The sequence below is a fragment of the Salmo trutta genome, chromosome 36 (assembly GCF_901001165.1).
Source record: "Salmo trutta chromosome 36, fSalTru1.1, whole genome shotgun sequence".
Lineage (NCBI taxonomy): Eukaryota > Metazoa > Chordata > Actinopteri > Salmoniformes > Salmonidae > Salmo > Salmo trutta.
Window position 1 is genome coordinate 38,328,131 of NC_042992.1, and position 144,179 is coordinate 38,472,309.

Sequence of the window (144,179 nt, forward strand, 5' to 3'; positions counted from 1 at the left end):
TGAATGTCTGTAAATACTACAAAATGTACCCGCTATTCTGTTTTCTTTCTGCACCTAGCCTACGTATTATCGATGAGTCTACCTTTAATTTAAATGAACAGTTATAGGCCTAATTTTTGGAAATGTCCAACATAATAAATTATTTGGTATTATGGTATGGTTGACCCAACCACAAACAATTAAGTGTAACTTTAGTTAGCTACGGTATGATTATCATGAGGCTACTCACCGTTTCCATTGTGATCACGAACGCGCACGAGTGTGTGCAGGCCAGAAAGTATTGTTGATGAGAAATCTTTTTGATTATCACCCCTGATCATCTTGGACAACCAAATATTTTTGTTTAATTCGTACCTTTTCGCAATAATCCCGAAGCATTCATTTGAGATGCTTGGAGACATAGCTGTCGTGAGCCCCGCACGAGCGCGTTGGTCTGAGATACATTTATAATTTGTTAAAATGTACCTAATTTGCCTTATTTTTTATTTTATTTTTCAAAATTTCAAAAAATACAGCATTCAAGTTTTTGTGATGGACTTAATGCAGCCTGTTGGAGATAACTCCATTTAGACAAAATACGACTGTAGTCATTCATCTACAAAGACCACAACCATATCCATATTATAGATAATAATTTACTGATCATTATTGTTATTAATATTAGCCTGTTATTATTACAATGTATGAGTTCATTCAATATGACATGGTGTGTGGTGGATGGTGTAAGGCCTGGGTGTCAGCATCGCGAAAGTCCACCACCAGCACCATATAACAGCAGTAAAGTCCAACAAAAAATAGATATTGTTAGGCCTATAAGTTTGCTAGCTCATTTATGCATATAACTGGACTCAGTTACCCCCACCCCCTGCCCCCCTCTTGACTATGGAGAGAGAAAATGTACATTTTCATTTCTATCAATTCTACACATTTGCAATGGGGGAGTAGGGAAAATGTTTCAGTTTAAACTAAACCTTTCTGCAATTCTACAAATATTGGCATGGGGCGGAGAGAAAATATTGTTGTGAGCCCCCTAGCGGCCAGGGGCCCTAAGCAACCGCTTGTGTCCTTATGCCTGGAGCCGCCGTGCTTAGAATAGTAGAAGAATACACAAGGTGCAATCTCGAAATGTGGTTGTGCATCAGCAATTTTCCTCTTGTTTATGTCAGTCACTGACAGTCAGTCAATTAGCCATGTCAGTTAACACTTTTTAGATTGGTAAGTCAGTGTAGCCAGATATCTAAACTTGTAGTATTCATGGCTGAATTACTGACTGGGCTCGAACGGCATGTACCAAGGTGTCCTGACCTCAAGGAGGCCCCTATAGATTCACTCTTATGCAATTGTCATATTATCATATATTGCATAAGTTATGGCAAAATGGGTAGGATTGCAGGAAATTAGCTGTGAAACCTTCCTGATCATGCAAAACTATATATTAATTCACCATTAAACTAGTGTAAACCAGTCTAAGTAATGGATAATACTGTGCCTTCAGAAAGTATTCAGACCCCTTGACTATTTCCACATTTTGTTACTTTAGAGACTTATTCTAAAATGGACTGAACAAAAAAAAATCCTCAGCAATCTACACACAATACCCCATAATGACTAAGTGAAAACAAGTTTTTAGAAATGTTAGCAGATTTAAAAAAGAGAAATACCTCACTCTAGAGTTCCTCTGTGGCGATAGGAGAATCTTCCCGAAGGACAACCATCTCTGCAGCACTCCACCAATCAGGCCTTTATGGTAGAGTGACCAGACAGAAGCCACTCCTCAGTAAAAGGCACGTGACAGCCCGATTGGAGTTTGCCAAAAGGAACCTAAAAACTCTCAGACAATGAGAAGCAAGATTCTCTGGTCTGATGAAACCAAGATTGAACTCTTTGGCCTGAATGCCAAGCGTCACGTCTGGAGGAAACCTGGCACCAGCCCTACGGTGAAGCATGGTGGTGGCAGGGACTTGGAGATTAGTCAGGATAGAGGAAAAGATGAACGGAGCAAAGAACAGAGAGATCCTTGATGAAAAACTTCTCCAGAGAGCTCAGGACCTCAGACTGGGGCGAAGGTTCACCTCCCAACAGGACCACCCTAAGCACACAGCCAAGACAATGCAGGAGTGGCTTCAGGACAGGTCTCTGAATGTCCTCGAGTGGCCCAGCCAAAGCTCGGACTTGAACCCGATCAAACATCTCTGGAGAGATCTGAAAATAGCTGTTCAGCAACGCTCCCCATCCAACCTGACAGAGCTTGAGAGGATCTGCAGAGAAGAATGGGAGAAACTCCCCAAATACAGGTGTGCCAAGTTATACCCAAGAAGACTCGAAGCTGTAATCGCTGCCAAAGTACTGAGTAAAGGGTCTGAATACTTATGTAATGTGATATTTCCGTTTATTTTTATTTTTGATAAATTAGCAAACCATTCTAAAAACCAGTTTCTGCTTTGTCATTATGGGGTATTGTGTGTAGATTGATGAGGGGGAAAAACAATTCAATCAATTTTAGAATAAGGCTGTAACCTAACAAAATGTGGAAAAAGTCAATGGGTCTGAATACCTTCTGAAGGCACTGTATATTCCTTTTCACAGACATTTTTGCACTACAGTTTATCCAATGTCCAAATGGTTAGTTGTAGTGAAGGGAGAAGTCATAACATTCGCAATGAGAAACTAGTGAGAACTTAAAAATCCTGTTCTCAATGATTCCCATTTGAATTGACTTAAATACCCCATATTCTAATTAATTCTGTTGTCAGACTCCTTGACAGAAAGTGAAAAATCTGACTAACTCCAATTAACACCTCCTAACAAGCTAGAGTTCTGATTGCTCTGGCCTTTCAGGAAGGAAGCATGCAAGAAATAGACTCTTGGGGGAACGGAGTTTAGAGCAAAACATCTTCCTTGTTTGCTCTGTGTTAATGTCAGTGAATCATTGTATTCCGTAGCATCTGACGAGCTAAGTGCTCTTGTTTGCTCTTGTGTATTGGCCTCTGCCTATAACACCAGGCACGAGGTGTTATACGTAGCTTGACATTTAGGCTTGTCAAGTGAACGCCCAAGATATTTAACAAGTGAAGTTTGCCTTGAAGGAAATGAGTGCTTTAAAATTAGCCTGTATAGATATCGGAGGGCAATGCAGCACAGGGCCACTAAGGTCTCAAGGGGCCAGTAGCCTTGAGGCTATACGCTAGAGGGCTGGTGGTGCCTGAGGACCTATATAGCATAAACTCAACACAAAAATAAATACATTCAAAGACAATTCATAAAAATCCAAATTGTAAAGGGTTCAAACATTGTTTCCCATGTTTGTTCAATGAACCATAAACAGTTAATGAACATGCAATTAAGTTCACAGTTATGAAAACTCAGGACACTAAAAAGGCCTTTTTACTGACTCTGAAAAACACCAAAAGAAAGATGCCCAGGGTCCCTGCTCATCTGCGTGAATGTGCCTTAGACATGCTGCAAGGAGGCATGAGGACTGCAGATGTGGCCAGGGCAATAAATTGCAAAGTCCGTACTGTGAGATGCCTAAGACAGCGCTACAGGGAGACAGGATGGACAGCTGATCGTCCTCGCAGTGGCTGACCACGTGTAACAACACCTGCACAGGATCGGTACTACCGAACATCACACCAGCGGGACAGGTACAGGATGGCAACAACAACTGCCTGAGTTACACCAGGAACGCACAATCCCTCCATCAGTGATCAGACTGTCCGCAATAGGCTGAGAGAGGCTGGACTGAGGGCTTGTAGGCCTGTTGTAAGGCAGGTCCTCACCAGACATCACTGGCAACAACCATCCTGTATGGGAACAAACCCACCGTCGCTGGACCAGACAGGACTGGCAAAAAGTGCTCTTCTCTGACGAGTCACGGTTTTGTCTCACCAGGGGTGATGGTCGGACTCGCGTTTATCGTCGAAGGAATGAGTGTTACACCGAGGCCTGTACTCTGGAGCGGGATCGATTTGGAGGTGGAGGGTACGTCATGGTCTGGGGCGGTGTGTCACAGCATCATCGGACTGAGCTTGTTGTCATTGCAGGCAATCTCAATGCTGTGCATTACAGGGAAGACATCCTCCTCCCTCATGTGGTACACTTCCTGCAGGCTCATCTTGACATGACCCTCCAGTATGACAATGCCACCAGCCATACTGCTCGTTCTGTGTGTGATTTCCTGCAAGTCAGGAATGTCTGTGTTCTGCGATGGCCAGCGAAGAGCCCGGATCGCAATCCCATTGAGCACGTCTGGGACCTGTTGGATTGGAGGGTGAGGGCTAGGGCCATTCCCCCCAGAAATGTCAGGGAACTTGCAGGTGCCTTGGTGGAAGAGAGGGGTAACATCTCACAGCAAGAACTGGCAAATCTGGTGCAGTCCATGAGGAGGAGGATGCACTACAGTACTTAATGCAGCTGGTGGCCACACCAGATACTGACTGTTACTTTCGATTTTGACCCCCCCTTTGTTCGGGGACACATTATTCAATTTCTGTTAGTGACATGTCTGTGGAACTTGTTCAGTTTGTCTAAGTTGTTGAATCTTGTTATGTTCATACAAATATTTACATGTTAAGTTTGCTGAAAATAAACGCAGTTGGCAGTGAGAGGACGTTTCTTTTTTAGCTGAGTTTATATGGTCTGGACCTTCTCTCTTGCAGACCACACTATACAGTGAAATTCTGCTGTTAACATGACACTTGGGAGATTAACTTGGTTTCACCAAACATTCAGAGAAAAGCCTATTTACAGCATATACAGACTTGCATTAACTACACATAATCTCTGCTCATAGCGTGTGAGATATGTGAGAGAGGAAGAAAGAAAGCAGGAGAAGAACCTAAAAACAGAACTTTCTGTGTGGTGTGTTAACATTACTAAAGTGCCTATATTGTGTTGGACTGCACTGCCCTGCACTGCAGTGTACCATTCTCTTAACGCCCTCCCTTCATTGACTTAAAGCTGAAATATATAACTTTCTGGGCGACCAAACCAAATTCCCTTAGAAATGTGTGTTATATACCTGTCATTCTCATTGAAAGCAGTTCAAAAAAGTGGAGAATTTGTTCTGTGCGCACTATTTCTATGCCTCCTGTTGATTTTGCTTCTTTTACTTTCTGTTTTGTACACCAGCTTCAAACAGCTGAAAATACAATATTTTTGGTTATGGAAAATATATTTCACAGCGGTTTAGATGGTACAATGATTCTCTGCGCTATACTTGCTCGTTTTGTCGCTTAAACTGAAATTAGGCGAATTGTAGCAATCAGGAAATAGGGGATCGATTTCTGCATAGTGCATCATAGATCTTTTCCTGGACAAAACAAGAGAGAGCTCAGGGAGCCGTGACAAGTCAGAACTCCAACAACAAGTCGATAGACTCCAGTCGCTGTTCAAAACCATTCATGCAAAAGGTACAGTAATCAATAGACACCTAAACAGCATGCTCTTGAAACTCAGACATTGTTGAATATAGGAGCTGGGCGCAGTGGGATGATGCTGATGTGCACATTGTTTTCTTAGCTTCCCATAACAAAATCATTTTTTATTCAGCATCAGTTAAGCTCTATATTAGTAATCGATTGAATCTATACTGAACAAAAATATAAAAGCAACATGCAAAAGGTTGGTTGTTTCGTGAGCTGAAATAAAAGATCCCAGAAATGTTTCATATGCACAAAAAGCTTCTTTCTCTCAAATGTTGTGCACAAATTTCTTTACATCCCTGTTAGTGAGCATTTCTCCAGTGCCAAGATAATCCATCCACCTGACAGGTGGGGCATATCAAGAAGCTGATTAAACAGCATGATCATTACACAGGTGCACCTTGTGCAGGACACAATAAAAGGCTACTCTAACATGTGCAGTTTTGTCACACACCACAATGCCACAGAGTGTGCAATTGGCATGCTGACTGCAGGAATGTCCAACAGAGCTGTTGCCAGAGAACTGAGTGTTCCTTTCTCTACCATAAGATACTTTTTAAAAACTTGGCAGTACCTGCAACCAGCCTCACAACCACAGACCACGTGTAACCACGCAAGGCCAGGACCTCCACATCCGTTTTGTTTTACCTGCGGGATCGTCTGAGACCAGACACCCAGACAGCTGATGAAACTGTGGGTTTGCACAACCAAAGAAACCATCTCGGGGAAGCTCATCTGCGTGCTCGTCGTCCTCACCAAGGTCTTGACCTGACTGCAGTTTGCCGTCTTAACCGACTTCAGTGGGCAAATGCTCACCTTCGATGGCCACTGGCACGCTGGAGAAGTGTGCACTTCACAGATGAATCCTGGTTTCAACTGTACCAGGCAGATGGCAGACAGCGCATACGGTGTCGTGTGGGCTAGCAGTTTGCTGAGTGGCCCATGGTGGTGGTGGGGTTATGGTATGGGCAGGCATAAGCGACAGACAATGAACACAATTGCATTTTATCGATGGCAATTTAAATGCACAGAGATACCGTGACACGATCCTGAGGTCCATTGTCATGCCATTCATCCACCGCCATCACCTCATGTTTCAGCATGATAATGCACGGCCACATGTCGCGAGGATCTGTACACAATTCCTGGAAGCTGAAAAGGTCCCAGTTCTTCCATGGCCTGCATACTCACCAGACATGTCACCCGTCGAGCATGTTTGGGATGCTCTGAATCGAGGTGTACAACAGTGTGTTCCAGTTCCAGCCAATATCCAGCAACTCTGCACAGCCATTGACCTGTAGTCTAGCGATTAAGAGCATTGGGCCAGTAACCGAAAGTTTGCTGGTTCGAATCCAGGAAATTGACTACGTGAAAAATCTAACCCTAATTCTCTTGTAAGTCGCTCTGGATAAAAACGTCTGCTAAATGACCAAAAAAAAGGAAAAAAAAGTCGTGGGACAACATTCCACAGGCCACAATCAACAGCCTGATCAACTCTATAAGAAGGAGATGTGTCGCCCTGCATAAGGCAGATAGATGGTGGTCACACCAGATACTGACTGGTTTTCTGATCCACGACCCTACTTTAAAAAAAAGGTATCTGTGACCAACACATGCATATCTGTATTCACAGTCATGTGAAGTCCATAGATTAGGGCCTAATGAATGTATTTCAATTTACTGATTTCCTTATATGAACTGTAACTCAGTAAAATCTTTGAAATTGTGGCATGTTGCGTTTATATTTTTGTTCAGTGTATATTGAATTAACTGGCAAGCCGTAATTTCAACATGTAGTCCTACAGCACTGGTGTAGGTCTGTCTGGGTGTATAGGGACTTTGTACAGTATGTGCCCTTCCCATAGGCCTTCATTGGTCCCAATGTGCTGTTTTCACATACTGTAAGAGCCCAACTCAATCACAAAAGAAAATGCAGTCCCTGTGCACAACTGCAGCAACATATGGACCTTGTGGATTTACATTTACATTTAAGTCATTTAGCAGACACTCTTATCCAGAGCGACTTACAAATTGGTGCATTCACCTTATGATATCCAGTGGAACAACCACTTTACAATAGTGCATCTAAATCTTTTAAGGGGGGGATAGAAGGATGGATGTTTTAATTACGGATTATTTTGATGTACAGTGCATTCAGAAAGTATTCAGACCCCTTGACTTTTTACACATTTTGTTACGCTACAGCCTTATTCTAAAATGGATTAAATAAAACATTTTCCTCATCACTCAATACCTCATCACAAAGCGAAAATATGTTTTTAGAAATGTTTGCAAATGTATAAAAAACAAAAACAGAAATACATCATTTACATAAGTATTCAGACCCTTTGCTATGAGACTCGAAATTGAGCTCAGGTGCATCCTGTTTCCATTGAACATCCTTGAGATGTTTCTACAACTTGATTGGTGTCTACCTGTGGTAAATTCAATTGATTGGACATGATTTGGAAAAGCACACACCTATATAAGGTCCCACAGTTGACAGTGCATGTCAGCACAAAAACCAAGCCATGACGTCGAAGGAATTTTCTGTAGACAGGATTGTGTCGAGGCACAGATCTGGGGAAGGGTACCAACAAATGTATGCAGCTGTCAGGTGCATCGTAGAAAGTGGACCAAGGCGCAGCGGGTATCATGCTCATCTTCTTTTATTTATATAAGTGAACACTTTAAACAAAATAAATCAACGTCAACCAACAGTTCCATAAGGACACAAGGACTATACGAAAAACAACTACCCACAAAACCCATGAAGAAAAACCCCTACTTAAATATGGCCTCCAATTAGAAACAACGAAGAACAGCTGCCTCCAATTGAAGGCCAAACCAAACCCCTGAACATAGAAAGAGAACAACTAGAAAACCCTCATAGAAATAGAAAACATAGAACATAAACCAAAACCCCGAAGCACACAAAACAAACACACCCCTGCCACGTCCTGACCAACTACAATAACAAAATTACCCCTTTACTGGTCAGGACGTGACAGCAGCATTGAAGGTCCCCAAGAACACAGTGGCCCCAATCTGTCTTAAATTGAAGTAGTTTGGAATCACCAGGACTCTTCCAAGAGCTGGCCGCCCAGCCAAACTGAGCAATCGTGGGAGAAGGGCATTGGTCAGGGAGGTGACCAAGAACCCGATGATCACTCTGACAGAGCTCCAGAGTTCCTCTGTGGAGATGGAAGAATCTTCCTGAAGTGCAACGATCTCTGCATCACTCCACCAATCAGGCCTTTATAGTAGAGTGGCCACACGGAAGCCACTTTTCAGTAAAAAGCACATGACCGCCTGATTGGAGTTTGCCAAAAGACACCTAAAGACTCTCGAACCATGAGAAACAAGATTCTCTGTTCTGATGAAACCAAGATTGAACTCTTTGGCCTGAATGTCAAGCGTCACGTTTGGAGGAAACCTGGTACCATCCCTAAGGTGAAGCATGGTGATGGCAGCATCATGCTGTGGGGATGTTTTTCAGCAGCAGGGACTGGGAGACTAGTCAGGATCAAGTGAAAGATGAGCGGAGCAAAGTACAGAGAGATGCTTGATGAAAACCTGCTCCAGAGCGCTCAGGACCTTCCAACAGGACAACAACCCAATGCACACAGCCAAGACAACGCAGGAGTGGCTTCGGGACAAGTCTCTGAATGTCCTTGAGTGGCTCAGCCAGAGCCTGGACATGAACCCATTCGAACATCTCTAGAGAGACCTGAAAATAGCTGTGCAGTGACGCTCCCCATCCAACCTGACAGAGCTTGAGAGGATCTGCAGAGAAGAATGGGATAAACTCTCCAAATACAGGTGTGCCAAGTTATACCCAAGAAGACTCGAGGCTGTAATCGCTGCCAGATGTCCTTCAAGAAAGTACTGAGTAAAGCGTCTGAATGTTTATGTAAATGTGATATTTCAGTATATCTTTTTGTTGTTGTTGCAGAAATGTCTAAAAACCTGTTTTTGCTTTGTCATTATGGGATATTGTGTGTAGATTGATAAGGGAAAAAACGATTTAATCAATTTTAGAGTAAGGCTGTAAAGTAACAAAATGTGGAAAAAGTCAAGTGGTCTGAATACTTTCCGAATGCACTGTATGTTAGCTTACAGTCAACTCAACAGTTAAGTTGAGGCATTCATTCCCGAGTGGGTAAGGAAAGGGTTAAGGTTTGGATAGGGTTAAAATAAAATGCAAAACGAGCACCTAGCACTGGGATTGAACCCATGAACCTCAGAGCCATAGCTTGCGAGCCTAGTATATGGTAATAGTTGCTCACGCTGTCCCTAGTGGATGGTGGGACATTGCAATGGAAATAATAATGACACCAGGGTGTTGTAATGGGGGTGCCTGCAGTTCTGCACCCAGGAGTCATAATCCATACGAGAGTGGCCTGTAAGAGCCATGAGAAAGGCCGCTGAGACAGAGAGCCAAGGAGGGTTGACATCCTCAGACCAGAACCCGAGGCAGTTTCCTCACCTCTCCAGTCACACACTATCACTGCTCTCAGTGGCTAAACGGGACCACAGGCAACAACATGTTTCTGGGTCAGGAGAATTCTAAAGTTCCCCTTCAAAAAGTAACCAAAGGACAGAATGCATTGAGATGGAGGTGAATGTTTTAGAGATGTGAAAGAGACTGTGTCTTAATTTAAGGTTTCCTGGTTAAATACATGTTAAATCAAATAAAAGGTTTCTTCTTTGTGATATAGCCTCTTTTGATGTGTTGCATATTATGTCATTATGTCAAATGAAAAGTCACAGCTCACATCTGTAACAAGAGAAGATAAGCATTTGGTTGACCACCATAGTGCCACCATGTCAAGTCATTCATACAAACCTATGTGCTTTACTGGTATCATGTTGAAGAATCTTTCATGCAGTTCTCAGCATATTTTTTTACATAAAAAAATGATTCAGCAAGCAAGGAAAATACATATTTGACTCCTGTATTGTCAGCAACCGGTTCTTCGCACATACGTAGACGGCGAACACATCCATCTATTGAGCTTTGTGACACTTCTACATTCCTCTATAGGGGAAACTGGGGCTGGGTGTCACATTTTACTCACACCTTTTTACTCGTGTGTGTACAGTATTTCTCAGCACTAGTATATCTTACAAGACTCTTGTCAACATTAATAGAAAGACCAAGGTATTGGTTTGAAATGGGGACCACTTGAATTCTCATATCTTATTCTAACTTGCTATGGGGTCGGATGTCACAATGTTTGCGGGGGCTGTAGTGGTGGATACATTCATTATGATGTTGTGCAAAATCCTATGGCTGATGTTTTAGATTCCCCCCCCCCGGAAAAAAAACTACATCAATCTAAATTGAAATGACTAAAACCAAATCCAAACTGTAGAAATGATAATGGATGTTTATACAGTCTCTTCACTCTGTCCAGCTCGCTAACAATCACCCGAAATGAAAGCTAGACAGTCAGGGAGCATCAAAAATTCCCAAATCGGTGGATAGAGGAAAATATTTTGGCACATTTTGACAGCGAGGAAATATAACACATTTTCAGTGCTGCCCTCCGGACCTTGGTGAAGACCGAATGCTGCCCGCAGGGCAAAATGAGTTTGACACCCCTGATTTAATACAATGATGTTCCAGCAACTTCTCCTTTGACTTTCCTTTACATTTCAATTTGTTTTCATTGGGGGACATCTGATTTTCATAATGATGACAAAGCGTTCTTTCTAGCAACCCTCAGAATGTTATGTACTGTAAACAACATATTTGCTCATTGAATCTTTTCCTCAACCGTCAGGGAAAGGCGTGGACCGTGTTTGCGGCATGGGGTGAAACGCTCACAGGACCCTTATGTGTTAGGTGTGAGTTGAGTCTCAACTTAGCAAGACCCTAAGTTTCCTGAGTAGGGCGTTGAGTGTTAGCAGAGACACTCAAGAAACAGAGAGGCGCTGCCGCTTGCAGGGCCTGCATGGTAGCCTACTCCGTCCTCCTCGGACCCTGATAGGGCCCCACTCTGTGGCGCATGACTAATGCCAGAACAAGAGACAGTGTCCCGCTGCTAGGCTGCACTTAACAGTGCATTGATTTCAAATCCCCAGCGCTCTTCCCAGGGGGTGCTGGGACGCACCTCTGCTGGTGGGTCGTAGGACCCCCCCATTCCTTGCCCCCCCCTATCTCCAGACCACATCCCCTACCCGCCGCTGTGTCTATTTGTGTGAACTAGACTAGATGGGTCTCTCCAAACCCCCCCTCCCTCTCTACCTCCCCATGCTGTGGGTCTCAGTGGAGCCAACCAGGGTTCAGGGGCACTAAAGCTCCCACAAGACTGCAGACATGGTTTGGTCGGGAGGGGGTTTAGGGCCAAGTGGAGTCAGGAGGCGGCCGAGTGGAACAGGTCTGTGGTCAAAATCAATGCATTGGCAATTTGGAGGAGCGCTTCCGACAGAGTTGGGAATTTCACATTCCCTAACCCCTTCTCTCCTCGTGCCTGGGAGAGCATCACCACTAGAAAAAAACAACATCCTGTAAATCTGTAGGAAAAGAGACTAGAGACTTTTGATTTCTGCAACCTCCTGTCACAAAACTTGACCTGTTCAATACTCATCAGTGTGGTGGCCAGTGTCACGTTAAACACTCAAATCTATTGCATCATTTGGAAAGGATTTCAGCTGTTTGTGTGGTTGAGGATATCAGTAAAAGCCTATGTGAAAAGCCTATTGATTGGATAACCTTCATTAACCTGCATGCATTTCTAGGGTTCAGTTGAGTCTGACCAAATTGCACGATATTATGACATTAGCTGAGCTACCAAAACATAACTGCAGAAAGTCCCCCCTTACTGCATTTACAAGAGGGTTCCTTGATATTGATATCACTACAAGACGTCAACCTCAAGGGCTAGATACTTCCCATTTTTAAACTGTGAAATCACTACCCTTTTCTCTCCATTTTGATGCTTTAAGAGTGAAAACTCTGTCTTCTTCATGCATTGTAATGTAGCAATTTACATCTGTTAGTGTTAGTATCGTCCAGTGCAGGTGTGGAGGCATACGCAGCTTTCATGTGCGCATGATACTTCAGATTGATCTCTCCCAGCTGCATTCAGCGTGGTGCATGTTTTAAGTAAGGCAGACAGCATTTCACTGTGCGTTAATGGGCTCTCAGCCTGTTAAGAATCAGGGCACAATTAAGAGGTGATAGTTTGATCTCCCACCTCACAGTTCTATTTCAGCTCTGCCGTGTGATTATGCCTTTTTGGGGGAGCCTTATTTATAGTCTCCCACGAACACTGCTGAAGGCAGGGTTTGGCTTTTTGAACCTTTGTTTGATTCTTGTTGTAATGTTCAGAATGACTATGGGTATATCTTTGGTCTGAAAGATGGTGTTGGGGTTTAAAAGATAGAGAGATCTGAGGGCTTCAAATTGAATGGAATAGCTTGTTGATCAGGCCAAACATAACAGGGTTGGGGATGATTGCGTTTTAGTGCATTTTGGAATTCCAATTCAAGAATAGAAAAATCCTTATTTAAAATCAATTTCAATACATGTTCCATTCAATAAACAAATGCATTTCTAGAATTTAATGTAGTTTATTAAAATGGAAATGACCACAACCTTGTCAGAGGATACTAACCTTTTACAATGCATGAATTAAGAAAATATTGCAATGTCTAGGTAGTTTTAATCAATAACTTAATTTGCCCTTCTGTTCCTTATATAGTTAATGATTTATGTTGAGTAAATATAACATAATCTATACGTTATATTCCAGGCTAGGGCAAAATTTAGTAATACTGGACTGCCACTTGCTGGTTAGAATGAGAAAATGCATTCTGTCCCTGACAATGATCATGCTCAGAGGCCTTACCTTATTTCATGTATTTTTTCATTTTCTATATTTTAAAGTCATAGTGCTTCATAGTACATTTAGTCTCCTGAAGAGTAATGCATCATTTCATAATCAGTCACAATGATTTTGTTCCAAATTGTGTAATTAGTTAACTTACATGACTTATAACTCTGGTTCTAATTGGAAAATGATGATGATCTCTGTGGGCTGCTATGGAAACTTGACCTATCCTCTAGTCTAGAGATTAGGGGTGTGTTTGTTAATTCAATCTGGAGGGCCAGAGTGCGCTCAGAGTGCGCTCTGGGTGTTCGTTAATTCAGAGCCTTGTCAGATTGTCCGTTCGTAAATTCATCAGTTACACTCAGACGAGAGTGCTCTGAAATCGGAGTAGATAGTAGCCAGAGTGAATTTACGAACGCACCCTAAGAGTGATTCTTAATTGCAGGGGCCTAGAATCCCTGGCATAGGGGCCTCAGTGAGCTTTGAAATAGGTTGATAAACCCTGTTTTAGAGTAGCCGACTTTCAAGGCAAGACTACAGAAAACTCATGAAATCAAAACGTTCTCTACTTTAGGTTGACAATTAGCTAGGGATTGTCACTGACTGTCATGGACTATGAAGAGTGCAGCATGCTCTCTTTTGTGTTTTTGCTTTTCAAAGCGCTGTTCTCTGCTCTGTGGTTTCCCAAATATATTCTACACATTTCATTATTGTACAAACGTCTCGAATGTATGTTGATTTACTACTTCCCCTTTGACGTATCTATTTTGAATAGAATTTGCATCTCTGTTGTCTGCTCAGGACCTGTTCAAGACCATGTTGCTAGTCGCTTGCTTTGTCACAAAGCTCGCTGGAGGAGAGGACAGGGATACGCACCGTCCATCTGGCATTCCTTACATTTAATTGGCTACGGACACCAATCATTTATCGGCTAGTGGTGCGAAAGGCTGTCAATCGTGTCGAAGGGCGTCTCCATAACGTACGCTGAGTGGCTACAGTGGCGAAACCTTTACCAGACCGTCACACTTTCTTTTAGTATATTGAAGTGTCACCGGGCTATCACATTTGCTGAGGCGACAGGTGAAATGGAAGAAAACAGTGAACAGGAAAGGCCCCTTTTGAGGACAGTAAGTAATCGATAACGTCATGTGATATATATATATCGGAAGAAATATATATATGACTTTTTTATATATATGACTTTTTTATATATATGACTTTTTTGCGACTTAGCAAATGCAGAGATGGAGAAAGATGCTTTTGCCACAGTGGTCCGGTCTCCGTACTGGATTGAATAGCTGTTGTATTAAAACACATGGTGACAAAATACGATGTAAAAATGTTTTGACAACCGCACTTATGCAAAGCAACAGTTATTTTTATTTCGTTTTCTAATACTGTGTCAGATTTAGCTTCGGCTTTGGGGGATGCTAGCCAAGTTGCTAGCTAATGTCAACAAGACACTCGTGGCTTTCTGTTTCTGTCGCTATGACGCTTGTGAGGAGGATGAGCGAATCATGAACTCCTCATTGACTGTCCTCTAAGAAAAGGTTTAAGTAAATAGCTAGCAAGCTAGTAAAGTTTACTTTTCTCTGACTGAGTTGCAAGTCAAATATGCTTTGATCACTTTAGTTTTGACTGTTAAAATTATACTGATATGACAGCCCAGTTGGACTAGTTAGCAGGTAATGTGCTGTGAGGCATGCGTGATAATAATGGCTTACTGTACTTCCTGTTTTGTTGGGTGGGTCTTTCATTTTGGTGAGAGAAAGATAAGTGATGAAGAGGCAAAAGAGCAACATGGCCCAAAAACCTAAATACCATACTTATTTCTTCCGTCCACAGTGGCAGTGCTCTCTGAAGTGAGATTAGAGTTGGTAGCCTGGTCCCAGATCTGTTTGTCCTCTTGCCTGCTGCATTGCTCTCCATGTCAAGCATACAATGTTTGGGATGGCTATGAGTGACAAAGACTTGGCATCATAGCACAAACAAACTGGTACTCAGGCTAAGAATCGAGTGCATCTTTATACGTGCTTTCCCATCCTTTCTTACATTCCTCAGTCCTTCCTTAGCTGCCACTTACTAGAAGGTAAGTATACTTGCCATTCCTCCTCATCCAATTGCAGTCTTATCATAATGATGTCTTAGGAAGTGTGTGTGTGTGTGTGTGTGTGTGTGTGTGTGTGTGTGTGTGTGTTGGGGAGGTGAGAGGGTGGAGTAACCTGACCCTTTGCTGCCCTGCGTGCATCTTTCCACTCAAGGCTGCCTCTAGTCAATCAGTGGCTCGATGGTGACACAGGAGACCTCAGACTAATGACTGCTTGAAAAGGACATGTTTAATGAAGCCCAGCTTCACTCTTTGTCAGAGCTGCCCCCCCTCCATCTTGACTTGAAGAATACGTGATTGTTCTTATGTCAGCAGGGCATTAGATTTGCTCTGTTCATCTTTTGGGACTGTTTAAATACAGTATTACCAGGAATGACATCATATAGACCTAGCTGGTCTCCCATATTTAACCCACAATTATACAACGGGTGGGTCGAATCCTGAATGCTGATTGGTTAAAAGCGCATTCCAGCCGGTGTCTATTCCACAAGTTACCACCGGCTAAATCAATGACGTTTCGTAAATTATAAACTTGATCTCCTCTATACAAAGCATGTAGACATGATCTCACATTTCTTTTAGGCTAACATTTAGTTTTCAACAGCGGAGATCTGTATAAACCTTTCTGTCTGTCTCTCTGACATTTGCAACATTGTTTCAAAATTCAATTTCGATCTCCAGCTGTCCCATAGTAATGAACATGTCGGGAGTCAAGATGAGATAGACAAGCAGGCAGCGTATCTCAGCCAGTCGAAATCATGAATCAGCTGGCATCATTTTTATGGATATATATACAAAGAAATGTCAATTGAAAAAAGGTCAAATGAAACGAAGTGCAGCTAGTTTGCAGTCTTTTCCAGCTTCAGTTTGAAGTGATTGTGTTAGCTGTGTTGTTGGCTAGCTCCTCTGAACAACAGTGTCCTGACGAGAGAGCACATTTTCCTTGCCAGGCGAAATTGCACCTCATTAGTTTATTGTCATGGATGTATCCAAATAAATGTCGCTAGAAAACAGCTTAAACAAATACAAATGCAGCAACTGTTGTTATTCTGGCTGCATGTGACGTGACTGTAAGTTAGCCATAGTTGGCTAGCAAGCAAGGGAGAAGAACGTTGCCAGCCAGTATGGCAATGTAATATTTAGGACAAACAACATTTATCCCTTGCTTGTACAGAACAAAAAGACTGAACGACTGGGTCGCCGTCTCTGGCAACCGAACCAGTGGAACAAACAACCAGCCGGCTTGGGTAGCAACCCTAGATTTGTGTCTGGACTATATCTTGTGGAAGGATGAAATAGTATGAATAAATTAATCCAAATAACGTTTTTAATGAAAATATATCAATCATTGTTTGAATTATTTGTTGGTAACCCTTTGTATAAAAGTGATAATGCCTTATCACTTAAGTGTAACCCTCCTGACCTCTCCCACTGTGCATGATTTCTCCTGAATCTGTTTATGGCATTTGTGGAGATCCTCTGAAACTCCTGACAAACAATCATTGTAAGCCTCAATGTATTAGATTATGAAATCAACTAACATTTTATTTGTCACATCATTTGTAAACAACCGGTGTAAACTAACAGTGAAATGCTTACGGGCCTTTCCCAACAATGCAGAGAGAAAAATAGGAACATTTATAGAAAAAATGCTACCAACAGGAATAGATAAACAAATTAGGGGGAAGGGGTGGTGAAAGCTGTGGCCTGATTGAAGCCAATGCCCATCCAAATGGACAGTGCTGTCATGGCCACAGACCTTGCCTGTGCTCGGCAAGTCCAAATGGAACTAGTTAGGTTTTAGACATTAATCACCCGACCCTGAGTGAAACCAAAATAGCTTTCATTCATACACGGGCTCAGAGTACATTACTTGGTGGGCTTACTTTCCCCAACAAATGATAGCTTGTGTGTGTACACCAATCCCCTCTTAAGTCAATTAGTGGACATGCTCCTACAGGATTTTTATGCACTTGGTGGGAAAGCTTTAGAACCACTTTTGAAGAGATGAAATTCAATCACAACTCCTTCACCCTCAATTTAAGAATATCCCCCATAGTTTGAGCTAATATGGGAATCATTTTCTCAAAAATTATTTTGGGCATTTAGACCTATAGATCCTATGACTGACCAGCGAACTCTTCCCATATCCATTTCCCCTCAATTACTGTATGCATGGTGACCACATCCCCTTGCCTTCCTGATATACAGTGCATTCGGAAAGTATTCAGGTCCCTCGACTTTTTCCACATTTTGTTACATTATAGCCTTATTGTAACGGGCGTCGTATAGAGGGGACCAAGGCGCAGCGTGTTGAGTGCTCATAATTGTAGTTTAATGAAAACAAACACTTTGACAAAAGAAACAAAACGACAGCCAACAGTTCTGTCAGGTTACATTAACGAAACAGAGAACTACTACCCACAAAACACAATAGAAAAAACCCCAACTTAAATATGATCTCCAATTAGAGACAACGCAAACCAGCTGCCTCTAATTGGAGATCATCCCAAAACTCCAACATAGAAATAGAAAAACAAGAACTAAACATAGAAACAAAAAACAGAATGCCCACCCGTATCACACCCTGACCTAACTAAACTGAGTTAAAAACGGAGAAAAAACAGCTTTCTTCGGTCAGAGCGTGACAGTACCCTCCCCCCCCAAAGGTGCGGACTCCCGGCCGCAAACCTGAACCTATAGGGGAGGGTCCAGGTGGGCATCTGTACTTGGCGGCGGCTCTGGTTCGGGGCGTAGCACCCCCACCGCCCGCTGATCCCCCTGCTTCTGTGTGTCCGGAGGAACCAGACCGTGGATCATCGCCGGAAGCTTTGGACCGCCAACCGCCGCTGAAGACTCTAGGCTAAAGGCCGCCGCTGAAGACTCTAGGCTAAAGGCCGCCGCTGAAGACTCTGGGCTGCGGACCGCCGCTGAAGACTCTGGGCTGCGGACCGCCGCTGGAGACTCTGGGCTGCGGACCGCCGCTGGAGCCTCTGGGCTGCGGACCGCCGCTGGAGCCTCCGGACTGGGGAGCGTCGCTGGAGCCTCCGGACTGGGGAGCGTCGCTGGAGCCTCCGGACTGGGGAGCGTCGCTGGAGCCTCCGGACTGGGGAGCGTCGCTGGAGCCTCCGGACTGGGGAGCGTCGCTGGAGCCTCCGGACTGGGGACCGTCGCTGGAGGCTCCGGACTGGGGAGCGTCGCTGGAGCCTCCGGACTGGGGAGCGTCGCTGGAGCCTCCGGACTGGGGACCGCCGCTGGAGCCTCCGGACTGGGGACCGCCGCTGGAGCCTCCGGACTGGGGACCGCCGCTGGAGCCTCCGGACTGGGGAGCGTCGCTGGAGCCTCCGGACTGGGGAGCGTCGCTGGAGCCTCCGGACTGGGGAGCGTCGCTGGAGCCTCCGGACTGGGGAGCGTCGCTGGAGCCTCCGGACTGGGGACCGCCGCTGGAGCCTCCGGACTGGGGACCGCCGCTGGAGCCTCCGGACTGGGGACCGCCGCTGGAGCCTCCGGACTGGGGAGCGTCGCTGGAGCCTCCGGACTGGGGAGCGTCGCTGGAGCCTCCGGACTGGGGAGCGTCGCTGGAGCCTCCGGACTGGGGAGCGTCGCTGGAGCCTCCGGACTGAGGAGCGTCGCTGGAGCCTCCGGACTGAGGAGCGTCGCTGGAGGCTCCGGACTGAGGAGCGTCGCTGGAGGCTCTGGACTGAGGAGCGTCGCCGGAGGCTCCGGACTGGGAAGCGTCATTATAGGTTCCGGACTAGGGACCGTTGCTGCAGGCTCCATGCCATGGATCATCTCTACAGGTTCCGCGCCATGGATCATCACTGGAGGCTTCGTACCATGGATGATCTATACAGGCTCCGGGCCATGGATCATTCCTACAGTCTTCTTTCCATGGATTATCCCTACAGGCTTCTTGCCATGGATTATATCTACAGGCTCCGGGCCATGGATTACCTCTGGAGGCTTCGTGCCATGGAACATCCCTACAGGCTTCGGGCCATGGATCATCACTACAGGCTTCGTGCCATGGATCATCTCTACAGGCTTCGGACCATAGATTATCACTGGAGGCTTTTCTCGTGGAGCTGGAACAGGTCTCACCGGACTGGAGAGACGCACTGAGGACCGGGTGCGCAGAGCAGGCACCGGACGTACTGAGCTATGGAGCCGCACTGGAGGGAGAGTGCGAGGAGCAGGCACAGGACGTACTGGGCTATGGAGGCGCACTGGACGGAGAGTGGTACATTCAATTGATATGACATGATTATGAAAGGCACACACCTATATAAGGTCCCACAGTTCACAGTGCATGTCAGAGCAAAAACCAAGCCATGAGGTTGTGTCAAGGCACAGATCTGGGGAAGGGTACCACAACATTTTTGCAGCATTGAAGGTCCCCAAGAACACTGGCCTCAATCGTTCTTAAATTGAAGTAGTTTGGAATCACCAGGACTCTTCCTAGAGCTGGCCGCCCAGCCAAACTGAGTAATCGGGGGAGAAGGGCATTGGTCAAGGAGGAGTTCCTCTGTGGAGATGGGAGAACCTTCCTGAAGGACAACCATCTCTGTAGCACTCCACCAATCAGGCCTTTATGGTAGAGTGGCCAGATGGAAGCCACTCCTCAGTTAAAGGCACATGACAGCCCGCTTGGAGTTTGCCAAAATGCACCTGAAGGACTCAGACCATGAGAAACAAGATTCTCTTTGGCCTGAATGCCAAGCGTCACGTCTGGAGGAAACCTGGTACCATCCCTACGGTGAAGCATGGTGGTGACAGCATCATGCTGTGGGGATGTTTTTTAACGGCAGGGACTGGGAGACTAGTTAGGATCGATGGAAAGATGAAGAGAGCAAAGTACAGAGAGATCCTTGATGAAAACCTGCTCCAGAGTGCTTAGGACCTCAGACTAGGGCGAAGGTTCACCTTCCAATGGGACAATGACCCTAAGAACACAGCCAAGACAAAGCATGAGTGGATACGGGACAATCTCTGAATGTCCTTGAGTGGCCCAGCCAGAGACCGGACTTGAACCGGATCGAACATCTCTGGAAAGACCTGAAAATAGCTGTGCAGCGACGCTCCCCATCCAACCTGACAGAACTTGAGAGGATCTGCAGAGAAGAATGGGAGAAAATCCTCAAATACTGGTGTGCCAAGCTTGAAGCGTCGTAACCAAGAACACTCGAGGCTGTAATTGCTGCCAAAGGTGCTTCAACAAAGTACTGCGCGATGGGTCTGAATATTTACAGTACCAGTATAAAGTTTAGACACACCTACTCATTGAGGGTTTTTCTTAATTTCTTTCTATTTTCTACATAGTAGAATAATAGTGAAGACATCAAAACTATGAAAATTACACAAATATATTTTATAGTTGAGATTCTTCAAAGTAGCTTTGATGACAGCTTTGCACACTCTTGGCATTCTCTCAACCAGCTTCATAAGTTAGTCTCCTGGAATGCATTTCAATAACAGGTGTGCCTTGTTAAAAGTTCATTTGTGGAATTTGTTTCCTTCTTAATGCGTTTGAGCCAATCAGTTGTAGGGGTGGTATACAGAAGATATCCCTATTTGGTAAAAGTCCATATTATGGCAAGAACAGCTCAACTAAGCAAAGTGAAACGACAGTACATCATTACTTTAAGACATGAAGGTCTGTCAATCCAGAAAATTTCAAGAACTTTGAAAGTTTCTATAAGTGCAGTCGCAAAAACCATCAAGCGCTATGATGAAACTGGCTCTCATGAGGACTGCTGCAGAGGATAAGTTTATTAGAGTTAACTGCACCTCGGATTGCAGCCCAAATAAATGCTTCACAGAGTTCAAGGAACAGACACATCTCAACATCAACTGTTCAGAGGAGACTGCGTGAATCAGGCCTTCATTGTCGAATTTCTGCAAAGAAACCGCTACTAAACGACACCAATAAGAAGAAGAGACTTGCTTGGGCCAAGAAACACGAGCAATGGACATTAGACCGATGGAAATCTGTCCTTTGGTCTGATGAGGCCAAATTTACGATTTTTGGTTCCAACCGCCGTGTCTTTGTGAGATGCAGAGTAGGTGAACGGAGGATCTCCGCATGTGTGGTTCCCACCGTGAAGCATGGAAGAGGGGGTGTGGGGGTGCTTTGCTGGTGACAGTGTCTGTGATTTATTCAGAATTCAAGGCACACTTAACCAGCATGGCTACCACAGCATTCTGCAGTGATTTGCCATCCCATCTGGTGTGTGCTCAGTCGGGCTGTTATTTGTTTTTCAACAGGACATTGACCCAAAACACACCTCCAGGCTGTGTAAGGGCTATTTGACCAGGGAGAGTGATGGAGTGCTGCATCAGATGACCTGGCCTCCACAATCACCCGACCTCAACCCAATTGAGATGGTTTGGGATGAGTTGGACTGCAGAGTGAAGGAAAAGCAGCTAACAAGTGCTCAGCATATGTGGGAACTCCTTCAAGACTATTGGAAAAACATTCCTCTTGAAGCTGGTTGAGAGAATGCCAAGAGTGTGCAAAGCTGTCATCAAGGCAAAGGGTGGCTACTTTGAAGAATCTAAAATATAAGTTGATTTGTTTAACACTTTTTGGTTACCACATGTTTCCAAATGTGTTATTTCATAGTTTTTATGTCTCCACTATTATTCTACAATGTAGAAGATAGTAAAAATAAAGAAAAACCTTGAATGAGTCGGTGTGTCCAAACGTTTGACTTGTACTGTATGTAAATGGGATATTTCTGTTTTTTTATTTTCAATAAATTAGCAACAATTTCAAGAAACCAGTTTTTGCTTTGCCATTATTGGGTATTGTGTGTAGATTGATGAGGTAAAAAAATATTTAATCCATTTTAGAATAAGGCTGTAACGTAACAAAATGCGGAAGACGTCAAGGGGTATGAGTACTTTCCCAATACACTGTAGGTGGTTTATTTTCCCTTCACACATGTTTCCCTTGACCACACATAAGGTTCTGAGCTTTTACCACCACCTGCGTTTGACCTTGGCTCTACCTCTGTTGTCATGGAATTGTACCTCAGGTGCCAGGAGAATCGTGCCAAAGGGCTTTGTGTCCTGCTGTCTTCCCCCACTAAGATCTGAAATAGGTTCTTAGTTCAGCAGGTTCAGGCTCTCAGCTCTATTCCATTTAAAGCTCTGTAGAGGCGTTATCAAAGAAGCTGACGTCTTCCTTAATTGCTGAACTCCAGTATCCAACAAAGCCTCCATCTTCACCCTACATTTTGTACCGCATGAACCTACACAAGACACAATGGGGCTTCTGTTTATACAGTACTGTATCTATAATGCTAGGCATAGTCTGGTGTAGGGTTGAAGTAAAGCACAGTCTGTAGTGGGCTAAGACTGTAAGCTTTTAAGTGCTGTTTTTCTTGGAAGGCTCACGGCCAAGAATGTGAAAATAATACCTTTTTGTACGCTTTTGTTTGTTTATGCTTGGTTACTTACTTTAAAATTAAATGTCATTATTTGCCCACAAAATTCTCCCCCCTCCCTAATTAAATTCCAGTCATGAGAATTTGATTGAGTTTTTACTGCACTGAGCTTATTGCTTAGTCTAAGCATGATTTGTAGGAGTGGGGTCATGAAGTAGGTACAATGGGGTATAAGCCTAAAGGAGAAATAGACCAAAATGATGGCTGGTGATTCTGGTCTCTACTTCCTACCACTGAGGTGTATTGTTCAATCTGATTCATCGGGCTTCACCTATATCTGTGTGTGTCAGGATAAGCAGGACAGGTTATCAAATGAAAAGAAACCTCGAGAGCCCATAGAGCCCAGTAGTTAGTTAGTAAGCTTTGCCGGTTTGTGGAGACTTGATTCTGCAGTCATATGAATTTACAGGAGGTAGCTTAGTCTGAGGAGTCTGTATACTAGCTACTGCATGTCTGAACATTCATACTGGAGTCTGGACAATAGCCTGTCTGTCTACGAGACTCAATTAGACTGAAACATTTCCTGCTCTGGATCTTTCCCAAGGTCAGGTGCTGAGAGGAGACTGAGGACAGTGGTTTAGCCGTGAGCTGGAGTGCAGAAAGTCCCCCCCCCCCCCAAAAGCAGTCAACCCATTGGTTCCAGTCCGACACCTTCAGTATACAAAAGTATGGCCCTATAAATGTGCGATACGGATAACATGGACGGGATCACAGAATCCGACATTGAAACGGAATTGTACAATATTCAAAAACGCATTTAAGTTAGGGAATCAACTAAATGTATTGAAAATGAATTAACATGCCCACGTTAATCATAAGACATGGACAAAATGCATAATTGATTCGTATTTCCTGCAACTTTCTAAAGAGACAATAAGAATTCCCCGTCTGCGTATGTGCGTTTACCACTTTGTGTAGCCGTTAGCGATGATGCTAATGAAAAGTCTTCTGGTAGATGGAAAGGCATTCAGTTAAATGTTAACTACAAAGTAGCCTATGCTTACCAGGCATAATGATATCATGATTATTTGCATCTATCCAGTGGGTGTTTGTTTTGCAAACTCTACCATCACATGTGCAATACAAAAACACAGTTACACAACAGCCTCTTGCTGGTGCTCACTGAAATTAAAGGGTTACTACACACCAAAATCTAAATTTTTCCCAGACCTCAAAAGTGGACTCCTGATGTAGTTTAAGCATTGTTGTTGACTTAGAAAATCGAATTTAGTTGTTTTTCTACATAAAAAAACAGGGAAACCTAAACCTAGAATAACTGAAAAAACTGAATTTTAGGGAAAATTACGGAATCAGGCAAAATATTTCTACTGATTTTATAGGGCCCTACAAAAGGCAGTGTTTTTATGATTTGATTGTTGGACCTCATGTTTCGTAAGTTGAAAATGTCATGTCTGTGCAAATTATGTTTTTCGAGCTATGATAAAGTAACATAGTTGTACTAACATAGACCTAGTTCAGACATTTGTCATATCCTCCAGAACTGGAGGGGTGTATTTCAGTTAGGGCTGGCACAATTACCGTATAATCGTGAAACTGCCGATTATGGATGAAAATAAAATTACTTTCAGAACCGTTTAATATTTGTTTTTGTTTTTGTGGGGGACATCTGACTAAAGACGGGACAGCCGGGCATTTGTGCGGTTGAGTCCATTTCTGCAGTAACATAGGTTCTTTACAATGTGATGAAACTTTGTTGCTCCTTGCTGAAAGGAAGGTGTTGTAGCAAAGTCTTCTGTTGCCTAGGCATGAGCCATGAGAAAATTAGTTTTAATCAGCCATGGAAACAAAAGATCTGAAAAGAAATTGGCTCCATATTTTAAAAGAAGATGGAGAACAAACTGAAGGAAAAATACAGGAGTTTTCGTGCGGGTTCAGCAAACTGGCGCATAAATAATATTGCGATATTGTCAAAATGATATATTGTCAAAAAGAATAACCCGATATGTAACTACCTATTTCTTTTTCACGCATCACTAAAAGATGGGGCCAAATCTGTGCTCCTGGCACCAGTTTTGGATGGGTACCAAAATCTTTGCCACCTAAGTGACAAGGTGATTGCTGCCTAGTTAGATTAAGAGCGTAGCTAAACAAACAAGAGTAGGCTACTCTTCCATCTGTCAAAAACATCCAGTTGAAAACACACATTTGGCTGCTCTTTTCTAGTTTAGATTATTTTCAATCATGCAAGATCATAGTAATATCTGGATATAGCTTGGTTCTTGACTGGTGAGTCAAGCAATTGACATGAATTAAAGTTGGGCAAAATGGCCAAAATATCATATCACTGTATTTTTTTTTTTTTACGACGGTATTTTATGTTTTTGAATAATAAAAGTTTGACATTTGCTTTATGAGTAGTGCGTGAATCTAGGGTGCCAACACATACATTCTAAGTGATTTCAATGGGTCTTTCTCCATTCTGTGTTGTTTGACATGAAAATGCCAGGGAGGAGTTATTGTGACAGGGTAGGATTCAAAGTGACGGTCAGTGTTTCCTAGGGGACTATAACCTTTGGCTACATTAAATGTTTCTTCTTAGCTACTTCATGTAGGTAACATATTCATGCTTTGCGCATTCCTCTTTGATTTAGAAGATATCGTTGTACAAACAACATGCTGAGTTAGGTCGCACCATCCTTGGTATTATCAGGCTGTATAGCTAGTTACGTTTGCTCAGACTCCATTTAGAGAGAGTCCATTTATTAGCTAGCTAGCCAGCCAGCTAGCTAGCAATTAGCACGATTTAGGCCCAACTTGCTAAGAAAAGACAAACTAGCTGTTTGCAGATGTAAGAAACACAAACTAATAGTGTGATTGTAGAACGCTAGTCTAGTGGATTTATATTAAGAAGTAAAGTGAAAACATATGTTGTCATCAACACTTTACCTTCTATAACAGTATTTGAATGTTTGAAATGCTTACTTACACGGTAAGGTCTACCCCTGTTGCATTCGGCGCATGTGACAAATACAATTTGATTTGATTTGATGTGCTGCATTGACCATGCAGACTGAACGCAAGGAGATAGGTCTGTGTGGAAAGCGGCATGAGGAGAGAGATGACAGATGACTCAAGTAGCAGAGTAAACTATAAAAATGGCCGTTATACATATCATATGTAACAAACAAACATTCAAATACTGTTATAGAAGGTATAGTAAAAACCCAAACCGGTCTGTGCATCAATACAGGTAAAATACGGTATACGGCCTAGCCCTACCTTGAATGTGACATTGTTGTAGCATAGTGAAACCTTCAGAAATGAGGCCTCTTCCTCTCTGTCTCACACAAATAGGGTGTAGGCCTAATTGAATTGGTCAGTGAAATCAGCTTGGAGGACAGTTTTTTTCTGCATTGGACGGGCAGTTTTTTTTCGGGACGCCTATGTCCAAACAGTACATTTAGAAAATAAAAAGTGGGATGGAAAAACGTTTTCCGTTTAAACTTAAACGACTAGGCTAAAACCAGATATAGAGTATGTAGAAAATGACCTATATATAGATATTTTTTAGAACATCATCTTTGAGAACAAAAAAATCACACAAATATAAGTTCGACGGAGAATCTAAAATTCCAATAATGATCCATTCAAGAGTATTTTTGTTATGGCATGGTGCCCCCATTGATTTTGTTATAATGTTTGAGTCACTCAGATAGCATAAACCATAGCAAAATGTGTAGAATTAAAGGGCCTAACATTTACTTTTTGGTCCACCAGCCACTGTGGCAGGTGGATGTAAAAATCTACCAGCCATTCAGATTTTTTACCAGACAACATATTTTTTTACAGCTAAAATTACACAAACAAAACACCAAAAATGGATGAACATGCTTTGTAATGTTTCTAAAACAATACATGTATTACTAGTTAGAAGTAATGTGGTATATCGTTTAATTTCATTTTTTTGTGACCTGAGTCTTTTAACCAAAATATCACAGATGAGACAAACAATTTCACCTTCCCTGTTAAGGGTGAAAGGTTATCTCGGTAACGCGACATTCTTCATGTTTGCACCTGTGCGATTGAGAGTTTGAGTAGTTGCCCAAATTGTCTTCTCTTGTCTAACAGTTGAAACTCAAACATTGAAAAACAACCTAGCTTGTGAACAAAACAGTGTAAATAGCCAAGAAACACAAGGACAAAGTCTCACTTCAGTAGACTTCCTTTCAAGTAAATTAGACCAACTTGTCTACCTGTGCAGAGTGCTTCTCAAAATGAATCTTTACTCAGCTCTTCACCTGCACACAGCCCCCAGCCAGACAGTGTTGCAGCGCGAGGCGGGATTGGCTATAGTAGGATTCGTAGTTCTTTGACTTTGTGCGTTTAAATTTACCAGCTTTGAAACAAAACGGAAGAAATCATTTGAGATCAGATACAGCAGCATTTATTTTGCTATACATGTGATCATACTTGACTATTTTCATTCACAAATGCTCGCACTGTGGAGCCCTGACCACCCGCCGACGTGGCTGGTGAAATAGATATCTTACCTCGCCAATACAAAATCTACCCGCCTAATTTTAAGCCGTGGTAGAATTGCAGGAAATGTGCTTTAAAGCGGCAAAATGTTCTCAGTCACATGGCAAAATATGTAAAATTGCAGGAAATGTGCTTTAAAACAGCTAAATTTTGTTACTGCTGCCGACAGGCGGGCTTAAAGAATGTTGGTCAGCAACCTGACCATTGGCCATGCCCGTGGTCACCACTTTAGCCCCATTTTGATCCAGAAAAAACCCAGGAGTAAAATGATGCCCCAGGGGGAGCACAGCACACCTCCAGCCAGGGCGCCCAGCCTTCTCACGGATGATCTGGGGTAATCTAATTGATCATGGCTACTGGTCAATCCCACCTGTTGGCTTCATGTCTCAGCTCTCCAGCCCTCTACTATACTAATCCAATCTGGTTAATAATCCTCTCAGATTAAAAGACTGAGTGAGTCTTTGCTGTCGGCCATGTGATCGGTCTCTCTCCGTGCAGTGGTGGATAATGGTCTCCAGAGCTGGTGGTGAGTCCATGGTGCTTACGAATAGACTGCCTGTTGTAGGCTGAGTCCCAAATGGCACCCTATTCTCTATATACTGCACTACTTTTGACCAGAGCCAATACTTAAATAAGGAATAGGGTGCTATTTGGGACTCATTTGGTCAAAATGAGACACTGTCTTGCTGACAGTACACATAGTACAAGAACATAATTGGAGAGCCTGACCTTCAAATCCGGTTTAAAAATAAATAAACTGAAAGTTCGCCGGTTCGAATCCCAGAGCCAACTAGGTGAAAAATCTGCCGATGTGTCCTTGGTCAAGGCACTTCACCCTCATTGCTCCTGTAAGTCACTCTGGATAAGAATGTCTGCTAGAATCTAAAAATGTGTGTCAACTGGCGTGCCAATGCTTTGCCTCCATGTGAGATTCAGAGTTGGCCATTAGGTGTCACCCTGCCCCCCAGTTTCATCAGAACTGTGTTGTACGTGAGGCAATGATCAGATGTATGGTTCTGTCCCGTCTTTAGCCATTCATCACTTGTTGTAGGCTACCTTTCTGTGATTGCGACTAAAAGTTGAACATTTTATTTTATTTAGGCGGTGTAGGCCTAGGCATCCCAAATGGCACCCTATTCCCTATGAGGTGTACTACTTTTGACCAGGGCCCATAGTGCAGGGCACATAGTGCAGGGCACCACTTCTGTAGGGCTCTGGCCAAAAGTAGTGCACTATATAGGGAATAGGGTTTCATTTGGGACAGAGACCTTGATTTACCATCTTCTGTCTATTACCATTGTATGATGTTACACTGTTATTTCCCTATGTTTGACGACCTCATGTGGCCATGAGTCTCTATGGGATTAGAAGGTGCTGAAAGACGTGTACATGACCTTGAGACTGTGATAAAGATCACTAATGTATCAGAATCAAAGGAGGCAAAGACATTTAATGAGTACATCTCTGTCTGTCCTTCTCAATTCTCCATGCCCTCTGGGTAATGTTTGTGTGTGTGTGTGGGTGGGTGTGTGCCCTGAATGCTACTGTGGGGGGGGGGGGGGGGGGTGTAGTCTGTGTCTGTGTATGTCCTCTCTGTGTGGACGTCTGGGTGCGCTCTTGGCTGGGCAAATGAAATATTCATGGTGGCGGGGGATTGGCTGCTGAGAAAGGAGCGGGCTGTCAGAGAGGAGCAGGTCTGTTTTAAGACAGGCAGCACTCTGCTTTCTCCCTCCGTATTAACACAGACAAGCAGGCAACAGCAGCCCAGTATTCCAGTGTCTTAGTCAGAGCTCAGACACACACACACACACACACACACACACACACACATACACACACGCTCACAGCAACACACACACACACACACACACGCTCACAGAAACACACACGCTAACAGAAACACACACACACACACACAGGGGAGATAACAGAGAGACAAAGCCAGCTAACGCCACAGCTGCCTCGGCTGCCGCTGATGTTTTAGCCCCGATGGAGGGGAACCATGAAGGGGAGCATGTGCTGACGGTAGGTCTGCTCTGTCTCTTTGTTTTGTGTGCATGTTCGCGTGTGTGTCTTCTCCATCTCTGACATTGTCTGGCTGTACCATAGAACAGTGGTCGTGGTTACCGAATAGAATATTGGATGTAGCTCAGAGGGGGAGGGGGGTGGGGGAGTGATAGGGGGAGAGTCCCCGCCTGCCTCACCAACAAATGCCTCTTAGAAAGGAAATGGTCCTTCCCGCTCTTCACTAGCCCTGAGGAGCCAGAATGGGAGAAAATGAGACAGGAACAGATATGGCTGCTTTAAAGAGCGTGAGAGAGGAGTAGAGGAGGAATATGGGGCAGCAGACCAGAGTATGCTCCTTTGATAAAAATGTATAGATTATGGATATGATGTTTATTGTTTATCTATTGAATATAAGTTGATGTCAGACACATTGAGGGAAATACAAAATGTTTGGCTATTGAAATAGCCTAGATAAGGCGAGAATGACATGGAAGGGGGAATATGTAGACACCTGTGGTTATTAGGTTGCACATACGAGGAGAGGAAAATGTGTTTTAGAGAGGAATGGAAATGGTTTCCGTGACTGTGTAGCCTATGCTTTAGCCTATTTCCTGGGGGCGGGGGCCATGCAATTTGCTGCTGGCTCTGGTATCGCGTTTGGCCCATGTGTGACGGTGGAGATACAACTCAGAGGACTGGTGTGTGTCTCTAGAGCTAAGTGACTCCTCACTTACGTCATCCCCCCCCCCCCCCCGCCTGGAACAAGGCCCAGTAACAACAGCCTGGAATAGAGGGAACCTGGCTGTCTCTGAAATCACTCCTACACTAAACACCAGTCATCCACACCGATTAATTTCACATTCACACACAGTCACGGTGACAAGCACCAGTGTTCATTGCTCAGTAAATTTAATTTCAAATGGTAGCCCCCATTCGAACAGATACTGTAGACTATACAATAACTGACCCTTTACACACACACAAATACAGTTTATTGGTCTAACATGTTAAGAAAAATCAAAACCATGGATGACGGCAATTGGCCAGCCAAATGACCGCGGTCTCCGTAATATATCTTTTTCGCTCCTGACTGCATGTGCTGTCATAGAAATAGAATGAATAGAACTGTCGGCCATTGCAAGTGTACCCAATAGGAGCAAAGCAGGAAGTAAAAGCAGGAAGTGTACCCATCAGTGTGCTGTGATTTGTTAATTCAACTGAACTGACATGACCAAAAATACATTCCATTACATGAGCCACATCAGTGTACATCATTTGAACGAACATTCTACATTACCATGGAAATTATTGCATCACAATACCAGGCAGCCATTGCGAGTGAACCCATGAGTTTACCAGTCAAATTGCCAGTGTCAGAAGTTCCAAACCCATTTTATTCATTTAAATTTCTGTGTGTGCTGGTGCATTGTGGGGCGTTGCCTTGGCAACCAAAGTGTCATTTGCTAGTTTCTAAGAGTCCATGTTACCTGTCACGTCCTGACCAGTAAAGGGGTTATTTGTTGTTGTAGTTTGGTCAGGACGTGGCAGGGGGTGTTTGTTTTATGTGTTTCGGGGTTTTTTGGTTAATGTTCTATGTTAGTATATTTCTATGTTCATTCTAGCTTTTCTATTTCTATGTTTAGTTTATTGGGTTGACCTTCAATTGGAGGCAGCTGTTCCTCATTGCCTCTAATTGAAGGTCCTATTTAGTAGGGGTGTTTTTGTATGGGTTTTTGTGGGTAGTTGTTCCGTGTGTAGCTGTGTGCCTCACAGGACTGTTTTTTCGTCGTTGTTTTTGATTAAGTTTTGGTTTTCTTCGTAATAAAGAAGATGAGTATTCACATTCCCGCTGCGTTTTGGTCCCATCCTTACGACGAACGTGACATTACCGCAGAAACAAACTCCCGTCTAGGACTGTTGTGGTGACCGTATTACTGCCACACCGGCAATCATGAGTCAGGGCCGCAATAAAAATTCCAAGTGATCACTGTTGAGTCACTGTAATCTCCTTTTATGCCCTCTGGACATGCGTTGGTAGTACCCAACTCGCTAACTACCATCAGGTCGCTAATGGCCTGGTACTCAGGGCTCTATTGTCCCAATAACCACACTGACATCAATGCAAATGCAGTTGAAAATCACATCAAAACAGTATCATGCCTTTAAAACTCACCTCACTGTGATGATCAGTTTGGAGAAAGAAGTTCAACAGTAGGTTGAAACAGTGTAAAACATGTTTGTTTGTGGATGTTGTTTCAAAGCCTAACAACAAAATGGACAGCACTTTCTAAGGTGATGATTAATTCATAACACCCATATGCATATTAGAGCTTATTAGGCTAATGAGCCCAAGCACGAAAGAAAAGCCTGAATTAAGATATTGATTGTGCTGTTATACAATGCATAGCCTACCGCATATTACACATGGCAGAAAAACATAAAACAAAACTGATTTAGGATGTCTTTGTTCCATAATTGGTCTAGCCTATGCTCCAAAATTACACAAATTCGAGTAATCGCCTTTGAGTGTGGACTGTATTATTGTGCATACTGGATGGACCTTACGCTACATTTTGGATTTTCTCTCCCCATGAGTCGGGGAGAGAAGTAACCTGAGGCGATGCTGTTAGTTCATTGATTGTGCAGGGCGGCTTACAGTTAGCCTACAATTAGTGAATTTCTATTTGATTTTGAATAGACGAGTAAAAGAGAATTAATTGGGTAGCAAAAGGTCTGAATACTTATGTAAATGTGATATTTCAGTTTTTTTTTTTTATAAATTTGCAAACATTTCTAAAAACCTTTTTTCGCTTTGTCGTTATGGGGTATTTTGTATAGACTGATGAGGATTTTTTTTGGGAATAAGCCTGTAACGTAACAAAATGTGGAAAAAGTCAAGGGGTCTGAATACTTTCCGAATGTACTGTGTATACAGTACCAGTCAAAAGTTTGGACACACCTACTCATTCAAGGGTTTTTCTTCATTTTTACTATTTTCTACATTGTAGAATAATAGTGAAGACATCAAAACTATGAAATAACACATATGGAATCATGTTGCAACCAAAAAAGTATTAAACAAATCAAAATATATTTTATATTTGAGATTCTTCAAAGTAGCCACGCTTTGCCTTGATGACAGCTTTGCACACTCTCAACCAGCTTCATGACATAGTCACCTGGAATTAATTTCAATTAACAGGTGTGCCTTGTTAAAAGTACATTTGTGGAATTTCTTTCTGCGTTTCAGCCAATCAATTGTGTTGTGACAAGGTGGGGAGGTATATAGAATATAGCCCTATTTGGTAAAAGTCCATATTATGGCAAGAACAGCTCAAATAAGCAAAGAGAAATGACAGTCCATCATTACTTTGAGACATGAAGGTCAATCAATGCGGAGAATTCCAAGAACTTTGGAAGTTTCTTCAAGTGCAGTCGCAAAAACCATCAAGCGCTATGATGAAACTGGCTTTCATGAGGACCGCCACAGGAAAGGAAGACCCAGAGTTTCCTCTGCTGCAGAGGATAAGTTCATTAGTTACCAGCCTCAGAAATTGCAGCCCAAATAAATGCTTCACAGAGTTCAAGTAACAGACACATCTCAACATCAACTGTTCAGAGGAGACTGCATGAATCAGGCCTTCATGGTCGAATTGCTGCAAAGAAACTACTGCTAAAGGACACCAATAAGAAGAAGAGACTTGCTTGGGCCAAGAAACATGAGCAATGGACATTAGACCGGTAGAAATCTGTCCTTTGGTCTGATGAGTCCAAATGTAAGATTTTTGGTTCCAACCGCCGTGTCTTTGTGAGACGCAGTGTAGGTGAACGGGTGATCTCCACATGTGTGGTTCCCACTGTGAAGCATGGAGGAGGGGGTGTGATGGTGTGGGGGTGCTTTGCTGGTGACAGTGTCTGTGATTTTATTTAGAATTCAAGGCACACTTAACCAGCATGGCTACCACAGCATTCTGCAGCAATACGCCGTCCCATCTGGTGTGTGCTCAGTGGGACTGTCATTTGTTTTTCAACAGGACAATGACCCCAAACACACCTCCAGGGTGTGTAAGGGCTATTTAACCAGGGAGAGTGATGGAGTGCTGCATCAGATGACCTGGCCTCCACAATCCCCATGACCTCAACCAAATTGAGATGGTTATGGGATGGGTTGGACCGCAGAGTGAAGGAAAACCAGCCAACAAGTGCTCAGCATATGTGGGAACTCCTTCAAGGCTATTGGAAAAGCATTCCTCTTGAAGCTGGTTGAGAGAATGTAAAGAGTGTGCAAAGCTGTCATCAAGGCAAAGGGTGGCTACTTTGAAGAATCTGAAATAAAAAAATAAAAAGTGTGTTTATCGCTTTTTGGTTACTACATGATTCCATATGTGTTATTTCATAGTTGTGAAGTCTTCAATATTATTTTACAATGTAAAAAGTAGGTGTCCCAACCTTTGACTGTGTCACGACTTTCGCCGAAGTCGATGCCTCTCCTTGTTCAGGCGGCGTTCAGCTGTCGGCGTCGCCGGTCTTCTAGCCATCATCGATCCACTTTTCATTTTCCATTTGTTTTGTCTTGTCTTCCCACACACCCGGTTTCAATTCCATCATTACATGTTGTGGATTTAACCCTCAGTTCCCCCCCATGTCCTTGTCCAGAATTGTTTGTTGTAAGTGCATGTGCACGTTATCTGGTGTGCGACGGGTTTTGTTACCCATTGATTGTTTGTTCTATTTTCCGGTGGTTTTTATTATTAAACTGCTCCGTTGGAACACAGTTTTTGCTCTCCTGCGCCTGACTTCTCTGCCGCCAGTACGCACCCTTTACAGACTGGTATTATATATATATATACGGTGTCCGGACATCATATAATGTTATGACGGTTATTTTATTTAGGCACTAGGTATATTTTAAGAGGCTTTGAACTGGTAATGAACCTGGAATAATCTGCTTTTCTCAAGTGTAAACGCTGGCTTATTATATAGCCTAGCCTATTTGATGCCTTGTATCCGGTCGATGTATTAAACGGATTCAGTCTCTAGCCTCCCCAAGTCCCCATCACAATGAACAGTCAACAACTGTAGTTATTCAGCCCACTGAGCCCAGCCCAGCATCATCACTCCACTAGTCCTGGCCCGCTATCAAACCCCTGTCTTTATTTCCTGGCTCACCTTTCACTTTTATTACCATTCCCCCATCAAGAGACTGTCAGAGAGCTAATTGCCGTGGAAATCCACGAGCAGCAGAAGAGAAGTCGGTTACTTGCCAAATGGCACCTTTTTTTCCAATACTGTGCACTACTTACGACCAGGGTCCATAGGGCTCTGGTCAAACGTAGTGCACTATGCAGGGAATAGGGTGCCATTTGGGACACAGAGGTCAGGACAGCAGGCAGGTGCTCGCTGTTCTTCCAAGGTGGTATTTCAAACAGGAGAGAGGTGATTATGGTAATGTATAGGTGGTGTGAATCTCAATGTCATCGTAAGACAGTCACATGGAAAGGAATGGAATAGATCACTGCTGCAGTTCCCCGGCCAGTGTGATGACTCTTGAAATCGATTATGGATGCTATCTCGTGAGGGGTGAGATGGAGACCCAAAGGCCATACTAATGAGTGTACAAAAGATAAGAACACTTTGCTAATATTGAGTTGCACCCACCACTTTTGGCATCAGAACAGCCTCAATTCGTCAGGGCATGAACTCTACACAAGGTGTCGAAAGCGTTCCACAGGGATGCTGGCCCATGTTGACTCCAATGCTTCCCACAGTTGTGTCAAGTTGGCTGGATGTCCTTTGGGTGGTGGGCCATTCTTGATACACACGGGAAACTATTGAGCGTGAAAAACCCAGCAGCGTTTCAGTTCTTGACACAAACCGGGGCGCTTGGCACCTAGATGAAGGGTATGCCCCGTTCAAAGGCACTTCATATTTTGTCTTTCCCATTCACCCTCTGAATGACACATACGGAATCCATGTCTCAATTGTCTCAAGGCTTAAAAATCCTTCTTTAACCTGTCTCATACCCTATATCTACGCTGATTGAAGTGTATTTAACAAGTGACATCAAAAAGGGATCATAGCTTTCACATGGATTCACCTAGTAAGTCTATGTCATCGAAAGAGCATGTTTTGTATGTGTGTACTCTCTGTTTACAGGTAGACTAGCTGTGTGTCGTAGACACGTTTTTTTCAAGACGCATGTCACTTGTGCTGTGACTGATATGAAAAATACAATTTGTTCCATTTGAATTGACTCTTGTAAGACTTTTAGCTAGGCCTAGTTTAGATTTAAAACACAGCTTTATGTTGGCAGTCCTACTTGCACACTGATTGCCAGAGCTGACTATTCTGCCAATCTCGTTTGTCTCTCAGACAGCGCTCTCAATCACATTTTAGTCATTTCACAGACCCTCTAATCCAGAGATTTACAGGAGCAATTATGATGAAGTGCCTTGCTCAAGGGCACATCAACAGATTTCTCACCTAGTCGGCTCTTGGATTAGAACCAGTGCCCTTTCAGTTACTGTCCCAACGCTCTTAACCGCTAGGCCACCACCATGAAGTGTCCTTCAAACAGTGTCCTTCAAACAGTGTCCTTCACCATGGATGCTCTGCTCCTTGGGGGACTGCCTTTGTGAGCACTGCAAATGTGTGCGTGGTGTACCTCTGTATCTGTCTGTGTGTCTCTGTTTGTAGTAGCTCGAGCAGACGTGCTCTTCATGAGAATGGAGGCTCAGTGCAAGAGGGGCTTGTATAGTTCAGTGGAGAGAGGGGTCGGAGCAAAAGGGACCCCAATGTCAGAGATATGTGCTCTGTGCATATATATATATATATATATATATATATATATATGAGTCAATCACCACCTTCCGGAGACACCTGAAACCCCACCTCTTTAAGGAATACCTGGGATAGGATAAAGTAATCCTTCTAACCCCCCCCCCCCCCCTTAAAAGATTTAGATGCACTATTGTAAAGTGGTTGTTCCACTGGATATCATAAGGTGAATGCACCAATTTGTAAGTCGCTCTGGATAAGAGCGTCTGCTAAATGACTTAAATGTAAATGTAATGTTCCTATCCTCCTACTGTGTGTTTAACATCCTCACCCATTGTATCAGCTCTCTCCGCTGCTTAGCAGCAGTGTTTCTTTGTGATTGGTGGGATATCTCAAATCCTCCTCCAGTGGAGGAGATGTTGCATTTAAAGCCCTCAAATACACTGATATTCTTCTTCATCACTTACCAACCAAGTACCATATAGGCCTTAGGGCTGAGCGATATGGCATGACCCTAGGATGTCTTTCCCCATTCTGATTGTTTTATACTGTTCAATCAAATTTCAATCAAAAGTTTATCTAATTTGAGATAATTTCCACACTGTCATGTAGGGCTGCACAAAAATGTAGACCTTATTTTTGACCAAATATTGCATTTGCAATTTCACTTGCAATTTAGATCAAAACACTTGGGTGAACTGTTGGGCACTTTGAATACAGTGCCGTTTGACATGACAACGGATGGCAAAGCCAGGGAGGCGTTCATAGAATTAGGAATTAGAATACTAATAGGATCTTTTTGGATGCGTTATTGTGACAGGGTAGGAACCAAAGTGTTGGTCAGTGTTTCCCAGGGGTGTGGGACCTTATAATCTTTAGCTACATGAAATGTTTTCTCTTACTTCATGTAGCTAACATATTCATGCTTTGCCTATTCCTCTCTCATTTAGAAAACAACATGCTGATTTAGGCCTACACCAGCACTGGTATCAGGCTTTATTAGCTAGCTATGTTTGCTCTGACTCAGTACATTTAGTAGCTAGCTAACTAGCGATAAGCATTAGCGGCTAACACAATTTATTTGAGCCATAACTTGCTAAGAAAAGACGAGCTAGCTGTTTGCAGACAGTAAGATACACAAACTAATAGTGTAATTATAGAACACTTGCGGATTTATATTAAGAAGTAAAGTGGAAAGCAACATGGTTGTCATCAACATATTGTTGCATCTGCTCCATTGACCATGCAGACCAAAGAGTGAACCAAAGACAGTACAGTAACTCTGAGTGAACTGTCTGCAAATGACCTTGTGATCGAGTAACAACAACTGCGCTCCTTGAGTGACAGGTGGCGGGGTTTGGTGAGAGAGAGAGAGACGACATGAGTAGTGGAGTAAATTCAGCATACCAGATTAAACAAACAAAACATTGAAATTCCATTATAGAAGGTAAAGTAAAAACCCAAAACAGTCACTGCATCAGTACCGTCATTTAGTAAAATACGGTATAAAGTAGGCTTATTTCTATTCTATTAAGAATTTCTGAAATAACCTGTCTGTAATTACGGACGGGACAAGTGCTGCTCTGATGGTTTCTAAACCATAACTGAGCGGTCCAGTGGACAGCACTCCTTGTTTTACAGAAATAAAATCCAGAAACACTAGAGAATTCTACTTACAGCAACATTACTTTTTCCTTCTTTTAGCCATACAACTTTTCCCCGTATCCAACTTAATCCAGCCAAACTCCTCAGTATAGTAGATCTAAGCCAGCAGAGTTCTGGTTCACCCCGGTGGTATTTTTGCATCCGTTATGGAGGCTCAGGCAGGTCAAAAATAGCCTCCTCTCCCAGTCACAATACCTCATGTGGGGCTGAAATAGATTGAGAGACTTGCCTGTCTGTCCTCGTCGGGGCCATAGGAAACAGAGGGGAATGGTGTGAAACATCAGTAATGAGGGCTAAGAGGCTTTGTATTAGGTTCGGTTGGATTCTGGTCACATATCAAGTGTAATTATTATTATCAGTATAGCACTGATTCAAAACAAATCTGTTTTTAATTGGACTTTGGGATCAAGAGGTTGTCACTATGAAGTGTGAACGTTTCTGTTAGGTAGTGTTGTTGCTACAAGGCGTGAAATATGAATACCTTTTGGAACATTGTAAATGGTCCTTTTGTCCAGTGCCACGATCATGACTGTTATGCTATTTCATTTCATTGGGCTAATAGTATTGCTTTATTTATGGCGTTTCAATAGCCTGTCACAGACATCTTGGTGATTCGTATATTTTCCAAAGCCACCTTATTAAAACTTAAAGATGTTCCTCTGCATCATAGTTCAGGGCCCCGTTTCCCGAAAGCACCTTAAGACTAAATTCATCGTTAGAAACCTTCACAGGAGCATCGTTAAATCTCCGAGCTGTTTCCTAAAACTATTGTTAGTGCTATTGCTCTTGAAAACGCTTGTTATTTACCAAATCCGTTTGCCTTCCAGACCAGAATGGCTAAGTGCGTTGTTAGAAAATGTTTGGCCCTTCCGTGTCACTTTATACACAGAAGATCTCCGCTTAAGATAAACATCTTGATTTTATCTGTCATTCTGTGACCGACGATAACTTCAGAATGAATATGACTACAAATACAATGATGCCAATGTCTTTGCAATTGTTAATAACAAGCTTATGATAAAAGGATGATTCAATGAAAATCGAGATGACTGTATTAAAATACATAGACCCAGGGGTTGGAACCGGTTCAGGAAACAGAACCAAAAACTGGAGGAACAGAATCAGAACTAACGAGATCTATACTGTTTTGGAACAGAACCAATATTTTAAAAGCATGGGAACCGATTTAATAGCGTTGTTTTACTTTCCGGGCATTTTTTTCAGTCCCACAAAAAAACACAAAGCTCTTATGCAAAGCCCTCTCTCTGTCACTCAGAAACTTATTCCAGTGTCTGCCTGTCAGCTGAAAATCTTTGTGGGTGTGTGTTCGTGTGTGGGCTACCTGCCTCTCCCCTTCCGAAGCATAGGATAATGTAGCCTACTGACATTACAAGCGTGATTCTGAAATTAGGGAGAATTTTTAATTACAGAAGAATGGATTAACTTTTTCAATGCTAGTTAAGGATACTATAGTTATCATGTTTCACATTGGATTTATTACGCTCTGCACACACAAGCTTGCTTTCGCTCTAGTCCAACGTTAAGCCAACTCTCGATAGTTCAAAGACATTCAAAGTTCCTCCATAGAAGCCAATCCTCCGTAGGTATAATTCTGTGGGCATAATTCAAATAATGCATGTCATAACAACAAGATGCCAAGCGCTTCAAACCAAGCCTCCTCACCCACCCTCTCTTGCTTTCTCCCCACCTGCAAAAATCACATCTCTCGCCCTACATTTGTCTGTCCATCGTGCATGTAAACAACTATAGCTTGCCCGCTCCTAAACTGCTCTATCAGCACTGATTGGTGAAGTAAATAATGTCGAGCTAAATGTAAAAAAATATATATATTTCAGAGGTTTACAAAGGAACGATATAAACCGGTACTTTTTTTGGTTCGAACCGGTTCAGAACTTTATTTTGCAGGTCGGAACAGTAGAACAGAACGAAAGGTATATTGGTTCTGTTCTGAATTAAATTATTGGAATATAATTACTGTTCCAACCCCTGTATAGACCTATATATTTAAATTATATTAAAATCAATTTCATGTACATCCAGTTGAGTTTGATTTAGCTATTTGTACATTACTACTGTCTGTAATCTTTGCCTCAATATATTTAATGATGCTGTAGCAGGATCAAGGGTGTGGGGTTTCTGCGTCACCAAGTTAAATAACAAAACATGCACCAGTAGCACAACTAGAATGCAAATGGGAAGTTTTAAGGATTTTTGTACACTGGGGAAGAAGGGGGAATTCACTAATTACTTCACTGTCCACAAGTGAAGTAAAATTCACGTTGGGTCTGGAAGTCCATATAAGGCTCGGGGGTGGAGCCAGCGGGCTGCAGGATATCTCCCCTCAATAACCACTCCCCTCACCTCTCCCTGCCGTCTGCCACAGTGCGTAACATGTGCACAATGATGTGCCAAATCTTGATTTTGTGCTTATTTTGAATCTTTTTTTGTATTTTACCTCCTTTTTCTCCCCAATTTCGTGATATCCAATCGCGATCAAATTCCGATGTTGTCTCATTGCTGCAACTCCTGGGCTCGGGAGAGGCGAAGGTCAAGTCGTGCATCCTCCGAAACATGTGCTTTTTAACACCCGCCCGCTTAACCTGTAAGCCAGCCACACCAATGTGTCAGAGGAAACACTGTTCAAGTGACGACCGAAGTCATCCTGCAGGCGCCCGGCCCACCACAAGGAGTCGTTAGGGAGCGATGAGCCAAGTAAAGCCCCCCCCCGGCCAAACCCTCCCTTAACCCGGACGACGCTGGGCCAATTGTGCGACACCCTATGGGACTCCCGGTCACGGCCAGTTGTGACAAACCTGGTCTGTAGTGACGCCATAAGCTCTGCGATGCAGTGCCTTAGAACGCTGCGGCCACTCGGGAGCAAGATTTAGTACTTTTTTTATAGGGTAAGCATTAGAACAAGCTGCCTGGGAGTTGATCAGTTGCCAGTATTGTGGTATAATTACAACGTTAAGGTAAGATTTGCTGATCTGACAGCAGCGCTGCTTTTCTTTTGATCCTATCAGTATCGACACACGCCTCAACGGTGTACTTAGCAAACATTCTCTCTACGTGGTGTTTTGGGAGGAAACGCATGTTACGTCATTGTCCGTTGTAGGAAAGATGCATCGTTAAAACACTCGTAAGCCCAAGTTCAATCGCTATCGGGAAACCGGGCCCGGGCCGTTAATCAGAAGTTAGGCAGCTAATCTGCAAGATAAGTCATATCTTGATCGCGTCTCATCTCATACCATCTTCTCATACCATCTTCTAGGCGTACTGTAGTAATTACTTCTCCCTTTTATTATTCTAGGATATACAGTTGAAGTCGGAAGTTTACATACACCTTAGCCAAATACATTTAAACTCAGTTTTTCACAATTTCTGACATTTAATCCTAGTAAAAATTCCCTGTTTTAGGTCAGTTAGGATTACCACTTTATTTTAAGAATGTGAAATGTCAGAATGATACTAGAGAGAATGATTTATTTCAGCTTTTATTTCTTTCATCACATTCCCAGTGGGTCAGAAGTTTACATACACTCAATTAGTATTTGGTAGCATTGCCTTTAAATTATTTAACTTGGGTCAAATGTTTCGGGTAGCCTTCCACAAGCTTTGGCCCATTCCTCCTGACAGAGCTGGTGTAACTGAGTCAGGTTTTGTAGGCCTCCTTGCTCGCACACCCTTTTTCAGTTATGCCCACAAATTTTCTATAGGCTTGAGGTCAGGGCTTTGTTATGGCCACTCCAATACCTTGACTTTGTTGTCCTTAAGCCATTTTGCCACAACTTTGGAAGTATGCTTGGGGTCATTGTCCATTCGGAAGACCCATTCACGACCAAGCTTTAACATCCTGACTGATTTCTTGAGATGTTGCTTCGATATATATATCCACATAATTTTCCTGCCTCATGATGCCATCTATTTTGTGAAGTGCACCAGTCCCTCCTGCAGCAAAGCATCCCCACAACATGATGCTGCCACCCCCGTGCTTCACGGTTGGGATGGTGTTCTTCGGCTTGCAAGCCTCCCCTTTTTTCCTCCAAACATAACGATGGTCATTATGGCCAAACAGTTCTATTTTTGTTTCATCAGACCAGAGGACATTTCTCCAAAAAGTACGATCTTTGTCCCCATGTGCAGCTGCAAACCGTAGTCTGGCTTTTTTATGGCGGTTTTGGAGCAGTGGCTTCTTCCTTGCTGAGCGGCCTTTCAGGTTATGTCGATATAGGACTCGTTTTACTGTGGATATAGATACTTTTGTACCTGTTTCCTCCAGCATCTTCACAAGGTCCTTTGCTGTTGTTCTGGGATTGATTTGCACTTTTCACACCAAAGTACGTTCATCTCTAGGAGACAGAACGCGTCTCCTTCCTGAGCGGTATGACATGCTGCGTGGTCCCATGGTGTTTATACTTGCATACTATTGTTTGTACAGATGAACGTGGTACCTTCAGGCATTTGGAAATTGTTCCCAAGGATGAACCAGACTTCTGGAGGTTTACATTTGTTTTTCTGAGGTCTTGGCTGATTTCTTTTGATTTTCCCATGATGTCAAGCAAAGAGGCACTGAGTTCGAAGGTGTGCCTTGAAATACATCCACAGGTACACCTCCAATTGAATCAAATTATGTCAATTAGCCTATCAGAAGCTTCTAAAGCCATGACATAATTTTCTGGAATTTTCCAAGCTGTTTATAGGCACAGCGAACTTCTGACCCACTGGAGTCGTGATACATTTACATTTACGTCATTTAGCAGACTTACAAATTGGTGCATTCACCTTATGATATCCAGTAGAGCAACCACTTTGGGGGGGGGGGGGGGGGGGTAGAAGGATTACTATATCCTATCCCAGGTATTCCTTAAAGAGGTGGGGTTTCAGGTGTCTACGGAAGGTGGTGATTGACTCCGCTGTCCTGGCGTCGTGAGGGAGCTTGTTCCACCATTGGGGTGCCAGAGCAGCGAACAGTTTTGACTGGGCTGAGCGGGAACTGTGCTTCCGCAGAGGTAGGGGGGCCCGCAGGCCAGAGGTGGATGAACGCAGTGCCCTTGTTTGGGTGTAGGGCCTGATCAGAGCCTGAAGGTACGGAGGTGCCGTTCCCCTCACAGCTCCGTAGGCAAGCACCATGGTCTTGTAGCAGATGCGAGTGTGCGGAGGAGCGGGGTGACGTGAGAGAACTTGGGAAGGTTGAACACCAGACGGGCTGCGTCTTTCTGGATGAGTTGTAGGGGTTTAATGGCACAGGCAGGGAGCCCCGCCAACAGGGAGTTGCAGTAATCCAGACGGGAAATGACAAGTGCCTGGATTAGGACCTGCGCCGCTTCCTGTGTAAGGCAGGGTCGTACTCTGCGAATGTTGTATAGCATGAACCTACAGGATCGGGTCACCGCCTTGATGTTAGCGGAGAACGACAGGGTGTTGTCCAGGGTCACGCCGAGGCTCTTAGCACTCTGGGAGGAAGACACAATGGAGTTGTCTACCGTGATGGCGAGATCATGGAAAGGGCAGTCCTTCCCCGGGAGGAAGAGCAGCTCCGTCTTGCCGAGGTTCAGCTTGAGGTGGTGATCCGTCATCCACACTGATATGTCTGCCAGACATGCAGAGATGCGATTCGCCACCTGGTTATCAGAAGGGGGAAAGGAGAAGATTAATTGTGTGTCGTCTGCGTAGCAATGATAGGAGAGACCATGTGAGGATATGACAGAGCCAAGTGACTTGGTGTATAGCGAGAATAGGAGAGCTCCTAGAACTGAGCCCTGGGGGACACCAGTGGTGAGAGCACGTGGTGCGGAGACAGATTCTCGCCACGCCACCTGGTAGGAGCGACCTGTCAGGTAGGACGCAATCCAAGAGTGAGCCGCGCCGGAGATACCCAACTCGGAGAGGGTGGAGAGGAGGATCTGATGGTTCACAGTATCAAAGGCAGCAGATAGGTCTAGAAGGATGAGAGCAGAGGAGAGAGAGTTAGCTTTAGCAGTGTGGAGAGCCTCCGTGACACAGAGAAGAGCAGTCTCAGTTGAATGACCAGCCTTGAAACCTGACTGATTTAGATTGAGAAGGTAATTCTGAGAGAGATAGCAGGAGAGCTGGCCAAGGACGGCACGTTCAAGAGTTTTGGAGAGAAAAGAAAGAAGGGATACTGGTCTGTAGTTGTTGACATCGGAGGGATCGAGGGTAGGTTTTTTAAGAAGGGGTGCAACTCTCGCTCTCTTGAAGACGGAAGGGACGTAGCCAGCGGTCAAGGATGAGTTGATGAGCGAGGTGAGGTAAGGGAGAAGGTCTCCGGAAATGGTCTGGAGAAGAGAGGAGGGGATAGGGTCAAGCGGGCAGGTTGTTGGACGGCCGGCCGTCACAAGACGCAAGATTTCATCTGGAGAGAGAGGGGAGAAAGAGCATAGGGTAGGCCAATGTGAGCAGGACCAGCGGTGTCGTTTGACATAACAAACGAGGATCGGATGTCGTCGACCTTCTTTTCAAAATGGTTGACGAAGTCATCCGCAGAGAGGTAGGAGGGGGTGAATTATAAATGAAATAATCTGTCTGTAAACAATTGTTGGAAAAATTACTTGTGTCATGCACAAAGTGGATGTCCTAACTGACTTGCGAAATTTGTGGAGTGGTTGAAAATGACTCCAACCTAAGTGTATGTAAACTTCAACTGTAACTGGCCTACAACAGTTTTTCTATGAACTTTCATCCTCAGACAGAACCTCCTCTGTTCCACTGCACCAGAGATCTGTGTATAATGACGAGATGCTCATGTCTCCACCCTAACAATTCGGGCTGGGACGATGCCAGTATCGTGGTACTCAACAAAACACGAAGCAGATTGAACTTCTTTTAATGTCGGAAACGGACATCCTTATGTTGTCATCCAGAGTCATATTTATTTCCTTTCCGAGCTGTAGCGCACTATATCTTACATACAGCAGGTTTTTAATGGACCGAAGAGTTTGGTCTGCTTTGTGTTTACATTTTTGCCATGGAAAAAATATCCTATCTGCCCTACTAACAATGGGAGTCGTTGTCCCAAAGGTGGGAAGCCAGGCGACAAGCTTAGGTCCAGAATAAGGCAGAACCTCTCCTGTTCCACTACACTGCCAGCCAGGCAGAACCTCCACTGTTTATAGCCGATTTATGGTCAATCCGATGTCTGTATTGCCTGTACAGCATTTACGGCGATGCGGCCTCTGCAAAAGTCAGGGTATTCATAATTATTGCGCTTCACGGAGCAGAGCTGTTGTTAAGGAAGTTGTCAAGGAAGTGAGTTTGTGTTTATACAGGACGAACCGCCCCCACCTACCAACAACCAATCATGTCAATGCAGAGCTATATGGAATTCACGTAGCCCTCCGTATACATAGCCCTTGTTACAACATTTGGGAGGTGCACAGCGATGCGATATGGAGCTTGATTTGGACTCCACAAGCATACAGAAGCTCTGCAATTGCATCACACCCTCCGTATGGAGCCTCCGGACAGGATAGCTGGATCAAGCATAAATCAGCTTTTACCCTCAATGCCAGCCAGGCAGAACCTCGCCTGTTCCACGTCACTGCCAGCGGGACAGGCAGAGTGCAGTTTGCATTATTGAAGCCCCAACATGCATCATGATCGGTGTAACTCCCACAGTTCAAAGTCAGATGCTGAGCACTGCTGACTGTGCTGGTTAAAGGTAGACTCACAATGCATGAAGTAAACTGCAACACCGGGTCCAATTCAGCAGCTAAGACCATTTTGAGCATGAGGCTAAGTCCACTGCTTTGGTCCTGTAGCTGTCAGGTTGTAGCAGCGTGAAGCGCACCCTTGCACATGCGCAGATATTCTGTGCGCCTGTGTGAGAGCAAAGTGTTACATCGCGCTCATTTGAATATCTGCGTTTCTGCTCGTACCAACATATCGCTGAGACTCAGTTTAATATTACATTATTTTAAAGCCCATCTAGGAACTGATCTGTGTAACTCCCAAAGTTAAAAGCCAGTTACTAAGCATTGCTGACAGTGCTGGTTAATATTATATTACTTCAAAGTCCATCTATGGACTGATGCTGCAAATTCGGGCAAGCTTAAAGGACAGTGTTTTTTAATTTTTTTTTTACAAAATCTCTATTTTTGCTGAAAGGACGCACATGCTTACACACTAAAAAGTATTGCTTGAGTTCAACAAAATAAAATCTATAATTGCGGATAGTTTGGAATGACACAATTTCATGTGTACAACATTTAAAGACCTGCATCACTATACTGGAAGCTTTGCCGTTTCTGAAAGGACGTATTTGGGTGTTTTTGGAGCTTTGTTCATGTTTTCTGGGTGCATAACTGCCGAATGAGCCTTAGGAGGTCTATCACTGGTGGGGTAAGTTTCTCAAAACCAAGTGAAGTCATAAAAAAGTGTCTGAACACTTATATAGCATGCAATTTACATCCCAAAATAGATATTTGGTAAAAAAAAATAAAGTACTTGCCCTGACTAACGATAGGCCTAATTCAATGTGTCAATGTTTGAAACTGTTCCTTAACAAATACACTTTATTATTAAATTGCCCTGCATTAGTACATTTATGCTAAATGATACATCTACTTACTTACTCTTGCCAAACTGTGATTTATGTTACATTATGCTTGTACTGTACCAGTACAGGTCTATGAAGAATACTTAAAGCAGATATAGGCCTAATCCACTAGTGTAGGGCTATTCGAATCATACCCTGCAAGTTCTGGAGCCTGCTGGTTTTCTTGTTCTACCTGATAATTAATTAATTACACCCACCTAGTATCCCAAGTCTAAATCAGTCCCTGATTAGAGGGACATTTTTTTTTTTAAAAGCAGTGAAACTGGCTTCGAGGTCCTGATTTTAATTTGAGGGCCCTAGTGTATCTCCCCACGAAGACTCACTGAAACATCCTTGCGATAAAGTACCATTACCTTTCCTCCAGAGGATGGAAAATATTCATCCTATCCGATAAGCTACATTTCCCCTCGCTTCGTAGGACCATCCTGATGTCACGAGCGTATGGTGTTCCGTTTTGCTACACGGATTCAGTTAAGTGAAACGAAACGAGAGCACGGTGTTCTGAACGGTGGGATCAGGCTAACGTTTCCTAGCCCAGGTGCAGGAATACTGTCAAATATGGCTATTCCCGGAGATAATATATTATAGTAGCCTGATATTCCTGAATCCTGAGATCAAATCAAACACACTGAAATGGTGTGTGTGTGTGTCAAAGCAGCTTGTTCTCTGCGAAGGCAACAAAAGCTGCTGTTACACATGTTGTTCTTTGAATATCAGACAGACATCAATCTTGTTGGTGATTTCGGTGGTAAACCTAGACTTATGGTTGGATGTGCTGTTATGCCACTCTGGCGGTCTTCTAAAGTCATTTATTTTTTATATGCCTCTGGCTCAGTCTTGGTTTCAACTGTCAGTTTATTGGTCCATTAAAGGTGTGACACCTCTTTCCGTCTCTGTCTCTCAGGGTCTTGACGAGGAGGCCATCGTTGACCTTGGGAAGACCAGCTCCACCACCCACACCAACTATGAGACGGAAGAGCTGGAGAGTAAGACCCTACAGTACAGCCCTACCCACTCACTGTAACGTTGTGTATGTCTATTCCTGTGTGCATAGGGAATGTGTTGGAGTGGTGTAGCAGTCAGGAATGGGGTTAATTCCACATCCAATTTCCTTCCTGAATTGACTGAATTGATATTGAATCGACCAACCTTGGTATCAGTCAGTGTGTGTGTGTGTGTGTATAGCTACAGTATGTGTGCTTTCCTTTGTTACTGTGGTCTACATGCCTGTTTAGTTGTCTCTGTGTGGGTGCTTCCTGTCCACATATAGGCCTAGAGACGTGCTGTGAATAGAAAGAACAGGTGTTGCTGAGTTCTTGGCAGGTTAAAGCCAGCCCCAGCCTGGCTCTCCACTCCTGTAGCTTTCCAGAAGGGTATGTTCATTAGCCAGGCGTACATGAACCCGCAGGAATATTGTAACTGTAATAGAGCTTATCTGTCATGTACAGCTTTATTCAAGTCCAGCCGGAGACTCTTTGTGGGTTTTTTTAAACGCACCTGTAGGGCTATATAAAATAATGATGTATAATTATGTCACGTAGCCTAGAGCTTAGGTTTCAATTACAAAATAAGGATTTCCAATGGGATGAAATGCCATGCCAGCGGGGAAAAAAACGTCTGAAATGATGTCATTGCAACCAGAAACTGGTTATGGGATGATTTCGACCAGTTTTACCCGCTGGGATCGTATCAGCTGTGGTATTGTAGTGTCATATCACATAAAACTACAGTACATAAAACTACAGTACATAAAACTACAGTACATAAAACTACAGTACATAAAACTACAGTACATAAAACTACAGTACATAACAGTACGGTGGTGTCTCCTTACCCCAAACATTCTCTGGTTATCTAACTTTGTTTAGCCTCAAATTGGGAGATTAGGACATGATTAGCTGTCCACATGGCCTCTGAGTATCTTGGCCGTCTAGGTTACAAAGCTAGCTTTCTCTATCTGAGCTGTACATTCAAGGGGATTTCAAACAGGACCTGTGATTATCTCTAATTACTAGAAAAGAACTCTGTGTTTGCCTTGAAACAGAGGTGGCAGTGAGCCAGCCGTGATTGAGAGTGATCCTCTGTGGTCCATCTCCCGGGAACGAGGCAGTGAGAGGAGAGGCTTTTAACCCTTTTGATTCAAATCTCATTAGCATAATAAAACAATCCGCATTAAAAATCGGCTTAAGTCTGTTTAAGCTAGAAATATGTTTTGCACGAGCATCTCAATCCGCCACATCCGCCGATATTGACCTTCCGTGTTTGTCGGACCATGAGACATCCCGTAAATCGGTCTTCTCACGAAAACGTCTGTAGTGTCCGAACGGTTTAGCCTACAAAACTATTATGACATGTCTATGGAAACACGTACATCTCGATGGTTTTGCTCTACGACCCCCACAAGCGTCACAGGACTCGTCTGAAGGTAGCCCGGTACCAGTTAAAAAAAATGAATGGACGTATACACTGAGTGTACAAAACATTAAGAACATGACATAGACTGACCAGGTGAATCCAGGTGAAAGCTATGATCCCTCATTGATGTCACATCCACTTCAATCAGTCTAGATGAAGGGGAGGAGACAGGTTAAAGAAAGATGTTTAAGCCTTGACACAATTGAGACAGGGCTTGTGTATGTGTGCCGTTCAGAGGGTGAATGGGCAAGACTTAAGTGCCTTTGAACAGGGTATGGTAGACATACCAGCTTGTGTCAAGAACTGCAATGCTGCTGGGTTTTTCACACTCACAAGTTTCCTGTGTGTATCAAGAATGGTCCACAACCCAAAGGACATCCAGACAACTTGACAACGTGGGCCAGCATCCCTGTGGAGCTCTTTCGACACCTTGTAGAGTCCATGCCTTGATGAATTGAGGCTGTTCTGATGGCAACTCAATAAAAGGAAGGTGTTGTTAATGTTTTGTACACTCAGTGTATATTGAAGTAGTTTAGTGCCTAAAAAAGGGTTTAAATATGCGTCAAAGTATTTTTCTTCTATATCTCCCACACTTCAAAAGAAACTTCCTTTTGATATTTTTTTCTATTTTTCCATGTATGAATCTGTTATTCAATGCGTTTCTATGGGCTAATAGCAGTAAGGCTACTTAGACTCGAGGGTTAAAGGAAGTGTCAATTGAGGCTCACGTCTGGAGAATGCTGCTAGCAACAACATCATTGCCACGTGTATCTCCGATTCCTCCCTCGCTGTATCTGTCGTGTGTCTCTCTCCCTTCATTATCTTTTCCCTCTCCCCCCGTTCTGTTCTTGTATTTTCCGTCTCTGTATCCCTCTAAAACACTCTATGGCTCCTTCCCTTCACCTCTTTCTCTTTGTTTATTCATCTGATAGACTCATGTCTTTCTCCTTTCCTTTCTCTTCTCCCCTCATGTCTTATTTTCATTATTCCCTAACTTGAGAGTATCTCACAATTCAAAGTGCAATGACTCATCCTCCAAAGTGACTATTGGCACAGAAACTAGGACATTTGCATTTCAGAGCGACAATCTAACAATCCAGTGGAACAAAAACTATAATGAGGGATTGTGGAAAAAAGTAACGACAAAAATAAACGTGAAAAAAGTGATGGTCTTTTCCTTCCCTATCTAAGTAGGTTATTCACAGAAAATGGAAACCAGGTAATCTGTCAATCTCTCTCTGGTCTGGTCTGGTTTGTCTTAGGCCACAGGGCGGTCTACGTCGGGGTCCATGTGCCCCTGGGCCGGGAGAGCAAACGCAGGCACCATCGCAGAGGCCACAAACACCACCGCAAGAGGCGGGAGCGGGAGGAGGACCATGAAGAGGAGGACCGTGAGGACCCCACTTATGGTAACCAACTTCTACCTTAAAGTCCAGTAGAAAGCTGACTGTTAGAAATGTTAGTTAGAGGTGCTGACTAAAGGAATAGGAAACGGTGTAATAAATGAATAAAGTCAGACACTTTATATGCTGACAACAATTTAATAAGTTAACAATTTTTACCCATCAGCTGACTGTTAGAAATGTTAGTAGAAGTGCTGACTAAAGCAATAGTAAAAAAAAAAAAAAAAGGAAGGAAGTCAGACACTATATATGCTGACAACAATTTAATAGGTTAATGTAGTGTCTTTTTTTTTTACACACAATTAACTTCTATTCTACCTTCCGTGGTGGTCCTCGTTCATCTCCTCATGCAATTGAATAAATGTGTGGTGGCACATACAGTGCATTCGGGAAAGTATTCAGACCCCTTGACTTTTTCCACATTTTGTTACGTTTCAGCCTTATTCTAAAATGGGTTAAATAGTTTTCTTCCCTCATCAGTCTACACACAATACCCCATAATGACAAAGTAAAAATAGGTTTTTAGAAAATGTCGCTAATTTATATATATTTTTTAAAACTACTGAAATATAACATTTACATAAGTATTCAGACCCTAGGCTGTGTGCTTAGGGTTGTTGTTCTGTTGGAAGGTCAACCTTTGCCCCAGTCTGAGGTCCTGAGCGCTCTGGAGCTGGTTTTCAACAAGGATCTCTCTGTACTTTGCTCTGGTCATCTTTCTCTCAGTCCTGACTAGTCTCTCAGTCCCTGCCGCAGAAAAACATCCTCACAGCATGATGCTGCCACCACCATGCTTCACCGTAGGGATGGTGCCAGGTTTCTTCCAGATGTGACACTTGGCATTCAGGTCAAAGAGTTCAATCTTGGTTTCATCAGACCGGAGAATCTTGTTTCTTATGGTCTGAGTCCTTTAAGTGCCTTTTGGCAAACTCCAGGTGATCTGTCATGTGCCTATTTTTTCTGATGAGTGGCTTCGGTCTAGCCACTCTACCTTAAAGACCTGATTGGTGGAGTGCTGCAGAGGTAGTTGTCCTCCTGGAAGGTTCTCCCATCTCCACAGAGGAACTCTGGAGCTCTGTCAGAGTGACCATCAGGTTATTGGTCGCCTCCCTGTCCAAGGCCCTCCCCGATTGCTCAGTTTGGCCGGGCGGCCAGCTCGAGGAAGAGTCTTGTTGGTTCCTGTAACGTGTACGCTTCGAGTTGGGAAGCAAGTACAGGGAGTGAATTTAATAATCAATAAAACAAGAAACACAAGTAGCGTACCGACATAAAACACAGGAACAGAATCAATAACGCCTGGGGAAGGAACCAAAGGGAGTGACAGGTATAGGGAAGGTAATCAGGAAGGTGATGAATAAACTGGCGACGTCGAGTGCCGGAGAGGGAGAGCGGGAGTAGACATGACAGTACCCCCTCCCTGACACGCGGCTCCAACCGCAGGACGCCGACCAGAGGGACGGTCCCGAGGACCAGGAGCGGGCCGGTCGCTTCTGCTGATGCGCATTAACCTGTAGAGCCAACTGAGGCGCTGGAACATGTAGAGCCGGCTGAGGCCTGGGAGCCTGACGAGCCGGCTGAGGCCTGGGAGCCTGACGAGCCGGCTGAGGCCTGGGAGGCTGACGAGCCGGCTGAGGCCTGGGAGGCTGACGAGCCGGCTGAGGCATCCCCGATTGCCTTGGCAGCTGCACTTAGACCCGATGTCACCAATAAAAAATAAAAAAACATCCCGGTTGCATACCTTTGGTGAGGCGTTATTCTTTAATGTGCACGCTAGGAGTCAGGAAGCAAGTACAGGGAGTGAATTTAATAATAAATAAAACAAGAAACATGAGTAGCGTACCGACATAAAACACAGGAACAGAGTCAATAACGCCTGGGGAAGGAACCAAAGGGAGTGTCAGGTATAGGGAAGGTAATCAGGAAGGTGATGGAGTCCAGGTGAGTCTCATGGGGCACAGGTGTGCGTAAGGATGGTGGCAGGTGTGCGTAATAATGAATAAACTGGCGACGTCGAGCGCCGGAGAGGGAGAGCGGGAGTAGACATGACAGTTCCAAACTTCTTCCATTTAAGAATGATGGAGGCCACTGTGTTCTTGAGGACCTTCAATGCTGCAGACATTTATTGGTACCCTTCCCCAGATCTGTGCCTCAACTCAATCCTGTCTCGGAACTCTACGGACAATTCCTTCGACCTCGTGGCTTGGTTTTTGCTCTGACATGCACTGTCAACTGTGGGACCTTATATAGACAGGTGTGTGCCTTTCCAAATCATGTCCAATCAATTGAATTTTCCACAGGTGGACTCCAATCAAGTTGTAGAAACCTCTCAAGGATGATCAATGGAAACAGGATGTGTCTAAGCTCAATTTCTAGTCTCATATCAACATACTTATGTAAATAGTGTGTTTCTGTAGTAGGCTACCATGGGCTAATTTGGATAACGAGTCAGTTGTGTAGCACTAGACATAATCATAACGTATTGGAATCACGTCAACTCAAAACAACTCCCACCCCAGCTGCTACCCTCAAGCATTCTCCCAAATAACATTTGGATTATTATTCTCAATTTGAATACTGTGTTGTGTCATGCTTCCCAGAGGCAGAAACAGAAACCTGTAGTAGCCAGAGTACCTGGCAAAGTCTCTAAGGCATCTGTGAGTGTTTGGCTGAGCTCTTCAAATAGAGGCAGAAACATGGAGATCTATCTATCTATCTATCTATCTATCTGTCCGTTCGGTTAGAGATAGTGTGTATGCTGTGAATGGAACGTCACTCTTAAAGGCAAACCCAGGCCTCCAGGAGCAAGCAGTGACACTGATGGAGAGGGAGAGAGTGTGTGTGTGTGCGTCTACGTCTACGGGAATTCACAGCATTCCATTCAGAAGCTAAGCGTTGGATCCTGCTCCTCCCACACTCTCCTCCAGTCCTCGTCTCTATATCTCTTGTCTTCTCTCTCTCCCCTCCCCCTCTAGACACGCCCTCCCAGCGGGTGCAGTTTATCCTGGGTACGGAAGATGACGACGTGGAGCACGTCCCCCACGACCTGTTCACCGAGCTGGACGAGCTGTCCTTCAGGGACGGGAGCGCCACCGAGTGGAAGGAGACAGCCAGGTAGTTCACAGCCCAGCCCAGGGTCCATCCTCCACACTCCAGGGTCCAGCCTCCACACTCCAGGGTCCAGCCTCCACACTCCAGGGTCCAGCCTCCACACTCCGGGGTCCATGTGACTTCATCATGTCGTTCTTTGTTCATTCAGGTCTAAATTCAGCGGCACTTTATTGCTACCGCCGGTTTTCCATGAAACGTCGATGAGTTTAACTTTGCATCTTGAGAATTTTGAAGTCGTCTTCTTGACTGTGGTAAAATATTCAGGGAAACCAACATTTTAATGGCCAAAACTGTAGGCTGGTAAACTGTGGCCTTTTATAACCCCCTTGAAATTGTCTTGCGGGGGCTGGGGAACAGAGAACTATGAGATAGTGACGTGTCTTGTGTGTGAGTGGGAATGTGTTATCATGAGTAATGGGTAAGATTGACAGAGCTCTACTGCCTACAAGGCTGGCTGTGAGTCAATCTATCTTAGTCATCCTCCATAGCCATGGCAATATCACCATCCCAGACAATGTCAGCCTACGCTCACGGCTCAGACGCAAATACACAGCAATTTACCTCTCTTAAAAAAACTGGTTGAAACTGGTTTCAGTCTGACAGGAGGTAAAAGCCGGAAAAACGTTATCAAACTTTTTCCATTACCTCTCAAAAGTGAACCGCTCAAGGGAATGCAAATTGTCTAATATGTTCGGCCTGGTCTTAACCACTGGTCGAGCTGTTCTTAGTCAGCATTGGGGAAATTTGATTTTGAATTTTTTTTGTGTGTGTGCTTGTCTTGTGTCTGCGCGCGTGCGTGTTTAGGTGGCTGAAGTTCGAGGAGGACGTGGAAGATGGAGGGGAGCGTTGGAGCAAGCCTTACGTGGCCACCCTGTCTCTACACAGCCTGTTTGAGCTGAGGAGCTGCATCCTCAACGGAACCGTCATGCTAGACATGAGGGCCACCTGTATCGAGGAGATCGCAGGTACATTCCTATCAGAAGAGTTTGTGTGTATGTGTGCGTGTGCGTGCGCTCATGCGCACGCTATTTGATTATTTCGATTTGTGTGTGCAAACGATAAACAAGGCAATAATGAAAAGTGGGTTGAATAAGGTGAAACTGAATTCATATATGTGTGTGTCTGCACGTGTGTGTGCGTGCAAGCTCATTTGCAAGTGTCTGTGTGTGTGTGTGTGTGTGTGTGTGTGTGTGTGTGTGTGTGTGTGTGTGTGTGTGTGTGTGTGTGTGTGTGTGTGTGTGTGTGTGTGTGTGTGTACCAGTGGTGTAAACCTCCAAATGAACAACGATACAAGGCAGTACAATGCATACGTGTGTGTGTATTTACATGTGTGTGTCCAGACATGCTGATTGACAGCATGGTGGCGTCAGGCCAGCTGCAGGAGGAGCTGTGTCTGAAGGTGCGTGAGGCCATGTTGAAAAGACACCACCATCAGAACGAGAGGAAACTCAGCAACCGCATCCCGCTGGTCCGCTCAATCGCAGACATAGGCAAGAAACACTCAGACCCGTTGTTGCTTGAGAGACACGGTGAGATCCCCTGCACCACGCACAGTCCGTTTCTTTTTCCTCAAGCCTCGAGGGGGTTCAGATAATCTTTGCAATCCTTGGTATTCCAAAAAAGGGAAAGGTGACAGCATCTCCCAGATACACTCTTAGGAAAAAGCGTTCCAAAAGGGTTCTTCGGCTGTCCCCATAGGAGAACCCTTTTTGGTTCCATGTAGAACCCTCTTTTGGAACCCTTTTTCCTAAGAGTGTATGTGGGAGATGCTATGACCACAACAATCCTGTATGTGATGTATGCCGTTTAGCCGGCACTTTTATTCAAAGTGACTTACAGTACAGTGAGTGCATACATTTTAGTATGTGTGGCCCCAGCGGGATTTGAACCCACGACCCTGGCGTTGCTAGGCGCCATGGTCTTACCAACTGAGCCACACAAGATCAAATCCACCATGGCAGTTCAGGAGGTGTCAAAGTAATGAAGTGAGTAGACGCTACAATGAGGTCATAAGCCTCATAGAGACAACTACTACCCCCCCAACGTAAAAGATACATCTGGGTGCGGATGGTGCGGGTGGCTGGCCTGGCTCAGGGTTTGGCCTCAGGAATTAACAATGGCTTCTACTCTATGTTGGAATGGTTGGGGTGATGCTCTTCTTGCAGTTCGATATGTTTCGTTTGCTGAGCATGACCTCAGGGTGTGATGTGTACGATGAGTATGGTGTGTGACTGTTTTATGTGACTGAAATAACGAGCTCGTGCTACAGTTCTAATGGTCTCTGGTCTCTGTCCTACTGTCACATTTTGTTCTATTGAATGCATTGAATGCAATGTTGCCTGGGTATAAAATACGTGTGAAATGTCATATATTAATGTGCTACACAATCATAGTAAGTTATTGCACAGCTTGAACAGATATGAAGTATGTCTGGTTTGTGTGTGGTTCTGTATTTGTATGCACAATATACTGTACCCTGACACTATGCTAACCAACCCACACCTCTTCTCCTGCTTGCAAGCATCTCTCTACCCAAAATGCTCCCCCTCAGTCTGTCACTGTGTGATTGGTGAGTGGACAAGCCTATTGGTCTGTTGTGGACACCTCCCCTCTCTCACCTTTCCCCTGCAAGAACCTCTCGACGCCTCTGTCTCTCTCTAACCACACTCCTCCCAAGCTCCCACCACCTTCTCTCTCTGCCCCCAGAGGATGCACCCCTAAAACCACCTCTCTGATGACATTCTCCCTCATATGTTCCTCCTTTTACCATCCTCCCCCTTTTTCCTCCCTCCTCCCGTTCTTCTCTCCCTCTTTTCCCTTCTTTGTTGTTGTGTCTTCCCGCCGCTCCAGGGGAGGGCCTCTCTGCCTCCCGCCACTCCCTGAAGCCGGGGGCCTCCGTCTCCAACCTGTCCCAGAGGCGAGAGTCCCGGGTCTCCGTCCTCCTCAACCTCCTCCTGCCTAACTCCTCCTCCTCCACCTCCGCTGGGGGGTCCTCCCCCGGACCCTCGCCCCTCACCACCCCCCAGAACACCCCCCCTACTCCCCGCCGCTCCCCAGATCCTCCCCGCGCCCCTGGACCCGCCCCGGTCCCCCAGGCCATCCCGGAGGTGGTGGTGTCACCGCCTGAGGATGACGAGTCGCCACCCACCGCCATTACAAAGGATAAGGAGGCGTATACCAATTGGCAACCGTCGCTGCAGACTAAAGGGCTCCAGCAGCTGCCCTTAGAAGGCAAATATCTGTGTAGCCTGCCAGTGTGAGTCACGGCTTGAACAGAGAACACTAGCACCAGCATGCTGGCTGTGCCCTCCTTCCCTACCCGACTACAAATCCATGACAAACCCCCAGCAAGGTTCACTTTTTATACCCCTCCTCTATTAACTCAACAAGACCTCACACTGTTTCCCTCTACCTTGTTCTGTTCTTGCACACGTCTCTGTCTGTTTCTCTAGTTTATCAAATACATTTTTCTGCACTCTCTCCTTTTCTCTCACATCTCGCTCCATTCCTAGGCTGTTTATTGTTCACGATCCTTTCTCTCTCTGTCTATCTCCACCTTTCTTCATCCGGCCCTTCCACACTAACCCCACCTTGCTTGGCTTGGTCCCTCCACTTCTCTCAGGTCAGTGTGTGTGCATGGCTCTTCTCGAGAATGTGTTTCATCATTTACCATACCATAGTTCTGCAGGGTCCGACATTAACAATGGGCCAGTAAAAACATGTCGAGCCAGTGGATCTCCTCAGTCACTGGGCTGACCGGGCCAGTAACTTCTCAGTGCATTTTGGCGTTCCAGTTGACATTTACCTGCTATGTAATCTCTAATGGACAGATCTCCGGAAACATAATTGGTACCTTAGAATCTGTTAGGAAGGAATGGGATGTGTGGGATAGCAGGGAGCAGTAGTTCTGGTGTTATAGCGTTTTTCGTCACTGGTTATTTGGACAAGTCACGAACTCGTAGGTAAGGGAAAATTCGTCCCGTGACTTGCAAAGAGATAGGGTGGAACTCGTCGTTCCGGTTCCGCTCCTCGTTCTAGCATCGTTCTAGCACCTGGACGGCAGTGACGTACTGGGCCGTACACACTACCCTCTGAAGTGCCTTGCGGTCGGAGGCCGAGCAGTTGCCATACCAGGCAGTGATGCAACCAGTCAAGATGCTCTCGATGGTGCAGCTGTAGAACCTTTTGAGGATCTGAGGACCCGTGCCAAATCTTTTCAGTCTCCTGAGGGAATATAGGTTTTGTCGTGCCCTCTTCACGACTGTCTTGGTGTGCTTGGACCATGTTAGTTTGTTGATGATGTGGACACCAAGGAACTTGAATCTCTCAACCTGCTCCACTACAGCCCCGTCCATGAGAATGGGGGCGTGCTCGGTCCTCCTTTTCCTGTAGTCCACAATCATCTCCTTAGTCGTGATCACGTTGAGGGAGAGGTTGTTGTCCTGGCACCACACGGCCAGTTCTCTGACCTCCTGTAGTCTGTAATAGTTTGCAAGTCCTGCCACATCCGACGAGTTTTGGAGCCGGTGTAGTACGATTCGATCTTAGTCCTGTATTGATGCTTTGCCTGTATGATGGTTCGTCGGAGGGCATAGCGGGATTTCTTATAAGCTTCCGGGTTAGAGTCCCGCTTCTTGAATGCGGCAGCTCTACCCTTTAGCTCAGTGCGGATGTTGCCTGTAATCCATGGCTTCTGGTTGGGGTATGTACGTACAGTCACTGTGGGGACGACGTCATCGATGCACATATTGATGAAGCCAGTGACTGATGTGGTGTACTCCTCAATGCCATCGGAAGATTCCCAGAACATATTCCAGTCTGTGCTAGCAAAACAATCCTGTAGCTTAGCATCTGCTTCATCTGACCACTTTTTCATTGACCGAGTCACTGGTGCTTCCTGCTTTATATTTTACTTGTAAGCAGGAATCAGGAGGATAGAATTATGGTCAGATTTGCCAAACGGATGGCGAGGGAGAGCTTTGTACACGTCTGTGTGTGTGGAGTAAAGGTGGTCTAGAGTTTCTTTTCCCTCTGGTTGCACATTTAAAATGCTGGTAGAAATGACATAAAACTGATTTAAGTTTCCCTGCATTAAAGTCCCTGGCCACTAGGAGCGCTGCCTCTGGATGAGCATTTTCCTGTTTGCTTATGGCCGTATACAGCTCATTGAGTGCGGACTTAGTGCCAGCATCGGTCTGTGGTGGTAAATAGACAGCTACGAAGAATATAGCTGAAAACTCTCTTGGTAAATAGTGTGGTCTACAGCTTATCATGAGATACTCTACCTCAGGTGAGCAAAACCTTGAGATTTCCTTAGATATCATGCACCAGCTGTTGTTTACAAATCTACATAGACCGCCACCCCTTGTCTTACCAGAGGCTGCTATTCTATCCTGCCGATACAGTGTGTAACTCACCAGCTGTATGCTATTCATGTCGTCGTTCAGCCACTACTCGTTGAAACATAAGATATTCCTGTTTTTAATGTCCTGTTGGTAGGATATACGTGCTTGTAGTTCGTCCACTTTATTATCCAGCCATTTTACGTTGGCCAATAGTACTGATGGCAAAGGCATATTAGCCACTCGTCGCCGGCTCCTTACCAGGCACCCTGATCTTCGTCCAGTTCAAAATGAGTAATCTCTGTTCTGATGTCCAGAAGCTCTTTTCGGTCATAAGAAAACAAACAAAATAGCATGGTTGGTTTAGAGCCCATAAAATGGCAGCCATCCCCTCCGGCGCCATCGAAGGGGATGGCTGAGATTACCTGCCGTGTTGCAGTCTTGAAAACCATTGAAGACTACATGCGGAAAAGTCATGCTGTTTGTATTTGAGAAATATGATTGGTCATTCATTCAACCACGCTGATCGCGACTCACAACTTCTCGAGCAGTACATAAGTTGATCCGCTCACACGTCACACGCAAGCCGTCCAGAGTAAAAAGAAGCGCTCACCAATCCATTTACTTTAGGGAAATTGATTTACAAACGTCAACCTTCAATAGTGAACATGCTAGCAATATGCTGGCTACTGTTGATAGTCTGCACATTGAAAGCTACAAAAAGACACCTAGCATTCGTCTTGGCTAGCCTACTGTGGCCAGATCAATATCTTCTCTTTTGAAACACAGTTGTCTTAAAGGGGCACTGTCCTATTTTCAGATGTAAAAAAATCTTCTCAAAATGAAACAAAGCGAATGCAGCAGGTAGCCTAGTGGTTAGAGCGGCAGGTAGCCTAGTGGTTAGAGCGGCAGGTAGCCTAGTGGTTAGAGCGGCAGGTAGCCTAGTGGTTAGAGCGGCAGGTAGCCTAGTCGTTAGAGCGGCAGGTAGGCTAGTGGTTAGAGCGTTGGGCCACTAACCGAAAGGTTGCTGGATTGAATCCCTGAGTTGACGAGGTAAAAATCTGTTGTTCTGCCCCTGAGTTAACCCACTGATTGCCGAAGACATGGATGTTGATTATGGCAGCCCCCCTGCACCTCTCTGATTCAGAGGGGTGCAGAAGACACATTTCAGTTGAATGCATTCAGTTGTATGACTGACTAGGTATCCCCCTTTCCCAATGAATGCAATTGTAAATAATTATATCGCTAGATTCTATTACACAGCGTTTTGATAGATTCCATAATAACCAAATGTAGCCTAATGCTAGCTGAATATAGAGAGGAAACATGCCAACCTGTAGGCCCTGCTTAGGCAATGCATTTTAACTACACAATGTCCGGGCCAGTAGAAATTCTGTTCAGGCCAGTAGATTTTTGGCCAACAGTAAGAAAAAAAAGTTTTGGTTGAACCCTGGTTCTGTGATATTTCTTTGTCCACTTTTTCATTGCAAACCTTTTTTTCATTCAGTCCTAAGATGAAACCTGAAGGGGTTTAATCGACTGCACATTTTCCATCCCTTATTTTCCATCCCTCGAGGGCCTTTTTTAAATCCAGTCAGTGTAAGAATTGAGTCGCCAGACTCGCCACTATGGCAACGGGTCTCATATCATGGCGTATCTTCCCAGCTGTAAACGTCACTGCTGACTGTCCTGTCGTGAATACACAGTCAGGACAGACTTAAACAACTTAAAAACATCTGGTCTTTTTCCAGAGCAGCATTGTTTGGCATCTCTCCTCCATAATTCCTGAGTATAAACACACAGATGTCTCAGAGACGTCGTCTCCATTAAGAGTCTAGCTCGAGACTCCTACGTGTGCAAATAGCATGCTAAATATAAAGCCACAGAGTGGGGTTTGGGGTGGGAGGGTTGTAACGTTGGCACGTAACTCTCTCAGTCCCAGTGTCATCCACCGTGACATATATATATATATATATATATATATATATATATATATATATATATAGCAGTGTGTGTAGAAGAGAGCTGAACTGGAAGGTTGGGTCATGACAACTACTGAGACTGCTGGTTTGGAGAGAAACATGAATTAAGGGTGGCAGCTGGTGGTCTTATTATAAGTACTAGTGTGGTTCTGTAATCTTCCATTACGTAATGTCTATATAGACAACGTTTGCCAAGAAACAATATAACGTACTTGACCACGCTGTGAGTATCGCTCGAGTGAACGTTGAATCCCATGCTTGACAACATGACAACATTTGCCAACAAACTTACTTCACCTTGTTCTGAGTATCGCTCATTTGAGTTTGAATTCCATGCTTGCATAGACAGGTGGTTAAAGATGATTTGTTGGAGCTTTTAGTAGCATACAATGAATAGAACACCCTCCCTACAATCAAAGATGGGGGAGGTTTGATAATGCTGTGGGGTTGCTTCGATGACTCTGGTACTGGGGGCCTTGAACGTGCACAAAGCACAATGAACCAGCAGATTACCAGGTGTTTTGGAGTGCAATGTTCAACCCGGTGTCCAAAAATTGGGTCTCCATTGAAGGTTGTGGGTCTTCCGGCAGGACAACGACCCCAAACACGCATCCAAAAGCACCCAGGGATGGTTCAAGAGAGACGATGGACTGTAATGGAGTGGCGAGAGAAGAGGCCAGATCTTAATCACATCTAAAACTTATGGCGAGATCTGTAAACAGCAGTTGGTGGAGGGCACCCTGTCAAACATTGAAGAATTCATGTGAGCTCATTGATGGCTGCAAGAACATTTGTCTGCAGTTATCTTGGCCAAAGGCTGTGCAACCAAGTAGTAGCTCCGGGATGCCAGTCATTTTGCCCATGCCATTTGTCTTTATTTTCTAAATTAAAATGAGAAACTTTATATAGTTTACAAAACTAAAGTTGGTTCTGCAATGTTGGCTGCTGAGTGTACAAAACAGTGTACTGATATTTCCATGACAGACTGACCAGGTGAATCCAGGTGAAAATCCACTTCAATCAGTGTAGATGAAGGGAAGGAGACAGGTTAAAGAAGGATTTTTAAGCCTTGAGACAATTGAGACATGGATTGTGCATGTGTGTCATTCTGAGGGTGAATGGGCAAGACAAAATATTGAAGTGCCTTTGAACGGGGTATGGTAGTAGGAACCAGACACATCGGTTTGAGCATGTCAAGAACTGCAATGCTGCTGGGTTTTTCACGTTCAACAGTTTCCCGTGTGTTTCAAGCATGGTCCACCACCCAAAGGACATCCAGCCAACTTGACACAACTCTGCGAAGCATTGGAGTCAACATGGGCCAGCATCTCTGTGGAACGCTTTCAACACCTTGTTGAGTCCATGCCCCAACGAATTGAGGCTGTTCTGAGGGCAAAGGGGGGTGCAACTCAATATTAGGAAGGTGTTCCTAATGTTTTGTACACTCAGTGTATATACAGTATGTATACAAACGTATGTGGACACCGCTTCAAATTAGTGGATTCGGCTATTTCAGCCAACGTCAGCACAATAACTGTTTGTCAGGAGCGTCATGAAAGGGTTTCCATGGCCGAACAGCCGCACACAAGCCTAAGATCACCATGCACAATGCCAAGCGTCGACTGGAGTGGTAAAAAGCTCGCCGCCATTGGAGTCTGGATCAGTGGATTCACTATCTGGCAGTCTGGCGGACGGATCTGGGTTTGACGGATGACAGGAGAACGCTACCTGCCCCAATGCATAGTGCCAACCTGTACAGTACATGTAGTGTCAGCTCTTAGTATGCAGATGAAGGCAAATTATCATAGAGTCAGTAGTTTTTGTCCTTTGGAATGATATGATTTGATTATTCGGACTCGTTTGCATATGGACCGTGGCCTGAGGTCCAGCATGGAGCCCGCATTCCGGGCTTTATCTTCCTGAATGAAGTGTGTCCGCGGATGCAACCTCCACTAATCCCTGTCACTCCCAGGGGCTTTGTAAGGAATGTGAGCGATGGCGCTTCTGTTCATCCCAACGGGGCTGCCTAGTAGCCCGCAGGACCGGGTTACAACAGGTCACAGGTCAAGGATGACCACAAGGAAATTCACCCATTCATATTCATTTGAACATTCATCTACGTTCTAGGTGATTGAGACCGAGGGAGTGGAGTGTGTGTGTGGTTGCTATGTTACAGTTCATTCATTTCTGTGGTCATTTCCTCAATGCATGTCTCCCTCGCTGAAGTGCTGGCGTTTCCTGTGTACGGCTCACCTCACATGGCTATAGGGTGCATTGAAGTGGGGAGGCAGATGCACAGTTTCTTGAACCCTTATCACTGCAGGCCATAATGAATTTTCATTATGTTAGCAATTTGTTAAGGTCTTTGAGAGTGTATAAGTCAAACTATGTATCAAATACTATTATATATACATCTGTAGTCTGTAGTCTGGAGAACCTATACAGAGAACCTATTGAAAAAGAATTGCAAACTATTTGTCAGAGTATAGCTACATCATTTCTGAATGCATTTTCAATAGAAGAGCCTGTATTGTGTTTTGATGCTTTGCAAACTCTGCATATAAATGATATATGAAAAACACAATATTATCAAATGTAGGCATTCTAATGTATCCACGAGAATGCACTGAGCAGCAGGTGCCTCGGTCCTCCAGAGCTGAAATTTCTAACACTCTTCTGCCGCTATCCCCTGTCTGTCTGTCTGTCTGTCTGTCTGTCTGTCTGTCTGTCTGTCTGTCTGTCTGTCTGTCTGTCTGTCTGTCTGTCTGTCTGTCTGTCTGTCTGTCTGTCTGTCTGTCTGTCTGTCTGTCTGTCTGTCTGTCTTGTCTGTCGTTGCAGGGCCACTGATGTCCACGCACTCTGTCCCCAGTAACCTGGATAGCAGCAGCAAGACCGGGGAGAGGAGGCCCTCCAGAGCTGGGGTCAGTAAAGAGAACAGCAGTGTGGACTTCAGCAAGGTAACCCCTGCTACTGGGCAAAGAAAACCCCTCATCATCAGCCACTCTCATCCAGACACCCAAGACAACCATCATCAGCCCTTACTCTCTGAGCATAAGAAACTTCACCCACTCCCTGCCTGCTAGAACCAAGAGCCAGTCTCAAAGTGAACTGTCCATTGTTTTAATTCAATAACTGGGTTTGGTTAAGTGAGATCTTATCCCTCATTATATCCCTTTGTGACTCTTTTCAACCATGAAACAAGTAGGCTGGCGGCCGTGAGGAGTCAGCTTACAACCAGCTTTCATGTGTTTGCCAAGAAGCAATCTCATACTTGACTGGGGTAGTCGAATCAAAAGAGGGAGAAGGAGACAGAGTGTGTGTGTTTGTGGAAGAGAGAGAGATGCGGATATTACCCATCTCAGTGGGCAAGGTCTCCCAGCTCTGTTACATAGTTCAAACAACCGACCTTGTGATGAAAGGGACTCCTTTGCTCAGTACCGCCCCTTATAGCTTCCCTCTATGCCACTAACAACGTAGCTTCCTCCAACCCTAGCGTCCATCCATAGCTGCTATCTGCCACTGAGCATGATCCCTCCATCCCCAGTCATTCCTTCCTTTCAAGTCTCTCCCTACTCTGTTGTGCCAATTGGGCTCCTGTTAGATATAATGACATAACGTATATATTTTGCTCGGCTTGATTTGTTATACCAGTGTTTCCCAATATGGAGCTGCACTGACCTAAGGTCCCCGACAGATCGTAGCAGCGCGGTTGGCGTTTTTCATGCTGCGGGCGGTCAGACAGACAACTTTGGGATGAAAACATGTTACAGTCCCACAGATTATTTTGAACGGTTGTCTTTCTGTGTTGTATGTGTTATCTATTGGATAAAAAAAAAAAAACTTTTTGTGTCACAGTTCACAAACTCTTGTAGGCTAATTCTGCTTCAAGTTCAGTTAGGCTACCTCTCCTCGTTTTTGTTGGGCGTGCGAGAGCAAATGCCCCTATGTGTGGTCTCAGTTAAATAGCCTGTAGCCTATATGCATGGGCGGAGAAGCACGGCGCAGTTGTCTTTCCATGGAAAAGGACTTCCTGAATAGGATAGGCTATAGTTTAGGCTACGACATTGACTGGAAATAAACATTGATGACGCATGCATTTGTCTGCCTGCGAATCGTCCTGCTTCTTTTAAAGTTATGCAAGGTTATTTCGAAAACGCTTAGTCTTTCTGTTTTGTATGCTATGTGTTATCTAAATTGCTGGGACCGGGGATGCAAAGCAAGCTGTGTCCCATACACCTACATTGCGGGACTGGGGCCAGATTTGGGACCAGTTCTGGCGGGAGTGGGTGGGAGTCGGACGAGAAGTCAGCAGGAGCGGGCGGGCGCGGTAAGAAATTTCCCAATCCTGGTTCTGGAGACCCAAAGGGATGCACATTTTTAGTTTTTTTCCCCTTAACACTAACACACTTGATTCAACTAATCAACTCATCATCAAGCCTTTGATGGACCAGGATTCACAGGATTCACAGAAACAGGGCCAGGATTGGGAGACACTGTCTTATATAGTTGTTACATCCTAAAGTCTCTCTCTCTCTCTCTGTCCCGTTCCGCTCCTTTAGGTGGACATGAACTTCATGAAGAAGATTCCTCCGGGCGCCGAGGCGTCCAACGTGCTGGTAGGGGAGGTGGACTTCCTGGAGAGGCCCATCATCGCCTTCGTACGCCTGTCCCCAGCCGTCCTCATCACAGGGCTCACGGAGGTGCCCGTGCCCACCAGGTAGGTACACTACATCTCTACACCCACTCTTTCACTGCTCTTTCTCTGTCTAACCTGCTGGTTCTAGGTTTTATTCTTGCACCTGCTCCCCTACCATTAGCCTAAACCATTTGTATTTGGAGTCATAAGTCCTATCACCAAATATACTAAATTATGTTGGGTTTTGAATACATACATTGTATCTGCCTATACCTGGCCATCTACATTGCGTTCAGTCTAATGTGTGAAAATGGTTTGTGTCCCCTACAGGTTTTTGTTTCTGCTGCTGGGTCCACATGGTAAAGGCCCTCAGTACCATGAGATTGGCAGATCCATGGCCACACTGATGACAGATGAGGTGAGAGGACGGGAGATGTTTTACGTGCTGCTGTTTGTGCAATTATCCTTTATAGTCTTATGAAGATTAGTAACAGTCAGTCATAAACATGAATTAGCTCCCTCCCCACATGCATAGAATAGAACAACTCATTTGTGTAACTTTTTCCCGCCAGGGGGGATCTTTAGGTGTGGCGTTCAGATTAGATCAATTTTAAGATCAAAACGTAAAGCTATAGTCTTTCCTGTATTTCACTGTAGATATTCCATGATGTGGCGTACAAGGCCAAAGATCGGATGGACCTGCTGTCTGGGATAGATGAATTTCTGGACCAGGTGACAGTCCTGCCCCCAGGAGAATGGGACCCCTCGATACGAATCGAACCCCCCAAGAACGTCCCATCGCAGGTGAGGGTCTAAGTTGACAATGTGCTCTGCCTATAAACAGAAACAGAAAATCGACATGTCTGAAGTCAAGCCTGATTTTAGATGATTGGTCACATAGTGCCCTTCAATCTTCATCCTGGAGACCCACAAGGGGTTTTGTTTCAGCCTAGCACGAGCACACTTGATTAAATAAATCAAGGGCTTGATGATTAGATGAATCAGATGTGTTGGAAATATAGTCTGCCCTGTACCACCTGTGGGTCTCCAGGATTGAAGAACACCGGCTTGCGTGGTAGTTTTCTATGACGTTTCCATGATGTCTATGACTGTGCCTCCTGGTGGCAGTAGAGGATATAACAACCCTGTAATAACTTAGTCATGTGTGCATGCATTTTCCTATGGATGGCCCCAGCGGGAATCAAACCCATGACCCTGGCGTGGCCAACTCCATGTTCTACCATCTGAGCCAAACCTATAATGGCTCTCTCACTTGTAGTTGAAGAGGAAGATTCCCTCCCAGCCCAACGGGTCGCCCTCACCCTCTGGGGAGATGTTGAAGGAGGAGGATGAAGGCCACGGAGCTGGGCCCGAGCTGCAGAGAACCGGACGGTGAGCTATGCATATGAATTTATAGGGGAGGTTTCCAGGACACAGATTAATCTTAATTCTGGACCTAAAAGCCTTTTCAATGGAGATTCCCCACTGAGCTTGCTTTTTATTCCAGGACTAGGCTTAATCTGTGTCTGGGGAAACTGCCCCATAGAGAAGAGTTGATAAGGGTAAATCTCAAATGACACCCTATTTCTTACATAGAGTTGTGATCAACAGTAGTGGACTACCATACATGTGGAATAGGGTATCATTTGAGACACTGCCTAAGACTTTTTTTTAAATACTATGTTATGACATAGGCAATAGGTAGTCAAACTTTTTCTTTTAACAGTTTTGATGTCATAGAAATAAAATGCTTTTTATTCTTGATGAAATCCATTAAACGTGTATAAGGTAATGCAGTATTGAAACTGTTTATGAAGGAAAAAATTAATAACATACAATGCCCACATACTGTGACATTACCAATGCACTGCCCACGTTACAATTACGACGCTGACATAAGTAAATTCTCAGGTTCTCCGGGTGAAAGTCTCTGAGATCGCGTGGCTGCCCTGCTGGTAGAGTGTGATTATTTGTGACCTCACTCCCCCAGGACACACACACCTCGCAGACTGGGCACTGCATTATTTACCCCTCCGCAGATCCACTCTCGGCGTGCTGCTATAAAAAGCAGCATGCCGGCAGAGAACGACTGAGAGAGAGGTAGAGGGGGGGGAAGGAGGGATAAAGAGCATTAGAGAGAGAGAGAGACTAAAGTAGGGATAAGGGATAGTCTTTACAGGGTGTTATGCAGTCCCTGAACACACAAAGGGGTGGTGACTTAGACCTGAGAGTGGTGGGTTGAGTGTGTTTGTGTAAGTTAGCTGAGTGTGTGTGTGTGTGTGTGTGTGTGTAAGGTGGAAACCTGGGTGTGAATGGGTTGAGTGGTATCTGGGTCAGAGAGCAGGAGTGTGTCCAGCCCTGGTGGGAAACTAACAGGGTTCCCCTCAGCAAGGAACCTAGCTCTAAGCATCACAGTTAGGAAATGACCATTAACCAAAGATCTCTAAAATGTCAATTCATTCTTGTAGAAAGTGTCCAAAAATGTGTACCACATTTGGGGGCGCCAAAAAATGTTCTGGCAGACCCTATTGATGGTAGTGTTGTCACGATACCAGAATTTCTGACTTCGATACCAGGTTTAGTATCATAATACTCAATATCAATACTCGATACCAAGGCAAAAGAAAGTGTATTAGCCAAATTCACAGAATAACCTTTGGGCATCTTTTGAGTTTTTGTCGTACTTTGTGTGAAGGAAGTTGTAATTCTAGCACAGATGTAATGGTAGGCTGTAAGGGTCTATGTATAGCTGGTGCAGAGGAGTCAGGCGCAGGACAGTAGAGATGAGGAAATAAAAGTAACTTTACTCAAAGTCATCAAAAATACAAGAGAATTACCAAGCCCACAAATACGGACCACAATACAACAAACAATCACTCACAACCAAACATGGGGACCAGAGGGTTAAATAATAAACAGGTAATTGGGTGAGTGAATCCAGGTGTGTAAGACATAGACAAAACAAATGGAAAATGAAAAGTGGATCGGCGGTGGCTAGAAGGCCGGTGACGTCGACCGCCGAACGCCGCCCGAACAAGGAGAGGGACCGACTTCGGCGGAAGTCGTGACATAGGCTGACTCGCTGTAGCTGATGTGTGGCCTAAAATTCTTCTGCAAAACCATACATGAGCATATAAAAATGTTACAATTAAATCTACTAACTGTTTTAAAATGTACTTTGATGCATATCAGGGTAAATTTAATAATATTGGGTCAAATTATAGTGAACAAAAATATAAAAGCAACATGCAACAGTTTCAAAGATTTTAAACCCACCGCCACCATGAGGCACTCTGTTCACAACGTTGACATCAACTAACCACGTGCCCACACGACACCATACACGTGGTCTGCGGTTGAGACATCTGTGGCATTGTGTTGTGTGACTAAACGGCACATTTTAGAGTGGCCTTGTATTGTCCTCAGCACAAGGTGCACCTGTGTAATGATCATGCTGTTTAATGAGCTTCTTGATATGCCACAGACGATGCAATCGCCATCGCACTGCACACTGTCCTATCCCATCTGGACAAGAGGAATACCTATGTAAGAATGCTGTTCATTGACTATAGCTCAGCATTCAACACCATAGTACCCTCCAAGCTCATCGTTAAGCTCGGGGCCCTGGGTCTGAACCCCGCCCTGTGCAACTGGGTCCTGTTCTTCGTGACGGGCCACCCCCAGGTGGTGAAGGTAGGAAACAACACCTCCACTTTGCTGATCCTACACACAGGGGCCCCACAAGGGTGCGTGCTCAGCCCCCTCCTGTACTCCCTGTTCACCCATGACTGCGTGGCCACACACGCCTCCAACTCAATCATCAAGTTTGCAGATGACAGTAGTAGTAGGCCTGATTACCAACAACGACGAGACAACCTACAGGGAAGAGGTGAGGGCCCTGGGAGAGTGGTGACAGGAAAATAACATCTCACGCATTGTCAACAAAAGAAAGGAGCTGATCGTGGACTTCAGGAAACAGCAGAGGGAGCACGCCCCTATCCACATCGACGGGACCGCAGTGGAGGAGGTGGACAGCTCCTCAGCGCACATGACGATCTGAAATGGTCCAGCCACACAGACAGTGGCAACAGCGCCTCTTCAACCTCAGGAGGCTGAAGAAATTTGGCACAAACTTTTACAGATGTAAAATTGAGAGCATCCTGTCAGGCTGTATCACCGCCTAGTACGACAACTGCACTGCCCGCAACCACAGGGCTCTCCAAAGGTTGGTGCGGTCTGCTCAACACATCACCAGGGGCAAACTACCTGTCCTCCAGGACACCTATAGCACCCAATGTCACAGGAAGGCCAAAAAGATCATCAAGGACATCAACCACCCGAGCCACTGCCTGTTCACCCCGCTACCATCCAGAAGGCGAGGTCAGTACAGGTGCATCAATGCAGGGACCGAGAGACTGAAAAACAGCTTCTATCTCAAGGCCATCAGACGTTTAAATAGCCATCATTAGCCAGCTTCCACCTGGTTAGGTAACCCTGCACCTTGGAGGCTGCTGCCCTATATACATAGACTTGGAATCACTGGCCACTTTAATAATGGAACACTAGTCACTTTAATAATGTTTAAATAATGTTTACATACTGCTTTACTCATCTCATATGTATATACTGTATTCTATTCTACTGTATTTTAGTCAATGCCACTCCGACATTGCTCAATCTAATATTTATATATTTAATTCCATTCTTTTACTTTTAGATTTGTGTGTATTGTTGTGAATTGTTAGATACTACTGCACTGTTGGAGCTAGGAACACAAGCATTTTGCTACACCCTCAATATCATCTGTGTATGTGACCAATACAATTTCATTTGATATATTATTCTTGGAAAAGGAGAAATTCTCACTTACAGGGATTTAAAGAACTTTGTGGACACAATTTGAGAGATACAAGCTTTTTGAATGTATGGAACATTTCTTCTATCATTTATTTCAGCTCATGAAACATGGGACCAACAGTTTACATGTTGCGTTTATATTTTTGTACAGTGTACTGAGCTGAAACAAAAGATCCCAGAAATGTTCCGTGGCAGGCATAGGCTATGGTCAACGAACACAATTGCATTTTATTGATGGTAATTTGAATGCACAGATATACCGTAACGAGATCCTGAGGCCCATTTTCTTTTAAGGTATCTGTGACCAACAGATGCATATCTGTATTCCCAGTCATGTGAAATCCATAGATTAGGGCCTAATGAAATTATTTCAATTGACTGATTTCCTATATTGAACTGTAACTCAGTAATATCTTAGAAATTGTGGCATGTTGCGTTTATATTTTTGGTCAGTATCATTGTCGAACTGGAACGCCAAACGCGCTGGAAAGTTAGGCTGGCCCAGTCGACATATTACTAGACAGGCTTGATCATCTCAGTCAGTGTACGACGTGAGACACATTTGGTAGAAGAACCGAAAGTTACAAGCTCTAGTATCGAACTGTTTCTCATTTTACAGTATCAGAAAGTACCTAGGTTTTGGTGTACCGTGCAACACTGATGTTCTGAAAAGGTATCTGCGGGTCCTAACAAATCTCTGGGAGCCCTATAGATCCAAAAAGAGTTATCTCGGAGTCCAATAATGTGTTCCCACTGGGCACAGACGTCAATAACATCTATTCCACGTTGGTTCAATGTCATTTCATTGAAATGACGTGGAAAACGTTGACTCAACAGGTGTGTGCCCAGTGGCTTGTATGGTCCAAAAAACCTAATCCAGATGTCTAAGGATGTAATCTGGGATTCCTCTGGGTTATTTCACCACACTAGTATAATCCTGCTACTTTAGTTAGCCTGCTGTAAAGCGTTGTGGTTTTGCCCTTCCTCTAGGATCTTTGGAGGCCTGGTGATGGATATAAAGCGGAAGGCCCCGTTCTACTGGAGCGACATTCGGGACTCGTTTAACCTGCAGTGTCTGGCTTCCATCCTGTTCCTCTACTGCGCCTGCATGTCCCCGGTCATCACCTTCGGAGGACTGCTGGGCGAGGCCACCAAGGGAAACATAGTGAGTGGGTCCTTGTCCATGAGTGTCAACGAATGCCTCTCCGATTACAGCAGTCTGTCTTCTATCTGTGCTGTATCCCATAATGTATGCAAGTCACTCAGCTGCCTGGTGAAACTGGTTTAACCAGGCTACAAGTCAACGTAAGCCTTGCACTAATTATGTATACGTTTACCAAAAGGTCTTACTAAAAGTTCTTACCCTATTTGCTTATTACTATATACAAATATCACTAAAAGCATATAGGAATCATATCACTATAAGCAAATCGCATGTGGTTAGACAGTGTCCCTCTTCCTCACTGCGAGCTACTCAATATGCTGTCTCCATGCTTTGATCCTGACAATAAGTTACACACACAAACCCTACAGTAACTCCAGAGGGAGACTGTTGGCATAGCTAGCGTCAGCGTGCCGGGGTGTGTGATGCGTCTGAGCAAACTCATTAGAAGGCCAGTGGCGGAGGGATATAAGAACAGACAGGCCGACGAGCTGGAAGAAGTAAAGCAGTTTATCTACACGGTCTGATGCTAGGCAGCCTGAGCTGGAATGTCGCTTTAAACTGATGTGCTATGTTGTGTGGGGTGTTCTGTCCGCTTTGCCTTATTCCCCTTAGTATCTCCCTCTCTCTGGTTTCCTCTTACGTATTTACCACCTCCTCCTCTTCCTCCCCTTCTCACTCCTTCTTCCCCTCCCTCTCTTCTTTTGCTACAGAGTGCCATAGAGTCTCTGTTTGGGGCATCCCTCACAGGAGTGGCCTTCTCTCTGTTTGCGGGGCAGCCCCTCACTATACTGGGCAGTACGGGGCCTGTCCTAGTTTTCGAGAAGATCCTCTTCAAGTTTTGCAAGTGAGTGTGCAAACATATCCTGGTTTCACTGTCGTTTGCACTGTGGCCCTCTGGTGGTAACAACCTGCAAGTACAAGCTCCCCTGCCATTTGGGGATTTGTAATTTGTTTCTGATCAGTAACTCCCTGAGTTTTATGTACTGTGTACATGCACAGTAAATCAAGTGCCTGGAGTTTTTCTTGGTCAAGTCACATGGTCAGGAAAAACTCAGGGCCATAACTAGTTATGAAAGAAGTTGGGACAGGCTCAAGGTCATTCATTGATGAATCCTCAATCATTTCATAAGGCATGGTCCGAGTGATGGCGCCTCCCCTACAACTGTCATAACCTCTATGCTTTGAGCTCACTGCTTGCAGTACCTAATAAGATATGGATGTGAAAATACACTGAAAACATCCAAAATACATGATATATACAGCTAAAATCTACAGTACAATGCTTTGTAAAGTTGATATTGAGGTTAAATAAAGTGTGCTTTCTTAATTTACCTAATTTTTCTAACCGTTGCTTTAGATAAAATCAAGACATCAATATTCTTGTTATGTTTTTTTGTACGAAAAATCTTAAATTACAGCTCACTTTGAGCAAATTCGTAATTTGCGATTAATCGCAGAGAATCCTGCGAGTCAACTCGATTACATTGTTTAATGATTTGACAGCCCTACTATTGAATCTGGAACTCCTCTCCTCTCCTACCCAGGGACTACGGCCTGTCCTACCTGTCTCTGAGGACCAGCATCGGCCTGTGGACGGCCTTCCTCTGCCTGGTCCTGGTGGCCACAGACGCTAGCTCCCTGGTCTGTTACATCACCCGCTTCACAGAGGAGGCCTTCGCCGCGCTCATCTGCATCATCTTCATCTACGAGGCCCTGGAGAAGCTCTTCCACCTGGGGGAACACTACCCCGTCAACATGCACAACGAGCTGGACAACCTCACCCTCTACTCGTGAGTCTGGGTTAGAGAGCCTCGGTGGAGGGCAAAAGCCACGGGAAGTGGGCACTGCCATTTTTCTGCTGCCTTAAAAAAAAAAGAAGAAAGAAAGAAAAAAAAACGTTTTGATAGCTGACCAAGCACACATTTTATTCAGGAAATGTACCTTTTCTATTTGGATTGCAGTGTTTTAGATGATATTACCACTGACTCGCGCCCAAAGACGGAAAAGGGGAATTGATGGTTGTGTGGGGAGTGTAAGGCATGGAGTGTGTAAGATTTCTTCTCTTGACTCAGGTGTCAGTGTTCTCCACCAGCCAACGCCTCCGCTGAGATCTTACAGACGTGGAACCGGACAGGACACACACCAGACGCTATCTCCTGGAACAGCCTCAACGTATCGGTCAGTCAGAGGACAGACACACACACACACACACACACACACACACACACACACACAGCAAAAACATCTGTTGAGCCTGTGTATTTCTCTGACCCTTTACACTCTTGGCCAGATGTGTAACCTGCTCCATGGAGAGTTTTCTGGTCCTGCCTGTGGTCACCACGGCCCCTACATCCCAGATGTCCTCTTCTGGTCCATCATCCTCTTCTTCACCACCTTCTTCCTCTCCTCCTTCCTCAAGGAGATCAAGACCGAGCGATACTTCCCTACAAAGGTGTGTTATTCACTTGCGGTCAGGGCGTACAGCTAGTGTGTGTGTGTGTGTGTGTGTGTGTGTGTGTGTGTGTGTGTGTGTGTGTGTGTGTGTGTGTTCCTCTAAAAGTTTATTGTGCTGCAACAACATTCACAGTTAATTTCAAGGTCATCACATTCTTCCCACACAATATGTCTCACGCTTTGCTGTTACTGTTAGCTACTGTGTGTGGGTGTTCCCACTGAGTGAATTATAATGGTTTTGTTGTTTACACATTACCATGTTTATGTAATGCCGTTATTATGGGTTGTGCAGGTACGCTCCACCATCAGTGACTTTGCTGTGTTTCTGACCATTATGATCATGGTGCTGGTGGACTATCTGATGGGCATCCCCTCTCCTAAACTCAACGTACCCGACCGCTTTGAGGTAGGACTCTTCTGATATTGTATCTCTGCGTAGGCGTTCAAAAGACGCCGTACTGCCATATGGCGTACTGATCATATCAACATGTCATGTGATACTGATGACAGCAATGATATCTATCCTGGGCTGATACTTGAGCCAGTAGTGATCCCAGTAAGCTAATGTGGACACTGACCTTTTCAGATCTGTCTAGGGCAATGGGATGGCTTTCTTTTAGCCTTAGCGTTGACGCTAACTCTCTGCCCTGCTGCAGCCCGACTCCAAGCACCACGGCAGGCTATCCGGTGTAACGCGATAGCTAGCTACTAGCCTTAGCATTATAGCTAAAATCAACCACACACAACCCAGCCACGGACTGTTCGCTCCCCTACCGTCTGGCAGACGTTATCGGAGCATCGGGTCTTGGAACACTAGGCTCAGAGACAGTTTATTTTTTTCTTCACTCACTCAGTCACTCACTCAGTCACTCACTCAGTCACTCAGTTACTCACTCACACAAGCCCACACATATGCAGATACAAACACATATACACACACACACTCCCAGGCACACACACACATTCAAGCCACACACACACACACCACTGCTGTTATTGGACTTCTGTTGAATAATGCACAACACACTTCATATCTCCCTTTCCCGGCACACGTGTAAATATTGTAATGTGCCTTCCTTGTATTTATACCGCTGCTAAATTTGTATTCTATTTTTTTATAGCTTCTATTGAGCTTCTAATCTTTATATACATTTTTATTACTTAATTATTTTCTATTCTTATTGTTGTCGCATTGTCGAGAGGGGAACCTGCAAGCATTTCATTGTACTGTTTACACCATGTGTTCCTGTGCATATGACAAATAAACTTAACTCGAAAACTATAGCAAGTTATTAGCATTAGTTTAAAAGCTATCTCTATGCTCTGGTCTACAGCCTACCTCCAAGCATCGTGGCTGGCTGATCTCCCCGCTGGGCACCAACCCCTGGTGGACCCTGCTGGTGGCGGCGCTGCCCGCTCTACTCTGCACCATCCTCATCTTCATGGACCAGCAGATCACCGCCGTCATCATCAACCGCAAAGAACACAAACTCAAGGTGAGCAAGCGCTGGTTTATGGCATAGACTTCCGTAGTCTACAGACTCCATTTCCATTGTCAAGGTGGGTGGAACAGACACATTTCTTACAATGCTGTTCTGTTTCCTAGTTCTGTCCATTATATGATCGTTCACTGTGTTGAATGTAGCTAGTGTTTCCATGAAGCGTATTCACTGTGTACAATTTGGTGCTCCCAACTATAGTATATTATAATCACTTTTTATCCTCTTCTTCCCCCCCCCTCTTCTCCATCATGTAGAAAGGCTGTGGCTACCATCTGGACCTGCTGGTGGTGGCGGTAATGCTGGGGGTTTGCTCCATCATGGGCCTGCCCTGGTTCGTAGCCGCCACCGTGCTCTCCATCTCCCACGTCAACAGCCTCAAGGTTGGCAGCCTGCTGCAGTCTTTGTTTATTCGTTATAGGTCAGCGGTGTAAAACGCAATTCCTGGAGGGCAGAGTGTCTGCGTTTTTTGTTGTTGTTGCTCCTCCCTTGTACTTCATTGATCAGTTAAGGCCATCAATTAGTTAGGGACTGCTCTCACCTGGTTGTCTAGGGCTTAACTGGACACGTTGAAAGGAAATGACAAGAACCAGCAGACATTCGGCCCTCGAGGTATTAAGTTTGACATCTCTGTTGTAAGTGATTAGTTGTGGGTTGGGTTTTTGTTTGAAAAATAATGTGTTTCTCTGAGTATATAACAGATATTCATCTAATGCAATCTAATCAAATGTAAAGGTGGAGTCGGGCTGCTCGGCGCCAGGAGAACAGCCCAAGTTCCTGGGCATCAGAGAGCAGAGGGTCACCGGCTTCATGATCTTTGTCCTCATGGGCTGCTCCGTCTTCATGACCTCCGCACTCAAGGTGACAGCTCTTTGGGTTTTAGAAAAGTGTTCTAAAAAATCTGATGGGTCATTAATATAAGACAATGGGCGCTGGACCCCTAATGCAATGTGAATGATAAGCATTTTGACTCACAGGCTTCCCTGTGGCTCAGTTGGTAGAGCATGGTGTGTGCAACGCCAGGGTTGTTGGTTCGATTCCCACCGGGGGCCAGTACAAAAATATATATATATAATAAATTCATGATTTAAAATGTATGCATTAACTACTGTAAGTCGCTCTGGATAAGAGCGTCTGCAAAAATGTAAATGTTATGTGTTCACCTTACAGTTGACATGGATGATTTTTTAAAAGGCGCTTGAAATTATTATTATTATATACTGTATGTTCAACTTTTCTCCCCCAACCTCCAGTTCATTCCTATGCCAGTGCTGTACGGGGTCTTCCTCTACATGGGAGCCTCTTCACTCAAAGGCATTCAGGTGAGATTATATTCAATGATTAGTTGAAGATATGATCATAGATTTGGATCTTTAACAGTAAAGCAATGCCTTGTCTGTAATGATGAGCTTACTCTTTTGTAATGAAACTCCCTTTGATCAAGAAAACATGTCATTGCATTTGAACTCTTTCATTTCAAATGTGTCTCCTGACAAAAATGTGATGTGGATGATGAATGGTGCTCAGTACAATGTTCACATCTCTCTCTCCCTCTCTCTCTCTCTCTCTCTCTCTCTTAGTTCTTTGACCGTATCAAGTTGTTTGGTATGCCAGCCAAGCACCAGCCGGACCTGATCTACCTGCGCTACGTTCCCCTGTGGAAGGTCCATGTGTTCACCCTGGTGCAGCTCACCTGCCTCATACTGCTGTGGGTCATCAAGGCCTCCGCAGCCGCTGTCGTTTTCCCCATGATGGTAATACCCATAGAGAGAAATGTTTTATAGTAGTACTGCCATCAATCTATCTCTTCATGGTTAATATCACTCTCCACATTTACAAACTGGAGAAATGTGATATCTTGTCTACCAACAAGGGTGTTTGTAAACATGAAAATATCTAAAACCGTGTGTATGGGTCTGTGTAGTTCGTTTGCTTCCTCTCTCCCTCTTAAAATATCCTGCTTTTGCTTAAAGGTGCTGGCCCTCGTCTTCATTCGGAAGCTTCTCGACTTTTTCTTTACCAAGAGGGAGCTCAGCTATCTGGACGACTTGATGCCCGAGAGCAAGAAGAAGAAAGAGGATGACAAGAAGAAGAAGGAGAGGGAGAAACGGGTAACACACAGTGTAACACACACTTTAAAGCCATTAGTTCCCCCGACAACCATCACCGTCTAGCACGCTAACATGACTTGGCCCCACAGAGATCGAACTAGATCGGGCAAAGCCGCTCAGACGATGTCAATTTGACTGCACTCTCATGGGTACATACGATTGTAATTCTCCGCTTGTCCCCTTGGTCCCAGGAGGCCCAGGCTTTATTGCTCGTAGAACAGGTGGGCGTGAATTCTGTGAAGGTCCATTATGACGGTGGGAACCTGCTCAAGATCCCAGTCAAAACGTTCTCAGGGAGGTGAGTGCCGCCCACCATGCAACAGGAGTACAATACAAAACATTACACTGGATAGATAAATGAAGGGCACGCTTTTCTTTGGCTTTATCTTTGTATGATTTGATGATATCATTTTATTATGGTATAAAACAACAACAACAAATCTCCATCTCTACATTCTTGGTATTGCAACGTAAAGGTAACAGTGGTGATGTTAGTTATGTAACGTGTTTATCTTGAACAGATCGTACAGAATAACCGTTCATACCCTCCCAATGGATGAAGAGGTGGTAGGGGTGGGTGTCCGATATAGCCAGCCCACGTGCTGAGTTTTAACCCTACTCAGTAATATACAGTAACATCAGTGAGCGCATGGCCAAAATCGTAACTTGGCTATTTACTATACCTGTAGATGATGCCTTTTTATTGTGTTTTGGGGGGGGGGGGGGGGGGGGGGGTTGTTATGATGATACATACTGCTCTGTAGTATCATGGCAAGGTAAAAAGGCTCTAAAACCATGTGAATACTAATGACTAATGTACACATTGATTACATAGAGAACTCACCCCAGACAACCATCCAAGAGTCACAATTGCCTCCAAAGCGATTGTTACATATTTTTAGTGCAAGATACAATGACAGAGAAACGCTTTGACCGAGAACTGGTGGCAAGTAGCCCTGTGTGCTTCAATTTTTTGTTTGTTTACCTTATCCATATGCATGCATGTCTGTCTCCCCTCCCTTGTTCTGTCTTGTTCCTCGCTGCATGTAGCTCATGTGACCTCAGCAATGTTAATATCTCTGAGGAAATGGCCAAAAGCGGGGCATGCAAAGCAGTGGCGTTGAGCGCCGACTTCGGCCCATCTATGAAGCGTAGCCAAAGGTAGCTATGCCGACGACGACTCGCCTTTAGCTGTCACCCCTCTTTGTCCTGAAAATGGAGGAGCCTTTTTCCAGGCACACCTCAGGTCTACTGAAATCTCATCAAGACAAGATCACATTGATAACTTACCCCTTGTAGATCATATAATTCTATTATATTCTGTGACTATTCTAATGTACAGTAACGAATCTAATATAACTAAATAATCGACTTAATTCTGTGACTATCCCATGAATGAATAGGTATGATAAGGACAATCTATCCATTCGTATGTAATGAGAGTATTAAGATCTTGCTTTTGCTGTGTCATAACTTGCATAATTTTCATTTGCATGTATGTTGTGAGATCTGAATTGTGTGTGGATTTTTCCATAAAACTAGAACACATTCTATTTTCCTGAATATTGTATTTGCCTACAGATATGTTTGCCTACAATATATAAAAGCAAAGCGTTGAAGAGGCTTTGCCCTGAGGACCTAACTGGGTGCTGCCACATTTTATCCTTCCGTCCCAATTATAATGGTTAAGAACAACATACTTTAACACGTGAGCCCGCCATCTTTAAGTCTAGGGTGTGAACAACCGTGTATTCTTAGAGCATGGTATGAGCTTTGAGTTTAATTTTAGCATCGCCGTCTGACACTTTCACAGACAGCATTGCACTTACATCAGAAACACATTTCCTGCTCATCCTTGACACATTGATATCCTGGCCCAGCACGGCACAACCAGCCCATTGATGCTTCTCTTCACATCTGTTTCCCTCCCTTGTCTCTGGCAGCCAGGAGAAGGTAGCCTGTGTTAGAGTCAACATGGACACTACCGAGGCAGGAGGAGAGAGTTCAGCCTTAGAGACTGCCTTGTGATGGAGGAGACCTTGTCCTACCCCCCACCTAACACCACAGAGGGCCACCCTGGTACAGTGAGCAAGCTAAGGACTTGAGCAGAGCAATCAGACTGGTCTCTGGAAAATAAGCCCCTTTTGTGGGTCTGCTGGGTCAACAGTTGAGCTCCAGTGACCTCCAGTGGTCCAGTGTAGCTATGGGGGTCTTGAGGCCCCCCCAGTGCACAGAGGACTGACTGCCCTGCAGTGGCGAGCACATTGCCGGGACATGAATGAACCAGACTCACACTGCCTATCGAAAACCCCATGTCAACCAATCATTTCCCACCCACTGCCACCGTTGCCAAAGGATGGGGCCACCACCATCACACATATGCGGAATCTTCTTCAATTGTTGTGTATGCGTAAATTTACTTAATTGTATTATATAAGGTATATTTTCTCATGTACATTTTAAGTTATATTTTATTACCAATTAAGAGAAACACATTTGCATCCTGTTTTTTTTGGCACACGTCATGTGTGAGCTATTCTGGTCTGTCGAAAAAAAAAAAAATAATATATATATCCTTTCCACAATGTACTAAACACATGTCAGTCAAGCCATGATGATTCAAGTTGTTATTGCTGTGATTTCATCAGTGCAAACTGGTTACATCATGACTAGACACTGGTCATCTAAATCTAAACTGTTGCAAACCAAAAGAAGAATGTAGACATTCAGACGCCTATACCCCATAATCTTTCTTGCTTGTGAAACATTGACAAAGGTTGGAGTGGCAACATCTTTTCACTGCCCCTGTACTGTATCTGTACTGTATACTCTGCAAGTTACATTCTCAGTATTGGTATTGCTGCTCAGATCAAGTTGTTCAACTGAGAATATGTTTTTTGTAAGTATATGTCATTGTTATGCTGTTTTAGTGGAATGGTGTGCTTTCTGTTGTATGTTTTAATGAAACATTTTCTGAAATACTAATTTAAGGTTAAGAAAGTGATGGGATGAATACTACAATAAGCACTTTAGATTTGTTTGCCAGTAGGAATTAGTGCACAGGCCTGAATTGAGTAAAAAAAACATTGAATCTGAAGATCCACAGAACTGTTGCTCAAATGTCTCGAAAAAGTTACAACTTTGGAATCAACATGATTTCTGATTGTGGGAAGTTCTTTACACTCATCGCTTGTCTGTCACTATTCGTACAGTATTTCAATATTATAACCTATTTGTGTATTGTTGGATTTATTATTCTTGGGACAATAATTTTTTGATAAACAGGAAAGTGAACAAAAAAGTAATGTGCCGTCAGATTTCTTCTAAAAGCAATGAACAACATTATTCTGTGCAGTCAAATTGTATTCTCACAATATTGTACAATTTATGCTGTACAAGTTTTGATACTTGTGAGTCACAATGTACACCGTATCAGTAAGTTCAATATTGCAGATGTCATTTCAAAAAATGATCTGTAAAATGCAATTATATATTTCTCATTTGCTTAGCACACATGCTCCTGTTTTAGCAATAATAGACGAGTTTTCAGTACAATACAATGTCTGGAGTGATGTTTCTATTGAGCTGTCTAGGGGGAGTTTGTCAAAGCCCATCCACGTTGTGTGTCTCCTCTATTGACTGTTAGTGTGTAGCTGATTATACAGACAATAGCTTACGTGCCTTGTGAATGCTCTTTGTTTGTCTTTTATTCATACTGTAGACGTAGTGTTAATGTTCAGGTAGTACACACACACACACACACACACACACACGGCCCAAAATGCGTAAGAGAGACGAGCAAGCTAGGACGGCATATCGACAGGCTGTTCATATCTGTTGAAACTGAAGTGAAATATGAATGCGGTAGTGCTCTGAATGTCCTCAACCCAACCCGACAACTAACCTGATGTATTACATGACATTAGTACTTCATCATACTCATTTTTGTCAATAATGTACTGTATGTGTTTGTATGTCACAGATGTAGTGTTTGTTCACGAATGGTATGCAGTCATTGTTTTACATGCAATATCAGTGAATGTGCACAGAATTATTGTAACTTCAATATCACTAATGAAAATTACAGAAATCGAATGCATTTTGCCAAACACATTTCTTTTAACAAAAATGTAAATGTGCATTGTTGCAATTTTTGTTTGAACACAATTCTGGTAAAATGTTGGCTATTTTAAGTCATTACAAATGTTGTTTTGGTATTTGTAATACTATATGTATGCAGTAGGTACAATTCATTGCGGAACACAAATGGTATTGCAGTGCAATGGATTCCATCTGTATTATATGATCTTTACCATAAATAATATATGGCTCTGATCTGTACCATAGAAACAGGGTATTCTTTAGGACCATGTATTACACTGACCTCACAACTGCTGTCAGTCAAGCACAGAACATTCTCCTGTAATATGTTGTTGAATACGATAAGAACATGTAGGGTGGAAACTATTTTTTGTAAGTGTTGATGGAAAGCAATTAAAAGTAAATGAAATGTCTATTGTTCCTCTCTGCATATTTAAGCCAAGCGCAAAGCACACCATCAGTACAATACCTACGGTGAATCCCATACCCCTACCAACTCTCTCGGAGGGCTCTCATTTGTCACGTGTTGCTGACGAAACTCGCAGGGTGACTTCAGGAGAGGCGAAGGGATCAAATAAACCCATCAACTCCAGGACACACCCTTGACTTGAATGATGCAATTCATGTTCGACATTTAAATAATACAACAAGCATGACATTCAAATGAAATAATTCCCCCTGACGTTTTACACGATAAAAACCTTGGTAACAGTTAAACATTTAATGTGGGAAGTATTTCAGATGTAACCTGTCATGTCTCGAAATCAGACACAAATAACTACAGGTGACTCATAATTAGGAAAGCCTCCATTCATTTGTGTTAAATTGCGCAAACGTAAAAATAATGCAGTGCGTTATGGGATACCACTTCGCTCTGAAGCCGCAGTGGTGGAAAAAGTATCCAATTGTCATACTTGAGTAAAACTAAAGATACTTTAATAGAAAATGACTCAAGGTAAAGTGAGTCAACCAGTAAAATACTGCTTGAAGTATTTGGTTTTAATTATACTTAAGTATATTTTATCAATTACATTTACTTTGGATACTTAATTAACAAAAGTAAAAGTATAAATCATTTTGAATTCCTAATATTAAGCAAATCAAGACAGCATCATTTTCTTGTTTTTATTTATTTACAGATAGACAGGAGCACCCTCCAATGCTCAGCCATAATTTACAAACAAAGCATATGTTTAGTGAGTCCACCAGATCAGAGGCTGTAGGGGTGACCTGGGATGTTCTTTTGATAAGTCTGTGAATTAGAAAATGTTATTGTCCTGCTCAGCATTTAAAAATGTAATGAGTACTTTTGGGTGTCAGGGAAAATGTAGGGAGTAAAAAGTACATCATTTTCTTTAGGAATGTAGTGAAGTAAAAGTTGTCTAAAATATAAATAGTAAAGTACAGATACCCCAAAAAACGACTTAATAAGTAGTACTTTCAAGTATTTTTACTTAAGTACTTTACACCACTGGAAGCCAGTGTAGCAGATTCAGTCAAAGTGGCTATCGGAGGGTCCAATTAGCTTCTACACTCCCCATGATTTTCAGTCACTCAGTTTTGGGACACTTGTGCATATGGTGGAGGTGCGCGTGAATGCGAAAATGGAGGGGCGAGGGGAACAGGGTGATTTGGGATTCAGCTAGAGCTTTTTAAACTGTTCAGGAGATAAAGGCATTATTCTGTAGTGTAGAGATTAAAGAAAAACACCAGACTAAAGAAATTGAGATTGAAGGTGAAATTTAACGTGTTTAATGAAAATGATATCCCTATATTAAAAAGGTAATATTTGGCAGCTTTGGGGATTTTCAGCACTTTGTAGACTTTGTTCTCGAACATTGTGGTGAAGTGAGGTTGGGAGTTGATGGACAGGAGGGCACATAGCGACAACTTTCTCATTCTCCTGATCCTCCATGTCCCAGATCCCAGAACTGTGAAGTGTAGTACAGTTAGGTGGGAATCAGTGTGAGAGAACATAGTACAGGGCTTTGTTCATAATGCACCAAATGGAAGAAAATGGACTGAAACGGAGGGAAAGTGACCAATAACAAACTTGTTTTCATTTTCTATTGCAAAACGTATTTGTCACATGCTTCGTAAACTACAGGTGTAGACTAACAGTGAAATGCTTACTTACGGACCCTTCCCAACAATGCAGAGAAAAAATATAGAAATAGAAAAATAATAAGGAATATATATACACAATGAGTAACATATTTTATTTATATACAGTACCAGTCAAAAGTTTGGACAGACCTACTCATTCAAGGGTTTTTCTTTATTTGTACGATTTTCTACATTGTAGAATAATAGGGAAGACATCAAAACTTTGAAATAACACATGGAATCATGTAGTAACCAAAAAAGTGTTAAACAAATCAAAATATATGCTATATTTGAGGTTCTTCAAAGTAGCCACCCTTTGCCTTGATGACAGCGTTGCACACTCTTGGCATTCTCTCAACCAGCTTCATGAGGTAGTCACCTGGAATGCATTTCAATTAACAGGTGTGCCTTCTTAAAAGTTAATTTGTGGAATTTCTGTCCTTCTTAATGCGTTTGAGCCAATCAGTTGTGTTGTGTGTCGTGGAAATACTAATCAATAATGAGGAGAAACAAGGTCACCAATCAGGATATTACTTCATTTAAAACGTATTAATAACATTGATTAATTATTGCAATAATGAAGCTTGTCGACAAACCACCCCTAGATGATTCGTTGAGAGCCCAACGAGCAGATTTGAGCCACAGAATTTTATAGCAAAGTACATCCCCCTGAATGTTCATGACAAACGACAGATGTATGGAATGGGTCACAAGGTTAGGATTCATATGAAAGATACTAATAATTCACGGCAGACAGTAAAGACTGTTCTCATTGTCTAGAAACCAGGGTCTGGCCTCCAAAACAAGGTTACACTCTTAATTATCCATACAGAAGCCATCTACACCCTGGTACCTCCCAGCACCCAAACACCAACTCATGCTATGGAATGCGGTCTTGTTAGGTTTATCACCTCAGGCATCGTAAATCTTCTGTCAGCATTAAGCCGCCAGACGGCCAATCTCAGTTCACACAGACACAATAGAGTTCTAAGAACCCCCTATTCTGTTGCATAAAACCATTTGATGCAATAACAGTATTTATAATGTAACTTGTAATTTTGCTCTCACATGTATCAAGGTAGGGGTGGTATATGGAAGATATCACAATTTGGTAAAAGACAGAGTCCATATTATGGCAAGAACAGCTCAAATAAACAAAGAGAAACGACAGTCCATCCTTACTTTAAGACATGAAGTTCAGTCAATCAGGAAAATGTCCAGAACTTTAAAAGTTTCTTCAAGTGCAGTCGCAGAAACCATCAACCGCTATGATGAAACTAGCTCTCATGAGGACCGCCACAGGAATGGAAGATCTAGAGTTACCTCTGCTGCAGAGGATACGATAATTACAGTTGCCAGCCTAAAAAAATGCAGCCCGAGTAATAGACACATCTCAACATCAACTGTCCAGAGAAAACTGAGTGAATCAGGCCTTCATGGTCAAATTGCTGCAAAGAAACCACTACTAATAGACACTAATAAGAAGAAGAGACTTGCTTGGACCAAGAAACACGAGCAATGGACATTAGACCAGTGGAAATCTGCCCTTTGGTCTGGAGTCCAAATTTGAGATTTTTGGTTCCAACCGCTGTGTCTTTGTGAGACGCAGAGTAGGTGAACGGATGATCTCTGCATGTGTGGTTCGCACCGTGAAGCATGGAGGAGGTATGATGGTGCTTTGCTGGTGACACTGTCTGTGATTTATTTAGAATTCAAGGCACACTTAACCAGCATGAATACCACAGCATTCTGCAGCGATACGCCATCCCATCTGGTTTGCATCTGGAACTATCATTTCTATTTCAAAACAACAATAACCCAACACACCTCCAGGCTGTCTAAGGGCTATTTGACCAAGGAGTGTGATGGAGTGCTGCATCAAGATGGCCTGGCCTCCACAATCACCCGACCTCAACCCAATTGAGATGGTTTGGGATGAGTTGGACCGCAGAGTGAAGGAAAAGCAGCCAACAAGTGCTCAGCATATGTGGGAACTCCTTCAAGACTGTTGGAAAAGCACTCCAGGTGAAGCTGGTTGAGAGAATGCCAAGAGTGTGCAAAGCTGTCATCAAGGCAAATGGTGGCTACTTTGAAGAATCTAAAATATATTTCGATTTGTTTAACACTTTTTTTGGTTACTACATGATTCCATATGTGTTATTTCATAGTTTTGATGTCTTCACTATTATTCTACAATGTAGAAAATAGTGAATAATAGTAAAAATAAAGAAAAACCCTTGAATGAGTAGGTGTGTCCAAACTTTTGACTGGTACTGTATATATATATATTTTTAGGGGGTGGGTCAGCTTTAATATTTCAGATCGATTGTGGCTTCCATCAATGTAATTGTCTGCATCATTTCCAATACCACATATACTGTATATTTTTTGTAAATATATACACTATACAGTATATATATCAGTATGTGGATTCGGCTACTTCAGCCAAACCCGTTGATGACAGGTGTGTAAAATTTAGCACACAGCCATGCACTCTCCATAGACAAACATTGGCAGTAGAATGGTCTGGCAGCGTAGCCTAGTGGTTAGAGCGTTGGACTAGTAACTGAAAGGTTGGTTGCAAGTTCGAATCCCCGAGCTGACAAGGTACAAATCTGTCATTCTGCCTCTGAACAAGGGAGTTAACCCACTGTTCCTAGGCCGTCATTGAAAATAAGAATTTGTACTTAACTGACTTGCCTAGTTAAATAAAAAGGTAAAAAAAATATATATTAATTAAAAAATGGTCTTAATGAAGAGCTCAGTGACATTCAACGTGGCACTGTTAGTTTGACAAATGTCTGCCCTGCTAGAACTGCCCCAGTCAACTGTAAGTGCTGTTATTGTGAAGTGGAAATGTCTAGGAGCAACAACAGCTCAGCCAGGAAGTGGTAGGCCACACACGCAGAATGGGACAGATGAGTGCTGATGCGCATAGCGTGTAAAAATCTGTCCTCGGTTGCAACACTCACTACCTAGTTCCAAACTGCCTCTGGAAGCAACATCAGCACAAGAACTGTTCGTTGGGAGCTTCATGAAATGGGTGTTCATGGCCGAGCAGCTGCACACAAGCCTAAGATCACAATGCCAGGTATCGGCTGGAGTGGTGTAAAGCTCGCTGCCATTGGACTCTGGGGCAATGGAAACGCGTTCTCTGGCGTGATGATCATCTGGCAGTCCGACGAACTAATCTGGGTTTGGTGGATGCCAGGAGAACTTTAACTGCCCCAATGCATAGTGCCAACTGTAAGGTTTGGTGGAGGAGGAATAATGGTCTGGGGCTGTTTTTCATGGTTCGGGCTAGGCCCATTACTTCCAGTGAAGGGAAATCTTAATGCTACATCATACAATGACATTCTAGACCAGTGGTTCCCAAACTTTTTATAGTCCCAAACATTCAACCTCCAGCTGCGTACCCCCTCTAGCACCTGGGTCAGCACACTCTCAAATGTTGTTTTTTGCCATCATTGTAAGCCTGCAACACACACACTTCCGATACACTTATTAAACATAAGAATGAGTGTGAGTTTTTGTCACAACCCGGCTCGTGGGAAGTGACAAAGAGCTCTTATAGGACCAGGGCACAAATAATAATAATCAATAATTTTGCTCTTAACCATCTTACATAAAACCTTATTTGTTCATCAAAAATTGTGAATAACTCACCACAGGTTAATAAGGTTGTGCTTGAAAGGATGCACATGACTGCAATGCTGGGTTGTATTGGAGAGTCTGTCTTAAATAATTTTCCATACAGTCTGTGCCTGTATTTGGGTTTCATGCTAGTGAGGGCCCGAGAATACACTCTCACATAGGTACGTGGTTGCAAAGGGCAGTGTCTTAACAACGCGATTTGCCAAGGCAAGAAACTGAGAGCAGCCCAATCCAGAGATCTGGCAGTGGCTTCTGATTAAATAAAATTTTCACAGAACCGCTTGTTGCAATTTCGATGAGGCTCTCTTGTTCAGATATTGGTAAGTGGACTGGAGGCAGGGCATGAAAGGGATAACAAATCCAGTTGTTTGTGTCATCCGTTTCGGGAAAGTACCTGCGTAACTGTGCACCCAACTCACTCAGGTGCTTCGCTATATCACATTTGACATTGTCCGTAAGATTGAGTTAATTTGCACACAAAAAATTATACAATGATGGAAAGACCTGTGTGTTGTCCTTGTTAATGCAGAAAGAAAAGAGCTCTAACTTCTTAATCATAGCCTCAATTTTGAGTGTAGAGGTCCTGGATGGCACCCTCTGTAGTGCCTTGTGGTCGGAAGCCGAGCCGTTGCCATACCAGGCAGTGATGCAACCAGTCAAGATGCTCTCGATGTTGCAGCTTGTCCCTGTCCCTGTCATGGCTTTTTCGCCATTAGTACAGATACAACACATCTTGACCACCAAAGTCCATTTGGTGTCACAAAGCTGTCCAGTACTTTAAAAATATCCTCTCATGTTGTCCTGGTTTCCAGAAGAGGATGTCTTTCTTAATTGACCCCCCATAAACTTAACGGACATATACCAGGAGCTGTGTCAGGCCCGTCTGTTGACTCATCCAGCTGTAACGCATATAATTCACTGGCTTGTATGCGAAGAAGTAATTGTTTCAAAACATCTCCTGCCATGTCACTGATGCTTCGTGAAACAGGGTAGTTTGATTTAAGGCATTGTCTGTATAGTTTTTTTGGCCTTTTCACCCAGCATTGTCCCAGCCATATCCGCGGCAGCAGGAAGAATTAAGTCCCCCACAATAGTATGGGGCTTGCCTGTCCTAGCCACTCGGTAGCTCACCATATAAGACGCGTCTAGCCCCATCTTATTAATGGTATCTGTTGCTAATATACATGTCACACTACTCGAAAGTCTTAATTCTCACTCAAAAAACTCACATGGTTTATTTTTCTAATTGTCATGTTAAGTTCTTAGGGACCATCAATGCTGCAGACATTTTTTTGGTACCAATCTACAGATCTGTGCCTCGACACAATCCTGTCTCGGAGCTCTACGGACAATTCCTTCTACCTCATGGCTTGGCTTTTGCTCTGACATGCACTGTCAACTGTGGGACCTTATATAGGTGTGTGCCTTTCCAAATCATGTCATATCAATTGATTTTACCACAGGTGGACTCCAATCAAGTTGTATAAACATCTCAAGAATGATCAATGGAAACAGGATTAACCTGAGCTAAATTTCTAGTCTCATAGCAAAGGGTCTGAATACTTATGTAAATAAGGTATTTCAGATTTGTTTTGTTTTTATACATTTGCTAAACTTTCTAAGAAACTTTTCGCTTTGTCATTATGGGGTATTGTGTGTAGATTGATGAGAGAAAAAAATCTAATTTCATCAATTTTAAAATAAGGCTGTAATGTAACTACATTTGGAAAAAGAAGGGGTCTGAATACTTTCCCAATAATCTGTATGTAATTGCATGTTAACAGGTGTTACATTGGGGGTATAGAGTTGAGACCCATGGGATGCTATCATACCAGTGGAATTCAATAGATCTCTCTTGAAAAAGGTCACTGAAAAATGTCAAATTCTGAGGAATGTAATTTCACAAATTTACCCCAGCATATAAATTACTGCAATTGTGACAATTCCAGGTTTGCAGACTCGTGCAACATCGTCTCTCAGTGCGATGATGGCCTGAAAAACACCACCGTACAGGAATGAGTGTGACAGAATGACACTTGTGTATTCAGGCATTTCAGTCTATTTCCTAGTCTACTCACCCGACCAGCAACCAGGGAAGAAGTGTAAAAAGATGTCAAAGTGCCAAATTCCCAAACAACATAATAAAGCAGATGGCAAGTGAAGCCTAAAGAGAGAAATAAATAACATTTGAGCAAATCAAAATACATTGATCCATCATCAAACCATAATTTATGAAAAATGTTCATGTTGGAACTATACTATGATAATTTCACAACAACAGCAGATACTAGTATGTTTCTTAATCCTGTGACAAGTCTGTCTAAATATCAGTTCAGTAGTAATACCAGGTGCGCAAGTAGTGGCATCATCTTGGCAGTGGAGAAAGCCCATCAAATAACAGGCAAACAGACATGCAACCTGAAGAGACAGACAACATAAGCATTTCAATTTATTGTCATGGAACCCTACTGTACAGCTGAGGATCTTCAGTACATAAACAGAATCTTGAAAATTGACTGGTACATCCCAGGTATGCGTTTTTACCTCAGTGTGTGGATTTATTTACCTGAGTTAGCAAAACAAACTGGGCAAATGGCCAAGGAAGAAGGAACAACACATTGCAAGCACCAATAATTACTAGGGATCTTCCTCCAGGGTTGGAATGCCTACAAAATGGTGCAAAGACAACAGTATTATTTGCATTAATCATCAGTGACATGTATTCATTTATCTAAGTGAATATATATCTAACTGAATATTTATCTATAAAACATAAATAGGGTTTTGAAAAGAGTGGTGAAGCCCAAGATGGTCATAAATAGGTAGAATCAATGGCATGTGAACTGAAAATACCCGAGAATGTGTGTTCACAGCAGCATCTGCAGGACAAAGAAGGGATAGGAGAAGCTCTCCCTCAGCGGTGGAGTCCACATGGAATACATAGCATGAGTTGAGATTACGCACTGAAAATACATTTTTGGCCGATACCGATATCCAATATTTTCCTTGCCCCAAAAAATGATACTGATAACCAATATTTAACATTTTTGCGGCCTTTTAAGCATTCTAGTACAGTTAAATAGTTAACACACACACGGACGCAGCGGTCTAAGGCACTGCATCTCAGTGCAAGATGTGTAACTGTAGTCTTTGGTTCGAATCCAGGCTGTATCACATCCGGCTGTGATTGGGAGTCCCATAGGGTGGCGCACAATTGGCCCAGCATCGTCCGGGCCGTCATTATAAATAAGAATTTGTTCTTAACCGACTTGCCTAGTTTAAATAAAGGTTACACACACACACACACACCACACTAACCAACAAGTTATTTGTTGGCATTTATGTACAGTATGTCCCCATTACCAGTAAAACAATCAAAACCTATTTCTTTCACTTACTTGCTGTTCAGTCGTTTCATTCTTACCAGGATTTCTATGGAACGCGTGTCTGGGTCTTTGCGTGTCAAAAAAGATACGTCAAATAACACTATTTGAGTGTCAAATAAGCTTGTTGACCAATCAGGACCGGAATATGACTGCACGTCACATAAATAATTTAACACGTTCATAATTTTTGTACGTAGTTATTACACATCGATTACACTATCACTCGTATTTCATATGCCACAACGATTCATCGATACGTATGCTATGATGCTGGTAAAGTTGTCTTGCGCACCTACAGTGCTGGTCATAAAACAAAAAGCTAGCTAGCTCATGGATGCAAACAATGTTCTTACCCAAAAACATAGTAAAACGACATCTGTTTCAGTAGCTATAGTTAGCTAGCTGACTATATAGCTAAGTGTCATCATCTAAAATAATCCTAATTTATAAGACAGTTCTTATTTGATTAATGGTGGTCGGAACCATCATCATGTGAAGCTAGCCACAATAAGGATTTGCCACAATAGTGGAAAGTATGGCATACTTCTACTATTTGTATTCATTTGCATCATTGTCAATGACATATTTTTATTTTGAAGGCAAACCGCAAATTCCACTACTGTGCCTAATCCTTACTGTGGCTAGCTTCACAACACATAACCTGGTTTGGTCGAGCATCGCTAGCCAGATGAAGCTAGCTGGCTGCTTATAACGTTAGCTTTGGGCAACCGGGTTAAGTAGCTGGCTAGCTATTTATTTTCATGAACTGAAGTTAAATGTTACTAGGCAAACAACAAGTGGCAACCTAGCTAATACTTTCTCACAAGGATTCCTAAATCATTGCTAAGAATAATGAAAATGACTGCAGTTTCTACTGGTCATTGTTTTCAGGCTGGTTATATTGGTGCTAGCTAGGTATCAAGCTAAAGCTAGCTACCCCAGAAGTTGCGGTCAAACAAATTGCTTTATTACCAATGCGGTATTGTAAATAACATCGTTCGTGGCCGGTGTTTGCTTGTTTGCAGACTTTTTTGTACAGCTTTGACAGTGCTACTGTATCTTTTTTGATACCCAAAAAGCATTCCATAGTATGTATGTCATGAAGCTAATAGCAGTGACGCTATTACTGTGTAACTCTGTTAGGGCAACATCTGAAAAATAGCGCACTTGGTAGTGTGCACCAGTGCTCGACCAGTCGGCAAAAGCCAACATCACCCACGACAGAACGGTTGATTGTCAAGGTCAACGAATTCCATTATCTTGGCTTTAATGGATTTCACCTTTGAGTTGTCTCACTGAAATGTTCTTATTCTTTCAAATGACTGCTCGACTCATTACTTACGTACCTACGTTATATAGGTATGCACGGTAGCTTTGACATCAGATTTTTCCGATACCGATGTTGGCATTTTTAGCTAATATCGTCCGATTCCGATATGTTCACCGATATAATCGTGCATCCCTAGTTGAGATAGCATTCACCACCAGCCAACCCCTGTAAGGATCTAAGATAGTTTCCATACACTGTATACAACAATCAATTTACATGAATCTCAACAAAACATGAATTTTTTACATTTAATTTTACCTTTATTTAACTAGGCAAGTCAGTTAAGAACAAATTCTTATTTAGATGGACGGCCTACCCCGGCCAAACCCTAACGATGCTGGGTCAATTGTGAGCTGCCCTATGGGACACCCAATCATGGCCAGTTGTGATACAGCCTGGAATCGAACCAGGGTCTGTAGTGATGACTCTAGCACTGAGATGCAGTGCCTTTGACCGCTCAATCACTCGGGAGCCCCAAGTGAGGAAACTTTCATATGGATTTCACAGAGTACACAGCTCCAAAGTGCAAAACTCTCTCTTACCTCTCCATGGTTGAAGAAACACAGGACGTTGATGACACCTCCAAGACAACTGCCACTGGAAAGGACCCCCCCCCCCCAAAAAACTCAGATTTTCTCCTAGAGTGGCTAGGGGCACCAAAACAGCATGGATACCAAAGACCATGGTTTTATGGAGTACCATAGGGATAAACTAGCCTGGGTACCTGTTTGTGCCATCATGCCACTACTTGTCATGGCTTACAACAAACCAGTGGTCATCGACTGGTCGATCTTCTAGGCATTCATAGTTGATCACCAAACATACATTTTTTTGCGCTGTTGGCGGTATGTTCACTTGATTCAGAAGCCCTGCGCACCGGGTAAGCAAAGTGTTTCCCTTTTGGACCATTTAATTTGTCTGAAAATAAACTATTTCGAGTGTGCCTACAGCACTGGCCAATCGGATAGCTCAAATCACCATGCCTGCAGCTTCCACGACCCCAGCCAAAGCAAAGTTTGATAGCCATTGTTTCTCCTTTGTCTTTGTTTGGTGAAATAAATAAATATCTGCACTTGCATATTTACAAAATGATAAATTATTGCTAGCAAAGTAATACCAGATAGTTCCAACTCCTCCACTGCCTCTGAGAACAGATTGAGCATTGATCACAAGAGGGTACTCCATGATCAGGTGGAGCCAATACAAATAGGATGGTGCTTTGATGAAGAACTTGAAATAGGAATAATACAGATCCTGACAAATAAAACCAACAAAATGTTTACAGCTACACCTATGGGCTAAAAAGACATTAGCTGACATGGGGTAGTTGATCTGGACATTTCTATAAATAGCTCTCTAAGGTATGACTAACATTACAAGATGAACTGATGATGCACTACCCAATTTAGAAATTGCTCCTTGTGCATTCTACTATTACAACTTTCAAGAGTAAGTTTAAAGCTGGACTGAGTTTCTTTTGTGGGAGTTGGTATAAACTGGGTAGTTCGAGCCCTGAATGCTGATCAGCTGACATACGTGGTATTTCAGACCGTATACAACGCGTATGACAACACATTTATTTTTACTGCTCTAATTGGTAGTTGGTAACCAGGGGTTGGTGGTATATGGCCAATATACCACGGTTAAGAGCTGTGTCCAGGCACTCCACGTTGCGTCTTGATGAGAACAGCCCTTAGCAGTGGTATATTGGCCAGTTACCACACCTCCCCGTGCCATATTGCTTAATTAGCTAATAGGTTCGTTAATTAATATTTGAGGCGAATATTGACACTTACCAAGAATGACTGATACCAATGTTTATACAATCTCGCAGTTTGGCCTAGTTTATCTCTGATGAAAACAGACACGTCAACTCCCATCTTCTTTGGTTTGCAAAACTCAGTTGAGAGAAACACATTTCCGTGCCTGTCGTTTGTTGACATGACGGCCAAATTCAATGCCTTTACCCTTTCCACCATTCTGGATGACTTCCACTATTCTGGATGACTTCGGTTGATTGTAACAATTACTCAATATCCCTTTCAGAACTAAATTGGGGCTCATCGACTGAACTGTGAGTCAACAGGTTCAGACTCCGAGTCCAATAATGCCTCAAAATATTACATAATTGCCAGAGATACTCGTTTCAGTATTTTCAAACGGTTATTTTCTTTGTCAAACTTCGAAGTAATGAGCTAACGTTAGTTTGCTAACTAGCAAGCATTTTATGTGCCACTCAACTTCAGAGGACGCGCCGCAATTTTAGTAAGCATGGAAACCCCGTATCAGGACGGTTTTACTGCACCATCGTTATATTAATTCATATCAAAAAAACAATAATATTCATGTTTTTTTATACTGGATACAATATATATATTTTAAAAAAGTTGTCTGTTTTCAATAATGCTTGAGCTCGAGCATTTATTTGATGCTCACGACCGTTACCAACAAACGAACGCCAAGGTTCCATTTTAACAGATTACGCGCCAAACACATCACAACAAATAGGATTTAGGGTACTTTCTAACTGATTGCCTGAAGTTTATATTAAAATAGTTTATATTAAATAGTTGCAATAATTAACAATTATTGCAACTATACAGACAGTACATACTTGATCATTCTTTCACACAGAAATAGGGCTAATTATCATTGTATTAAGCAGATAATATTACACAGGGATCGATGTTCTCTTGTCTTCTTACAAGTCATTAGTTTCCTACACTACAACAACCGAGAAGATCATACTGAAGAATATTTAGATCTCATGATATTGAAAGTTTCAAATTATGTTGTTTCCCCCCAAAGTGTCATTCTTTTGTTCACTTCAAAACCTTTTTTGTCTGTGACCATTCAGTTCTTCGGTAGTGCCCTGTGATCCGGTAGATGTACAATAATTGTGTAGACCTAGGGGTGAACTCGCTGGGAATACTAAGATAGTGTATTCAGTTCAGTCACTAGTGCCATTCTGACTTCCATGGCTCATTGCCTCAGTTGGCAGCATTGGGGGGCCCCTCAGGTATAAGAGACATGAAGAACGTGACAATAAATGACCAAGTTGTATTGAGGAAGCCAACATGGGGAATACCATTGGGATCCTCTGGTCCTTCCTCTCCACTGTCCGCATCATCATCATCCCCTAAGCCGTCATCCATCACCCGCTCCTGTGTAGGTCAAACAACACAAACTGTAAAACTAGATAGATTTTTTCCCCCCCTCTTACAATTGTAATCATTCACCATAGCAATGCCATTTTACATTACCAGACAAGCTTTACATAAATCATGCATCACTGCTATTGCAAATTAAATTACTGTATCATTCCACATTCAAAAGCACTTAAACTAGAGGTAAAAGGTCAGAGGTTACAGATGACCTACCGTCTCTTGGAGATCATGAAGAAGGTCAGCCTCCATCTCGTCCTGGTGGGGCCCGTCCCCAGGGTTCTGAAGTTCGTTCTCCAGGTTAAAGGGGAACCACGCTGCTTGGTGCCTAACGAAAACACAGAAACAGCCAATAACAAACCCTGTGATACATAATAGGTGACCATTTCACAACACATTTGTTGGGTCAAAGAGCCAAGAAGACCAGAAAAGAAAGGTATAGGGTTAAAATAAAGTATTCAGAACTCACTTTCCATTTACACAATTTGTACAAATACACTGAGTATACTAAACATTAGGAACACCTTTGCTAATATTGAGTTGCACTCCCTTTTGCCCTCAGAACAGCCTCAATTCATTGGGGAATGGACTCTACAAGATGTTGAAAACGTTCCACAGGGAGGCTGGCCCATGTTGACTCCAATGCTTCTCACAGTTGTGTCGAACTGTCTGGATGTCCTTTGGGTGGTGGAACATTCTTGATACACACTGGAAACTATTGAGGGTGAAAAACCCAGCAGCGTTGCAGTTCCCCGTTTAAATACCCCGTTTAAAAGGCACTCACATTTTTTGTTTTGCCCATTCAACCAACAGAATGGCACACATACACAATCCAATCCCAAGGCTTAAAAATTAGTCTCCTCCCCTTCCTCTACACTGATTGAAGTGGATTTTTTTCATTAAACTAGGCAAGTCAGTTAAGAACAAATTCTTATTTACAATGACGGCCTACCCCGGGCGAAACCCGGACAACGCTGGGCCAATTGTGCACCGCCCTATGGGACTCCCAATCACGGCCGGATGTGATGCAGCCTGGATTAGAACCAGGGACTGCAGTGACGCCTCTTGCACTGAGATGCAGTGCCTTAGATCGCTGCGCCACTCGGGAGCCCGTTTAACAGGTAACATCAATAAGGGATCATAGCTTTAATTTGGTCAGTCGGTCATGGAAAGATCCTGGTCCCAGAGCTGTATAGCTATCTCTTTGGATATTGGCAAGATAGCACATACATCGAGTTCTGGGGCCAGTCTAGTATGTCACCGCTAAAAGGGACACACAGCATTAATTTGAGAGGGTGCAGGGGAATACTCACAGGTATAGCAGCAACATGGCACCAATCACCATGACGAAGCGGCTAAAGGATGAGTAAACGTAGACTATGCTGAGCAAGATGGCGGCGCGTGACACAGTGTACACCCAGTCAAGCCAATCACAGTTCTGATCCTCCTCGTTCAGCAACGCCTCCGCTCCCTGGGCATTCAACTGGATGTTGGGGTCGCCATGGCGCTCCTCCGGGGGAGGTGGGTTCAGAGGATCTGATTGGCCAGGCTGGGCCGAGAGCAGGTCAGGCCTGAGATGGTGAGACGAGGCAGCCAACATCTGACTGAAGGGCGAGGGAGAGAGACAGAGAGAGAAATTAATGTAAAGAGAAACTGGATTAGTAGTTAGGTTTCCATCTAATTGTTGACAGATTTCATGCGAATATTATAAAATCCACATAAAAACAATATTTGTGCATGAAGGCGTTTCCACCGCCATTTATCGCACTATTAATTTTCACGACACAAAAAGATCCCATGTCGAACAAACATTTTCTGTCGACAATTATGAAATTGTACCGATGCTTCCTCGTTCCATCAGCATGGTCGTGACTTTTTTCCATGCGTCAGATAATTAGTCCACCTGAGAACCTGGTTAGTTTTATATAGAGAACATGTCAAAGTGAGATAATTAAGATTGAATCTCAGTGATTCCATGACACAGCATGGGTAATTGAGCATATTGTCACACAGTTATTGGGAGACAGCAGATTTACTAGTGCATGTAGTATTGCCGGGCGTACACCTGCTGCCACCACAGCAGCGTCATGGGATTGTACTGTATGCCAGGGTAGGCTGGCATGTTGGTGGGAGGGCCTTGCTGTGGCGGGAACTGGTTCCACATGTAGCTGCAAGGTAAGTACACAGCTGCAGGGTAAGGGGTTTAGACATTACTAGTAGACAACAAGCACATTAACACATAAAAACACACACAAATCTATTATGAAGTGAGTCAACAGTAGTTCACCTCTTGGCCAATCATAAAGTTTCCAGAACTAACCGTGTTGGTGTATAAGGACTTACCCTTGCATAAAGGCAGGGTGTGCTGCATGGTTAGGGGCGGGGCCTGTCCGATGTCTCAGCCCGTCAGAGCTCTCTTCAGAGGAGGTTGATTGACTCTGGGAGGGGACACTGGGGCTTTGACCCATCTGAGAAAACAGACAAATACGTTTGGATTATTTTACTTCTCTAACTCCACTTTTTTTATTTTATTTATTTCACCTTTATTTAACCAGGTAGGCCAGTTGAGAACAAGTTTTCATTTACAACTGCGACCTGGCCAAGATAAAGCAAAGCAGTGCAACAAAAACAACAGAGTTACACATGGGATAAACAAACATACAGTCAATAACACAATAGAAGAATCTGTATACAGTGTGTGCAAAACAAAGTGAGGTAAGGCAATAAATAGGCCAATAGTGATTAATTACAATTACAATTTAGCAATTTACACTGGAGTGATATGTGAAGATGAGGCTGTACAAGTAGAAAATACTGGTGTGCAAAAGAGCAGAAAAACAAATATGGGGATGAGGTAGGTAGTTGGTTGGATGGGCTATTTACAGATGGGCTGTGTACAGCTGAAGCGATCGGCAAGCTGCTTTGACAGCTGACGCTTAAAGATAGTGAGGGAGTCTCCAGCTTCAGTAATTTTTGCAATTCGTTCCAGTCATTGGCAGCAAAGAACTGGAAGGAAAGGCAGCCAAAGGAGGTGTTGGCTTTGGGGATGACCAGTGAGATATACCTGCTGGAGCGCGTGCTACGGGTGGGTGTTGCTATGGTGACCAGTGAGCTGAGATAGCAAAGACTTATAGATGACCTGGAGCCAGTTGGTTTGGCAACGAATATGTAGCGAGGACCAGCCAACGAGAGCATACAGGTCGCAGTGGTGGGTAGTAGAGGTCGACCGATTATGATTTTTCAGCGCCGATGCCGATTATTGGAGGACCAAAAAAGCCGATACCGATTAATTGCCTGATTATTATTTATTTATTTGTAATAATGACAATTACAACAATACTGAATTAACACTTATTTTAACTTAATATAATACATCAATAAAATCAATTTAGCCTCAAATAAATAATGAAACATGTTCAATTTGGTTTAAATAATGCAAAAACAAAGTGTTGGAGAAGAAAGTAAAAGTGCATTATGTGCCATGTAAGAAAGCTAACGTTTAAGTTCCTTGCTCAGAACATGAGAACATATGAAAGCTGGTGGTTCCTTTTAACATGAGTCTTCAATATTCCCAGGTAAGAAGTTTTAGGTTGTAGTTATTATAGGAATTATAGGACTCTCTCTCTCTATACAATTTGTATTTCATATACCTTTGACTATTGGATGTTCTTATAGGCACTTCAGTATTGCCAGTGTAACAGTATAGCTTCCGCCCCTCTCCTCGCTCCTACCTGGGCTCGAACCAGGAACACAACGACAACAGCCACCCTCGAAGCAGCGTTACCCATGCAGAGCAAGGTAAACAACTACTCCAAGTCTCAGAGCAAGTGACGTTTGAAATGCTATTAGCGCGCACCCGCTAACTAGCTAGCCATTTCACATCGGTTACACCAGCCTAATCTTGGGAGTTGATAGGCTTGAAGTCATAAACAGCGCAATGCTTGAAGCACAGCGAAGAGATGCTGGCAAAACGCACTAAAGTGCTGTTTGAATGAATGCTTACTAGCCTGCTGGTGCCTACCATCGTTCAGTCAGACTGCTCTATCAAATCATAGACTTAATTATAATATAATAAACACACAGAAATACGAGCCTTAGGTCATTAATATGGTCGAATCCGGAAACTATCATCTCGAAAACAAATGTTTTTTCTTTCAGTGAAATACGGAACCGTTCCGTATTTTATCTAACGGGTGGCATCCCTAAGTATAAATATTCCTGTTACATTGCACAACCTTCAATGTTATGTCATAATTACGTAAAATTCTGGCAAATTAGTTCGCAACGAGCCAGGCGGCCCTAACTGTTGCATATACCCTGACTCTGCGTGCAATGAACGCAAGAGAAGTGACACAATTTCACCTGGTTAATATTGCCTGCTAACCTGGATTTCTTTTAGCTAAATATGCAGGTTTAAAAATATATACTTCTGTGTATTGATTTTAAGAAAGGCATTGATGTTTATGGTTAGGTACAGTCGTGCAACGATTGTGCTTTTTCGCAAATGCGCTTTTGTTAAATCATCCCCCGTTTGGCGAAGTCGGCTGTCTTTGTTAGGAAGAAATAGACTTCACAGTTCGCAACGAGCCAGGCGGCCCAAACTGCTGCATATACCCTGATTCTGTTGCAAGAGAAGTGACACATTTTCCCTAGTTAAAAGAAATTCATGTTAACAGGCAATATTAACTAAATATGCAGGTTTAAAAATATATACTTGTGTATTGATTTTAAGAAAGGCATTGATGTTTATGGTTGGAGCAACGTGTACCTAAGCGATTATATGCAAAGCAGGACAGGCTAGATAAACTAGTAATATCATCAACCATGTGTAGTTAACTAGTGATTATGATTGATTGATTGTTTTTTATAAGATAAGTTTAACGCTAGCTAGCAACTTACCTTGGCTTCTTACTGCATTCGCGTAACAGGCAGGCTCCTCATGGAGTGCAATGTAAAGCAGGTGGTTAGAGCGTTGGACTAGTTAACCGTAAGGTTGCAAGATTGAATCCCCGAGCTGACAAGGTAAAAATCTGTCGTTCTGCCCCTGAACAATGCAGTTAACCCACCGTTCATAGGCCGTCATTGAAAATAAGAATGTGTTCTTAACTGACTTACCTAGTTAAATAAAGGTGTAAAAAAATTATTTTAAAAAAATCGGCCAAATCGGCATCCAAAAATACCGATTTCCAATTGTTATGAAAACTTGAAATCGGCCCTAATTAATCGGCCATTCCAATTAATTGGTCGACCTCTAGTGGGTAGTATATGGGGCTTTGGTGACAAAACCGATGGCACTGTGATAGACTGCATCCAATTTGCTGAGTAGAGTGTTGGAGGCTATTTTGTAAATGACATCGCCGAAGTCAAGAATCGGTAGGATAGTCAGTTTTACGAGGGTATGTTTGTCAGCATGAGTGAAGGAGGCTTTGTTGCGAAATAGGAAGCCGATTCTAGATTTAATTTTGGATTGGAGATGCTTCATGTGAGTCTGGAAGGAGAGTTTACAGTCTAACCAGACACCTAGGTATTTGCAGTTGTCCACATATTCTAAGTCAGAACCGTCCAGAGCAGTGATGCTATAGTCGGGGAGGGTGCAGGCAACAATCAGTTGAAGAGCATGCATTTCGTTTTACAAGCATTTAAGAGCAGTTGGAGGCCATCGAAGGAGTGTTGTATTGTGTTGAAGCTCATTTGGAGGTTTGTTAACACAGTGTCCAGAGAAGGGCCAGATGTATACAGAATGGTGTCTGCCGATAAGAATACGGTGATTGACAGAGTCGAAAGCCTTGGCCAGGTTGATGAAGACGGCTGCACAGTACTGCCTTTTATCGATGGCGGTTATGATATCGTTCAGGACCTTGAGCGTGGATGAGGTGCACCCGTGACCAGCTCGGAAGCCAGATTGCATAGCGGAAAAGGTACGGTGGGATGCGGAAAAGGTACGGTGGGATTCGAAATGGTCGGTGATCTGTTTGTTCACTTGGCTTTCAAAGACTTTAGAAAGGCAGGGCAGGATGGATATAGGTCTGTAACAGTTTGGGTCTAGAGTGTCTCCCCCTTTGAAGACAGGGATGACCCCGGCCGCTTTCCAATCTTTAGGAATCTCAGACGATACAAAAGAGAGGTTGAACAGACTAGTAATAGGGGTTGCAACAATGGCGGCGGATAATTTTATGAAGAAAGGGTCCAGATTGTCTAGCCCAGCTGATTTGTAGGGATCCAAAGTAGAAGTCCTAACTGACTTGCCAAAACTATAGATTGTTAACAAGAAATGTGTGGAGTGGTTGAAAAACTAGTTTTAATGACTCCTACCTAAGTGTATGTAAACTTCCGACTTCAACTGTATGTATGTATGTATGTATGTATGTATGTATGTATGTATGTATGTATGTATGTATGTATGTATGTATGTATGTATGTATGTATGTATGTATGTATGTATAATCATCTGAGGAACTGTGTGGATTACAATAGAAAGTAGGCCTAAATAAGCCAGGTTTAGGTCTGTTTGTGCTCTTGCCATCTCCATAGCTCATTGTCAAGCCATTTTTGGCATGATAGCACAAACAGACTGGCACTCAGGCTAGCCCAAGGTGTGCTGGGATGATGAAATGTGTGGCAATCAATGGGTGTTGCATGCATACCGGTAACTCACCGTGGAGCTAGTAGAGGGGACTCCAGTGGCCTTGTTACTGTGGCTCCTGAGGACCTTGGGGGACCCAGGAGGGGTGCGTGATGCACACACCAGGTGGACCATGTGGTACTCATCCTGCTGTAAGAGTCATCCGTGGCCATTAGCAAGGACAGCCACAATATTGCATTAAAATACAATTGTCAAAGTAATCATCTTGACTTTAAGAATGTAATCTAAAGTGAATGCATACATTGCCATAATCTCTGGACAGAATATCAGGTGAAGATGAAATATAAGAAAATGAATGCAGCAGACAGACCTTTCTGAGCACATCTTTCAGTGTTAAGTGATCCAAGAGCAGCTTCCCAGAATACACCAGCCTCTGGTCTTTGGAGCACTACAATGAAAATCAGACAGTTCAGAACATAGAACAGCTTATTTATTACTGACCCTGCTGGTCATCTATGAACGTTTTGAAAAAACGATTTGGCCACATGTACTCTTAAATCTCAGTTTAGTTAATCAGATTGACACCGTTTTTTTTCTGGACCAAAAGGGGGCTTAGATAGCCCGAAAAAAACACTTGGGCCGTACGCCCGAAGATTACAGTGGCATAAAAATCCCTGCGACAGGTGTTAGGAAACCAAGGATTAGGTTAGTAGGGTAATGACAATGCCGGGAAGCAAAGAAATAGCATACATAGAACAGATCTACCGCTTCTTACACTGGCTTTCAATGAGAATGACAGATTTATAACTCACATTTCTATGTGAATTTGGTCAGGTCACCCAAAAAGTTACACATTGCAGCTTTAACAAAGAAGGCTGTCACCTGGTTAAAACTATTATGGTAAACAGTGATGGATGACACTAACCAGAGAAGTTGGAGAACACACAACAGACTGAGATTACCAGACCAGAGTGATTTTAAGTGCTCAGTGTTTACTGAGCAGGAACCATAAGGAAATCAGAGAACAAAGGAATCTCACTGCCCTCCTTCCAGCCTGACGTCAAATCCACACACTTTCAAGACAAGAATCTTTTCAAATACAGGCCCAGCACAACCTTTCATTATTGCTTTATCCTCCTCCCACCTCTCTTTTCCCCCTATAGTTAGTTATTCAAGGTTATTCAACTGTGTTTGACATTATTTTGGTTGTGGTGATGGGTTCTAAAAATGAATCTCCAATGGTAATAGGTTCACATCACAGACATTAGGCGATCCATTTTAGTAATATGACATGACATGAATTCAAAAGTGCTGGCCTAGATATAAACAGATGTTTATCCAGGTTAGGAAATCATCGCTGTGTAGCAAAAAGCAATTGCAGAGGTAAATAGGATGTTAGTGTAGAAAATGTGATGGTGAATTCAGCGAAGACTAAATTAAGCTAGTTAGACTGTCAGTATTCTGCAGTCCTTTTTTTCAGACAAATAAACAAGGTAAATAAAACACATGACACTGTTTATAAACCTATATTACTAATTGGCTCATTCACATCAAAGCAAACCGAGCTAGGTTCTGTTTCTCTCTCCAAGCCCACTCATTGAAAAATATTAACGTAAACAAAGGATTCAATTCAAATTAGTCTTGGACTACTAGGCTATGTATCCTACTTATAGCCTACACCTGCATCAGATCACAACGCAATCCAGTCACAATCCTCAATGATGGCTGCTGTAACTGTGCATACAAATGCAGCCCTGGAAATTTCAGGGAGAAGTAGGCCTAACCCACTGGGCAGATGTCCGTTCAACATCTAGTTTTGATGTACATTTGGTTGAGTTATCAACTAATGTGAATTCAACATGAAATCAACAAAACATTTCACCATGTCATTGGATTTAGGTTGAAACTTGGGTGAAAAAGACTACATTGATGACTTTTTGCAAATCCAATTTGTTTTCCACGTTAATTAAAAGTCTTCAGAGATTTTTGGGGGTTGAAATGACATGGAAGCAATGTTGATTCAACCAGTTTATGCCCAGTGGGAAAACAGTAGCAGTTTAACATTTGTGCTACTGACAGTCTGCCAGTATAATGTTTCAGGGATAGCAACAAATTGTCCCAGATGGCTGTAACCTCCATGAATTAAAAAGTTAAATAAACAGGGAAGTGCATTTCAGAATCAAGACATCCCACATCAGAGTGGACATGGCTCTATTGTTCTATTTTATGTCATCTACTATGCAATATATTTCTAACTGAATGTTCAAACCCCATCTGAACCAATGATTTGTATATACATTATTGATCTGAACAGACCGCAAGGGAAATGAAAACTGAGACCAATCTCACTGTACGTAAGCCATAACCTACTCACCGGTTTACTGGGATATACATGTGAGATATGGGTTTTTAGTTTATCCACTGTCCAGTTCAGGAAGCAGTTGATTGTCTGGTCATCATACTTCTGGTTGGGTGCCTTAATGACAAGGATAACAGGACCCAGGTCCATGTTTTTCACCATGTGTTAGTGTCCTCTTGGAGTCTTATGGTGCCTTGCACATAGCCCAGATATGTTGGGCTGGAACAACAGAATGGTCTCTCCCAATGCAGACGACTACAAAATGCTATCCAGCTGCAATATGTAAAATTAGCTGATACTTGGTCACCGCATTGAAACCTGAAAAAAAGATTAAAGACACATTGTTTGGGGAAGTTAACACTGTGTTATGCAAGTAGATTTGATTTGCACAGACTACATACCTAGCTACGGTTTGTAACTTAGGTGACTAACGTTAGCTGGCTACGGCCAATAAGAATTTACCATGTGTAACTTTTTGTATTTTTTATAAAGCGACCCTTCTGAGTTGACATTGAAAGGAAGGGAAAGGGGGATACCTAGTTAGTTGTACTGAAATGTGTCATCCGCATTTAACCCAACCCCTGATAATCAGAGGTGCGGAGGGCTGCCTTAAACGACAAGCCTAGATAGTACTTATTAAACGATCAAGCTAATTTACGTTAGCTTGCCATTTCATTTAGCACGGATATTTGATGTTTGTTAGCGATCTCGGTACCAGCCTATACTACCAGCAGAAGTTTGCTATCAGAGTTAAGTTTGTTAGCTAGCTAACAAGTTATCCTCAACTCAACGTTCTGGCAATGAGGATGGTCAGTCTTTCGCAATGTCAGGCCGATAAAATGTCTGTACCCACCTTAGCTTCCAGCGGCTGTACGTAGCCTTGATCACCTGTAAAGTTCAATTACAAGTCCTTCAATATAATCGGAATATCCGAACGGTTGTTGTTGTTGGTCTGCTAGCCAGCCGATCGCTAAAAGAAAGCGGATATACGTCATCGTGTCCAAAACAGCTGTTCCTCCCACATCCGGAACTCGTATAATCGAATGGTCCGTGCTGACCGGGATCCTTGGGACTTCCATACCCCATTGAAGTTTACATTTACAATGGGTGAAGGTTAGGGGCTACGTGTTAAGAACTCTTGCATGGTGGTGGTTGGGAGATAATGGCGACTGTGCTAGAATTTGAAAGTGAGGCAAGTGAAGTGTGTGACAATGAATGAAAAAAAAAGTTGAAATCAAAGAATACAACAAAACGAGCAAAAGTTGAAGGACCGGTCCAATAATGCATTTCTTATTGGACTACGTTTTTGGACAAGGAGATTCATTTGGGAAATCCATTTGTGATATCAAGGACTGTGAAGAAAGCAGTGGGAAAGATGGATTCAACCAAGGTGACTAGACGCAGCCTTGCTTTGGTTAATTGTGTTGATGAAGAACAGAACAAGTTTTCACTGGATCTGGCACCATTGTCCACGAGAGAAGTAACATGTATTGATTTTCGGAGCAGGGTGCCTGCCAAAGGAGTTATAGCTGGAGGCTCGTTGGAAAAAGACGAGGAGGACCCACAAGTGCACGTCGCCTGACCCGTGTGGTGAATGGAAGGAAGGAGAAAAGCCGGTTGATATAAAAAAAATTTGAGGAGACTCTACCAGAATATGTGAAGCTTGGAAATCAAATTTTATTGGTCACATACACATGGTTATAAAAAGAGCTAACAATGTAAGAAATAATACATAAAAAAATACTGCACAGTTTCCTAAGGACTTGAAGCGCCATCTTCTATGTGAGGTATGCGGTGAGAACATTTGTGTCCAAACAATTACAGTGTGGGAATTGGCATTCTCTCAACCAGCTTCATGAGGAACCTGGAATGCATTTCAATTAGAAGGTGTGCCTTGGTTAAAGTTAACTTGTGGAATTTCTTTCCTTAATGTGTTTCAGCCAATCAGTTGTGTTGTGACAAGGTAGAGGTGGTATACAGAAGATAGCCCTAATTGGTAAAAGACCAAGTCCATATTATGGCAAGAACAGCTCAAATAAGCAAAGAGAAATGACAGGCATTCATTACTTTAAGACATGAAGGTCAGTCAATCTGGAGAATTTCAAGTGCAGTCGCAAAAACCATCAAGCGCTATGATGAAACTGGCTCTCATGAGGACCGCCAAAGGAAAGGAAGACCCAGAGTTACCTCTGCTGCAGAGGAGAAGTTCATTAGAGTTAACTGCACCTCAGATTGCCACCCAAATAAATGCTTCATAGAGTTCAAGTAACATCTCAACATCAACTGTTCAAAGGAGACTGTGTGAATCAGGCTTTCATGGTCGAATTGCCACAAAGAAACCACTACTGAAGGATGCCAATAAGAAGAAGAGACTTGCTTGGGCCAAGAAACATGAGCAATGGCCATTAGACTGGTGGAAATCTGTCCTTTGGTCTGATGAGTCCAAATTTGAGATTTTTGGTTCCAACCTTCTTGTCTTTGTGAGATGCAGAGTAGGTGAACGGATGGTCTCTGCATGTGTGGTTCCCACCGTGAAGCATGGAGGAGGAGGTCTGATGGTGTCTGTGATTTATTAGAATTCAAGCCACACTTAGCCACCATGGCTACCACAGCATTCTGCAGCGATACACCATCCCATATGGTTTGTGCTTAGTGGGACTATAATTAGTTTTTCAGCAGGACAATGACATACCTCCAGGCTCTGTAAGTGCTATTTGACCAAGGAGAGTGATGGAATGCTGCACCAGAAGACCTGGCTTCCACAATTACCAGACCTTAACCCAATTGAGATGGTTTGGGATGAGTTGGACCACAGAGTAAAGGAAAAGCAGCCAACAAGTGTCCAAGCTTTTGTCTGGTACTGTATGTGGAGACGTTGAAGAGAGTCAGGGGGCAAGAGGCAACCGTGTTGAAAATTTGGTGGTGGATGCATTGCAACCAGTTGCTAGTGTTAAGTCAATTGAGTTATCTAGATACACTCATTGTGAAGAAAGTGGATTTTGTGTCATTTATAGCCACAATTGTAAAGCACAAGTGCCTAAGAAGTCCACGAAGCTAGACATATCTGCAGCCGAGAAATTTTTGGGGCTCTAAGACTTTACGGCAGAAGCACTGCAAGGACTATTGTCGCTAGGAAATGTCTGTGAATTTTCCAAACAATTCAAACTAATGTGTGGTGTAGGCTTACCTTGGCGTGAATGTTTTGATAACTGAAAGAGAATCTCTTTCGGAAAAGGTGAGTTTTATCAATATACACTGCTCAAAAAAATAAAGGGAACACTTACACAACACAATGTAACTCCAAGTCAATCTCACTTCTGTGAAATGAAACTGTCCACTTAGGAAGCAACACTGATTGACAATAAATTTCACATGTTGTTGTGCAAATGGAATAGACAACAGGTGGAAATTATAGGCAATTAGCAAGAAATCCCCAATAAAGGAGTGGTTCTGCAGGTGGGGACCACAGACCACTTCTCAGTTCCTATGCTTCCTGGCTGATGTTTTGGTCACTTTTGAACGCTGGCGGTGCTTTCACTCTAGTGGTAGCATGAGACGGAGTCTACAACCCACACAAGTGGCTCAGGTAGTGCAGCTCATCCAGGATGGCACATCAATGCGAGCTGTGGCAAGGAGGTTTGCTGTGTCTGTCAGCGTAGTGTCCAGAATATGGAGGCGCTACCAGGAGACAGGCCAGTACATCAGGAGACGTGGAGGAGGCCGTATGAGGGCAACAACCCAGCAGCAGAACCGCTACCCTAGCCTTTGTGCAAGGAGGAGCAGGAGAAGCACTGCCAGAGCCCTGCAAAATGACCTCCAGCAGGCCACAAATGTGCATGTGTCTGCTCAAACGGTCAGAAACAGACTCCATGAGGGTGGTATGAGGGCCCAATGTCCACAGGTGGGGGTTGTGCTTACAGCCCAACACCGTGCAGGACGTTTGGCATTTGCCAGAGAACACCAAGATTGGCAAATTCGCCACTGGCGCCCTGTGCTCTTCACAGATGAAAGCAGGTTCACATTGAGCACGTGACAGATGTGACAGAGTCTGGAGATGCCGTGGAGAACATTCTGCTGCCTGCAACATCCTCCAGCATGACCGGTTTGGCGGTGGGTCAGTCATGGTGTGGGGTGGCATTTCTTTGGGGGGCCGCACAGCCCTCCATGTGCTCGCCAGAGGTAGCCTGACTGCCATTAGGTACCGAGATGAGATCCTCAGACCCCTTGTGAGACCATATGCTGGTGCGGTTGGCCCTGGGTTCCTCCTAATGCAAGACAATGCTAGACCTCATGTGGCTGGAGTGTGTCAGCAGTTCCTGCAAGAGGAAGGCATTGATGCTATGGACTGGCCCGCCAGTTCCCCAGACCTGAATCCAATTGAGCACATCTGGGACATCATGTCTCGCTCCATCCACCAACACCACGTTGCACCACAGACTGTCCAGGAGTTGGCGGATGCTTTAGTCCAGGTCTGGGAGGAGATCCCTCAGGAGACCATCCGCCACCTCATCAGGAGCATGCCCAGGCGTTGTAGGGAGTTCATACAGGCACGTGGAGGCCACACACACTACTGAGCCTCATTTTGACTTGTTTTAAGGACATTACATCAAAGTTGGATCAGCCTGTAGTGTGGTTTTCCACTTTAATTTTGAGTGTGACTCCAAATCCAGACCTCCATGGGTTGATAACTTGGATTTCCATTGATTCTTTTTGTGTGATTTTGTTGTCAGCACATTCAACTATGTAAAGAAAAAAGTATTTAATAAGATTATTTCTTTCATTCAGATCTATGATGTGTTGTTTAAGTGTTCCCTTTATTTTTTTGAGCAGTATATTTGCCTCAATTCGCTCCCAAAAATGTGAAATGCTAATAAGTAACTGAGAAGACCTCAGCAAGACTACAAATTCCTGCAGGAAGTTATTGCACGTCATCTCTGCTCGATCAGAGACCTGTGCCCAATCCATGATGAATCCATGTGCTGTATTGAAATTAATTGAATAAAGGGTTGAACTTCTTCAGTCCCCTTTCTGTCTTAGCTAGTCATTGACTACACTTTAACTAGCTACAGTTGAAGTCAGAAGTTTACATACATTGAAACTCATTTTTCAACCACTCCACAAATTTCTTGTTATTAGCAAAGTATAGTTTTGGCAAGTCGGTAAGGACATCTACTTTTTGCATGGCAAGTAATTTTTCCAACAATTGTTTACAGACAGATTATTTCACTTATAATTCACTGTATCACAATTCCAGTGGGTCAAAAGTTTACATACACTAAGTTGACTGTGCCTTTAAACAGCTTGGAAAATTCCAGAAAATGATGTCATGGCTTTAGAAGCTTCTGATAGGCTAATTGACATTACTTGAGTCAATTGGAGGTGTACTTGTGGATGTATTTCAAGGCCTACCTTCAAACTCAGTCCCTCGTTACTTGCCATCATGGGATAATCAAAAGAAATCAGCCAAGACCTCAGAAAAAAGATTGTAGACCTCCACAAGTCTGTTTCATCCTTGGGAGCAATTTCCAAACGCCTGAAGGTACCATGTCCATCTGTACAAACAATAGTATGCAAGAATAAACACCATGGGACCACGCGTTCTAACTCCGAGAGATGAACGTACTTTGGTGCAAAATGTGCAAATCAATCCCAGAACAACAGCAAAGGACCTTGTGAAGATGCTGGAAGAAACGGGTACAAAAGTATCTATATCCACAGTAAAACGAGTCCTATATTGACATAACCTGAAAGGCCGCACAGCAAGGAAGAAGCCACTGCTCCAAAAGCGCAATAAAAAAGCCAGACTACGGTTTGCAAGTGCACATGGGGACAAATATTGTACTTTTTGGAGAAATGTCCCCTGGTCTGATGAAACAAAAATAGAACTGTTTGCCCATAATGACCATTGTTATGTTTGGAGGAAAAAGGGGGAGGCTTGCAAGCCAAAGAACACCATCCCAACCGTGAAGCACGGGGGTGGCAGCATCATAGTGTGGGGGTGCTTTGCTGCAGGAGGGACAGGTGCACTGCACAAAATAGATGGCATCATGAGGCAGGAAAATTATGTGGATAAATTGAAGCAACATCTCAAGACATCAGTCAGGAAGTTTAATCTTGGCCGCAAATGGGTCTTCCAAATGAACAATGACCCCAAGCATATTCCAAAGTTGTTTCAAAATGGCTGTTGAGGCCAGGGGGCAGGATCTTATCCCGGTATTGGGATTCATTGTCATGTGACCATGGCGGGGAATTCAAAACTGCAAGAGTAATCATTTCAAATAATCAAATAATCAACTATTTTCCTCCATTTGAAAGATATATCTCCTAAATCTAACCACGCTGTCCGATTTTCAGAGGCTTTACGGAGAATGCATAAAGTTAGGTTATGTGAGGAGAGTACATTGACAATAGCTGCGTGTAATGTTTAGCCGATTCAAAGAAGGGCATCAACAGACAGAAAACTAGCTAGAATTATGCACTTACCTTTGACAATCTGCATCAGATGACACTCATAGGACATTATGTTAGACAATACATGCATTTTTAGTTCCATCAAGTTCATATTTATATCCAAAAAGAGCATTTACAGTCACGGTGAAATTCAGAATTTTTTTCGGCTCGAATGCTCCCAGTGAATCCAACATTACAAATCACGGAATTACTATTCGAAAACATTGGTAAATTATAATATTGTCATTCAAAGAATAATATATTATCATCTCGTAATTGCTACCGAATGGCCAGATCTCAAAATAACTTTACTGGGAAATCACATTTTGCTATAAACTGGGTACTATGCTAACAACATAAGCTAAGCTATAAGCTAAGCTATACCGTTAGCATTAGCATCATCTAATATCGATAATAACATTCTAAATATCCCCTTACCTTTGATTATCTCCATCAGAAGGCGCTGCCAGCGATCCCAGGTCCAGAACAAATGTGGTTTCTTTTGATAAAGTTCATAATTTATGTCCAAATAGTTAGCGTTCAGTAGGCTCCCACAAAATGAGGTGGGCAGTGTAAAGTCACGCCGAAAAGCTAAAAAAAACCTAGTAAATAATCTATTTATGTTTGTTCAAACATGTCAAACGTTGTTTAGCATTAATCTTTTGGTCCATTTTTAACGTGAAACATCAGTAAACATCAGTAATATTTTCACACAACCTATCAAGTGTCTAGAATAAACGATTATGACAAAGACACTCTTCTCAGATTCATGCGCAGGCGCAAAAAATGAAGTGATGACGTGTCAACTTGTAAGCATTCTAATTCGGTCTGTATTCATGACAGATGCTTCCAACAACTTTCTAAAGATCGTTGACATCTAGTGGAAGCAGTAGGAGTTGCGAACTGAATCCTTTCTCACTGTGGTATCTTTAAAACAATGACACTAAATAGTACAGTCCCAAAATTCTCATTTTTTTAAAATCTATTTTTCACAGGTTTTTGCCTGCAATATGAGTTTTGTTATACTTACAGACACCATTCAAACTGTTTTAGAAAATTCAGAGTGTTTTCTATCCGAATGTGTTAATAATATGCATATCCTAGCTTCTGAGTTGGTGTAGGAGGCAGTTAAAAATGGGCACATATTTTTTTCAAAATTCTCAATACTGCCCCCGTGGCCCGTAGAGGTTAAGGACAACAAAGTCAAGGTATTGGAGTGGCCATCACAAAGCCCTGACAGTCCTATGGAAAATTTGTGGGCAGAACTGAAAAAGCGAACAAGGAGGCCAACAAACCTGACTCAATTACACCAGCTCTGTCAGGAGGAATGGGCCAAATTTCACCCAACTTATTGTGGGAAGCTTGTGGAAGGCTACCTGAAATGTTTGACCCAAGTTAAACAATTTAAAGGCAAAGCTACCAAATACTAATTGATTGTATGTAAACTTCTGACCCACTGGGAATGTGATGAAGAAATAAAAGCTGAAATAAATAATTCTTTCTACTATTCTGACATTTCACTTTCTTAAAATAAAGTGGTGATCCTAACTGACCTAAAACAGGGATTTTTTACTTGGATTAAATGTCAGGAATTGTGTAAACTGAGTTTAAATGTATTTGGCTAAGGTGTAGGTAAACTTCCGACTTCAACTGTAGTTCGCAGAGCAGTAGATCAAAGCATAGTTTTGTATTACTTACCCAAGGATATTTATTTGTAAAGTGTGTCGACTTTGGTGTCTATTTCAAACATTATGGCATGTTTAAAGGATGAGCATAAGAGTATTAAAAGGTGGATAAGATCACTATAAGTCTGGTCATGTGGAGAAGTGCAGCTATGGTGACGGGCAATTTACCAGTTTGGTAAGGGTTAGCATGAGGGATAAAGTTTCTCCTGTGTCGGTGAGTGTAGCTAGTAAATTTGAGTATCGTATCAATACAATGTGTTCTATACAGCTGTCAACATTTGACAAGGAAAGTACCACATAATTAAAGTCATTAACCAGATTACCCCGGATACCAGACTTAGATGAGTTATAACTCAAGTTGTCATTGATGAGAATGTTTAGACATCCATTCTGTATTGTAGTTGCATGACCAGAGACAAATCTTCAAAGGAAGACTCATATAGCCAGATTAGAGGAGTTTTTCAAGCACCATATGCTCCCGAAGTTGGCACTGCACAGTGAACACAAATCAGTTTTTGTTCATACCTTGTGGTTTTATTCCAATCAATAAATTGGGGGGGGGGGGGGCACTTCATCAGCGTCCTCGTCACGATTCCTGTCAGTACCTGTTTTCAGGGAAGCCAATGGTCCAAAAATATTCCACATCGTTCATACACACACTAGGCTGCCAGAATAGGTTATATTGCATACACGCTTTGCTCAAAGCAGCCAACTAAAATAATGTAGTTAACGTAAATTCAACACAACACAATTAACATTGCATTTTATCACGGGCACAGGAGGAATTTTTATCTGTGATGTTTAAATTATTTCTTACCCCCTTCGTAGTGTGGAGCTTCCTTTTCTGGCGAATGCAGGCCGGCCCATTTATCTTCCCCAACGTAAAATGGCAGCTGCCTGAGCATTTGCAATAACGCAACAATTAAAGTACCCTGAACAAAAATATAAACGCAACATGCAACATTTTCAAAGATTTTACTGAGTTACAGTTCATATCAGTCAATTTAAATAAAAACTCATTAGGCCCTAATCTATGGATTTTACATGAATGGGAATACAGATAAGCAACAGTTGGTCAGAGATACCTTAAAAAAAAGTAGGGGCATGGATCAGAAAACCAGTCAGTATGTGGTGTGACCTCCATTTGCCTCATGCAGGGCGACACATCTCCTTCACATAGAGTTGATCAGGCTGTTGATTGTGGCCTGTGGAATATTGTCCCACTCCTCTTCCATGGCTGTGCGAAATTGCTGGATATTGGTGGGAACTGGAACACGCTGTTGTACATGTCGATCCAGAGCACCCTAAACATGCTCAATGGGTGACGTATCTGGTGAGTATGCAGGCCATGGAAGAACTGGGACATTTTGAGCTTCCAGGAATTGTGTACAGATCCTTGCAACATGGGGACGTGCATTATCATGCTGAAATAGAAGGTGATGGCGTTTCGGATGAATAGCATGACAATGGGCCTCAGCCTCAGGATCTTGTCACGGTTTCTCTGTGCATTCAAATTGCCATCGATAAAATTCAATTGTGTTCGTTGTCCATAGCTTATGGCTGCCCATTCCATAACCCCACCATGGGACACTCTGTTCACAACGTTGACATCAGCAAACTGCTAGCCCACAATTGAAACCGGGATTCATCCAAGAAGAGCACACTTCTCCAATGGGCCAGTGGCCATCGAAAGTGAGCATTTGCCCACTGAAGTTGGTTACGACGCCAAAATGCAGTCAGGTCCAGACTCTGGTGAGGATGACGAGCACGCAGATGGGCTTCCCTGAGATGGATTCTGACAGTTTGTGCAGAAATTCTTTGGTTGTGCAAACCCACAGTTCCATCAGCTGTCCAGGTGGCTGGTTTGGCACATTGTCTGATGGCCCTGTCTGAAAAGTACTAGCCTCGGGCTAGCTTAATTTCCATCCCTTTTGACATCTGGTTATTTATGCTGCAGTAGTTTATGTGCCGGGGGGCTAGGGTCAGTCTGTTACATCTGGAGTATTCTCTTGTCTTATCCGGTGTCCTGTGTGAATTTAAATATGCTCTCTCTAATTCTCTCTTTCTCTCGGAGGACCTGAGCCCTAGGACCATGCCTCGGGACTACCTGGCATGATGACTCCTTGCTGTCCCCAGTCCACCTGGCCATGCTGCTGCTCCAGTTTCAACTGTTCTGCCTGCGGCTACGGAACCCTGACCTGTTCACCGGACGTGCTTGTTGCACCCTCGACAACTACAATGATTATTATTATTTGACCATGCTGGTCATTTATGAACATTTTAACATCTTGACCATGTTCTGTTATAATATCCACCCGGCACAGCCAGAAGAGGACTGGCCACCCCTCATAGCCTGGTTCCTCTCTAGGTTTCTTCCTAGGTTTTTGGCCTTTCTAGGGAGTTTTTACTAGCCACCGTGCTTCTTTCACATGCATTGCTTGCTGTTTGGGGTTTTAGGCTGGGTTTCTGTACAGCACTTTGAGATTTCAGCTGATATACGAAGGGCTATATAAATACATTTGATTTGATCTATAACTGACTTCACAGGTCATTTGATTAGACATGTACGACAGATGCACTTGTGAAACAAAACTGTTTGTGTTTTGTATGGGAAAACATTGACCCCTCAAGTCCTTTGTGAGCTAGCTAGCCAGCTAGTTAACATTAGCTCATCATTTGTGTTGTCAGACTTTTCCCCAGACTCCACGGGTGGTGACATGCTAGCTAATCCCCCAGGGTAGGGATATTTAACATTAGCTAGTTAGCGCTAATAACTAATTTTATGCACATTCGCTAGCATTTCACAGCTTGTCAGGAAAGTGAGACTACACCACAGTGAGATAGTGTGCAACGTTAGCTAGCTAACATTAACTAATGTAGCCAACCAAGGTGCCTAACTAGCTAGGGCTATAGCTTGCGACAGGATGTGTAGTTCTGTATGATAGCCACATTAGCGGCTAATTTAGCGTTTCATTTTGGGGGGGTAATTACAGGCAAATTAATTGGTAAAAGTTTACTTCTCAGAAAGAGATTTGCGCAGTTACCAAAACGTCACGCCAGGGTAAGCCTACACGAAACACAGACCTTATACGAAGTAGTTCTAATATCCCCTACGGAAAAATGAATGGTGGAAAAACTATTTGAACCATTTCCGGGTTTTACCGCTAGGTTTTGTGGGTATTATGACAGTTGTAGACTTCTGACCTGTGCATGGCAGTAATGGCATGTAAATCACTCATTACTGTGTTTTAAAGTTGGTTTAATAATACTTTCCTGTGGACATTTTGTCTCAAATTTTCTACGTCATAAGGACGAAGTATCAGCGGACAACCGGTAGAGTAAGTTCAAATGAAGTTTTTTCAACATTCTGACGTGTAAAGGGACGGTTCTGAATTTTTCCTAAGTATATATTAGAGACCAGTCCACACTAGGAATTGGGAGAGGCTAGACCTAGTTTAAGAGAACCCTAACTATAAAAAATATAGCTTAGTCAGACCACTACTACCATTCCAGCTGGCTGATAGGCGTTATTACTTACGTAGTGTAAAGCGTAGTACAGAGAATGTTTGACCAACCTTGACTTGGCGATACTTCCTCAATTCCCGACTTGAAAGACAACGCATGTCTTCTAAACTTCCATAGCTAGTTGCAGGGGGTTTGTTTGAATTTAGAAAATGCTCCGTTATTAAATTACAGTATATATTTTGTGCCATGAAGTAATCCAACAATGTGTACGCCACCATCTTGTCTATTTCAAATCTGCTGCATGTCATGAGCGCGACACAGAAATCAATCGTCACGTTGAATGACTCTCACCTGTCTCGATAAATGAGAATATTTTAAAAATACAACATGGTTGCGTACACATTGTTGGATTACGTTAATAATCATGGCGTGCAATGCCGTTTTGAAAATCTCAGAAGCTGCTGTACTTTCATATCAACCCAAACTAATTCTACAAATACAGAAGATACACTTACTGTGTGCCATTTTATCACAGATTCCAACAGAAGTGTTTTGCGGTGCAATTCCTGAGCTAATGGAAACTCTGGAGGGAACACAAAAAAAAAGTCTGCTCGAAGCGGTTTACCGAAAAACTTGTGGTAAAACAGCTAGCTAAAAGTAAGTGTATATTTTGTATTTGTTAAGGCATTTTTGGATGATAATTAAGTTGTGTTCAAGGTTTTCAAAATCGTATCGCTATCAAGGATCAATTGTTTCTAGATAGAGCGTCTCACACTTGACCTAATCATCTAATCAAAAGAGACGTGGAATGGCATTGGAGTCAGAAGGGCAAGCCCTATAATTATTTTATGACATAGGCCTACTGTCCGTGATTTGGATTCTCATAGCCTACTACCCACAGTATTAAATAGAACATTATATGATATCTGTGCTACTACCTACATGATTGTGTCAGTCAATAAAGTTATTGTAAGATCATTTGGACCTGAATTGACTGCTTTCAAGGTAATTTGGGTGAACTATCCCTTTAATGCTAACTTATAATTAGTAATGCAAATCATTTAATACCAATTCTTAAATTTGTTTGAGAGGCCAGAGAATATTACAGGAATTAAAAGCGTGTGACTGACTTCTCTTTGAGCATAATCACCACACCGCCCCGTACAAATTATCTTAGCAAAACCTCTATTTTTTATGTAATCAGTCTTCATTGAAGCTCATATATTTCCAATTTCACATTTACACTAGGTTTTCTTTAAACAGAGGGCTTTTAAGAATAGAGAGCATGCTGGGTTTGTTTCCACTAAGTTGATTGCTTGGGAATGGGCGACAGCACTTACCAGTGTAGAGCAGAGAATGCAATAGCTTTAGGCAGCCACAAACAGAATTTGATAATCAAAGCTATTCCCCTTCATTTTAAGACCACAACAAAGGAACAACATAACGTAGGCTATACATTATATACCTTCCACTATTGATATACACTTCCCTATGTATTTATTTGGACAGTGAAGCTAAAACATTTAATTTGGCTCTATACTCCAGTATTTTGGATTTGAGAGCAAATGTTTTATATGAGGCGACAGTACAGAATGTGAACCCTTTGGAAATGCCTGGATTTCTGCATAAATTGGTCATAAAATTTGATCTGATCTTGATCACAACAATAAAACACAGTCTGCTTAAAACTAATAACACACAAACAATTATACGTTTTCAAGTCTTTATTGAACACACCGTGTAAACATTCACAGTGCAGGGTGGAAAAAGTATGTGAACCCTTGGATTTAATAACTGGTTGACCCTCCTTTGGCAGCAATAACCTAAACCAAATGTTTTCTGTAGTTGCAGATCAGACCTGCACAACGAGGTCAGGTGGAATTTTGGACTTTTCCTCTTTACAAAACTGTTTCAGTTCAGCAATATTCTTGGGATGTCTGGTGTGAACTGCTCTCGTGAGGTCATGCCACAGCATCTCAATTGGGTTGAGGTTAGGACTCTGACTGGGTCACTCCAGAAGGCGTATTTTCTTCTGTTGAAGCCATTCTGTTGTTGATTTACTTCTTTGTTTTGGGTCTTTGTCACCCAACTTCTGTTGAGCTTCAATTAACATTCTCCTGCAAAATGTCTTGATAAACTTGGGTATTCATTTTTCCATCGATGACAGCAAGCTGTCCAGGCCCTAAGGCAGCAAAGCAGCCCCAAACCATGATGCTCCCTCCACCAAACTTTACAGTTGGGATGAGGTTTTGATGTTGGTGTGCTGTGCCTTTTTTTTCTCCACACATAGTGCTGTTTGGTCCTTCCAAACAACTCAACTTTTTTCATCTGTCCACAGAATATTTTAACAGTAGCGCTGTGGAACATCCAGGTGCATTTTTGCAAACTCCAGACGTGCAGCAGGGTTTTTTTTGGACAGCAGTGGCTTCTTCCGTGGTGTCCTCCCATGAACACCATTCTTGTTTATTGTTTTACCTATCGTAGACTCGTCAACAGAGATGCTAGCATGTTCCAGAGATTTCTGTAAGTCTTTAGCTGACACTCTATGATTCTTCTTAAGCTCATTGAGCATTCTGCGTTGTGCTCTTGCAGTCATCTTTGCTGGACGGCCACTCCTAGGGAGAGTAGCAGTGCTGAACTTTCTCCGTTTATAGACAATTTGTCTTACCGTGGACTGATGAACATCAAGGCTTTTAGAGATACTTTTGTAACCCTTTCCAGCTTCATGCAAGTCAACAATTCTTCATCTTAGATCTTCTGAGATCTCTTATGTTCGAGGCATGGTTCACATCAGGCAATGCTTCTTGTGAATAGCAAACTCAAATTTTGTGAGTGTTTTTTATAAGGCAAGGCAGCTCTAACCAACATCTCCAATCTCGTCTCATTGATTGGACTCCAGGTTAGCTGACCCCTGACTCCCAATTAGCTTTTGGAGAAGAAATTAGCCTAGGGGTTCACATACTTTTTCCAACCGACACTGTGAATGTTTAAATGATGTATTCAATACAGACAAGAAAAATACAATAATTTGTGTGTTATATACACTATATTTGTCTATTGTTGTGACTTAGATGAAGATCAGATAAAATTTTATGACCAACATATGCAGAAATTGAATTTGAAAGTTCTATTACACAAACCATCTGTGTATCCCAAGTTCTTTGTCTCATCTTGAGACCGGGTCCTTGTTTGAACAATTTATTTGTCTGTGGTGACCGAATAATCTCAAAAGCTTTGGAGAGGGAACAGTTCAAATAGGTTTGGAAACCTCTGCCAAACTCAGTGACTGTGGTTCACTACAGCAGTGCAATTTGACTTGACACCACTAGATGACAGAGAAGATCTAGAAGAGATAATAGTAAATTCAACTCTCAATAGTTGATCTGTAGCTAATAGTAAGACTAGTTCAATTAGGTGGGTGAGTGCGATGGGTTCATTATGTGACACAACTTTATCTTCAGATAAAGATGGGAAGTAAGTGGCCGCATTCCAAATGGCATCTATTCCCTACTTTTGGCCAAGACCGATATTTTTTTTTAAAGTAGGGTGCTATGTAAGAAATAGGGTGCCATTTGGGACACTTTTTTATTTCTTTATAATATATTTTACTTGTTTTATATTCAGTGGTTCTCATGAATAGACCTGGAACCAACTTATTACTACTGAGCACTATGACTGTGGGATTGAAAATAACCCATTTGGAGAGTTTTGTTGGCTTTTACCTACAAGGTACTTACAGTGAGAGTTTTTTCCATTTGGGAAAAAATACTTTAAAATTCTACAAGTGGGTAAGTTCCGCTTATCACATGAAACCCTAATAGATCTTGCTGAATCAATTCATTCCAAAATAGCACAGGAAGATGGTTCTCTTGACAAGAAAATATACACTGAGTATACAAAACATAGCTTTCACCTGGATTCACCTATGATCCCTTATTGATGTCACTTGTTAAATCCACTTCAATCAGTGTAGATGAAGGGGAGGAGACATGTTAAAGACGGATGTTTAAGCCTTGAAACAATTGAGACATGGGGTGTGTATGTGTGCCATTTAAGTGCCTTTGAACGGGGTATGGTAGTAGGTGCCAGGCACACCAGTTTGTGTCAAGAATTGCAACACTGCTGGGTTTTTGACACTCAACAGTTTCCCGTGTGTATCAAGAATATTCCACCACCCAAAGGACATCCAGCCAACTTGACACAACTATGGGAAGCATTGGAGTCAACTTGGGCCAGCATCCCTGTGGAATGGGGATCACTTAACATGATTCAGTATTTATTTTGGTTCAGAAAGTTGGCTAGTTGGCTACCAACTTGTTGGCTACCCACTGTAGCTGGGGACACATCATTGATGGTCACCCGTTGATAGTGTTGTTAGATAATGTAAGGTGGAAGTTTTGGATAACAAAGACTTATGCTAGACCCCATGTAAACAAACCCCTCTGGGACACTAGGATACAGTGTCTAGTAAAAGTCTACACACCCCTTTGCACCGTTTTCACATTTTTGCTGGCTTAAATTGAAATCTAAAAAAGGCAATTAAAGTGAGAATATTTAATCTGGAGGACACTCAATGGATTAGTTCCGCTTACTATATGAAACCCTGATAGACCTTGCTGAGCCAATTCATTCTTCAATGCCACAGGAAGATGGTTTTTAATAATGTGACTGTTCTTCGTATTCCATTTCCTCTTTTTCTGTGAATGACCTTGGGCAAACGGAGAAGTCAGATTCACCACTTTTGAACATTCCAAAAAATGTCTTGGAATTCCAGGTGCAAACAGTAGGCTACTTAGAATATCAAAAATACCCCCGCTCTTCTTATGTAGAAGGGGCTCTTTGAGAGTGCATGACAGTACAGAGGTCATCTTCTTGTCACCCGTCTTTCTACCACATTTGCCTGGGGAAGACACTGATGGTTCCAAGAGGCGCTACATGTTACCATAGAGACTGTGCATACTAGTCCCTCTAATGGTCCACACCGCATTAGTGGCTAAGAGATGTCCAATTTATTGTATATTCTTTACCCTGTGTTAATACGTCCATTTATTCCCTCAACACAAATAATTGTTCACACTGCAGCTCCAAAACCCTCCATGAGGCATTAATTACTCTTTGGTGAGACACTTCCTGTGTGTTACTGGTGTTGTAGGAAATTGCAACAATAGTAGGGGTCGAAATGAGAACAGCAATAGATGTGAGATGGGATTACATGACTTTGCGTAACAAGGCTTTTTGCTCGTCTAACATTTACTCTCAAACTTTTGTCTTATGTCAACAGGTGAAGAAAATAAGGAAAACCTCCACTGCAATTAAATATATCTTGGTCCCAATCTTATCCAACCTATTCTATTCAGCAGGCTAGTAAACAAATATTGGACAATTCGGAAGATGTGGTTGTGGGTTTGAATTAAGTTTAATTTATATGCACTGAAGAAAAGTGATAGACAACAATACAGATAAAAACAGTGTGCAGGTGTGGTTGGAAGCCCAAGGGTTTATATGAAAACCACAATACATAAGTACAAAATAAAAATGTTTGTTAAAACAGTTAACAAAACCTACTAATTACAAATGTATACATTTAATTGATAATCCCCCAAAAATAAAATGGTTGCTATAGTGTACAAAGTTCCATCTGACATGATGTCTGGTATGTACAGTAGATGGAACAGATCTTCAATCGTTGAGGGTTGTGTAGGCTAGACCACATAATATGCAGAGTTTCAGTCCATCCTGGTCTCTTAGTAACAATTTACCTATAACTTAAATAAGACATCAGCAAGGACACAAAGGCACTTGTGTCATCTCACCCCGGTTGTGAACTTGAGGCAAACAATGGCAAAATTGCTTTTCTTGAGGAATCGTTACTCATTTGACATAGTTTCCAGTGGCTTTTGTGATGGGGTTGCTGTTACCGGAGGTTCCCCTTTGTGTCATGCCACTAAAATAGAGGTTAATTGTAAGTAAGTAGCCTTGTGCGAGCCGGGTTGGCGCATAGGAGCAGGAGCCTATCGCCTGTTTCTGTAGCGTGAGTCAGCTTTAATGTACAAGTACACCCTCTGGAGAAGACGCTAGTCTATCACAGGGACTTACTGTAACGGTTGTCGTCGGGAATGGAGGACCAAAACGCAGCAGGAATGTGGATGCTCATCTTGTTATTTATTTTCAATAAAGTGAACACCAAAAACGAAGAACTCACGAACAACAAACAGTCTTGTCATGCTCACACACGCAAAACAAGAAACAATCTCCCACAAACACTAAACCAAACACATACCCATATATAGGACTCCCAATCAGAGGCAACGAGAAAACACCTGCCTCCAACTGAGTCCAACCCCAATAAACCAAACATAGAAATACAAAAGACCAGAGACCACATAGAAATACAAACATAGAACATTACCCAAAAACCCGGAAATAATAAATCAAACGCCCTACTAAATAAACCACCACCCCGAACCACATAAAACAAATACCCTCTGCCACGTCCTGACCAAACTACAATAACAAATAACCCTTATACTGGTCAGGACGTGACACTTACCCCAATCTACAGTGTCTCCTTAATGCTGAGTGCCATGCAGAGACATATCGGGTCCCATTTTTACAGTCTTTGGTGTAACTCGGCCGGGCATCAAACTCCCAACCTTCCAATCTCTGGCAGACACTCTAACCACAAGGCCACTGAGGTGGTATCAGATGTTACTCATACCCTGTTAAAATCTCTGCTTTTCTGAAGAGTACGAATCAGAAGTACCTGATTGCTGACACACTGGTTCTCTTTATTATTATTTGCAGGAAAGGCTTGATTACTGAATTAATGGCAAATACTATTTTCCTATTCCTGAACGTGTAGCCTATGTGTAACGGGGTGAGTGACTGGGGGAAACAGAGGGTAATATACATTTAGTCTGATGAGGGAATGTGAACAGGTGTGCGGGAAAACAAGACAAAACAAATGGAAAATGAAAGGTGGATCGGCGATGGCTAGAAGACCGGTGACGTCGACCGCCGAACGCAGCCCGAACAAGGAGAGGGACCGACTTCGGTGGAAGTCGTGACACTGTGCACTGTGCAGATAGCACAAGATCTGTCAAACGTTGCCTTTAGCAAACAAAAATACTTTTCTCAGACAGTGTAGATCCCTGCTAACTAATCAGAAAGAAACATTATGCACTTGTAAGGATCGGACATTTTGAGGCAGAGATTTTGTAACTAAGGGGTCAGGTGTAAATGCAGGTAGTGCTATTTTTTTTTTATATGTATACACCATATATATACCGTAATTTCCGGACTATTAAGCGCACCTGAATATAAGCTGCACACACTGAATTTAAACAAATATATTATTTTGAACATAAATAAGCCGCACATGTCTATAAGCCGCAGGTGCCTACCGGTACATTGAAACAAATTAACTTTACATAGGCTTTAACGAAACACGGCTTGTAACAAAAATAAATAGGCTTTAACGAAACACTGCTTGTAACAAAAATAAATAGGCTTTAACGAAACACGGCTTGTAACAAAAATAAAAAATTAGCAGTAAGTCAATTCCTCACGCTGCTGTTTCCAACGTCTTATCATCGACTTATTAAGACCAAGCTCCCGTGCAGCAGCTCTATTTCCTTTTCCAACAGCCAGATCAATCGCCTTCAACTTGAAAGCTGCATCATATGCATTTCTCCGTGTCTTTGCCATGATGAGGGTGACAAAATGACTACCGTAATCAGAATAATGGGAAGTTTGAGAGCGCTCGATTTAATCTAAACAGTAAAAAAAAAGTTGTTTGACCTTAACCCGTTCGGCAATTTCATTGGTCTAATGAAAGCTTCATGCTGCCAAAAAACTGAGCACGTCACAGAATGTGTTTTTTTTGTAGAAATAAAAATTGAAAGCGGGAAAAATCCATATATTAGCCGCGTCATTGTTTAAGCCGCGAGGCTCAAAGTGTGGGAAAAAAGTTGCGGCTTATAGTCCGGAATTTACGGTACTCGTAATTCATAATGACAGATTATTGAAGATGATTACTGTAACTCATGACGCACAAATACACATAATTTCAAAAGCATTTGAAGGACATGTGCTCTTGGGTTGGTACCATTCTATAGGAATTTAGCTTCCCTCTAAAGTTTGTCAGGATAAAAACATTTTATCCAAGACGTGTTATGCAGGGCCTTCCTTTAGCGTTTTAATATCAAATGTAACGAATCACGTGTAGATATAGTAAACAAACATTTGTATTGGTGATACATTTTGATAATTATCTTTCCCAGTTTGACAACAGCTGCTCTCCGGTGGGAGAAATCAATAGGTGAATATCACAGTCAATCACAACACAGTAAGTAATACTGTGAAACACCATCATTCCACTGTTAGCACTAGATATAGTATGGACATTTGCTGTAATTACAATGCAAAAATATCATATGTGTAGCACCTTTAAAGCATAATAACTGTATGAAACGTAACTAATGCATCCATTCCATAATCTAAGTGTGTACGTTTTGATAATTCACTAAATTTTTGTGAAGAATTTCAGGATCTTTCAACAAAATCGATTACTACTTCAAACGCACTGAATAACAGATTCACTACATGGAACAACAGATAGTCCCCCCAAAAATGTTTAAAGGAAGTTTGTGCTGAAGTGATCAGGAAACTTTTAAAAATGTTTTTAACCCCTTATTTTTGTGACTAAACAGTCTCCGTACTGTATACTGTACTTCCATAATTTTTGGGGACTGATACCGGGGACCTTCAGACGAGTCTTGTGAGGCCTGTGGGTGTCCTAGAGCAAAACGTGTTTGTGAGAGTTTCTCCTTTACACAGAGGGTTCATATTAGTGTGTAGCCCAAACTGTTCGGATGCTACAGACAGAATTTGGCAGATCGGCTGCACCGACTTTAGACGAGTCCCAAGATGCTTGTGGGGTTCGTAGAGCAAAACAACCAACATCAAATCAAACTTTATTTGTCACATACGCCGAATACAACAAGTGTAGTAGACCTTACTGTGAAATGCTTACTTACAAGCCCTTAACCAACAGTGCAGTTCAAGGAGAGTTAAGAAAATATTTACTGAATAAACTAAAGTAAAAAAATTTAAAGTAATACAATAACAAGGCTATATACAGGGGGTACCGGTACCGAGTCAGTGTGTGGGGGTACAGGTTAGTTGAGGTAATTTGTACATGTAGGTAGGGTTGAAGTGACTATGAGTAGATTATAAACAGCGAGTAGCAGCAGTGTACAAAACACATGGGGGCGGGGGGGGGGGGTCAATGTAATAGTCCAGTGGCCATTTGATTAATTGTTCAGCAGTCTTATTATGGCTTGGGGGTAGAAGCTGTTAAGGAGCCTTTTGGTCCTAGACTTGGCGCTCTGGTACTGCTTGCCGTGCGGTAGCAGAGAAAACAGTCTATGACTTGGGTGACTGGAGTCTGACAATTTTATGGGCTTTCCTGGATGGATGGCAGGAAGCTTTGCCCCAGTGATGAACTGGGCCGTACGCATTACCCTCTGTAGCGCCTTGCGGTCAGATGCTGAGCAGTTGCCATACCAGGCCGTGATGCAACTGGTCAGGATGCTCTCTCGATGGTGCAGCTGCAAAACTTTTTGAGGATCTGGGGACCCATGCCAACATGTACGTGTTCATGATATTCTCATCTTTCCATACAATAGTTTGTAGGCCAAACCGTTTGGATGCTACAGACAATTTTGTTAGAAAACCAATTTTCAGGATGTCTCATGGTCTGACAAACACCGCTCTAGCTCTGTCACCTTTCACCGCTGATGCGGAGGTGTTACATAGGCGGGTGTGGTGGATTGAAACGCATCCAATGCAAAAAAAACTGATATCTCTAGTTTAAACTGACAGATTTCTATGGGGATTTTGTATTATGCAAATTAGATTTCAGCGGGGGCGTGCACATCGACCTTAGGGGGCTTAATTAACAAGCTAAATAAATGGCAAGCACTTTTACCAGGTTGGATGGTCTACTACAATCCTGATTCAAAGATACAATTGGAACTGATTCATGCCAGACCATGGAAATACATTAGCAGTAGATATGATGCCAGACAGACAGTCACGGCTGACCCAATCGAGTGGAGCAGCGTGAGAGAGGCAGAGGAGAAAATGGACATTTAGCCCTATAAGTCAGAGTAGAGTTTAAATTCAGCTCCGCCACAAGCTTTTCCTGGAAAATTATGTTTAGTTGGGGAGGAAAAACACATTTTCCAGTCTTGAAACTCTTTGGGTAAGTTTGAAATGTAGTTTTAATTGTTGACATCCAATTGTCTTCTTCTTGGAACACTCTATAAACACAATCTCGCCATAGAATCTCATTCTCTCCCCTTCTATAGTTATATTATTTTCCTTCTAGTGTTGCTGCTTGCATTGTGTGTGTGTGTTTGCCTCTAGAAAGAACAGTACATTATGTTGGAGAGAGTTGACTCAAATGCCTCTGATGTGACTCATGGGATCCTCATCCTACATCATGACTAACACGAGTGAAAAGTCTGGTTGGGAGGAAGAGATTTCTAAATGCATGCCTCTCCTCCGGCATGACCGGGATAACCACCGTGATGGCCAATTCTAATGCCATGTCTTATTTGACATCTTTAATTGCCAAATGAGCAGTGTTCTTTCCCTATTGTCAGCCTGTGACAAGACAACCTCCGGTGTCTGATCGTTATATGGCGTTCTATTCAACTGTAGACTGTGGAGCGATTACTTGCTCATGTAAGTGTAAATTATTGCAAATTACAGTTTCACATCTATGATTATTGAGGTTTTGTCTCATCAATCCTCTTTTCTAATCGACCTATCCTGAGCAAACCATACGTCATTCACCGCACAGATTGTCCATACCTTCTCAATCTGTTCAGGTTAAAGAAAAGCGCATGTTGCATGGCTCCCAAGAATGTCTCAGAGCAATCAACATAAAGGCCTGCAATCACCACAACCACATTAGTTGTTGATTCGCCTGCATAAGAATCAGAATCGAATGGGGTTTAAGCTTTTTTTTCTAATGGGGTTTTCTGATGGGTAAATGCTGTCAGGAGATGGCGATGTTTTAAATAGGTCTAGCTTGTGCATCACTAGCACTAGCTATCACTGGCTAACATGGAAGACATCCGCTACTTTCTGTCCCTAACACTAAAACTCAAACTAATAGAAAGACATAATAGAAATGTTTCATAAAACTCAAGCTAAATAAAAACAAGGCAACCATAAACGTCCCCCCACGATTGATGCAGCGCCCCCCCCCCCCCTTCAGTAATTTGTAAATGACGGATCTCTATGGCAAGACGCACCACTCACCCAAGTTTTGTCAGAATCGGGCTAGTGGTTTCTGAGATATCGTGTGGGTTAGCTAGACTAATATCCCTGAGCATGTGTGCCAAATTGTATCACTCTGAGTCAAACAGATCAAGAGATATAAACATTTGCCTGAATAGCACCTTTGTGTGGTCAATATGAATGTTTTCCCATTGGTTGAGTCTTGACAGTTTGCTACATGTATACCAAATGTACAAGTATCCTTTACAAGCATTTATGTGCCAGACCACACCACGTGAATGTTTATTGGTCAATAGCGGTCATGTTGTTTTAGGTACTGGCCTGGAAAATATTGTGTTGAGAGATGCCACATATCAAGTTTCGTGCAGATCGGTCATTCGGTGTCAAAGAGTAGTGAATTTTTCACAAAATTCTAAAATCCATCATTGCAGACCTTATGGGTCCTATGTAGCAAATGTGTTCCTTGTGAGGAGAGGGCCCTATGTAGTGAATTTCATGACAAACGGGGTGAGGGGCGTGACCTTTTTCTAAGTTTGCATTTTCCATCTCTTGTTATAGTGCCTCCATCTGGCCAATCAGTGTAATTTTGTAAATGTACCGGTACCCCCTGTATATAGCTTCGCTGTTGTTATTTTACTGCTGCTGTTTAATTGTTTGTATTTTACATTTTTTACTTAAGAGTCCATGTTATCGCTGAAACGGACTCAACTGCACGTCCCGTCTTCAGTCAGCTGTTCATCTAAATGAAATTCAACTGAATTTGAAATAAACATTTAACTAATATAAATAAAAATGTATACAAAAACAAATTATAATAACCTTGGTCTTAACTCAACTTCCTGTAAGTCTGCGGTAGAATGCTCTCTTCTCAATGAAAATGAATGGGTTGGTCACAGACCGAAAGTGCCACTAGCTTACAGTGGATGGCGGTACATATTTGTTTTTTGTAATGACGTGAAAGTTGGAAAACTAAGCAAGTTCACAGAAGAGCTTCTTCCATTCCATTTCTTTAAAAGAAACTACAAGGGAACTTGGTTTTTGTTTACAACAAAAGCTATTTTTATTTTCTTTCATAAAAGCTAGTCTATTAGAGATTGTCTAAGGAGCTTTTTAGAAGTACTCTGGAGTTTGAATAACCCCATAACATGGCCCCCTCTATACAGAATTGTGGGGGAGAGTGTTCTTTGTTATACTGTCAAAAGTCTACCAGACTAAATGCTCTATGGAGACAGCACTGATATGATCAGTAAGCTGCAAATGAGCTCTATAGTCAATAGCTTTACTCTTGCATACAGTGTATACCTCTGAGAGCAAATCAAAAGTGGTTCAAAAGTGGCTTCAGAAAATATAGTGCTTTGCAGTTGATATGCCTCAATCCCATGCAGTGCTCTTCAATGCATTTGTTTCAACCAATCATCATCATCATTCCCCCCGTATCTCAGCTCGCTGGTCACCATAGCAGCACACGCTCCAGCAGGTAAAACTCACTGGTCACCCCCAAAGCCAATTCCTCCTTCGGCCGCCTCTCCTTCCAGTTCTCTGCTGCCAATGACTGGAACGAACTACAAAAATCTCTGAAACTGGAAACACTTATCTCCCACACTAGCTTTAAGCACCAGCTGTCAGAGCAGCTCACAGACAAAATGCATACAAATCATTAGGATCCAGACGGAAAATATTTACACAAGAAGCAACCTATTATCACACAGTCAAACTCTCATTTCATTTAGTAAGTTCACCATTCTGCCATTCTCACTGTTAAACATTGCACAGTGTTCAACACAACGGCTCTTTATGTCATCTATAATTTAGCCCAAACAACTACCTCTTCCCCTACTGTATTTATTTTGCTCCTCTGCACCCCATTATTTATTTTTCTACTTTGCACTTTCTTCCACTGCAAATCTACCATTCCAGTGTTTTACTTACTATATTGTATGTACTTCGCCACCATGGCCTTTTTTGCCTTTACCTCCCTTATCTCACCTCATTTGTTCACATTGTATATAGACTTATTTTTCTACTGTATTATTGACTGTATGTTTGTTTTACTTTGTGTAACTCTGTGTTGTTGTATGTGTCAAACTGCTTTGCTTTATCTTGGCCAGGTCGCAATTGTAAGTGAGAACTTGTTCTCAACTTGCCTACCTGGTTAAAAAAGGTGAAATAAAAATAAATAAAAACCCTTATATACAGTGCCTTTGGAAAGTACTCAGACCCCTTTACTTTTCCATATTTTGTTACATTACAGCCTTACTCTAAAATGGATTAAATAAATGAAAAAAATCTACACCCAAACTACACACAATACCCCATAATGACAAAGTGAAAACAGGTTTTTAGAAATCTTTGAAAGGAAAAAAAAACAACAACGAAAATACCATATTTACATGAGGATTCAGACCCTTTGATATGAGACTCGTAATTGAGCTCAGGTGCATTCTGTTTCCATTGATCATCCTTGATATGTTTCTATAACTTGATTGTTGTAGAAACACTTACCTGTGGTAAATTCAATTGATTGGACTTGATTTGGAAAAGCACACACCTGTCTATATAAGGTCTCACAGTTGACAGGGCATGTCAGAGCAAAAACCAAGCTATGTGTTCGAAGGGATTGCCCCGAGACATGATTGTGTGGAATGGTACCAAAACATTTACACAGCATTGAAGGTCCCCAAGAGCACAGTGGCCTCCATCATTCTTAATTAGGGCTAGGGGGCAGTATTTACACGGCCGGATAAAAAACGTACCCGATTTAATCTGGTTATTACTATTGCCCAGAAACTAGAATATGCATATCATTATTGGCTTTGGATAGAAAACACCCTAAAGTTTCTAAAACTGTTTGAATGGTGTCTGTGAGTATAACAGAACTCATATGGCAGGCAAAAACCTGAGAAGATTCTGTACAGGAAGTGCCCTCTCTGACCATTCCTTGGGCTTCTTGGCTCTGTTTATTGAAAACGTAGGATCTTTGCTGTAACGTGACACTTCCTACGGCTCCCATAGGCTCTCAGAACCCGGGAAAAAGCTGAATGATGTAATTCCAGCCCCTGGCTGAAAAACATTAGCACCTTTGGTAAGTGGTCTATCAGAGGACAATCAGACTGAGGTGCGTGCACGAGGCGACCCCATGTTTTTATTTTCTCTCTCTTTTTGTACTAAAACACAGATTCCCGGTCGGAATATTATCGCTTTGTTACGAGAAAAATGGCATAAAAATTGATTTTAAACAGCGGTTGACATGCTTCGAAGTACGGTAATGGAATATTTAGATTTTTTTTGTCACGAAACGCGTCGGGCGCGTCACCCTTATTTACCCTTCGGATAGTGTCTTGAACGCACGAACAAAACAGGATATTTGAACATAACTATGGATTATTTTGAACCAAACCAACATTTGTTATTGAAGTAGAAGTCCTGGGAGTGCATTCTGACGAAGAACAGCAAAGGTAATAACATTTTTCTTATAGTAAATCTGACTTTGGTGAGGGCTAAACTTGGTGGGTGTCTAAATAGCTAGCCCTGTGATGCCGGGCTATCTACTTAGAATATTGCAAAATGTGCTTTCACCGAAAAGCTATTTTAAAATCGGACATAGCGAGTGCATAGAGGAGTTCTGTATCTATAATTCTTAAAATAATTGTTATGTTTTTTGTGAACGTTTAGTAAATTCACCGGAAGTTTGCGGGGGGTATGCTAGTTCTGAACGTCACATGCTAATGTAAAAAGCTGGTTTTTGATATAAATATGAACTTGATTGAACAAAACATGCATGTATTGTATAACATAATGTCCTAGGGGTGTCATCTGATGAAGATCATCAAAGGTTAGTGATGCATTTAGCTGTGGTTTTGTTTTTTGTGACATTATATGCTAGCTTGAAAAATGGGTGTCTGATTATTTCTGGCTGGGTACTCTGCTGACATAATCTAATGTTTTGCTTTCGTTGTAAAGCCTTTTTGAAATCGGACAGTGTGGTTAGATTAACGAGAGTCTCGTCTTTAAAATGGTGTAAAATAGTCATATGTTTGAGAAATTTAAGTAATAGCATTTCTAAGGTATTTGAATAACACGCCAAAGGATTCCACTGGCTGTTACGTAGGTGGGACGATTTCGTCCCACCTACCCTAGAGAGGTTAAATTAAAGAAGTTTGGAAACACCAAGACTCTTCCTAGAGCTGGCCGCCCGGCCAAACTATTTTTGCTTTGTCATTATGGGGTATTGTGTGTAGATTGATAAGGGGGAAAAAAACGATTTAATCAATTTTAGAATAAGGCTGTAACCTAACAGAATGTTGAAAAAGTCAAGGGGTCTGAATACTTTCCGAAGGCACTGTATAAGGTGTTTTAGTACAAGGCTGGAACAAAAGCCTGCAGACTGTGTGACCACCCCTCCCCCATGACCGCAAATTAAGAATACTGCATCTCTTCAGTTAAAACATTAAGTGGGCAATTATCTGCATTCATTATGCATATTGTAAACCATTTCTACAGGGACTTCTCAGACGCTTTACACACACACACCTTTGCATCAACAGAGTTGACAGAGAATGCAATGTCAGGGAAGTTTGATTGCATTGTATTCGACATGTACAGTGTAATGCAATCGATCTTATTCATCTATTTGCATGCACAAAAAGTGAGTCAATGGATGGTGAGTCCATAGATGCATATTCTTTTAATGCTGCAGGATTGGCATCAACGTGTTTGACCTACTAGGACCAACAACAACACATAACTAAACCTTGTTTCTTCAAAATACATCAATATAGTATGTAGAGAGAGAAGTTGCTAGTTGAGATGAAGACTGGCTCTCGCTGGTCTCTTACGCACACACAATCTAGTCTCAGCCTCAGTGTGGCAGGAGCCGGCTGCTGTCCCCATGGCAACAAGTTTTCGAACTCCAAGAGAGCTCCATAACCATAACTGGATTTCGTGAGAAAACAGAGAGAGAGGGAGGGGGGGGACAGAGAGAATAGGTTAGCAAGTTGTCGAGAGTAGGCAAAGGTCGAGAGCCATCCATCCTCCGAAACACGACCCTGCCAAGTCGCACTACTTCTAGACACACTGCTCGCTTAACCAGGATGCCAGCTGCACCAATGTGTCGGAGGAAACACCATGCAACCGAAGTCAGCGTGCATGCCCCCGGCCCGCCACAGGGTTCGCGAGAGCGCGTTGACACAAGGACATCCCGGCTGGCCAAACCCTCCCCTGACCCGGACGACACTGGGCTAGTTGTGCACCACCTCATGGGTTTCCCGTTCACGGCTGGCTGTGAGACAGCCCGGGATTGAACCTGGGTCTGTAGTGGCACCTCAAGTACTGCGATGCAGTGCCTTATACCGCTGCACCACTCGGTAGGCAGTTTCTGAGGTGCCCTCTTCCTCCTGTTGGAGGAAAAAGTCAAAGCCACAATACTTTGTCACTTTTTCTAGTGTAAGGTATGACAAAAGCACTTCTAACTTTCAGTGAACCTGACCCAGCTTCCAATCACTGCATAAGTTAGTTCTAAGTGGATAGTGGCAACAACAATTGGAGGGCTCAGTGCAATGCTAGGTGATTTCTAAAAAGAACGAAGAAATTGTTGCTTGGTGTCCTCAATTTGCATTACATTCATTAACGGATGGGCTTAACAATATAATTGCTCACATTGTTGAGGTTAAACCCTGAACTGGTCAGCACATCGTCAATTGGTGAATCATATTTCTGGAATGTAATCAATGCTCTGTAATTTCCCTTTTCCATTCACCACTGAGCCTCAAGACTTTCATGTGTACTTGACTGAACAATGGGGATCAGGGGATGAATGAGAGCGGCCTTCAAACTTAGTCTGACTCAGCCTGCCCACTATGTACTGTAATAGCGCTCAGTCCAGAGACGGAAAAGGAAGGCCAATTAATAAAACGCTGTGAGGTCATTGGCCCACTGGTTTCTTTTGGTTGAAAACCGGCCCCGGTAATTTGGGGTGCAATTTTTACCATGGAGGCGCAGCATCATTTAGAGTAGAGCTATATCCGGCCCTGTTAGTTATTGTGTGCTAGCCTAGGACATAACAGTTCGGGCAAAATCCCCTAGTCCTTGTGAAATGACTTCACTAGTTTCCATCATTGAGATATATTGCCATCTGTGTGTATATGTAACAGTTGGTTGTCTAAGGGTTATTTTTGGCACCCACACCAGTCAGTATGACCAAGAACCATGAATAGATCGCCCACACCCCGTTGGGCGGATCCCATTCAGACACAAACAACTTGGTAGGGGAGTGAATGAAAAAAAAATCCACCAGTTTAGCTCAATTAACACAGCTACACAGGACAAGAATAGATGTCTTGCTTGTTAAGAAGTCTACAATCACCAGTGTCTTTTTCTTAAAGATCCTGAACAGTCATTCTGAAAAGTACTTTTTCTATCATGGCTAACTACCAGGATGTTTGAAAAGACAGGCTGACTGGGCGGGGAGCTTATATTCATGAGCTCACTTTGACTGACAGCTCTTTGAAACTCCTATGTCAAGTAACTTGGATGCAGTGTGGCAGTAAAATTATCAACTGAATTTGGTGATAACTCTCTCCCCCCATTTTTTTCCATGCTGGATGAAGATCTAGCTAGCTAACACCAGAAACAGATGAAAGGGGAGACATAAGTATCATTGCCACAGATGAATAGGGTAAACGTTTAATTATATTTGCTGACACACAGTCATGTTTTAGCATCAGCAGAGCAGTTATTTAGCTATATAAACCACATCCCTCTGCAATCACACCTTACAAGGCGGTACTTATTTAAATTAGTTAAGAGAATATCATGTTACCATTGACGTAATAAAATGAGACTTAAGTTAATAATGAATTCAAGCATTTGCCATGGGGGAGGGGACCAGAAACTTTATCAATGTAGAAGCAACAGTCATTTTCATACTTTGATCTGGTTTCCTAAAAATATCAAATTGCATGAAAAACATGATTGACTGTTCATTACCTTTTTAGAGGTGTCATCCAAATGGAATCTGCACCCAACACGGCAAAAGGCACCTGTCCCGAAATCAATACATTTTCAGATTGGGTAAACCAAGAATGGTAGTAATGATACAAAAATCCACTTGTTAACTTGTAATACACAAAAATGGGTTTATTTGTAGGGGAATAATGGGTTTTGTTAGGCCTAAAGCAATTTCATTGGTTTTAAGGCAATATTCTGGCTAACATCTAATTCTCGAAGTCCTGACTCCTGGAATGGCTCTTTGATGTTGTCGGCACAATGTGCCAATAATGAAGGGGGCTCTGCTTTTACTGGTTGGCTCACCACTGTGTCTTTCTCACTCAAACACCCACAGCCAAACAGCACCTGAGCGCCGACCCCTTCCATTACAACAGTTGGATTTTCAAATCCAAACAATGACAGGTCTCAACCCCTAAGGAAACAAATACATTTGAGATAACCAATCAAACCCGTTGCTCAATTCCTGAGCGACTATGCATTAACAAATGGCCTCCTTTCCAGACTATTGTGTCACAGCTCTCCCTGCACTGTGAGTCACGTGGGTCTCATCAGCAGCCCATGTAAAATGTCCATGGACTTGGTATTTATGAAAGCACAAGACGAGACCCAGATGCAGACACAGGAGGCAGATGGTTGGAGTCTTACAATGTTTAATAATCCAAAGGGGTAGGCAAGAGAATGGTCGTGGACATCCAAAAGGTCAAAACCAGATCAGAGAAAATAAGCGACACCTAGAGTGGTGGAGGCAATCACAGGAACAGGTGGGGAAAGATGGGCCTGGAGCAGAAGACAAAGGACAGTGAGACACAGGCTTAATCCTAGACACATGAAAGGTAGTGTAAATACGGAGGGTACGGGGTAACACAAGACAGACAGCAGTGGAACTCAGGACTCTGGAGATGGGAAAAGGACCAATGAACCGGGGAGACAACTTGCAGGACTCTACCCGAAGGGGCAGATCCCGAGTGGAAAGCCATACCCTCTGCCCAATGCGGTAGCGGGGAGCTGGGGTCCGGTGACGGTCGGCGATACCTGGAGTTGGTCTTGAGAATAGCCGCCTTGGCTCTTCTCCAGGTACGTCGACAGCGACAGACAAACATCTGGGCCGAGGGTACGCTGACCTCCTGCTCAGGGAAGAGTGGAGGCTGATACCCCATGGAGCACTCGAAAGGAGAGAGTCCTGTGGCAGAACTGGGAAGAGTGTTCCGGGCATACTCCACCCAGACCAGTTGACGGCTCCAGGTAGTGGGGTTGGTTGATACTAGGCATCTCAAGGTGGTTTCCAGGTCTTGATTGGCTCGCTCAGACTGACCGTTAGTTTGGGGATGGAATCCGGATGACAGGCTGGCCGACAACTCAATAAGGGTGCAGATTGCCTTCCAGAACTGAGACGAGAACCCCAATCGGAGACCATGTCTACCGGGATTCCATGGATCTGGAAGACATGCTGCACCATAAGCGGAGCCGTCTCCTTGGCAGAAGGTAGTTTGGGAAGAGGGATGAAATGGGCGGCCTTGGAGAACCGATCGACTACCGTCAGAATGACAGTGTTGCCATCAGATGGAGGGAGCCCAGTGACAAAGTCCAGAGATATATGACACCAGGGACAATGAGGGACCGGTAGTGACTGGAGGCCAGAAGGAGCTTGCCATGGAGTCTTATTCTGAGCACACACTGTGCATGTGGTGACGAAGGCAGAGAAGTCAGGAACCATTGTGGGCCACCAGAAACGTTGTCGGAGGAAGGCTAGTGTATGACGGGACCCTGGATGACAGGTCAGCCTGGAGGAATGAGCCCATTCCAGGACCGGACTAGGGACACACAGCCGGTTAGCCGGGCCCCCTTCAGGTCCAGGCTGGGAACGTTGTGCTTCATGGACCAGGTTCTCAATACCCCAGCACTCGGAGAGACTTAGATTGGTCTCCCCACATCACAAGAGCAAAAAGGGGTGTGCGGGTGATGGGAATTAGGGAATTCCCAGTCTGACTCACCATAGAACTGGTACCCACTAGAGACAAGGGTTTCCTAGTAGGGCAGGTAGCTATAAATTGTCCTGCCCCTCCACAGTACAGACAACAGTTATTATTCATCCTTCGTGAGCATTCCCCAACTGATAACCTAGCTCTTCCCAATTGCATAGGCTCAGGAGTATCCAACTCACCCATTGTAGCTTCACGAGAGTGCTCAGGTGGCTTCGAATCCTCTCAGAAGAGCTGCCTTCGGAAACTTCCGGATTCCCTTGGAGGTGAACGCGCCATAGCGGGTGCACAAGTGTGCCCGAGACCAGACCTCCTCTCACTCTCACTCTCATAGGTGTCCATCAATTTTAATGGTAAGGGCGATAAGGGAGTCGAGATCCATCGACAATTCCCGAGCAGCTAGCTCATCCTTTACCTCCTCAGATAATCCGTGCAAAAAAGTATCGAAAAGAGACTCCGGATTCCAGACACTCTCGGCGGCCAACGAGCAAAATTCAACCGCGTAGTCTGCCACACTACGGGAGTTTTGAAGTCAAGTAGTTTACTGGCCGCCTTTCTCCTGGAAACTGGAGGCTCAAATACCTTTCTCACTTTTGCCATGAATCCCTCCAGATGACCACAAGCAACAGATTGTTGCTCCCAAACTGCCATAGCCCAGGAGAGCGCCCTTCCCGACATTAGCGTAATAATATATATACACTATCTTTAATCTGTCTGAAGGAAAAAAAGATGGCTGTAGCTCAAAAATAAGCAAGCACTGCGAAAGAAAACGCCGGCAGGTAACAGGATTCTACGAATATCGCTCCGGAGGAGGCGAGCGAGGTTCTCGGGGAGCGGGATAGGCAGTACAAATTCACCACAGATAGGGGGGAAAAATTACTGGGTGATTGGGGTTTTTCCAGAGGGGACAGGCAGCCTCTGAGCCAACTCCCTGATTTGCTCCATAATAGCCTTTAACCCATGGTCGTGGCGTTCTGTCAAGGACTTGAGCCCTTCCAAAAGGCCCTGTACCAACTCCTCATGTCTCCTAATGGTGGCTCCCTGCAAGGAGACAGCGTGGCGGAGCTGGTCCAAGTCTGCTGGGTCTGTCATGGCCAGTTCGTACTATCAAGGCACAAGGCGAGACCCAGATGCAGAGACAGGAGGCAGATGGTTGGAGTCTTACAATGTTTATTAATCCAAAGGGGTAGGCAAGAGAATGGTCGTGCATAGGCAAAAGGTCAAAACCAGATCAGAGTCTGGGAGGTACAGAGTGGCAGACAGGCTCGTGGTCAAGGCAGGCAGAATGGACAAGGCAGGCGGGTACAGAGTCCAGAAACAGGCAAGGGTCAAAACCCTTGAGGACTAGAAAAAGGAGAATAGCAAAAGGAGTACAGGAAAACACACTGGTTGACTTGACTAAACATACAAGACGAACTGGCACAGAGACAGGAAACCCAGGGATAAATAAACTGGGGGAAATACGCGACACCTGGAGGGGGTGGAGACAATCACAGAGACAGGTGAAACAGATCAGGGTGTGACAGTATTACATACTTGTACTCCTAAAGCAACCTGGCACCAGTTTTACCTCTTGTTTTGTTTAACATTCACACAATGTCCGGTTCTCTGACAGACAATGCTGATATCCAGTCCCTGTTCCAGACATTGCTTCATTCCGCTGCTCAAAACTTTTCCCCCTCTGCTGTCATACACACATCAACCCACTAGAAGACAAAAATGTCAGACACATCAACCCACCAAAAGATAAAAATGTCACTACTGTAAACACAAGGATGTTTTGTTGTGTGGGAAGTTTGCAGTCAGAGCAACCCACCGGTAGTGAAACCTCCCCCTGTTAAGTCTGTTGTTTGGATAAGACCGAGCATGAATGGCAGGAAGAACGAGGCAGGCATGTCAGCACCATCAAAGGAGGAATGACTGTTCATTCATAAAAAACAATCACGTCAAGCGCTGAGAATGTATTTTGATGTTCCATCCATCTTTTGTCAAAACAAACCATGCTTGGATCATCCAGCAATCCAAGCATGGTTTGCCTTGACAAAGGATGAGCGATTTGAGCGATAAACGAGTGAAGTGAAAAGTGTTTGTGTTTAGTTGAAAAGGTTTCATCTCAGTGAGTGCATTAATGAGTGAAGCATTAAATATGTGTTGTATTTGAACAACTTAGTGTCGGTTGTGTGTTTCTATGACAACGCAGGTAAAGATTCAAGTTAATCAAAATGTTGTTTGAGTACCGTCCCTGGGCCTACTTAGTCTTCATTCACCTGAAACATGAGAGAAGACACAGGTTGTCTACTGTCATACTAAGCAAAGTCTGTTTAATTAACAAAAGTCTCTACTTCTCAGGTCCTCTGTGTCTACAATTAGTTTAAGTGGAGATCCAGCCAGGCATACAGTGAGGGAAAAAAGTATTTGATCCCCTGCTGATTTTGTACGTTTGCCCACTGACAAAGAAATGATCAGTCTATAATTTTAATGGTAGGTTTATTTGAACAGTGAGAGACAGAATAACAACAAAGAAATCCAGAAAAACGCATGTCAAAAATGTTATAAATTGATCTGCATTGTAATGAGGGAAATAAGTATTTGACCCCTCTGCAAAACATGACTTAGTACTTGGTGGCAAAACCCTTGTTGGCAATCACAGAGATCAGACGTTTCTTGTAGTTGGCCAACAGGTTTGCACACATCTTAGGAGGGATTTTGTCCCACTCCTCTTTGCAGATCTTCTCCAAGTCATTAAGGTTTCGAGGCTGACGTTTGGCAACTCGAACTTTCAGCTCCCTCCACAGATTTTCTATGGGATTAAGGTCTGGAGACTGGCTAGGCCACTCGAGGACCTTAACCTGTTGAGGACAGACGTTCCGCTAGCGGAACCCCGTTCCGCCTGCGGAACCCCTAGCCAACAGCCAATGGCATCGCACGGCGCAAAATACAAAACCAACTAAAATACCACAATTCAATTTTCTCAAACAATCAACTATTTTACACCATTTTAAAGATAAGACTCTCGTTAACTTCTTTGGGATAGGGGGCAGTATTTGCACGGGTGGATAAAAAACGTACCTGATTTAAACTGGTTACTACTCTTGCCCAGAAATGAGAATATGCATATAATTAGTAGATTTGGATAGAAAACACTCTAAAGTTTCTAAAACTGTTTGAATGGTGTCTGTGAGTATAACAGAACTCATATGGCAGGCCAAAACCTGAGAAGATTCCATACAGGAAGTGCCCTGTCTGACAATTTGTTGTCCTTCTGTTGCATCTCTATCGAAAATACAGCATCTGTGCTGTAACGTGACACTTTCTAAGGCTCCCATTGGCTCTCTAAAGCCGCCAGAAAGTGGAATGGGGTGTCTGCTGTCTCTGGGCGAAGAACAGCAGGAGAGTTTGTGAGTGGTCAGCCTGGGGACAGTGAGACTGAGATGCGCGTTCACGAGAATTCTCAATTTTTTTCTTTCAGCCTTTGAATGAATACAACGTTGCCCAGTTGGAATATTATCACTATTTTACGAGAAAAGTAGCATAAAAATTGATTTTAAACAGCGTTTGACATGCTTCTAAGTGCGGTAATGGAATATTTTGAATTTTTTGGACTCTATACACCATGGAGAGTTTCCTGAAGACTGTTGGTTCCAGACAGGATATACGTAAGAGTATCCAGCTCAATCTCACATATCTTTTCCCTCATTTGAATGTGAGCGTGTAACCTGTAGGCTGTTACTTGTATTATTATATCAAGAATAAGTGTTTGTTTGATTTTAGGCCCTCTAATCACCATTCCCTGTTTGTTATTCGGATTCTGTATTACATCATTTTGCAATTGCAATCTATTGTTCATTCATTCTGTATATTTATTGTTTTAGCCTTATTATTTCTAAATACATCTTATTTGTTTTGTAAAATATATTCTGTCTCCAATAATGCATGCCTTATTTTTAGAACTGAATTGACTTCAGAATTATAAATTAACCGTAGTTATTATTATTAACTATTTCACAGTTTCTTGCTGACTTTTAAGTAGTGCCCCATTAATCATTTCATAGTATTACGTGTACACACTCCCTTACTCCAAGGACTACTGTCTGTACCACTATTGTAGTTATGAATTCAATGCCATGCTCTCTTGTCCCCAGAGGGCACAGCGCTTCCTGTTGCTTAGGGGAGCTAATTGCGCCATTGGCATTCCGTAAAGGGCAGCCGGAAGCTGAGGCAGCACCAGACGGAAATTGTTAATGCGAGCCGTTGTAATCATAATGCAACAGGGACACTGAACTCCTGTCGTCTGAGTTTAGGATTATGCCACTTCCATTCAGAATGTATTTCTCTCTTCCATCTCTGCCCTTCATGAATTAGGGTTGTTTAGCAAATATTGCATCTGGTTAGGGTCCTTTCCTCTCTCTTAAATACTGATAAATAAGTAGTAACCTTTGACACGTACATTGAGTATACACTGAGTTTACAAAATATTAAGAACACCTCTTTCCATGACAGACTGACCAGGTGGAAGCTATGATCCCTTATTGATGTCACTTGTTAAATCCACTTGAATCAGTGTAGATGAAAAGGAGGAGAAACGTTAAAGAAGTATTTTGAAGCCTTGAGACAATTGAGAAATGGACTGTATGTGTGCCATTCAGAGGGTGAATGGGCAAGACAACATATTTAAGTGCTTTTGAAAGGGGTATAGTAGTAGGTGCCAGGCACTCCGGTTTGCGTCAAGAACTGCAATGCTCAACAGTTTTGTGTGTATCAAGAATTGTCCACCAATTTCAGCTTAATGCACCAGAATAGACACAACAAATAATACAAATGTTATTAACAAATGTTATGGCTAAACTCAAATATGCTAATTGATTAAAACATTTTTTTTAAAGGTATAATCTTTGTAAATGATATCATAAATACAACTGGTGGAGTTATGTCACACATGCAGCTAAGAAAAATATGGAAATGTCAGCTCTACCCCAAATTACAACCAACTAATTGCACCACTACCGCAAAAATGGAAGAGGCAAATGGAAGGGGGAAAAGGTAAGGAACTTGTCTGTCGGCCCTCCGTTAAAAACCAAAATTGGTTAAAGAAAATTGTTATAAATAAAAAAGTATACCAGTTTTATTTAACTTCTACGGGATCGGTGTCCCTCCACTGGGACGGTTGAGCTAACGTGCGCCAATGTGATTACCATGACGTTGTAAGTAACAAGAACATTTCCCAGGACATAGACATTTCTTACATGGGCAGAAAGCTTAAATTCTTGTTAATCTAACTGCACAGTCCAATTTACAGCAGATATTACAGTGAAAAAAAATACCATGCTATTGTTTGAGAGTGCACAACAACAAAAAACTTTTCACGGCAACTGGTTTGATACATTCACCTCTGAAGGTAATGTACTTACATTCAGTTATCTTGCTCTGATTTGTCACCCTGAGGGTCCCAGAGATAAAATGTAGAATAGTTTGGTTTGAAAAAATCTATTTTTATATTCAAATGTAGGAACTGGGTTCTAAAGTTTGAAACCCTGCAGGTTCTGCAACAAATGTTTACAGACAGATTATTTCACTTATAATTCACTGTATCACAATTCCAGTGGGTCAGAAGTTTACATGCACTAAGTTGACTGTGCCTTTAAACAGCATGGAAAATTCCAGAAAATGATGTCATGGCTTTAGAAGCTTCTGATAGGCTAATTGACATCATTTGAGTCAATTGGAGGTGTACCCGTGGATGTATTTCAAGGCCTACCTTCAAACTCAGTGCCTCTGCTTGACATCATGGGGAAATCAAAAGAAATCAGGCAAGACCTCAGAAAACAAATTGGAGACCTCCACAAGTCTGTTTCATCCTTGGGAGCAATTTCCAAACGCCTGAAGTTACCATGTTCATCTGTACAAACAATAGTACGCAAGTATAGCCACCATGGGACCACGCAGCCGTCATACCGCTCAGGAAGGAGACATGTTCTGTCTCCTAGAGATGAACGTACTTGTGTGAAAAGTGCAAATCAATCCCAGAACAACAGCAAAGGACCTTGTGAAGATGCTGGAAGAAACGGGTACAAAAGTATCTATATCCACAGTAAAACTAGTCATATATTGACATAGCCTGAAAGGCCGCTCAGCAAGGAAGAAGCCACTGCTCCAAAACCGCCATAAAAAAGCCAGACTACAGTTTGCAACTGCACATGTGGACAAAGATCGTACTTTTTGGAGAAATGTCCTCTGATCTGATGAAACAAAAATATAACTGTTTGGCCATAATGACCATCGTTATGTTTGGAGGAAAAAGGGGGAGGCTTGCAAGCCGAAGAACACCATCTCAACCGTGAAGCACGGGGGTGGCAGCATCATGTTGTGGGGGTGCTTTGCTGCAGGAGGGATTGGTGCACTTCACAAAATAGATGACATCATGAAGCAAGAAAAGTATGTGGGTATATTGAAGCAGCATCTCAAGACATCAGTCAGGAAGTTGCCCCGTGTGGCTCAGTTGGTAGAGCATGGTGTTTGCAACACCAGGGTTGTGGGTTCAATTCCCACGGGGTCCAGTATTCACCACTGCATTCACCACTGTAAGTCGCTCTGGATAAGAGTGTCTGCTAAATGACTAAAATGTAAAGCTTGGTTGCAAATGGGTCTTCCAAATGGACAATGACTCCAAGACTACTTCCAAAGTTGTGGCAAAATGGCATAAGGACAACAAAGTCAAGGTATTGGAGTGGCCATCACAAAGCCCTGACCTCAATCCCATAAAATAATTTGTGGGCAGAACTGAAAAAGTGTGTGCGAGCATGGAGGCCTACAAACCCTGACTCAGTTACACCAGCTCTGTCAGGAGGAATGGGCCAAATTTCACCCAACTTATTGTGGGAAGCTTGTGGAAGGCTACCCGAAACATTTGACCGAAGTTAAAGAATTTAAAGACAATTCTACCAAATACTAATTGAGTGTATGTAAACTTCTGACTCACTGGGAATGTGATGAAAGAAATAAAAGCTTAAATAAATAATTATCTCTACTATTATTCTGACATTTCACATTCTTAAAATAAAGTGGTGATCCTAACTGACCTAAGTCTAGGAATTTTTACTAAGATTAAATGTCAGGAATTGTGTAAAACTGAGTTTAAATGTATTTGGCTAAGGTGTTTATAAACTTCCGACTTCAACTGTGTGTGTGTGTATGTATGTATGTATGTATGTATGTATGTATGTATGTATGTATGTATGTATGTATGTATGTATGTATGTATGTATGTATGTATGTATGTATGTATGTATGTATGTATGTATGTATGTATGTATGTATGTATGTATGTATGTATGTATGAGGATTACAACCATCCAAGCTCTGCAGATTTTGCTGTGAAGAGACAGACTCATTATATAATTTGTTTTGGTACTGTCCATATGTAGCTCGTTTTTTGTCGGTGGTCCAGGAATGGCTGAAGAATTTGATCATTTACCTGGAACTAACTCTGCAATTAGCACTGCTGGGTGATTTGAAAAGTCAGTCAAATCGATCAATAATATAATAATACTTTAGAATGTTCTTTTCTTTAATTTACAATCTGTAAAAACTGAGAATAGAAAGGTTCCGATCTTTTGTGAAACATCACTGGACAGTTGAAAAAAAACATAGCAAATAGAAATAAAAAATGTTTGGTGTTAAGAGATAGATCGGATGGATTGAGAGGAGCTGAAGGGTGCAACTAAAAACAACAAGATGTGAAATGTACTGTGTCCGTAAAATGTATATACTGTAGTATGTATAAGCTGGAAGTAGAAGCATGCACTACCGTTCAAAAGTTTGGGGTCACTTAGAAATGTCCTTGTTTTCCATGAAAACATACATGAAAGTAGTTGCAAAATGAATAGGAAATATAGTCAAGATGTTGACAAGGTTATAAATAATTATTTTTAATTGAAATAATAGTTGTGTCCTTCAAACTTTGCTTTTGTCAAAGAATCCTCCATTTGCAGAAATTACAGCCCTGCAGACTTTTGGCATTCTAATTGTCAATTTGTTGAGGTAATCTGAAGAGATTTCACCCCATGCTACCTGAAGCACCTCCCACAAGTTGGACTGGCTTGGATGGGCACTTCTTACATACCATACTGCTCCCACAACAGCTCAATAGGGTTGAGATCCAGTGACTGTGTTGGCCACTCCATTATAGACAGAATACCAGCTGACTGCTTCTTCCCTAAATAGTTATTGCACAGTTTGGAGCTGTGCTCTGGGTCATTGTCCTGTT

General features: G+C 43.0%; 2 protein-coding genes and 1 long non-coding RNA gene across 8 annotated transcripts; 2 read left to right on the plus strand and 1 right to left on the minus strand.

The window, feature by feature from the left end:
* The first annotated feature begins 14,110 nt into the window (after positions 1-14,110).
* LOC115176042 (sodium bicarbonate cotransporter 3) lies at positions 14,111-81,850 on the plus strand. 6 transcript variants are annotated; one of them, XM_029735782.1, is made up of 27 exons: positions 14,111-14,391; positions 47,269-47,350; positions 50,042-50,188; positions 53,155-53,293; positions 54,095-54,255; positions 54,631-54,819; positions 56,141-56,521; positions 63,453-63,571; positions 65,174-65,331; positions 65,581-65,668; positions 65,908-66,054; positions 66,530-66,642; positions 71,098-71,272; positions 71,983-72,116; positions 72,817-73,062; positions 73,345-73,450; positions 73,563-73,724; positions 74,019-74,132; positions 75,061-75,222; positions 75,483-75,608; positions 75,961-76,086; positions 76,479-76,547; positions 76,806-76,979; positions 77,199-77,336; positions 77,528-77,634; positions 78,387-78,497; positions 79,280-81,850. In XM_029735782.1, exons 1-27 carry the CDS (start codon positions 14,350-14,352, stop codon positions 79,362-79,364), a joined length of 3,801 nt encoding a protein of 1,266 aa, XP_029591642.1. In that variant the 5' UTR covers positions 14,111-14,349; the 3' UTR covers positions 79,365-81,850. The 6 variants fall into 6 exon arrangements, with proteins under 6 accessions (XP_029591642.1, XP_029591645.1, XP_029591646.1 ...); XM_029735785.1 differs by having other exon boundaries at positions 63,453-63,535; XM_029735783.1 differs by lacking the exon at positions 14,111-14,391 and adding an exon at positions 29,009-29,344.
* Positions 81,851-94,317: 12,467 nt separating this feature from the next.
* Positions 94,318-105,704, minus strand: LOC115176043 (homocysteine-responsive endoplasmic reticulum-resident ubiquitin-like domain member 2 protein). The gene is made up of 9 exons (XM_029735788.1): positions 104,873-105,704; positions 104,035-104,337; positions 102,031-102,108; positions 101,733-101,849; positions 97,421-97,545; positions 97,114-97,245; positions 96,391-96,681; positions 95,294-95,405; positions 94,318-95,077 (listed from the first exon to the last, which is right to left on the minus strand). Exons 2-9 carry the CDS (start codon positions 104,179-104,181, stop codon positions 94,904-94,906), a joined length of 1,176 nt encoding a protein of 391 aa, XP_029591648.1. The 5' UTR covers positions 104,182-104,337; positions 104,873-105,704; the 3' UTR covers positions 94,318-94,903.
* A 9,499-nt stretch (positions 105,705-115,203) lies between these two features.
* On the plus strand, positions 115,204-116,214 carry LOC115176044 (uncharacterized). The gene is made up of 2 exons (XR_003872144.1): positions 115,204-115,492; positions 116,155-116,214. It is a non-coding gene; the product is annotated as an uncharacterized LOC115176044 (long non-coding RNA).
* Positions 116,215-144,179: the final 27,965 nt, after the last annotated feature.

Excerpts from the sequence above, each read along its gene's own strand:
- LOC115176042 (XM_029735782.1), top strand. The coding sequence starts at position 14,350 with ATGGAAGAAAACAGTGAACAGGAAAGGCCCCTTTTGAGGACA. Across the intron at positions 65,332-65,580 it reads GAGGTGCCCGTGCCCACCAG|GTTTTTGTTTCTGCTGCTGG; the intron begins GTAGGTACACTA and ends TGTCCCCTACAG. Across the intron at positions 78,498-79,279 it reads TCTATGAAGCGTAGCCAAAG|CCAGGAGAAGGTAGCCTGTG; the intron begins GTAGCTATGCCG and ends TGTCTCTGGCAG.
- LOC115176043 (XM_029735788.1), bottom strand. The coding sequence starts at position 104,181 with ATGGTGAAAAACATGGACCTGGGTCCTGTTATCCTTGTCATTAAGGCA. Across the intron at positions 96,682-97,113 it reads CGGCAATACTACATGCACTA|TCAGATGTTGGCTGCCTCGT; the intron begins GTAAATCTGCTG and ends CTCGCCCTTCAG. Across the intron at positions 95,078-95,293 it reads TTCATGATCTCCAAGAGACG|GAGCGGGTGATGGATGACGG; the intron begins GTAGGTCATCTG and ends TGACCTACACAG.